This window comes from Parambassis ranga, chromosome 15, assembly GCF_900634625.1.
Source record: "Parambassis ranga chromosome 15, fParRan2.1, whole genome shotgun sequence".
NCBI classification, from domain to species: domain Eukaryota; kingdom Metazoa; phylum Chordata; class Actinopteri; family Ambassidae; genus Parambassis; species Parambassis ranga.
In genome coordinates this window covers 3,719,307-3,859,216 of record NC_041035.1, presented here as the reverse complement: position 1 = coordinate 3,859,216, position 139,910 = coordinate 3,719,307, and the positions used below count along the sequence as shown (strand labels likewise).

Below are 139,910 nucleotides of genomic sequence, written 5' to 3'. Positions count from 1 at the left end.
ACATCGCGTGGCAATCGGGGGCAGTGCCGCTGGACTGGCAGACCGGGGTGGTGGTCCCTCTTTTTAAAAAGGGGGACCGGAGGGTGTGCTCCAACTACAGGGGGATCACACTCCTCAGCCTCCCTGGGAAAGTCTACGCCAGGGTACTGGAGAGGAGAATTAGGCCTATAGTCGAACCTCGGATTAAGGAGGAGCAATGTGGTTTTCGTCCTGGCCGCGGAACACTGGACCAGCTCTATACCCTCCGCAGGGTGCTGGAGGGTTCATGGGAGTTCACCCAACCAGTCCACATGTGTTTTGTGGACTTGGAGAAGGCGTTCGACCGTGTCCCTCGCGGCATCTTGTGGGAGGTGCTCTGGGAGTATGGGGTCCGTGGCCCTCTGCTGAGGGCCGTTAGGTCCCTGTATGGCCGGAGCAGGAGTTTGGTTCGCATTGCCGGCAGTAAGTCAGACCTGTTCCCAGTGCATGTTGGACTCCGGCAGGGCTGCCCTTTGTCACCGGTTCTGTTCATAATTTTTATGGACAGAATTTCTAGGCGCAGCGAGGGACCAGAGGGGATCTGGTTCGGGAACCATAGGATTTCATCTCTGCTTTTTGCAGATGATGTTGTCCTGTTGGCTTCATCGAGCCGGGACCTCCAGTGTGCACTGGGACGGTTTGCAGCCGAGTGTGAAGCGGCTGGGATGAGAATCAGCACCTCCAAGTCTGAGGCCATGGTTCTCGACCGGAAAAAGGTAGTTTGTCCTCTCTGGGTCAGAGGAGAGTTCCTGCCCCAAGTGGAGGAGTTTGTGTATCTCGGGGTCTCGTTCACGAGTGAGGGGAAAATGGAGCGGGAGATTGACAGACGGATCGGTGCAGCTTCCGCAGTAATGCGGTCGCTGTACCGGTCTGTTGTGGTGAAGAAGGAGGTGAGCCGGAAGGCGAAGCTCTCGATTTACCGGTCAATCTACGTTCCTACCCTCACCTATGGTCATGAGCTTTGGGTAGTGACCGAAAGAATGAGATCGCGAATACAGGCGGCCGAAATGAGTTTCCTTCGAAGGGTGGCTGGGCGCTCCCTTAGAGATAGGGTGAGAAGCTCAGTCACCCGAGAGGAGCTCGGAGTAGAGCCGCTGCTCCTCCACATCGAGAGGAGCCAGCTGAGGTGGCTTGGGCATCTGGTTCGGATGCCTCCTGGACGCCTCCCTGGGGAGGTGTTCCGGGCATGTCCCACTGGGAGGAGGCCCCGGGGAAGACCCAGGACGCGGTGGAGAGACTATGTCTCTCGGCTGGCCTGGGAACGCCTCGGGATTCCCCCAGAGGAGCTGGAGGAAGTGTCTGGTGAGAGGGAAGTCTGGGTGTCCCTGCTTAGACTGCTGCCCCCGCGACCCGGCCCCGGATAAGCGGTAGAAGATGGATGGATGGATGGATGGATGTCCATCAACTGAACAGATTATAAACATAACTTTAACATGAGACAATGATTGAACCATTACTTTCCATACTCATCTCCTATTTTCCTTTTTTTCACTCACTCTCAAATAACAGAGAGGAAAATATATTTTAACATGGTAATACAAACAATATTTTTAAGCAAAACACGCCTCCTAAATCCATATTAACAATTGCACACTTTACCTCCTCTTAAAACTAATATCAGTTTTACTCACCAGAGGCTCAAACGTCATATACACACGCACACCAGCATAAACGCAGATCACACGGCTCTCAACAGTCCAGGTTCAGCTTTTGAAGAAACAGGGACATGGGAGTTCAGCAATGCAAAATATCAGTGTTTAGCAAAAGCACATGTGGCTGCCAGCCTAAGCTAGCACCATAGCGACTACTAAGCACAACTTACTTTCTCCTTCGCTTCCCTTGCGGAACACACGGTCCACTAATCGATCCACCGCAAACTCCGCTGCCCACGGCGGTGATTACAGTGACAAAGAAGTTGTCTATATCTGGTTCTTGAGCACAAAAACCCAGTAATATCCGCAGCAAACAGAGTAAGCGCGCAGCTACCTTGACGTTGGTCCCACTTCACACGTACGCCATTAACAGCATCTGATTGGTCACATTGCATCACGTGAACTCCTCATGTTCCTGTTGCTTGTACACAGAGAGGCACATTCGTCACACCTCAAGTAAAATATCCGTTTTAACAGATATAAAAACTTACATACATTAATTTTTCTGGTTTCTTTGTTAACATCCAAGATTGTTTTGATCAAAAACACTATTAATTTCCTGGTTTCTCTTTAATAAGGTTATCAAAAAAAAACAACTATTTATTTATAAATGATTAATTTCACCAATTAAATGGTAAACTGGACAATTGGTGAGAACCTGTTAACCTGGGTTACACTAAGCACTTGGCTGAACTCCTGACACCACTGGTAGGTGACACACCACATCACATCCACAACTCTCAGGACTTTGTGAACAAGGTGGAGAAGATCCAAATGGACCCAGACGACACCATAGTCTCATTTGATGTCACCTCCTTGTTCACCTGCATCCCTACATCAGAAGCCACAGAGATGGTAAGGACGTGCCTCACACAAGACAGCACACTCAAGGAGAGAACCAACCTAACGCCAGACCACATCTGTGACCTGCTGGACCTCTGCCTGACCACCACTTATTTCCAGTACAATGGGAACTTTTACAGACAGAAGCACGGCTGTGCGATGGGATCACCTGTGTCTCCTATTGTGGCCAACCTCTACATGGAAGAAGTGGAGAGAAGAGCCCTAAGTTCCTATCCTGGAACCACCCCCACCCACTGGTTTAGATACTGTATGTGGATGACACCTGGGTTAAAATCAAGACCAACGAAGTGGAACGGTTCACAGAACACATCAACGCAGTGGATAACAACATCAAGTTCACTCGCGAGGACACCAAGGACAACAATCTGGCCTTCTTGGACTGCACAGTACATATTGAGGAGGACAGGAGCCTCAATGTGGAAGTGTACAGGAAACCTACACACACGGAACAGTACCTGTTATTTGATTCACACCACCCACTGGAACACAAACTGGGAGTCATCAGGACCCTGCAGCACAGAGCACAAACTGTACCAACCAGCTCAGAGGGGAAGAAGAAGGAGCAACACCACATCAGGAAGGCCCTGCAAACATGTGGCTACCCGAAGTGGGCACTCATCAAAGCCACAAAAACAAGACACCCCAACAACAAGAAGAAGGACGACACCAGGCGGAGAAAGAACATCTCCATTCCATATGTGTCAGGAGTATCAGAGAAACTCCGCAGGATCTTCAACAACCATGACATCCCGGTCCATTTCAAACCTATGACAACACTGAGACAGAGACTGGTTCACCCGAAGGATAAGATTCCCAGGGAGAAACACAGCAATGTGATATATGCAGTCCAGTGCAGTGAGGAATGCTCTGATCTGTACATTGGAGAAACTAAACAACCACTCCAAAGAAGAATGGCTCAGCACAGGAGAGCCACCTCCTCAAGACAAGACTCAGCTGTTCACCTCCACCTCAAAGACAAAGGACACTCCTTTGAGGACAACAATGTTCACATTTTAGACAGGGAGGAAAGGTGGTATGAAAGAGGAGTCAAGGAAGCCATCTATGTTAAGCTGGAAAAACCTTCCCTTAACAGAGGTGGTGACCTCAGACATCATCTTTCCACCACATACAATGCAGTGATTCCATCCATTCCCAGGAAGTTTGCACATACTCACAGTAAGAACAAAGGGCTGTCAATCAGTCCCCCTCCGGCAGTTTCATAGTCGTTAGCCAGTCGTTAGACACACCTGGCCCAGTCAGCCAGAACATCACAGGTAATTATGGAAACATTTAGTGCTATTGTTTGTAAGTTTTTTAAGTTTTACCCAGACCCACCCACATAGGTCTGTAACCACATATAAACCATGTTTCCCCACCAAACAGTTAGAACTGATGAAGCTGCTTGGATGAGCAGCGAAACGTCTTCTAGAAAACTCTACAAGTCCAGACGCCTTGCTTCAATCTTCTCTACGTATGATGACCTGGATGACTGAGAATCTTCATCAACATCCCCCAACATTTAGCAACTTGTAGAAATGTAGAAATCTTGTTTATTTTAATGCTATGAATTCAAACTACACTGTATCATTTATACAGATTATCATTCAGCTCATTGTAAAAGTACAGCTGAATGGGTCCCTCTGCCTGCTAAGAAAAAACTTAGCGATCCAGAGTGGGTTGCCATTATGGGCCCCAAGTGGGATTGTCCGCAGGTTCCATAATGGCCCTGCATGTGTTTGCCTATGTGCCCTTATTGTGTTCCTTGGGGAAAATGGCGGACTTTCATTCCCAGCACTTTTACGAACTCCTCCTAGGGGATATGTCCAATCCAGCTTGGGCTGCAAGGAGTCGGAGGGAATGATTTTGGTGCAGTTCCTCTCTGTCTTGTACACATTTTCATAGTCACATCCGCACAAACAAGGTTAAACATGGATACAGAGAAGAGCGATTCAGTGTTTTTCCACTACCACACTATACTGGACTTTCCCTCAAACCCTCTCCACAATGTGCTGACCAGCTACAGGAGCTTGTTCAGCAGACAGACTCGGACTCACGCTGCACCACAGAGAGACACAGGAAATCATTCCTGCCTGCTGCAATCAAACTACAGACTGCTGTACTGACCAGTCATACAGACATGCACACAGGTAATACATACTAGTTCTTGTATGTTCTTGTATGCCATGCGCTTTACCAATTTTGTGCATTTAAGCTGAGTTAACCACACAGAAATCATCACAGAAGCTGACACAGACAGCTAAGATGATCACATTTTAATCACAGTTTAGTTTCTGCATACATTTTATATCATAGTAGACTATGTTTAACAGGGAAATTTAATGCAAAATAAGGCCAATTTCAAAGATGGCTTTCTTTCTTTCAGTTGCACTAGTCCTCACATCTAAATTCTCGGTATGTTTCGACCATATCCTCCAAGCCCAAACACGTATTTCGGTGATCAAGTTGACACTCTCCTGGTGTTGGCCAATACTCAACCCAGGTCCTCTCACCAAGCACATACTGATACCTGAGAACAGCAGAATACAAAATACTCTTTTCATTCAACAGTAACACATATACACGTACAAGACAGGTAAAATGTATTTGTAAAAATAGGAGAAACCCTTACGTTTTATGCTGTTCAACTCTACGAATGTCTCTGGATGAGCCCATGATGAGGTAGGTTTTCCCTTTAATCAGATTTAAAGCTGCTCTGCAATGTGGGAACGTGAGGAATATGCGCAGTTTACCCAAAGCACCAACATCAGTGTTTCCTGTAATTGGGATAGAGGAGAGGAGAGAGACAGAGAGAGAGAGCCGGTTCTTAGAGCAGGAAGTTGTAAGCTTGTACTTGAAAAAAAAAACAGAAAACAGAAGGTGAGGAAACAAGAACTATGACATTATGCCTAAGAAATGGAGATATCCACTGAAGGTCAGCATGCTAACCAGTTAGACACAAACCATGCTGCTGCATAATGAAGATGTAGCATCTATTCTGCCTTCAGAATAGATTCTTTGTTTCTAGTGTAGTTATCCAACAACCAACCTGTATGGTGATCTGCTAGATAAGCTAAATGATCTCTGCCAGTCTAGCTCTGTGGTGTTTACTCCAGAAATAATGACAGGTTGTCTGTGGATGCTCCCATTCATCTAGGTCATAGTCATGTCCAAGGGTTTAAACTGAGGCAACTCACTTTTTTTCCCAGTGGCTTCTTTGGTTCTGCTGCTGTTCTGGTGGGGAGTCTCTATGCGCTCGGGACCTCTGTGGGTGGATCTTGGAGGAACTCACCTGACTAAGATCCCTCTTGTTGGTTAATGGTCAGTTAACGACCAGAACCTGTCAGTTTTACGACCTGGTGTTTGCTCCTGGGGTTTGTTCTTGTCCTGAAGCCAAGCCACGTTACCCAGGTTTTTCTTGCCATGCCATGTATTTTAATATTGTTTGCCTTTTTGTTTGTCTTTTGATTCAGCCTAGCTCTAGTCTTTGTTTAATTCTTGTTTTTGCCTCGCCTCGTCCTTTTGCCACACTTGTGTGATTTTAGTTTGCTTTGTTTGCCCTCCTGGCTTTAAATAAAAGACCGTTTTTTGAGTTTTGAACCGCTCTCTGCGTACTGCACCTGTGTCCTCCTCCTGACGAACCCTGACAGTCAGGGCCTTGTGCAGGACTAGCTAACGGCCCACTGTTAGACAGGTGAGCGCTGATGATTTGCCCACTTTAACCAGGGAAGAGAAAGCGAAGAAAGCGGAAAAGAAAGCAGAGACACCCACCTTCTTTAATGATTTCCTCTATGCGCATTGTGTAACGATCTGTGGTAGAATCTTGCTGGAACTCTTCCACTTTCACTTTGTACACTGCAGACAGAGAGACAACGTGGATCCCTCCTCACAAACACTCAGAGACTGCATATTTTCATATGCAGTCATATGCAGTCATCTTTCATATGCAGTTTTCTTACCAAACTCGATTTTGTGGGTCCTAGTACTCTCACAAACTGTTTGTGTGCGCAGTTCATTGCTAATGTCTCCCTTCTTCTGCATGCTGCAGTTCTCTGTAAACACAAACATAGGCACCAGGTAACTGTGTGTGAATACATGTGACGATCAAAGAATCTGAGGTAAAATCCAACAAAAATAAAGATGAGCTGATGCTGCCTGAGGCCTCTGTCTCATTCCGTTTGTCACTATTGTCAAATTATTTTTTGGAAATCAAATGTGACCACATTTGGGGAAGAAGGTGGAGCTGCTTCATTCAGTCCCTCTCTCACTTTAAAATGGATAGCATACTTGCACTGCAAGTTAAATTTACTAGGCTCCATGCTCTATTGGCATATATCAGCTGGTAGTAGCTGAATGAAAACAGCACTGCGGATATAAAATTCAGTATTGCTCATCGATGATACACAGCGCCATGTTATTTTGGAAATTATTAAATATTTAATTTTTTAATTTGTGTGACCCCTACGTTTTTAATTGACTTATGTATGTGTTGATTGATTGGTGCTTATTTAGACATGGTTTGAGCCAGGGCTTTTATTTTGAAGTTTGTTTACCTTCGCATTAGTTCTGTTTTCATTGTGTTTCCCCCTCTTGTTTCAGGTGTCTTGACTTCCCCTTCCTCATGTGTGTTCCCTCCCCCTCCCGTTGATTACCTGCTCCGCCCTAATGTGCCTCACCTGTGTCCTATTGCCTTCCCGCCTCCCTTTGTATATAGTCTGTGTCTTTCTTCCCTCGCGTTGCCAGTTCGTCTTGTGAGTAATCCAAGTGTACCAGTCTTTTTACAGCCTGTTGGCCTTCGTGAGTTTTTTGGTGTTTCAGCATTCAGCCCTGTGTTTTTGGTTTCTCTTGTGTTTGACTCTGCTTGGACTTTCGGACTATGGTTTTTGCCTTTTGTACTGTTGCCGCGCTGACTCATCACCTGTGTACCAAACCCTAGCTAGTATTAAAGGATCTTGTTTAACTCTTACCTCTGGCTCCTCTTCTGCATCTGTGTCCTCCATTGAAACACCTCATGACACAGTTTCAAGCAACAAAGTGGTGATTTATGGTAAACCAATTTTAATGGGCGTTTAGGGAAAAATGCACTTTGTAAGCGGCACACTTGCTGGGTTTGAAAATGTCTTACTTAGTTTAGGCCCCATTTTTAGTTGTCTAATACAATATAACTAAGTTCATAGATAATGCAGGATGATAAATGAATAATGCTCACCTTCAGCACATGGACAATCTTCACCATTGCAGAGTCGCAGTAGATGTCCAGCTTTCCTCTCTGGATGGTAGAATTTTACACAATGCGTTTCTGCAATGGAAAGAGAGATTTCTGAAAATGATTTTGTGCTAATTGAAGCAATGTTTTAAATGGTACATACATTTAAATACAATATAACATCTTGAAGCTAGCAGAAACTGAATGTTACTTAGACTTACGGTCATAGTATTCATAGACTGACACAGCAGCTGGCTGCACGACTCCCACTTTGATCTCTTGATGGATCCTAAAACTGATCTCCTCTGGTTCACTGTGTGATACCTGTGGACAGATGTACACAATTAAGAAAAAAAATAAAGGTGGAAAAAGGGTAACAGGAGGGAGAACAGGTGCCTCACCTTGTCTAGGTAGAGGATGAGTGAACCTCGTTCTGACAGGAATTTGTTCATCTCATATTTTGAAATTATCCGGGCATGGCCACTAGACAACTACACAGAGAGATAAACACTAGGATGCATAACCTTGATCCTCTTAAACATTAAATATTTGAACTCTGTTGAAGGTGAATATATGTAAATGCTTACTGCATCCAGGTCATCTTTGTTAGGAGTGAAGCCAGTAAGCAAACCGATATCTAAGATTGACATGCTAGCATCATGGCTGCTGTTCTTATGCCTGCACACAGAGAAGATGGAAGAATTAAATTTACAAAATGTCTGCACTGTAGCTGAATTATCACATGTGTGATGTACTCACAAAACCTCAATCTTCAGCTTGTATACCCTGTTGTCTTCACCCATTTGCTCTAATGGATAACAACATGAGCATAAGTATAGGTTGAAATCATGACAAATGGATAAAAATACACAGTGACTGAGGGCACTGAGTTACCTGGGATGAGCTCCACTGACAAATTAAACCTCTTACAGTCACTTTCTGTTAGTTTGGGCTCAGCATAATACAGTGACACCATCTGTCACACAGATAAATTTTAATATTGTTTTGTTATAAACAAATTCTATAAGAAGTAATAACTTAACAACTTACTTTCAGTGTTGCTTCTCCTGTGCCTGTAGCAACAACTGTCACATTTTGGTTAATATCCTTGAGCTGTTTTGGGATTTAAATGTATAGCACATATACACAGGGATTAGCAGAGGACACACACACATATACATTATGGGTTATGTGTGTATGAATGAATGCATTCTCACGTTTTCTCTTCTTGTAGCATAGTGGTTATTCCTGTTGAAGCTGAACCTGACCGACTTTAACCGTCCCTGCACCTTGATTTCCACATTCAGATCATACTCTGGTTCTTTAGCTATGGCCCAGTACTCTGCGACAGCCTGGTACACAGTTATTGTAGCCTGGAGAGAACGCAAGATTAAGCTCAGATGAAGTAAAAAAACTAACTAACTAACAAATGCATGGTCAGAAACACTTTGTGTTACCTGAGTTGAACCGTAGCCTCCGCCCACAAAATCCTGTTGATTGAACCATCTCACAACCCGTCCTGCATCTTCTAAAGCCTTTATTAACACACACACAAGACAGGAGTTGAAATGTCTGTTACCAATGGAGCGTTGGAGAGTGGGGGGTATTTGTTATATGCACACGCATCCAGGAGTAATTATCCAGTTTACTTGGCATGGTATTTCTGTTAATTCAAAAAAACTGTTTTTGTAAATTGTCATGAAGACAACCTAAAGAAACTGGAATATTAATAAAAACTATAAAACATATTTTACTGTCTTTTCTTGTCCAACACACACAGGTCTAACTCACTTTGGCCTTGACCAGAGCGAGTAGAGCATAAGCTGTGGCCTCCAGTGTGTAAATATCTCCACTAGGTACAGTCCAGTGGGCTAAGTCTGTAAGACACACAAATAGGGTTTTTTATTACTATGCTGTATTTTAAACAAGATTAGATCAATAGTAGTTCTTTACTGTATAATGTTAAAACTGCTGCGATTAAGCTCTGATTATTGCTTTCACAAAATTTGAAATAAACTATTTCAAATTTCACTATTCTACTCTGTTTTTCTGCTGGTGTTTCCTGGTTCCGTCTTCCATTGGAGGTGCTCACCTTCCAATGTGGTGGGGCATGACTGGCGACTGGCGCAACATTTGTCTTAATACTTTCACTGCAAATGAATGTGTTTTTTGGGATGCAGAAATAAATAGTTGATTGTTGTTGTGTTGTTGACTGACACACATGCATGAGTATGACCATGATACTAGTGATGTCTAAACAACTAGCCTAGTAACCTATGTTTTAGTAAGTACTGGTAAGTATCAAGTGCTGAGTATAAATAGAGAGTGAAAACAGACCTGAGGAAACAAAGTTGTAGAGGAGCTGCTTGTTCAGTTTGTTTTCAATAGACAGGGCGTAGGATGACATGGCAATAGCATATGGGTTGGTAACATTGGGCAAGCGCTTCTCCAGGTATGCCACTGCTTTGTCTATGCTGGAAGACAGACTCTGCACAGATGGAAAAAAGAGAAATAAAGACAAATCAACAAGAAGAATCATGAATGTAACCGCCAACCTTCTGGTTATTGGACAACCCTGCTCTACCACTGAGCCACTGCTGCCCCTAAGGAATGTTACATTTCTTCTTCATATGATCCATATAAAACATAAGAAGGACGAACCGCCCATATTTTCAAAACTTACTCTAGCTACTTTAATGCACTTAATACATTTACATGCATATTTACACTGGTGTATGTTAGGCATGGGACGGTTCAGGAAAAAAAATCTGAACCATTTGGTTGTTTGGTTATTGTTAGCATGTTGCCAGAGTGTTACTTTCTCATTGGTCCTCATTTTGTCATTGTTAACATACATTTTATGTATCGGATTTATTAATTAAAGACAAAAACAGCTCTATGTTGTGAGGTGATTGTTTTTCAAGAAAATATTATTTTAGTGTAGTACTCACATTAACAGATTCATTGCATATTGATTTTGACTCCTGCATGGCAATGAGGCAGAAGGCTGTCAAGGAGACATCTGAGTCTTTGCCGGCCACATCACCCTACACACACGCACGCACACACACACAGTAAATAGTCTATATTTATCAACACATGGGTGCATAGCCAGGGCAGGGGATCAAACTGCCAACCTCAGAGTTGAAAAACAGGTCATGAGTGGCATGTACATCTTTGAAAGATGGATTAAATCTGTGAACTTACAATCATCTCGCCATGGACTACTCTTCCAACTTCGCAAAACTTGCCATCAGGTTCCTGTGTTTTGAGAATCAGGAAGTTTACAGCATTACAGAGCACGTTGTTTTCCACTTTTACCAGAGGGTGGGACATGGAAAACACCTTGAGAACATAGGCTGTCAGCCTTAAATAAGACAAGAGAGAGTGCATTTAGTTTAGTTTCATTTTGTTGCACATACAATACAAACTCACAAAAGGTATATTTCAATGAATGGATGTTCGAGTGCCTTACCAGGTGCTGTTTATTCCATTGACAAACGTACTAAACGACCCATCATCATTGCGGTAAGCCAGCTCGTTATGGTAGCCTGCAAAAAAAATTTTTAATTGATCATTTTTAATTGATCAATCGATCAACCTTTATTTATAAAGCGCCTTACTACAACCAAAGCGATTTAATAATAATAATAATAAGAATACATTGAACTTATATAGCGCTTTTTAGGACACTCGAAGGCCCTTAACAGATGCATTATTCATTCACACCACATTCATACACAAAGTGACAGTGGTAAACTACAGTGGTGGCTGCCAAGGTGCACCTACAGTCATGGGCAAAAGTTTTTGGCAGTGGCACAAATTTCACATTTTACAAACTTTCCTGCTTGTGATTATTTTTTACACATGTTTCAATGCTAAATTGAAGAAGAATTATAATAATTTCATAACTTTTAAAGATATTTATTGCCAAATACATCAAATTTGCATGAAGAGTCAATATTTACAGTGTTGACTTTTTTTCTTCATAACTTCTGCAATTCATTGTGGCATGCTCTCCAAGCCACTTGATTATCACTTTTGCCTTGACATGGTGCTTCATCATGCTGGAAAACACACAGATCTCCATCAAACTGCTCCTGGATTATTGGCAGAAGTTTCTCCTGCAGGACCTTTTGGTACCATTCTTCATTCATTAGTGTTTTTTGGGGTGAGCCCAATCCCATGGATGAGAGGCAACACCACATAAGGGGACAACAGTGGCGCAGTGGTATAGCAGGGTTGTCTAGTATCCGGAAGGTTGGTGGTTCAATCCCAACTCCTCCCTCCCTAGTCGCGCGCCTTGCTAGTCATTGTATGACACAGCCGTAAAGAATTTCCCTCTGGGCTTAATACAGTATCTAAAATAAAAATAAAAAAAAAAACACACATGCATAGTTTCAGGATGTTTCACTGTTGGTGCAACACAGGACGCATGGCATCATTCTCCTTTTCTTCCCTGAACATCTGATCTCCCAGCTGTCCTAAAAAGTCTGAAGGGAGCTTCATCAGAAAAAAATTATTTTGGACCAGTCCTCTGCTGTCCAGTCCTTGTACATTCTGCAGAAATTGAGTCTGTCCTTCATATTTTTATTGGACAGAAGTGGCTTCTTTGCGGCCCTCCTTGACACCAGACCATTGTCAAAAAGTCTTTGCCTCACTGTGCATGCAGATGCACTCACACCTGCTTGTTGCCACTCCTGAACAAGCTCTGTACTGGTGGCTACACAATTCTGTAGCTGAGTCCGCAGAAGAAAGCGGTCCTGGCCGGACAATCTTGGACGTCCTGAAGCCTTCCTTACAGCAGTTGAACCTATCTCCTGATGATCCGGTAAATAGTTCTTTCAGGTGCAATATTCTTAGAATCACTTTCCTTGCATGTGAGGCCACTAATGAAAAGTAATGAAGGCTGCAAACATTTCTTTGGAGGAAGCCATTGTTAAATAATGGTTAAAACACAGAATTTGTGCCACTGCCAAAACTTTTGGCCATGACTGTACAGCCTCTCCAACCACTGCCGATTCACACACCAGTGAGTGCACTGGAGGCAATGTGGGTCTTACCCAAGGACACAACAATGACTAGGGGTCGAACCACCAACCTTCTGGTTATTGGACAACCCTGCTCTACCACTGAGCCACTGCTGCCCAAATTTAAGTGCAAAAACAGTAAGAATGAAAGAAATAATAAAAACAATAAAAGAATACCAATAAACACAATAAAACATATAAAAAGAGACACAGTGATGTATTAAAAGCCATCCTGAATAGGTGAGCTTTAAACAGTGGCAGGTTGACAAGCAGCTTGCACCTAGACCGAGGGACCTGTAAAAGCTGCATTAAAAACAAACAGCAGAAGTCCCGTACTTTTAACAGTGTTAGGCAATCATACATCAGCAGAGATGACACATCATGAGTGACATACAGCAGAAACACAATAATTAATAGTGTTCTTGACAGAGCCAGACACCATACCATGCACAACGCGCCATCTTGATTTGAGGATTGCTATCCTGCACTGCTGCTTTTTACTGACTGTCATTCAATTCTGCATTGATTCATGTCTACTGGAAGCATTTTAGAAGTCCTTTGGACTGAGATCCTATGCACTCTATAGGCACTTACCAAATTACACAGATACTGCACTTACATCTGTATGAGCTTACCAGTTGTTATGTGTCCAAGGGCCTCATCCCGTTTCTGAAACCCCACAGTTTCCCATTGGTTAGTTTTGTCCAAATATGTGGTTGCAATGACGGGCAGAGTCATGGTTATCATGTTCTGCTCTCCACATCCAGAGGGCTGGAGGATAAAAGATGCCATTGATGATCCACTGATTACATTCTCCACCAGTACACTAACTTGTTCTCTCCCTGGATGCAAACACATGACAGGAAAAGCTCAACAATCACAACAATCAATCAGTGAGATCACTATTTACACCAATGTAGAGGTTATAGTTCATGCATTACAGCTCATACTGCTACATGCTACATCTCACCCATCACATAAATCTGTGTGCTTGTAGGTGTGTTTGGAACCACATCACTTCTAGCAATTCCACTGTTTATAGTTTGTTCTTGTTTACCATCTGAAGGAAGAAACCAAGTGGAGATGGGTGTAAATAATACAAAATAAATCTTACTACATCACTATAATGTAGCTTTAATCAGTAAACTCACCAACGCCTATTTTTGTTGGATCTATAGGTATGACTATAGGGGTTTTGATCAGCACGCCTTTAGGCTGTGAAGAAAAACAGGTCAGATTAGTGTTAATTCATTCTGACAGTAGTCTAAAGCAGTGGTCCCCAACCACCGGGCCGGGGATCGTACCGGTCCATGGGTCATTTGGTACCGGGCCGCATAGAAAGACTGAGCAAAAAATATATTATTCATTATCTGAGTCTGAAAGCTGTTTCATTTATAAATCGATCAGATTCATCCGCCTGTGCCTTTAAGCTCCTGCCCAGACGCTTGTCTCGGTCACGGGATACGGCACCCCAAAATTAAGCCCACAAGCTAGCAAAAATGAATAAAAAACAAACGTCTTTGGAGAGCTTCTTCGGAAAGGGGAAAAGGCCTAACGAGGAGACAGAAGAAGAGGAGCCTACCCCTTCAAAGAAAAAGAAACCCGCATTTAAAAGACTGTATCAGGAGTCCTATACGGATATATTGCAACAAGTAATTCTCACACACCAAGTCCGCTCTGAGTGATATGTGGCGAAAGACTCGCAAATGAGGCAACGAAGCCTTCAGAACTGCTTTGGCACTTAAGACCAAGCACCCTGCATTAAAAGACAAGCCATGGAGTTTTTTGAAAGAAGAAAACGTGAACAAGAAGGACAGAAGCAATTAATAACGTCATTGTCTTCCATTATCCCCAAATGGGACCGCCTCATTGCTGAGAAAGCTCAAAAGCTCCCACTAATTAAGCATAAGAGTAAGTTGTCTTTGTATGCACTTTGTTTTTATTTTATTTATTTTTTTCTGTGCCGGTCCGTAAAAATATTGTTTTACATGATACCGGTCCGTGGTGCAAAAAAGGTTGGGGACCGCTGGTCTAAAGGGCACCGACAAACAAGATATACAGTCTCTCTCACCACCACCAGCAACTTTTTTATGATTCCATCACTTATCGATGAGCCCTTCACAGCTGCTTTGACCTCAATGGTACGTTCGCCGTCCTTCATGGGAATGATGACAAAAGGTACAGATCGCGAAGTCTCCGCCCTAATAGTGACCTCCTGACGATACTTTCCACGCCTTGAGGCTGCACTGCACACATGCTCTTCCTCAATGAGTTCCACACGTACCTTCGAGGCAGGACAAAGATGAAGAAAAAGGCTGAGATATGTGTAGGTGATCAAATACAACATTTCTATTCTTTGCATTTACAAATAGAACCTTCAAGAAGAAGAAGAAGCATCTATCTTCAATAAAAATATCATCATGATGCAATGATATATCTGAGCAAATGTAGAAAAGTGTACATACCGTAAAACTTCAAATAATAGCCCGGGCCTTTATTTGCCTAAATCGCAAAATTGTCCCTGCTTATATTTGGGACAGGCGACTATTTGGGGCAGGCCTTTAAATATTCCGGCGAAAAAGCCATCCACAACTAGCTGAAAAGTTGTCCACATCCCTTCCATCATTAATGTCATCGTACATTTCTTTAGCTTTGTTCATGTGTCTCCATGACAATGTCACACGTTGGCATAAATTGATGTTGTTTTTTGTGTTATATTTATAGCTATATATTTGCTCCTTACCTTATGAGAAAATCAGACCCGGCTTATAATTAAGGCCGGCCTTTATATGTCCAAATCCATAATTGGACCGGCATCAGTTCGGGACCCAGCTATTATTTGAAGTTTTACGGTAGACTACAGAAGGAGCTGTTATAATTCCTTTTTTCTCCACATTGTGTTTTAGGTCCACTGTTAAGTGTTGTTTTAGCCTTACTGTGACAGACTCAGGACTGTAGTTGTGAAGGATTGCTTTAATTTCCAGCTGCTCATCACGGACAGCAGAATAAGGCAGTCTGAGATCAATGAAGAATTCCTTCTTCACAATCACTGACATTGGCTCACCAACACAGATTCCTTAAAAATAAGACAATAAATCAGACTTGGATTTTGCAGGAAGTTAAAAAAGGAGAGCCCCCACAAGTGTAGGAAAGAGCCACATTTGTGGGAATAATTGCTGAATTCACAGACAGGTATCTGCGGCTGAATCCTCACCGCGGGTTCTTGACAGGCTAATTCCAGTGAACTGCCATGTTGTGATTGAGCCTGGCAAAGGAACACCTTTTGAAATTGATGTGGTCTCACTGAAATGCAGAGGAAGTGTTGACACAGCAGCTTTACATTAGAAAGGGCTGAATACATACAGATATGTGTATACAGATTTCAGTTGTCTCACCAGTTAGGTGTTACTGGAGAACAAGCAGGCAAGGTGATTATTGTCCACTCCCAACTTTCAGGAAATTTTGTGCGAGAAACAATCTCGGTGCTGTCCAAGTAATCACTGTCATTGTCCTCACCTGAAGTACAAAACATAGTATCATAGTTTTTAAATAAGAACCACACATAACCATCATCCACGCCTTGTTCTCATGTCTTACTGCGAGCCAGCTGAAGATTTTCCTCCCTCCTCTCCTTTCGCACTTTTTTCATCTCAGTACAGCAGTAAAGGAAGGCATCTTTGCAAGCCTGACCATCCACAATGTAGTTCATGCGTCTCTCGCAGGAATATGAAACAGGGATTTCTTTCATGCCATCCAAACAACACTCACGCTCTGTTTTCTCCTGATATCTACTTACTGGGGGGGGAAAGATTCATGTTTACATCTTGGGAGAAATATTAGTGTTAGAATTGTGTTGTTCTTCATTTAAGAAGTGCACACAAGCAAACAAATACTTACACATACTGGTTGTGACCTCCATTAAGGTAGCAGCTCGTTTTTTCCTTTCTGGGGCAGCGCATTTCAGTCCTGCAAATACAGACCAAGTCTTTAATATGCTAAATACATTCATCATGATTAAAAAAAGAAACAACTGGGGTCAAATACACAAACAAATACACATTATTTTCAATTGTGTAACTATGCAGTATTGAGTGCATCAGTGCACTGTGCCTTGTTGTTATCAGAGTTGAATCCACTTTGATGCTGCTGATTTGCTGTACTAACAACAAGCTAAAGGTTTCCTACTTTTTTATTAAATTGAAGAACTTTTTCCCAATCTTTTTGAACGTTACCTTTGATACCTTTGATCTAAAAAAGCTCACTAGGTGCCAGCTGACACAAGGATTTTAGATGCTTGTCTATATAAAGTGTTACGGTAAAGGCTGTTACATACTCCACAAGAAGAAGCGGAAAAGCTTCGTCAGGTGCACAGAATCCACACAGGTCAAACAATACTGTCTGCCAGACCTATTGTTCAATCTATTATCGTGCTACCAGCACAAACACGCGACCTCTCTGAACATCACTGGCTCGTTATCCCTGCAGCGGGAGTTCTGCACATATATGAAGCTCGTGAAGTATGAAAAGTCCGGGCCGAAATGAACATTCTTGTTCTTGTCACCTCAGGAACACAAACAGATTTCTCTGTTTTTGTGGAGTATGTATGTACAAATGCAGCAAAGAAAAGGTCCAGAATTCAGTAATTACCTTTGATACAAGTTGAGTTACATTTCATTTTTCTCAGATGTCACATTGTGCTGTTTATGTGGATAAAATAAGGCTGTTATAACCAGAGCACCTTGTCTGTACGGGGTCCCAGAAGCAGTGCTGGTCACAAACAGAAGGCCAGCATCAAAGAACACACCCATACTGTCCTTTCCTCCTCCTGGTGTGCATCCTGTGTCATGCTCCTCTACTATGTCCCATATCTGCAGCGTAGAAATCCATAAATCCAGGGTTACTGCGGGTAAACATCGTTTGACTTCATGGGTTTAAAACTACTAAAAAGCAATTTATTTGAAAAGAAAATAACCTTTTTCTGGGTGAGTCGCAGCTTGTTGTTTAAGACGTAGACACCTTTGTCAACTGCGACCAGTCCCACTGTGGCCCCTGGATCTCCTGTGACTCTCATACCAAACATCTTACTGGGTTCATAGGATGGTACATGTCTTGTTGGCTCCAGCCTTAACTAAAGGAGAAGCGCAATAAATGACACATGCAGATGCTTAAAAATGTGTTTAAGAAGTGATTCATATTTTTGTCCTTTTTCTTTTACATTGTATCTCTCACCATGCCCATGCAGGAGACTTTTACGTTCACCCAAACAGAGTCTGACACCACTTCATCGGCAGTTGGATGGTAGTAGGCTACAACACGGAATGAAGGTAGCATTTCCCTGTCGATAGGAAATATCGCCGCAATCAGAAGTTGGCCCTCTGTCCTTTTACGTTTAAAGTCCACGAGCTGGCCTCTGCTCAGGATCTGTGGATACAGATTAAACATTCATTTTTATTTAAGAACAGTTGCATACTATGCCCTTTCAGGCACAGTCTAAAACATATATTATGTAAGACATCTCACCAGCAATGTGATGTCATGATTTCCCTTGGTGTTGAGGTAGAGCAGGACCTTTAAGTTCTTTCCTAATTTCATCTCAGTTGCATCGACACCTGTAAAAAAAGATATGTTGCAATGAGTGTAGTAGTGTTGCGCGACTCCTAATGTTATTTAAGAATACTCCTCACTTATGTGGATATAATGGTTGCTGTTGGTTTGGTATGGAAAAGCTGTCATGTTGGCAGATGTTTGACGTTTATCTGAAATACGCCTATCAAGCGTCTTTGCCTGTAATTTAAAGTGGCCACACACACACACACACACACACACACATAGTGAACAAAAGAACAAAAGAACAATACGAACAGGCATGTTTTTACCGCTGCAGACTTACAGTGATTTCCAGTGTTTTTTGCATTGCCACTGTATTGATGGTAAGCCTTGCCATGCCATTGTCTTCAGTAATGCCACTGTCATCACCAGGAATAACAACAACTGGAACACCAGCTGCCGGAGACTCATCAGGATTCAGAACTTCAATCTGCCATCAAACATACAAACACAATCAGACAGTGAGGCTGCAATAACACACATTTTAGTATTAAAGTGGAAATACTGTTAAATATAAATTCATATTTTACCCAAACATCAAAGGTCATTCCTGGTTTGAAGTATTTTGGAGTTCTTTTGAAGTGGATGGTGTACGGTGACTGGACAATCTGGATACCTCTCAGCTCTGCCTCCACCATTTCACTACCTGTGACAGAAGCACAAAGAGAACATGTTACACTTTCCTCTCTGATTCAGATACAGACAGCTGAAAATGGCTGTCCTAAAACACATTCCACAAAGCTCTCTTTCTCACAATAAAACATTGTGTTCCACAGGTCTGATCACATGTCAGCTGTAATAATTGCTATCATGACTGTAACGCAACAGCAGCCTACACACATCATCATATCTTCATTTGTTTTTATTTGCTTCAGCTGTCCCTGCAGGAAACAACAGTATTGTTTTCCTATTGTTATAACAAATTGCATAATTTACCACAAGAAGACAACTTTTGCTTTATTGAAATTATGTGTTCATGTTTGATTAACCAAAAGAAAATTAAAATTAAAGCTGCAAGCAGCGATGACGGACTCCTTGCGGTCCTCAGGACTCGCAGCCGCCACCCTCCTATCTTTCCATGTCCTCTTTCCCCTGGTACCGGCACAAGCTGCGGTCTGCAGGGCAGAGTACACCAAAACATACAAATACAAAAGACAGGTCCACCGGCCAGTAGGTGGCGCAGTGACTGTAGCCTATGAGCATGTCAATGCGTGCAGGGTCAGATGTTCAGCATGGCTGTAAAGTGTCATCCACATATGATGAAGTATGAGGGAGATACAGCCACAAAAACATCTATTTCCTGTGCGTTGGCGAAGGGTCCACTTCGTGGTGGCGCCACAGCCAGACCGTATGATGAAGTGCTGCGTTTTTGATCACTTTTGGTCCCTAACCCCTTAAGGGAAAGCGCACCAATTTTCAGCCCTATCAAGCAATTCCCCTATGTTTCGTGCTCGGGCCCTAATAATAATAAACGCTTGCATTTCAATAGGGCTCTTGCACGTTTCGTGCTCGGGCCTTTAAAATAAAATAAAAAGACAATGTATAGATCTAATACTTTCTGACTTACCGGTATCTGTCAGCACACTGACAGCTACATATAAGAACTTCTTCTCAAGGTCAAGGATGTTTGAGTAAGTCTGTGTGATGTGATTCTGTCTCAGCGAAGCCTTTCCTTTACCTCTTTGAATCTAATGGGACATGATAAGGCAATGGATATTACAGCAATAACTCAGTGAACAGGTACATTTTAATGTAAAGTCATGATGGCAGATACAGTGTTTTACTTCACAGACACGAGACACAGTGGGTACTTACCTGCACTCTCTGAAGAGAAGCTGAAAAGCTCTTCTTCTGACCTTCACATATAACTCCGAATACGACATAGGCTGTTCCTTCCACTTCCTGACCAAACAGATACCTGAAACCACAAGAGGAAGACACATTTAACCCATACAATAAAATAAATAAAACAAGCACCACACAACAAGTAATCCTTAAAAAAGCAACAACAAAACACATACGTAGCTGCGATGTCAACAGTGAACTCTTCACTGTCCACATAGAAGAAATTGCTTGAAGGTGTTAGTTTAACCTCAAAACTGGGCAGGACTGAAAAAGGAAAATACTTTTATTTACAATTTTGGTAAAGAAATAAAAAAAATACCTGCATTTAAGAATAGAAGGTCTTACCGTACTCTTTGACCTCGAACTCTGCAGAAAAGGTCTGCTGTGGGTTGCTTTGGAACATTGCCACCAACTTCCACACTCCAGTGCTAGGCACACAAAAACAAAGTAAAAAAAAAACTTCGTACTTAATCGTTTCTTTGTAAAGGGTTGTACGTTTATCTCTATGAAGTCTTTTAGACTGCAGCATCTGTAGTAAATGTAACAGAAAGAAGCTTAGAATTCAACTGAGTTTTAGACAACAGCACAATAGAAGCAGCATTACTGCACTGTGTGTGGTGTGTTGATCTTGAAATTGTTCCTAAGTCTTGACTTGCTTGTTTTTATAATCTGTTTTTTTGCACACTGTTTTGTGTATTTTGTGCTTGGGTGTTTTTTTGTTCCGTCTCCTGCAGGCGGCTCCTTCTTTTTCAGAATGGCAGGGCGTGGTCTCCGGTTGGCTGGGGGTGGGCACACCTGTGTTCCATCCATGCCTTAAACATGTGCCTGACTGCGCTTCGTCGCTGGATTGTCCTACCTTCTGCGGTAACATTCATGCCGCCTTGAAACTGCTTTTCTTGTGAATACTCTCTCGTGAAACTCGTTTTTGCTCCTTTTCCCCAGGTGGTCGACACTGCCCCTCCAGCCAGCAACCCTGCCAGTCAGCCTCCCCTTTGTTTAAATTCAGCTCAAACCTGTGTGTTTGATCAATTAAATCATCTCAACTTCCTTCTATCTGTGGTCTGCTTCTGGATCTATTAGAACCATTAGAACAAGCAAAACCTAACATGTGTGTTGCTAAGCAGCATGTGACCATGAATGTTCTAATCTTGTGCATCTGGTGGTAATAACAGTACAATGAAATACCCACCTAACAATTTCACCGAGTGCATAATGTCCAGAGTACATTCCTGATGTCATGGTAACACTATCTGAATGCTGCAAAATGATGTTATCAGGGGTCTGAGAAAAGAGAACATTAAACTCATTTATATACATTTATGTTGCAAATACTGGCTAATCTGATGTTATAAAGAGTAAAACACAATACCACAATCTCGATGGAAATGGTAGAATCAGTTCCAGTGTTCTCCCCTACAGGCTTCATGTCAGGTGTCACTCCAAATATCCTATAGTGAACTAACAAATGAAGGAAGAGGTTAAAGGAGGGTGTACAAATTTGGATTTTTGTCATGTAATTGCTTTTATTGTGGCACAGACTTTAACCCTCATGGACTGTTCGCAAACACTACCCTTATGTGTTGTTCGGGACAAAAACATCCCCTAACTTTAACGGTTTTAAAAATATATCAGATAAATATTTTTTTGAAATTTTTTTGCATAGACCTTTTAATTAACTTCAGTTCTAATCAACAGTAGTGAAAAAATCATTTTCCCCCAGGAAAATTGAAAAAAAAAATCCAGTCCACATTCACCTTTTCTATTAAAAATGAGCCATTTTGTGTATTTTTTTCCAATTTTCAGCACCACCCCTTATAAAATTGGTGATTAAAGGGTTAAAATCCTGAAACCCTTTTTTTCACTACTGTTGATCAGAACTGAAGTTCATTTAAAGGTCTATGCAAAAAAATTTCAAAAAAATATTTATCTGATATATTTTTAAAACCGTTAAAGTTAGGGGACGTTTTTGTCCCGAACAACACATAAGGGGGTAAAATTTGCCCACAGTGTACTGTTGACCTATGGAAAATTTTATAATCATATTAACAAAATGTATGTAAAATTAAGCTTGTTGAGCAAAAATGATTCAATTCGTTCACATATTGACAAAGTTATGGCCAAAATAAACAGAAAAATTTCTCTCAGAGGACAAAAATGTCCCGAACAGTGCATAAGGTTAAACATGTTAAAAAAATCTTCTGGCAATCATCTCAAAAGTAGTCACGTAACACACTCCTCACCTTTGCTGTTAGGGGTGTAGAGGGTCTTGTCCGTCTGAATAAAGATGTAGCCAGACTGGAAGGACACTAAAACAACCTTCTCCAGTGTTTGTCCAGGAAAATCAGCTTGCAGGTAAACATGCTGCTTCATGGAGGCATCCCTGCTGAAGTCTGCAGTAGGAATCTGAAACCAGATTTTAAAAGTGTATCATAGCACTTCTGAATAATCAATGTTTCTAGAGGCCAGTAACCTATTTATTCACCGCTATTTCCCCAAATGCCTGGAACATGTTTGCTTTGTTAAGGGTCACAGTGGTGTGTGCCAGCTCTTTGCTTTTGGTTGGATGGTTCTTCACTCTGATGTTTACAGTGATGTTTTCATTTTCAGTGCAGTCTTGCATCTCCACAAAGATCTTTTCTAGTGTTCCCACCCTCAGCAGGTTGGGGGCAGACAGCACTTTCCTGCATAGAGTAGGGCAGAAAGAGGGAATATTCTCCTGACATAGAGACATTCAGGATAAACTACTCACTCTCATTTCTGGTGAAATGAATCCTATTAGGGATCTGATATTCTAGATCAGAATGTTAGTACATTTTAGGTTTTGTTGTTGTTGTTGTTTTTTTTATTATTGTAATGACCAGAGTGCCTTATCTTCTTCCTCGTGTTTGCCTGATGTGACTAAAGTAAATCTCTCTTGATCTCCCTCTCCCTCCTATGATTTTTGTACTCAAGCTGAAATGTGCACGTTTCTTCCACATGACTGCAGAGAACATCAAGTTTTATTTTCTACAGATCCTGCATAATTCAGATTATACTTGTCCCTCCCACATCGATGTGACGGTGACCTTTTGATTATTAGCTAGTATAAACTTTAAGTAGCTGCCTGCCAGTGTTTAAAGTCATGATTACTGTGCATATACCTAAACTGAACAAATTAAATAGATGTTACCCATACCTCGGGTTCTGTGGTAATAACAAAGGTCTACTCACAATGGAACTGCATCAGTTGGAAAAGTTAGGGAGGCTAGAGAGGCCAGCAGCAGCGACAGAGTCCCCCTCATCCTGCTCTGCTGTCAGTGTAGCCTGTGGCTCTGCAGCACCCTCCTTTTATCCACCTCACTGCTGCCTCCTCCATGCTCCTCCTGCTCCTGAAAACACGTAGTTGCAAATAATTACACGTGATTTCCCAGCAGCAGTTATGAAACCGGGTTTAAGTTTGATGAACTCTATGGCATAAAGGGTAAATGATAAAAAATCAATACAGGTCTGGATGTTTGAAAATAAAAATGGTGGACAACCTGACCTAAGACGGTCAAACGATGCCTCAGCATTCGTTCAGTCTTGTCTTGTTTGGAAAAATGTGAATTGTTCATATTCTAAATTAGATGCATGAATAATGATCAATGTGTACAAAGTAGTGTGGCGCAAGCTGTGTTGAGTAATTTCAAGGTAAAATACCTGGCAGGACCTTTTGATGTTTCAGTTGCTGGGACTGTTTTTGTTTAGCTGTTGTCGTTGATTAATTCAGGCCACTGGTGTGTTGTTCTACCACTGAAATATGAACGAGGGGACATATTTCAACACTTTACTGTATTTGTTTTTTTTCTATAATGTTACATTGTAGGGACATAAAAACTATGTTTCCCCACCAAACAGTTAGAACTGATGAAGCTGCTTGGATGAGCAGCGAAACGTCTTCAAGAAAACTCTACAAGTCCAGGCACCTTGCTTCAATCTTCTCTACGAATGCATGATTATGTAGTGCCATGGCTGTGCAGTCAAAAAATGTGGTTATAATGGAAGTCTATGGGACAAAAATGTCCATGAACAACACGCAAGGGAGAAAAAAATGAAAATCCAGCGCTGTGCAAAAACTAATAATGCATTAAAGTCAATGTTGTTACTAATGTTTGACATGACCAAGACTGTAATAAAAGTTAAAAAAAAATCCAGTCCACATTTTTCTATTAAAAATGAGCCATTTTGTGTGTTTTTTTCTATTTATCAGCACCACCCCAATTAAAATATTTGAGGGCTGGGAAATTAACCAAAAATATATTGAAACCCACATTTAGACCCCTTCAACCAACTTATAGTAATTTTACTCCTGATGATTAATTTGGTTATTACTTTTTTATATTTATAAGTCCCACAATGGGGAAATCGCTTAAGGCAGCCCAGCAAAGAGCACCATACACCAGAGGTAAAGTGCCTTGCCCAAGGACACACAACAGTGACTAGGGAGGATCGAACCACCAACCTTCCAGTTATTGGACAACCCTGCTATACCACTGAGCCACTGCTGCCCTTTTAATCACTTTTCTGTGCTGTCCCCTTGCTGTAAAAAAAATAAATAAAATAAAATAAAAGTGCTTTGTAGAGCTTGTTACATATCCAGAGAACAGAGAAATCTGTTTGTGTTTCAGAGGTGGCAAGAACGAAAACAAACTGTTCATACTTCATGAGAAACACGTGTGTGGTCCTAGAGAAGACTGAAGCAAGGCGTCTGGACTTGTGGAGTTTTCTTGAAGCAAGAAGGCAAGAAAGAACTCTACAAGTCCGACCTTCCGGTTATTGGACAACCCTGCTCTACCACTGAGCTGCTGCATCCGCCTCCTCCTCCACTAAACATGTTCACCTAAACTGCTGCTTCTGGTGTGTGTGTGTGCGCATACTTTCTATTATATTAAACACACTTAATGCAACATATTTTAATTATTTGTATTCAATTGTTTTATCTGTTTGTTTGTTTTTTGTAAAAGAAAAAGTATAATAATTATGATGATCTATCAATCTACTTTTTAAGAGGAAATAACACCCAATGTTCTTGTTGAGCACATCCAGTCTGTCTGATGAGAGGGAAGATGGATCAGCCAGCACTTCCCAAGTGAACATGAACCTGCTCTGTGTGTGTGTGCCAGCCTGCCTGGTGTAACCTAGCTGACCCCTCACTTCAGTAAAAAGAGATACTGAAATTCAGTCTTGTGATTGCTTTTATTATTGTGTTAATGTTGGTTGAGAGTTATGTGAGGTGAGAAAGGTGCATAGCCAAGCGCTCAAATGCCAACTCTCCTGTCTTTGTTGAGCTGACAAGAAAATATGAGTGTAGGGGCAGTTAGAGACAGACATGTTGAGACAACAAGTTTTTCATTGTTGCATACAGCAAAGGTTCACGTCATGCTGAAATTGTATTAAGGTCAACAAATCGTGTTGTGGACACAGCGGTCATTGTTCTGACAGGAATCAGCAGAAGGGATCAAATCTGTCCTGTTTTAGCTTCATTGGCTCCCAATAAAATAAACTTCAAAATCCTTCTCCTTCCTTAAGGCTCCATACAAGGACTGGCTCTATTAAGGGAAGGTTTTTTGACAGGGAGGAAAGGTGGTTTGAAAGAGGAGTCAAGGAAGCCATCTATGTTAAGCTGGAAACACCTTCCCTTAACAGAGGTGGTGGCCTCAGACATCATCTTTCTACCACATACAATGCAGTGATTCCATCCATTCCCAGGAAGTTTGCACATACTCACAGTAAGAACAAAGGGCTGTCAACCAGTCCACCTCCGGCAGTTTCATAGTCGTTAGCCAGTCGTTAGACACACCTGGCCCAGTCAGCCAGAACATCACAGGTAAGTATGGAAACATTTAGTGCTATTGTTTGTAAGTTTTTGAAGTTTTACCCAGACCCACCCACTGAGCTCTGCCACCACATATAAACCATGTTTCCCCCTCAAACAGTTAGAACTGATGAAGCTGCTTGGATGAGCAGCGAAACATCTTCTAGAAAACTCTACAAGTCCAGACGCCTTGCTTCAATCTTCTCTATACGTATTATGGCCTGGATGACTGAGAAACTGTCAACTATCACAATTTAAACCTGTGCTTGTGCCCCTGCCATGTGCATGTGACTTGGAGTGAAACTTCCTGGAATGGATGGAAGCTGCATTGTATGTGGTAGAAAGATGATGTCTGAGGCCACCACCTTGTTAAGGGAAGGTTTTTCCAGCTTAACATACATGGCTTCCTAGACTCCTCTTTCAAACCATCTTTCCTCTCTGTCTAGGATGTGGACATTGTTGTCCTCAAAGGAGTGTCCTTTCTGTTTGAGGTGGAGGTGAACAGCTGAGTCTTGTGCAGAGCCATTCTTCTGTGGAGTGGTTGTTTAGTTTCTGCCATTTGAGGTTGGCTTGTTGTTGGTAGGGCTAATTTTCTAGGTTTGGCCTATCCCAGCACAGAATAAACGGCTCCTGGGCTAAATTCAGTTGTATTGTAGACTATATTCCACTACCTGAACTACATTTAAAATGCTCAAAATATAACATTTATATTGTTAAGTTGGTAAATGAGTCTATTGTAACGGGATAAGGTCACCCTGTTTGCAAGAATCTCGCTAGTGCAATTACTGTACTTCATACAGATTAAACAGACTACCCAATGTAGTAATATATCATATATGTAAATACAATAACTTATTTAAGTTGTATAGTTGTAACCTCACTATGAGATAAATGATTATTCTGTATTGCCATTGATTTGAAGACATGGATAAAATGAGTGTGATCTCACTGAATCTGGTCTGCTCACTGTTTGGTCTGCTTTCTGAGAATAACTGTCCACCTGATATAAGGCTGAAAATCACCCCCTCAGAATGAGATAATATGGGTAAATTATACATTTCCCGAATCCTTAGAGTCGTGCCATTATTTTAGTGTTTGCATTTTGTATCTCTCATGCTTCCTGATGCCACAGGACTAAATGACAAAAGATGATTTAGGCGGAAATGGCAGGAAAATGTGTGTAATAAAAGGTTTGAAGAGCTCCAGTGTCTACTGTACTTGTCAAAAGTATTCACAAAAGAACTTGAATGAAAGCCCAGAGTGTCCCCTTTAAAATGATACCAAATAATAATATAAGTCATTGAATTATGTCCTTAACAAGGGCCAATACCAAGATATGGACCTGTGTCAAAAATGTTTTTTTTCAACGGGGGAAGGTAACTTTAACAGCTGATAACCATAATTTAGCTGTGACTTCAGAAGGGTTATCATACCAAAATGTTGACTACAGGCATGTATCTTTTCAAAAAGTATAAGCAACCTTTGCCACCTTGAGTGGTACCGATATCTCATCCGGCCCATGGACTACATAGGTCTGCCACCACATATAAACCATGTTTCCCCACCAAACAGTTAGAACTGGTGAAGCTGCTTGGATGAGCAGCGAAACGTCTTCAAGAAAACTCTACAAGTCCAGACGCCTTGCTTCAATACATGAATATATGACCATTTTCCATTATGGACCAGGTTTCCTTGGAAGGAGTAATTTACCCTAAAACACACCAATGCCAATGCACATTCAAACTAAGTACAAAGTTTGAATGTGCATTGGCGTCCTAGATCCCGTCGTGAAGACCAAAAAGGGGGGAAAACGCAAGAGGAGAGGCCGCTGGATCAGAAGATCCCCCCGGGGTCTAGATCTGGAGGTGGTGAAGAGCTGGAGGGCAGGAGATAGGAGGCCTGAACTGGTGTGGATATGGTGGTGCTTGTGGTGGAGGGCTGCCGGGTTTGCTCAGAAAAAAGCCGGAGATGGAGACTTTTAAATTTCGTGCTAAGCTGTGATTGGTCAGGAGAGGGATGGAAAGCGACAGCTGATTGGTGAGGGAGGTGCTTTCTATTAAGCGTCTGACTAAGAGAGGGGAAGAGAGGGGGAGCAGAGGAGTGAGGGATAGAAGGAGAGAGATTAGGAAGCGGATAGGGAAGAATGAAGTGAATGATGGGAGACAGAGTCTTCCTGATTGAACTTACGCTAAGAGCTACATTTTTGTGTATACATTGTATGTGTAGACAGTTTTTGTGTAGTTACTCTCAAACAATCTGCACTATATAGCTTTAAAGAACATCTCAGAATTTGATCAGTAAAGAGAAACTCTTCAGACCAATAAATCAAAAGCAGTATATGCTTTACTCTGGTTTAAAGGATGTATTAATTTTGTAGGAAAAACATGTAAAACAATGAGTAAAGTTTCCTTCATTAAAATAAATAAGAAACATCCATTTAGGCCTATATTATATTCTTCAGGGATCAAAATGAACTGGCTTTACTGAACAGTATGTTACAGTTGTAGCTCTTCCTGTTCTGATGCAGTGACATCACATCATGTCTGATAACAGCAAAACACAACTCTTGATACACATTACACAAACCATTGACAAAAACCAATAAATAAATTCTTAATAAAAAAAATCCAATTGAGAATTGGTGGAATATTTCACTTAGTATGACGTGGCTTCTGTAGGAATACGTTATAACTTAAAGATGCTTTTATGAACACACACGCTGAGCTCAATGCTAAAATCTGAATCTTAGAGCTGGATGTAAAAACATTTTAATAAATGTAACAGGCTGTCTCTATGTCAGACTTGGCTAGCTGCCAGGATCTTGTCACGGTTTTCTTCGTACTGGTGCAGCATCTTCTGGAGGTCGTGGTCCGCAGGAATCACCTGTGAATACACAGCCGTTATTTTCTTCTCTTTGAACATTAAACAGATGTCAGCATCTTTGCGTTATGACCTTCTGTGATGTCACGTATTCTAAAGAGCTCTGTGTGGGAGTGTCTTAATCACAAAGCCTGCATGTGACCGCTCACTCACCAAAACAGGAGCAGGTAGAGGGAAAGAGGTTCGCTTGATGAGCCAGTCCTCGTACAGCTGATGAATGGACTCCAAATATTCCTGTGGACACACACAAAGTCATGACTACACTTCCCTAAAACCCAAACATGTCCATTTGAGCTGATTGAAACCATGTAGTTTGTTTTCGTTCCTCACCAGTGGAATGACTTTCTCCTCCTCCCTGCATCTCTGCTTCAACCTCTCGTGGCAGACCTGAGGAGACGTCTGCAGGTAAACTAGAGTCAGAGGGAAAAGACGGACATTAAATGTTACCATGCACCTAATTTACCTTTCTTTATTTTAGTCTTTGCTTTGTCCATTCTCACCAATCAGATCAACGGGAATGGAAACGTTTGACGTGATCCAATCAAACCACTCACTGAGAACAGCATAGTCCACCTCTGGCATTTTACCACTGAGGAGGAGAGAAAACAACAACAACAACAATCAACAGGACATTAGCCTTCAGTGCATCTGATGGAAACAATATGACAATATAAGACTGTATTTTTCCAGGTATACAGAAGCCATAAAAGCAGACAAAGTGTGATTGTACACATGCACATCAGCATCCACAATATGGTGTTTCCATTAAACATATGGGTAGGTTGGATATTCATATACCTGTATACTCATCAAAACAGTGTCCAAATGTGTAAACATCTTTGCATAGCTGTGCCACTATATACTTTACCAGCAAAGATGTACACTAACTACCCGAATTCAGGTTTCTCAAAACTGGACTTATCCAGGATACTGGAGTCAAGATAAGTGGTTTAAATGTACAGAACATAACCAGGACACTAGCACAGACTACAACAGAAAGTGCTGTAACTGTATCTGTGTTGGCTCTGGGTGCAATCTTGGAGCTCAACACTCAAAGCGCATAGAGGTCGCTCTACCTTTTGAAGAGATTCTCCACAAAGATGTACTTGGCGCTGAAGATGGATCTCTCCATCATCCTGAAAGGTGCTGACTGAAACCAACAAGGAACCCTTTAGCACATATGCAGCAGATTTCCTCATTAGCCTACAAAAACACTAACATACAGTAACACAGTGCACTGACCGTGGCTGACAAGTGGATATCCAGCATTGTGAGTTGAACATAGGTCTGCAGAGTGATGCCCCAGCGCTGAGGATCCTGGTACATCAGAGCCTGCAGGGAGCAACACCAACAGCTTAAAAGGGCTGTTCCGACCAAAAAAAGGGGTAAAATGACATGATGTTATATGACGGTGAAGACACTATGAGTTATTCTTTAACACACAGTTTTTTATCATGTATAATGGTATTGTTTAATGGTGGATAAAACATGACTGGACAACAGACATTAGCTAAGCAACACACAATCACATTAACTAATACTACTGGACAACAGCAAACCAACCTGTTGTCATCTTCATCTACAAGTTTTAACAACAATTGCTGTATCTGAAGTTTACTATAGGTCTGTATAATGATGAAGTAATGTTAATTACCAGAGGGTTGTGTCCCCGAACATTCCTCCATTTTGCAACTGGTTCTGTGAGGACCTTATCAAACAAGAGAGGGGCTTGAGCAATATGGATTACACATAAATCTGCTGTATTTGGACTTAGGGGTACCTCTATGTCGCTAGTTTTGCTGAAAAACTCCAGACAAGTTGTCTTCCCACTGGCGATGTTCCCCTCTATACATATCTAAAAATTAGACGGAGACAGATATCAGCGTGGGTAACCCACCATTAGAACTTTACACAATCTTTAGAGTGTACGAGTAGGAGGGAATAAAAGACTCACAACTGGTTTCCTTTCGTCTCCATTACGCGCCAGCTTCCCTTGGAAGGAAGACAACATAGTGAGACAAGACGTCAATTCCCAAAACTCCAACTGCTGGCTGCTCTCAGGTCAGCAGGGCAGACAAAGACGCTAAAATGCATAGCAGATATGCAAATCAGGAGAAAGGCTTGTTTTGGCTGTTTATTTTAGTACATTTAAGTGCAGAGCGACAGCAGAGAATATCCAAAGCAGCAGAGGAAAATGATCAGTGAAGAGAGCTCAACACATAGTGTATAAAAACAACAAATCATTTGCCCTTTGAAATATACATAGCCTTGTCTTTAAAAAAATAATCATGTTTCTCATGATGTATCATATCTTTCAATAACTTCAGCTATACACCACAGAAAGACTGCAATACAATACTGCACTTGTTTCTAGGAGACAGGCTTACTGTTGCCATAGAGACTCAAGAAAAGCATTAATAAAGGCCGACAGATGTTAAAGCAAAATGCACAAATGTTGGTAAATGTGCTCTTGTACTATCACTAGATTCTACTTTTACATATAAGACATGAATTTTCATTGTCTTTGATCATTTCTCTATGATGCCACCCATTGAGCTCTCGGGGCCACCGTAGTTTGTTTAGTAATGGAACCGGACACGTTATGAAACTGGTAAAACAGGAACTAATAACACCGAGGCCAGATTACAAAACCGGGATTATGTGAAACATACAGATTGTTTTGATTATAAAAGTCAGACATAAAAACTGTTACAGTTCACTACAAAACAGGATGGATGGTTATATCTGAAGCTAGGTGTCAGTACGTGCTTCTAGGTTAGCCACCTGAAACGATTAGCTGCTTTGGCGACGGGTTTAAACCGGTGAGGGTGTGTGCTGACGAACAGAAGTAAACAAAACACGCTGTCAACTGTCTCCTTACTGTATGTAACAATGTGTTATGTAGTATGTGAGTTCTGTTCGAACAGCAGCAGCACTCACCTGCAGCGGGGTGCCGTGTGTGGATTAGTCTGACGCCCACAGCAGGGAGTTTCCTTCCTGTGTGACTCCCAGCACTCTGAGCGGATATCAGTCTGATACTCGCTGACAGTAATGACCTACAGACAGCACCTGCCGACATCTCACTTCTCAATACCGCTTAGAAATCGAATGAAGCAACAAAAAAGAAAAACACTTCTTCTTCGTCTTCTTCTTATCGTGTTACAATAAACAGCACTGCAGCGCCACCTGCTGGAACACAGAGGGACGTGTGCAGCCTCTCTGAACACATGCTATTTTTTAGTAGTAATAAACACACTAGCTAAACAATTCAGATATTACACACAAATGTTTTGTACCCAGATCTGGCCTTTATCTCTTACAGCTAATTTTGCTGTAACAGATAGATTAAGTATTTTGCCTAGCTGACTTTTAACTTTTAATAATGTATAAAACATTGCAAATGAAAATAATAACTTAATGGTGGTTTTAGTAAACACTGGACTAGACAAGCAGATGGAGTCGAGTGTTTCTGGATCGTCGTATTATAATAATCCTCCTATATTAATAAAAAATTTGAAGATATTTTGAGATAATATTGAGATATTATGAAAGGCATTTTCCCGCAGGACCTAGTAGTTTTCCCTGGTGGTCTAGTGGTTAGGATTCGGCGCGTTCACCGCCGCGGCCCGGGTTCGATTCCCAGGGTTTTTTGCAAATTCCCCATTGTGGGACTAATAAAGGTTTCTTAATCTTGATTTTGCTACAGCAGTCTCACTGACGGAGTTTTGTGGATTTGTCATGCGTACTCCTGTCCAGAAGGGGCGGTAGCGCATCGTTTTGGCATGGTGACAGGAGGAAGAAAAGGGAAGTGACCAAAGATCAGCAAGGAGTGAGAAATGTGAGAGCAAGAATGGCAGAAACCAAACTTCAGTTGGTGGAAAGACACATACGAGCTTTCCCAGACTTCCCGAAGAAAGGCATCCTGTTCCGGTATGTTACAGCAGTCTTTAAGGATAGGCTGTAGGTAGATGCTACGCAATGAGTTATTTCGCTGTTATTATGAATGAAAGGATTTCTGTGTGTGTGTGTGTGTGTGTGTGTGTTTTTTTCTGCCCTGCATTCTTTGCTCCACGTGGAAATATGTGACACACAAGTTAGTGTAGTAAACATATGTTCTGTACCTGACAGGATAGAGTGTTCTGATTTTTGTTTTTCTGTTATTATATGCAATACCACATAATATATCCAGAACTCTGCTGACAGTCTGTCATGATGTTTAAAAGTACGCCTGTGTCTCCTTTCATTCTAAAATGGGGATTTCTGTGTCTGCACATCCTGCAGAGACATTTGTCCCATCCTGAAGGACGCAGCTGCTCTGACAGCGGTCATCGACCTGTTTGAAGAGCATGTGAGGGCCAATCACCAGCAGGTTGATCTGATCGTAGGTGAGACATCAAGAAATCTCTTTCAATGTGTCCTCCATAAGGAGTAAAATGAATCAATTAAATATGGAGAAAATATAGATTTTTATAAGCAGTCCAGCTTGTCTGGGTGTTTTGGGGGTGATTGTGTTGCGTGCTTTGCTGTGTGCAGGTTTAGATGCTCGTGGGTTCCTGTTCGGTCCGTTGCTGGCACAGAGGCTGGGTGTTGGCTTTGTCCTGGTCAGAAAGAAAGGCAAACTGCCCGGGGCCACTGTGTCTGTGTCTTATGAGTTGGAGTACGGCAAGGTGAAAACACAAGCACAGACACACACTCTGTTTATAACCATTGCAGTTAGAATAGAAATAAGAAAAGGAGACAGAGATCATGATGAATTCATATTCAAAGGTATCTGAGTACTTGCCCACTGTGTTCGTTTGGTGGGGATGTAGCAGCCATGACTCTGCTGCTGGGTTTCATTGTGCTTGGATGTGAATCTTTGCTGCACTCGGCTTGTGATAAGCAGTTTGATGTTTCACCGCTGCAGGCAGAAGCAGAGATCCAGGAGGATGCAGTGACTCCGGGACAGAAGGTTCTGCTCATTGATGACCTTCTCGCTACTGGAGGTGAGTTATATTCTGGTTTAGAGTGGAGAATACTTATCAAATAAAAACTCTGCTAAATGTTTCTCCTGAATGACAAACTGGGACAATCCCCCTGGCAGTATATGATAATGAGTCATTTAAAGACCAGCACTTTGAAGTTAATGCCCTGCTAGCTTCCATCTTTGGAAAGCAGCAGCTGTTCTCTGTATATCTGTGTGCACTGTTTTTTCAAATTACTTGGAAAGGACATTTTCACAAGTATGTCTGAGAACTTCACTGTTAAGTGATAAAAATGTAAATGAAAGGAAATTCCACACACAGGAAGTCACTCTTCGTGTGATCACAATCTACCATTACCAGCCTGATTTCACTGAAAAGGTCCTGGAAAACGGGTACTGTGCCACGTATAGAAAGGAAAGGTTTCTGCCCATGCATTGAAATGCTGGAGAGCTTTTTAGCTTTAAGTGCTTACAGGATGTGTTCATTTTGTATTAATACTGTAGTACATTTATATGGGCAAAAAAGCAGGTCAAAATACAGCTTGTCTTGTGTGTTTTAAGGGATACTCAGAGGTTTGTGTGTGTCGGTGTGTGTTGCAGGGACACTGTACGCAGCTTGCGAGCTGATGAAGAAGCAGCAGGCTGAGATTCTAGGCTGCCTGGTGGTCATCGAGCTCAAAGAGCTAAACGGCACAGACAAACTGAAGCCACTCGAAGTGTTCTCTCTGGTTCGGTACTGAGCCGCCACACTGCTTGAACGAGGCAGGGACAACCTGTCTGATGAACACAGGAAGCCTTGTCGATGTTTCTTATTTCAATCATGGTTATTCCATTCGTTATGTGTTCTAGAGTCTAAACTCAGAGATAGATGAACCGATTTTTTTTTGTGATTCCTCCTCATGTGTATACCTCACAGTTTACTCCATAGGACAAACCTGTAATTATTTAAACAGGATTGAGTTCTTGTGACATCAGGGCCTAGCTGTACTCCAGCAATGTTTACTTGTGGCATTTAATTCATATTAGAACAAAGTGAGTGTGCGATGGATGTGTGGGGACTCAAACACAGCTGCCAAAATCCTAAACAATAATAAATATGTAAAATAAATCAATGTTTTAATTGATTTACCTTCTTATTTACTCATTCTCTTTATGTATTTCATACAACAGAAGCAGCTTTTGGTCTTGAGGATTAACACAAAGGTAAAGAAGCATTTATAAATTCGGATGTTTTGAAATAATTCTGTCGGTGAATTATTTGCGATTTTGGCAGTTGTAGTCCTGCTTACTTGGTGATTCCATTATCAATGATAACAACATGCCTCTTAATGCAATACAATTGCTTTATTTTGCTGACTGTGCAGTACCACCAATCACTACTGCTGTCTAATGCAATGTGCTCATGTGATTTTGTGACATGTCAATAACTATGCAGATTACACTCTCAGGCTGATGTCATAAAGGGAACACACTGCATGATTTCATAGAATAAAAATGTCATTAAAAGCTATTGTGCAGCCATCTTCCCCTTTATTTTGTGGCTGTTATATGTAACACATTGCTTTGGAAGAATAAAAAAATAGACTCAACATGGCTGATAAAGGCTTGTATTTCTTAAACATTATCAAACAATAACCTTTAAAATGTAAACACTCGTCAGATCTACACTGTAGAAAACAGTTTCTTCAGGACTGGAAGTCAGTAAACACACTTTCATGGAGGCAAAAAAACAAAAAACACAAACAATCTAATACGAAAGGTTAAAACAACCTGTTTACAACAGCAGGATCGGGCCTGGCCCTGTGGATTCTGGAACAGCCTCGTATTCAGGAACTGTGCCTGATCAGTCTGGCTACTGTCACAGGGACACTACGTTACCCTGCCTTTAGAAATGTCCCACTTTCTTCTGAGCGTAGTGAACATGCTGGGTGTCCAGTCCCTCAGAGCTTCTCCTCTTCTCTGAGTCTGCTGCTCAGTTTGTCCAGGACGATGCTGAGCTCCATGTTCTTGTTTATCTTCAGGTATAAGTCCTTCCTGATGGGATGAATGGTCAGCCAATCAGCAGCTACCTCTGCCAGGAGGTGAAGGTGTTTCTCCATTTCACCTGTCAAAATCCAGACATGTGATTAGACAACTTGTTGTTGTTGTGCACCTTTTGTTGGTTTACAGACATGACAAACTGGTACATGAGTGCTTCAATCATCCTAATCCCATATCATAATCCTTGCTTTTGCATCAAGTTGTTTGATCTTTTGTTAGCACTGTTGACTTGGCGGTGTAGCGTTACGTATCTGAAGGAGCACTGAGGACTGTGTTTCCCAGTGAAGCTTGATTCTCATTGAACCCACCTGTGCTGAGCGCAGATCTATAGCTGGCCACCATCCTGTTACAGGCCACCTCCATTATTAAAGCTGGCTTTTTCTCTGTGACAAACACATTGCGGAGAATCCTCGCCAGCTCCCCTAACCGTGACATCATCAACAGGCGCTCCTCCTGGGCGGGGTTTCGAGTCATGGCTGCCTGGAGCTTTTGGGCTTCCTTTGCCCGAATCTGAAACAACACACAGAACGTAAACAAATGATGAAACCCCAGAGTGATTTGTGTATTACGGTGATAATCGTTTCACAGTCCCACCCACACTGCTCACACTCCCTGGGCTACTTACCCTGTCCAGCAGGGACTGAGAGACCCCTTTCAGGGCAGTTGGGACCTGAGCTGGCGGGGCATCTGGGGGAGCTGGCGTGTGGGGGGCAGCGGGACTCTCTGTGACTGTCGTCTCTTTATTTACTGAACATTTGTCTTCTGTCTTTAGAGCCAGTGAAACCAAAGCCTTCTCCATCTGAGTGAGGAAAAAGTTGTAAATTATTCTAGAATTGTTATCGTTACAAGGTCAATCTGATATTTACACCCTTCATGACTGCACACCTTGGGAGTGATGAGTGAGCGGGCCTTGTCCAGCACCTCCTGCGCTGTGGCCAGTCTCTCTGACTGAGGAGGCTGAGGCAGTGAGCTGGTCTGGACAGCTGGTGCAGTGTCCACATTGAAGCGAGGGTGCCAGCGGGTCAGCTTGTCTTCTGGGACAGATACCGGAGGAACCAACGAGGACAGGAACGCCTACAGACACAAGTTTGAAGCTTTCTTTGAGATATTGAGACATCATGCTCATAGCACATACGAGTTGGTTCAAATGGGACTGTGCCATCTTTGAAGCTAGAAACCAAATCAACCAGTACTGCAACAGTGGCTGACCTTATGGTGCTGTTTGACAATAGAAACCAGGTTTTGGTGGAAGATCTGTCTTCTCTCCAGGAGACGAGAGGCTGACAATAAAGGCCGGGCTTCATTCTGGTCTGATGACGACACACAAATACGAATAGGGACACATCAATCTCTCTTAGTAAAATAGCTTGATTAACATCATAAAAGTGCAAGAAGTGCGTTCTCACCACAGTGAATGACAGGCTCCACAGTGAGCTGGTAGCTGCCCTTCTTGATGCTGCTGTTGAATGTTGGGATGTTCTTCTCCTGTCTGTACGTGTAGGCCTCAGGAAACACCATCTTTATCTGGCCCACGTGGCTCTCCTCAAACCGCCTGAAAGGGATGAAATTAATATTAACCTCTTCAGCCCATGTTGAGACCCCTATTTCAGGCTTCACAATAAAAAGTACAACTGCTGTAGCAAGCAGACACTTGCCATTTCGTGTAAAAGTAGCTAAAGTATGTAAAGTTTTGCTCTATAATGCCATTACCACTTAAATTAGAGCACTGTGTAAGATAAGAAAGCAAGACTTGCCGATTAGTGTTTAACCTTTTGACTCCTAAAACATGCCTGAGCTTAAGAGGCTTCAGTCCAGATAACCAAATATAGTCTTAAAAATCATTGCACTCCTGGTATCAATTAAAAATTCAAAGTGATTGCACCAAGAAGAATTTTTAAAAAGATATTCTGCACCCCTGAGTGGAACTAGGATCTATGACTGACTCACATGTGACCAGCAGTTACATAAAAATGTGACTTCATAAGCACTTCCTCCATCCTAACCACCTACTTATGCATCATGTCCTGGACTCCTTGTTTGATCTTGGCGAAGGTGGCCGTCTCACAGCGGTTGTACAGCATGGCGATCACAGTGTCCATACTCCTGAACATCTCAGCCAGCAGCTTGTACGTGTACGGCAGTGAGAGGCCTGGGGGGACGGCCTGGGCGAGGGTGTGGTAACGCTGGTATGCCGGCTGCTCGGTGCTGGACAAGACAGGAAAATAACATGAGCTTTTGATTTGGACAGAGGCTTTGTCCTTCTCTGTGCAGGTGTAGTGCTCACCTGTCCTGAGTCGGTGTCTCGGGCTGCTTGCTCTCCTCAGCCTCCCTCTTTTCTTTCCTCCTCTGAGCTTTAGCTGCCAGCTCTTTGGCCCGTGCTACCGTGGCCTTCAGAGTCTGCGTCTCAGGTGTAGGTGACATAGTGGGTTTGGGAACAGGGCTGGTGGAAGTAACGTTAGTAGAGGAGGAAGAGGATGCAGTAGAGGTAGCATTGGAGATATCCTCTGCATGTTTCTTGATCCTCTGAAGACGAGACTTGAGAGCAGCGATGTCCTCTTTACACAGAACCTGTTGGATAAACTAGGTTAGCATCAAAATGCCTACAACCGCCATGATTTCCTCAGTTAGAAAACCCATGCTACTGCTAGCTGTTTTCCTTCCAAAAACGGACAGCAGCAGATCACTTCTCAGTATTACCTCCAGATACACACTTCAGAAGCTGTACTACACTGAAATCTGTCCTACCATAAACAAAGAGGTAGGAACCAACGTTGACCAAACACAGATGGACATTCGTAATCTGAATGTGGCATTCAACTATATTAGTATTGAATAAAAGCTGAAAATAACCAATTGTATATTTATCTTGTAAGTCACTCTGATCAAGCCTAAGCAACTACCGTACACAAAACCAGTGTGGCCTCCAGCATGCCAGCTTTCTGCAGAACTGCACCCTGTTAAAATACCCTGAACGTCTCCTGTACAGACCTTGCTGCTGTGTCCTCTGGAGACCTGACTCCTCTGCGGAGAGGCTTTAGGCTGGATGTCAGCTTGTTTCTGGGCAGTCTGCCCACTCACGGAGGCCTCTGGTGCTGAGGGCTGCGGGGTCACCTCCGTGGGAGCCTGGACGTACACAGCAGGACACAACCACAAAACCTCAATGACATGAGACTTACAATGTACCAACAAAGGTCTTATTAGTGTCAATAGTATATATAATAAACACGTATATAAATATAGGAGAAGTGTTGTTTACAGAATGCCCACACAGACACAAAAAACGCAGGGTGACTTCCAGCGTACCTGCGGTGTCTCCTTGGACAGGACGAGCTTCTTCCTTGCAGTCTTTCTCGTCCCCTTCTCCGGGGCGTTAGCTTTAGCTTCCCTAGCAGCCTCCGCCTGCCGCTTCTTCTTGGCCGTGCTGTGGTCAGCGGTGGCTGAAAACACGGATGCCCCGAGGTCAAACTCTGCGTCCGCTGAAGTCCGCTTTGGTGTCCGGGAACCGGGAGAAGAAACGTTTTCACTGTTGCTGTCAGCAGACTGGTCATCGTGAAGCCCCGCTGCCTCGTCGATAACACGAACAAACTCCTCGTGCACGGCGGACGAACAGAGGAAGGCGTTTTTGGATGATCTCGATCGAGTGCTAGCCACATTGGAAGATCCGCAACCAACAACGGCGCTGCTGCGCTGCTTGGTTGGTTTGGTCGGACCGGCGCTGCTTCTTTTTCTGTGGCAGAAGAAGTCCGTGACCCGAGCCTGAGACATGCTGCTGCTGCTGCTGGACACACAACCACACAGCGGAGATACTGCGAATACACTGTGGACGAGGACAGTGAAGATATATGTCCTGTGTATCAACAAACGATCTCCGGAAATATCAACACTCCACAGGAAGAAGAAATGGATTTTCGCGCGAAACAAACAAAGCCCCTCCTCTTCCGGTCCACGTTCCTTGATAGTAAAAGCAGGATGAGACGTGATGAATGGAGCAATTAATAAAGCCATACTAATTATATAGCCTACCTTTAAAAAGCCCTATTTATTTTTTTGTCATCATGAAATCAATCGTTTTGACTATTTATTGATCACGTGATTCTTTGATATTTAATCCTTGGTGATACTGACTTCTATCCCAGAGAAACGAAATGGTATTTAATTTTATTATCGAGTTATCTGAGGTCACTATATTTTTAAGAATCATAAAAACATTCATGTGTAGTAAGGGCTCTTTCCTGGTAAAGGATCAATCTAAAGGTCTTAAAAGAAGAGGACATGATGAATCATTTTTAACACTCATCATTGTGAGCTATGACACAGCAAATAAGTTATCAATAACATATTGACTTTTAAATTTGCACATTTTATGTAACATACTATACGATCATATATACGAACATAAAAAACTAAAAATCATCATTTTACACGATGGTTTTAATTCTAACAATTAAACATGATTAATTCATACACCTAAGCCATATCAATGGCTATTAATCACTATGTTCCCTTTTAACAGCAATGTTAGTTCAAGTGAGTACCTGTAGCTCTCTACTCTGTGTTGATTGCCAGTGAAACTTGGAAAATAACACTAAAGGATCAATTAAAAAAACATCATGTTAAAATGGTATACTTTCTTATCTAAGACTTTATTGTATTGCAATGATTTTTTTTTTGCTAAAGTTTGCATGCGTGTCCCTGGTCCAACAAGAGAGAATAGTCATATTAGTGTTTGTGTTTAGCATAACAACAACCTGTATAATGATCTGCTAGATGAGCATCCCAGTTGCTGTGGTTACCAGGGCAGCCTGATGCTGGAAGCTGGGGCACAAAGTACCAGAGGGGGTTTGTGCTGCTGCACTCTGGACTCTGCAGGTCATGGATGCACATATAATGCATGAACATATAAAACTGCTCATTACTCTGCTTCTACATTCATTTCACTGTCATTTGTATCTGCTTTACTATCAGAAACAATTTACACAATTTACACAGCTTTACATTCACGTCACGGCGTCATGTTTTCTGTTCTTGTACGGAAGGTGGCGCTATGGACACGCATTTACACACATTTTTTGATGTCAGGTGGGGCAGAAAGTGTGGCTTGAAGGGAAACCTATTTCCAGCGTGAATAGGATATGTGCTGGACGTGGTCATAAATGCCAAACTTAAAACAACTCAAAAGCACTAAAGAGAAGCGAAGTGCAGTGACATGTGTGAATCCACGCGTGAATATGACTTTCGGTGCATTTCGTGTACTTTATCTCGTACCTAAAAGTTTGTGATTCAAGGCGCGCTGTGAGCCTGCAGCAGGGAGGTGACCAGCAGAAGCGGCAGCTCAGTGGAGAAAAGCTGCTCTATGAACGCCCCTCAGACTGTGAATCACATTTTCCACCTACAACAGTGCTGCTTCAGACGGGGCCCCTCCGAAGGAACACATGCAACAAAACTTTTCCTTCCTCACGGACAGAGTCGCTGAAACGGGTGGATCTGCCGCGGCGCCCTCCACAGAGCGGGCTGGGAAATCACGCGAAAAGTCGATTAATCGGAGGCTTTTGTTACAACGTGGAAACCGACACAAGTGTTTTTTTGTTTGTTTGTCAGTTTTAATGGGAGATCATGAGCTCCTGTCGGAATAATGGCCTATTCATTTCACTGTCACATGTAATCAAAGCCAGATGGAGCCATTCAAGTTAGCGAAGCAGTGTTTGTGCTCCAACCTCTGGTAGTTATTGATCAGTGGGGGAGTTATTGATCAAGCGCTGACATGGATCTTCAGGTGATCGTCTGGCTCTTCTACTGCCTCCTGCTGCCCTCCGTCCTCTTAGCAGGTAACTCACTTTATTTGTTTTGTTTAAATCAAAGAAACAAACAGCGATAGTGACATAACTTGTTTCGGGGTTGACGTGAGCGCAAAAACTCGTAACATAATGGGCTAACAGCTGGAGCAGCTGGGGAGAAAGTTGTAAAGTTCACAGCAACTTTTTGTTGTCTGTTTACTGGACTGATACTAGTCCAGACGACTTTTTAAAGGCTTGCCACACACGCGCGCGCACACACACACACACACACACACACACACACACACACACGCGGGGAAAGCCGTGAGCGAATTGTAAAATCTCAGCCGTGCTTTGGTTTAGCGTCCCGTGGTGTAACGTGCTGAAACGCGATAGTTAAAACAGGTGAAGCGTGTGTGGGGAAAGGCTGTCAGATCCCCACGGTCCGTGCGCTGCGGTGTGTGTTGTGTTATCATTATAGCTTCATAGGAGAACATATGAACTGATGGGCGCTGATGTGGGCACCGCAGGAGCCTCTGCGCGGGGGTCCGGTGCTGAAAGCTGCCGTCATCCTGTCAGGGTTTCTGTAAACACTCGGTGCGGTCCTCAGCTTGTTGTTTCACATTTAGAACACATTTTGTGCCTTTATCTTTCACTTTATTTACCAATGAATGCTGATCCATCATGAACAAGGATGCAAATTAAAGCTAAAGCTCAAGACTGCAGGCTCCCCCTTCAGGCAGAGATAGTAATTACACACTTCATACACACCTGCAGGTAAATTACTTACTGACTGTGAACAGTTTACAAACGTTCAGATTTCTAAAGGGCGGATTTGAATCTGTGTGTGAGGTTATAGTTGTCGCCATATCGGCAGCACATATTCATTGTGTTATTGCTAAGTCACATGACAGACATTAAAAGGCCTTGATCAGACCCATTGTGTTCATCCTGTTGTCCTACACACCATTTTGGTTTGTATACAAATGACTGACAGTAAAAACTATGGACAGAGCTTTTGTGACGCCACACTGGCTCTGTAGGAAGCTCTGGGATACTGGCAACATGGCGACGGTTGCCAGCGTCCTGAGCCTGCTATCTCAGCTCGTGCTGAGATACAGTAACCGTCTGTCACTCAAAGCGGTAATGCCCATAATTCTGACTAATTTAAAGGCCTCATATAATCAAAACCACTGGGTTAAAAAAATCCCCCTATTTATACATCACCCCCCCCCCCCCACACACACACACACACAAACACACCTGTTACATTTACAACTTTTTGCACATTGCATTAGTTTTAACAGGTTAGCATGCACTCTCTGCAAATAATAATGTTTACTGGCATTTTACTGGCTGATCAATGAGCTAATGCTAGCTGTCAGCTATTGCATAGATGGCTTCTTACAGCAGTACAGTGGTGCTTGGTGAAAACGTGCACAGCTGTGAATAATATAAAACAGCCGTCTTGGCTGTTTCATATCCAATATGGTGACCAATGAGAGAGGTGCATCATTTGGTGCATTACAAGATCACCATCTGGGTACTGAGTGCACTACAACGTTGTCATACTTGTCAGCATAAACACACTGAAAATAGCAAGTTTAAATATGTAAGTGCTGCTGTGGATCCTCCTCTCAGCTGTGCTCGGAGGCATCATTGGCAGAAAGCCTGGCTTATGTGCAGAAATTAACTCATAAAATAAGACAGTTGTAGCAACACACTAACCCATCAAACATTAACCTAAAATACACAATACAACAAGGCCTGACTAACTGTTTCCTATCTGTCCTGCATTCATGCTGCTCTTTTGACACTCCCCTGACGTGATGCAGTGCGACGACGAGATGTCCAAATCTGTCACTGTAAAATGTAAATGAATCCTTTGGGATGTGTGTGAAATGGTGCAAAAGGGGAAAAAAGTTGAATCTAAAACAGAAGCTAGGGAGTGAATTGCCAAAAGCCGCTGTTTAACATTGGTGTGGAAAAACACAATAATAAACTTCACAGATTTCTCCTCAGTATTACCTTTTCCTTTAACATTATAAAAAAAAGCAGTGCTTGCTGTGGTTACCAGTCCTGACACACCCAAAAGAGACTAAGGGGGACGTCAGTACATGTGTTGAGCTTTTTTTTTTACTTCCATGCTGTGTGTGTCATTCTCAGTATGGATGCTGTTTTGTGAGCATGTGCAGGTTTTGGGGGAGCCTCTGTGCTCCTCTGGAACTAGTCTGCTGTACAATGGTCCCGTTGGATAAGAGTAAGGCAGCCTGTGATTCTAGAAAGCCTGTGTTAAGTTGGCTAACACTGTACAATCTGTTTTTTGTTATGAAAGCTTCCATATTTTGTGTGTTGATGTGTGTGAGAGAGTCTCCTGACAGGATGTCACTTGCTTTAACTTGCAGTGTTGTTTCTTGAGCATGTCACATTGTTCTGCTGAAGCAAAGGAAGTGAAAGATGCCAGGACTGCTGCCAAGACGTTGCCACACGCATACACACACACACAGTCATGTTTGTGTCACTTCCGAAGGACATTACATTACTCACATTACTTTTCTGGTGGCCTATGATAACCTAATACAGTACCCACATACACATGCACACCCATGCATAGATCTCACACACTCGCATGTGAGGACTTTCATGACAAATTGGCACCTTCATTGTATAATGTAATTATAGGTAAACACTTCTGTCCCCGTATGGAGGACATGTCCCCATTTGACTGTGTAGAAACAACTAACTCAGGGCAATAAAGTTAAACTTTGAATTTAATTCCACACTTTCTAGTCCAATTAAGTAATTGACTTGTGACTTGTGTTGCTTTTTTTACCATATTATCTTGTTTTCGCCTTCAGTGTGGTGTTGTTTGTGATACTATATTCTACTCTGGCACCGCGGCCCACTGTGCACCCTTTAGCACTGTCTACCTGTTCCTGTGCCTCTACTGCTTCTTGTTGTCGGTTTCAGTCATGTGGTTTAACATAAAGTCCAAACCTGGGCTGCTGGCTGCATCCGTCTCCAGCATCAAACAGTTCCTCCACTGTCACATAAGCTCTCTCCACACGTCCTCAGGAGAGACAAATCGTCCAAATGTTTGCTTTGTGGGAGGTGGTACTGTGAACTTTACCTTTATGCCTTTAACGCAACAACAATGCTGTAGGGCTGGGAACTATTCACATTTGAACCGTTGCTGGTCCGAGTACCTGCCTTGAACTCAAAAGTACCCTGTCCAGCACTTTATTCAATTGAAACTGTTGTTTTGTCTTACATGATGAATTACCTGCAGATGTCCTTTAAGCCGATGTCTCTGGCTGCAGCGACTGTGACCACATGACTCGTCTTTGGACTGGACTGTTTATACTCACAGCACTGTTTCCCACACACAGAAGTGGGCCACCCAAGTATTATGTGCATTTTAGTTTATTTATATGTTAGAACTGTACTATCAATCCTTCTCTATGACTATTCACATTTGATTTGTCTCCTACTCTTATTGTACATAATCAATATGATCATGTGAGTGTATTATGTTCTGACAGTTTAAAATATTTAATGCTGAAGCAGCAAGAAGTGAGGTTTGGGTAGATACAGCTTATATTAATCAAGACGGTGTGTGTACTCTCTCACCCAGACATGCTCTTGTGTACCAGAATTTGGGCACAAATTGTTTTAACTTGAATCAGTGCTTGGCTGTGTAGCTTCGACATGATCCAGCTGATTCAGACAGACATGCCCTTTGTTGCATCAACTGCTGTAAAAAAAAAAAAAAAAAAAAAAAAAAAAACTAGTCTGAGATTGATAATAACATTTAAATGGATCCAACTGTCAAAATCATGCTGTGAATTCTGGGATACGTTGAGCTGAGAAGGATCCACCTGTTTCATTCTCCGCTATGGGAAGGAAGAGGGTGTCCTGTGACGGATGCTGCCTCTGAGTTAAGACACAGCACGTATTGCACGTTTACATGATAGTGCTAATGTTGACAACATCAGTAAAAAAAGAAGATTCCATTGTCCACATAGGAGTCGTTCACACAGCGGACTGTCATGTGAGTCGTCAGGATCACAGGTCAATGTGTGAATGGGCGTTCAGCAGTCTATAGGTGGCTGATGGTTGCTCCATATGTAGAAGTCTTCTGGGGTCAAAATGACATCCTTTCTGGAGTTAACGTCACACTCTGATCTGCGTCCCTTTATATCAAATAAACTGGAAACAAAACAACCCTGTTTAAGAGACTGGTACTGTGTAGTTTTGCTAAACTAGTGAGTCAGAGCCATACCAAAGCAGAGCAGCTTAACAAGAGTTCATGGCTCAGTGAGAAATACCCAGAGTGTGTGTGAGCTGTGGAGTGTGTGGGAGTGAGTCAGAGGGAGGAGAAAGGGGTGAACGCAGGGATCTGATCATCTGGTGCAGTTTGGCCTTTTATCTCGACACCATGAGAAAAATGAGCAGCAGCTATTCTGACGGTAATAACGTTAAACGTTACAACCTTCTCCTGACTCCACAGAGAGTCAGAGTTTCCAAAGCTGTGCTGTTTTTTTTGTTCCTTAGTTTTAATGGTAAAGACATGCTGTTGCATGTTCAGGCCAAGACACGGGGAGCGTGGCACGGTTGGAGAATTCAGAGCCAGGACAGCATCTGCTCTGAGGCTCCGACTGACCTGTCTGCAGCGGAGCATTAACTCATGGAACATCTGAGCACAAAAGAGACTTTCTGGGAAATGTGGGTGCGTTTTAAACATTCGGACAAAAGTATTGTAACACTACTCTATCATGGGGACATAGGTGAACGTTTAGCAGTACTGAGTGCTGTTTCCTTCATGAGTTGTTTAGTGCAGTGGAGCAGTGACCAGGACCTATAATGCAAATGAAATATACACCCATACACACTATATACATACTGTATATCCACCCATCCTCCCTTTGATGTGGTGCAGTTGTCCTGTCCACTTGGCAGAAAAACACTCTCAAAGCATGATGTCTCCACCTCCATGTTTGATGGTGGGTACGGTGTTCTTGGAGTCGCAAGGAGAATTCCTCTTTCTCTAACTTGAGATCATTGACAGGTTCCTCCTGAGTAGTTCTGGGCTGATTCCTCACTGTTCTTATTTCATTGAAACTACACGAGGAGAGATCTTGCATGGAGCTCCAGACTGAGGGAGACTGGCAGTTATTTTATGTTTCTTCTTCCATTTGTGAACAATGGCACCAGCTGTTGTCCCCTTCTCAGCCAGCTGCTTGGTGATGGTCATGTAGTCCATTCCAGCCTTGTGTAGGTCCACAGTCTTGTCCCTGACATCCTTGGAAAGCTCTTTGGTCTTGGTCATGGTGAAGAATCCAGAATCTGGATTGATTGATAGCTTCTTTGGACAGGTGTCTTTTATACAGGTAACAAGCTACACCTGCTCCTTACCTGTATAAAACACACCTGGGAGCTTTAGGTGCTTCCACAACATTTTAGTCAGAATTTGATTAGTATTGACTTTTCAGAACATTGTCTTTGTTGTCGAACTCATTCTTTCTCTTGTTAAAAACAAAAAAGACTGAGATTGTGGTATTTGTCTTGCAGCATGACCCCACTTTGTGTTGAGCTCACAGACAGTTGTCAAATTCATTGGTCTGATTCAAAATGTATTGTTCCAACAGTGCTGGTAAGTCATCCTGGTTCAGATGCAGCAAAAATGAAAGCTGAAGTTTTGTGAAAGTTGTTGAAGTACTTGTGGGTCTCCCACCTTTTAACATAAAGAACCTCATAGTGGTTATGACAATTTTCATCTACTTAAAATATACGAAGGCAACATATATCAGGCTGATCTATCATAGTTATTATTAGTATATACATGTGTGCAACTTGTCGTTTAATGTATATGTTGTATACTTAGATATTTATCTGTCCAGAGACGGTATGTGTACTATACCAATGTATTATAGGTAAATATATGGCAACATTACTGGAGACATGTGTCATATTTTAGATCTCCGTATTGGACCATGGAGACACTGATTGCTGGGTCTGGTGTTACAGCTGACAGTTCCCACATAATATGAAATAAGTAGAGAGTCTGGTTTCAGCTATCAGAAAGAATTCAACATACACTGAAGCCAACTCTACACCACGGAAAAAAACTTCAAATGCTTGGCAACACTGTTAAGTTTACTGCAGTGATTTTGCACCGAAGCAAATTTTGGCCCGTTTTATCTGGCTTCTATTTTGACAGTGGTATGGGCACGAACACGGTTCAGGCGGCCGCCCCTCTCGGCATCAGTGAGTGTTTGGACCTGATTTAAATGGGTCAAGACAGGTCCAAGCCTTAGAAAGGTAATGACTTTCCTTGACTGGTTCTCCTCTGTGACCTCTTCTTTCACTCACTGCGTCTCTCAGTGAGACTCAGAGGTAAGGGCTGATGTGTGTGCAGCGGAATCCAGCATCAGGCTGCTGAACCAGTTAATCTGCTCTTCTAAGCAGTGAAAGGACGTACATCTGTCATGCTGATAAAACACCCTCCTGATCAACCGCAACTCTAACTGCAATATGGAAATATATAATCTCATAACAGGCAGGTTTAAATTACCGTAATGTTCCTCTGGAAGGAAACCAGCAGCTAAACATGTACACACAGGGGCCCCCGTGATTTTAACATCATCTACCTATAAATTACCATCAACGCTACCATCACAGCAGGGTGTGTAATTAGACAGTGTAAGCGTGTGTGAGAGAGGAAGAGTGTGTGTAAATTATAAATGTCTGCGTGCCTGTTTTCTTTCCACAAAAACAGGAAAGTCGGTCAGCATGGATTCAGCTACACACAAACACAGAATGTTCCATTCCAAAACAGCTGAGTTGGACAGTGCGCTTAGCTTCACTGCTCATTTTGTATTAACAATGTAGTATCACATGGGCCACAGTATTTTTTCAAACTGCATGACAGTCAGTGTTAAACCCAGGATGCTAAGGCTGACTACACCGGATGAACATACAGAGACCAACAATGTTCATCGTCCTCCTTATTTGTGTCACATTTGATCACGTGAATTTTTATGATTTTTAGTTTTTTTAGTCTGTGAAATTGTGTGCGGTCTGGCTGAATGGTGTACTGCATGCATAACTTGACAAAGGGTTCAATTTGATTGGATGACCTCAACTAATCGGATCAAGTTCGACTAAACATACACATGTCTAAACTGATATGAAGGATATAATGTGTGAATATCACTGCAACTACAACAGAAAGAATAGTAAGTAATGGCTTCCTGGTGGCAAAGAAGAGCACAGATGATCCCCTTGTTGGAACAGTGCATCTTCTCCAGTTGTTAAAAGTTACATGCCATGATTGACTGGTAGTGTCTATTTGTTGGAGATGAGTCTTTCCATGTTCATTATTTGAACCTTCTGGTAGGAGGTGAGCAAATTGGAACAACTTTAGCTGAGCTCTTTGGGCTCTTTGGTCAAGTCTGATCATGATCTACATTCTAAGGAATTGTTTGGTATTAATTCATATGAAGTGACAGCTTTCAGTTGTACTTTAATGAAGCAGACATGTCTAAACTTAAAAACATCTGTACAGAGAGTTATGTTACTTATTTTTTTAAAAAAGAAAGAAAAAAAAGTTGGAAGGGAACTCGGTAAAACACGCTACAGTTCTGATGCGTTCAGTGTCAGCTGATGGTTGCGATTATTTTGGCTGCCATGGAAATATGGGTCCGAGTAGATTTCAAGATTTCAACATGTCCGGGCTCAGCTCTAGAGATCTTCATCACAGAAGGAAGAATGTGAAAATCCACCTCTTCCAGGCAGCATGTCCTGATTTAATCTGTAACCTTGTCTCAGGGAAAAACAAAATTAGGAATGATTAGAAATGAGGCAATCATCACATATCCTGCATCTAATGAAAACTCTGTTACAGTGCAGTGTACTGTTCAATATGTGCTCCCAAGTTCTGTCACAAAGTTATGAGCCTGAAACAGTCCATTAGTTCCTTCAGTTGAAAAGCACCAATTGCAGAAAAGTGCTGTTTAGTGCTATCTTCAATTGTGGGCCTACAGGGATTATATATATATATATGTATATATTTAAAAAAGTCTACGCTGAGGTTTTGTTGCTCTGTCATAGTCCAGTGTTACACCTTGTGCACGTTCTTCTGTTGTGACAGTGTAGCTGATGTGAGTTTTAGGCCACGGCGAGACTGTGTACGAAAGCAAATATTTCCTACAGTGTACAAGGTCAAGCTGTCTCAAGGAGACAAAGATAAAGGGAGAACAGAAATGTCCAGAATGCTGGACATTTCAGGCTTCACTCTCCTCACACATTGGCTGAGGAACACTTACTGTCTCTCTCTCTCTCTCTCTCTCTCTCTCTCTCTCAGACACTCACAGACTTTTCAGTCTCTCTAAAGCCTCCCAAAAGATAAACAAGGGATGTGTATAGAATGAGGTTTTTGTAAAGACCAGCAGCTCCGTCCACCATCCTGTCACAAAATAACTAAACATTACAAGACTACCAGATTGTCAAGGCTATGTTCCAGAGCTCTCTCTCTCTCTCTTTATTCTCTCTAAGAGTTTCAGTGCACCACCATGTGGGTTAACCTGGAGAGTTGTAGCCTTAATTGTATGGAGCACACTTACAGATTTAGGTCCAAGTGACATCATAAAATAAAATAGATGTTCACAAGCCTTTATATAAGCTGAGTTCCCCTCCCACAAAAACACAAGCCGATTGGTACAAATTTTGGCTGACTAGTAAAAACATTATCTGCCTTATTAGTTAGTAGTTGCCATGGTAACCCATCACCCTAGAAATATGAACATCCTTAAAAACGTAGCCCTTTCCACACAGAGATTGACTACTCTTCACCCAGCCTGCCTTCACACATCATGTATGGCTGGTATTTAAATCAAAGCTGAAAAACAGACTCCAAGCTGCAGAGAGCAGTTGCCGTCGCTTCCAACCATTGTTTTCAATATAAACCTGAAAGCAGAGCCTCCGTGTGTGTGTGTGTGTGTGTGTGTGTGTGTGTGTGTGTGTGTGTGTGTGTGTGTGTGTGTGTGTGTGTGTGTGTGTGTGTGTGTGTGTGTGTGTGTGTGTGTGTGTGTGTGTGTGTGTGTTACATGGAACTCTTATCTTGCTTAGGTGCCGTTTGGGAGGAGTGTGTTTCCAGCTGGTGTGTGTAGGTGTGTGTGTGTATTACGTGCATAAAACAGAAATGTGGCTTTCAATTAATATTTTTTCTAAGCTCATAATATTCATCCAAAATACTGTTTCTTTTCCTGACCTAGTCACTGGTGACCGGCTGGCACAGGTTCAAATCTCTGAGCACTAGTTCCAGTGCGATCAGACTATCTCGGTGGACACACTCAGCTATTGTAAGGGCGACTAGTGACGCTCTCCTGCTGGGAGGCAAACATACTGCAAGGCGAGAATACCCAAAATTTATAAGATAAAAGGGCTTTTGACACCAAAGAGTTAGATGATGCCCATGAGGGTCAGTGATGTTTTGGAAGTGGACGTTTTGGGGGCCTCTGAGGTTACTGAGGGGTTTTACTCACAAAGCTGATCAAAAATAATTATGAGGAAATGAGAATAAATCATGCTGATGTAGCATCAGTGTCTAAAAAAAAAAGGTTTTATGAATGACTTCCTGTGGCACTCTGTGTTGGAATTCGTCTCCCACTGAATGCACTCGTCATAGTGTGGGTGAGACACATTCAAGATGACGACAGAGTGTCCAGCTCCCCACAATGCATTGTTTATAAGTGAGATGAGTGTGTCCATAACTTCAGCTGCAGCACCAAACAGGAGAAGACTGACCACCACAGACTTATAATATATCCCCAGTATTGTGCAACAACTTCCACTAGTAGACACGTCCGTTTCTTTTCTGCTTCACCTCCTATGCAGGCCCATGATCAGCGCTTCTGTCTTTGTTGTAGTGTGTGGACCGTGTCTATGACAACATCCAGTCATGGGATTAAACGAAACACTCTTTGACTATGTATAATGAGCATTTTCCTGAAAGGAGCTGCAAAGAGATCTTAAGGTGTTGCAACACGAACATTAGACACACAGAAGGAAACAGAATGCAGGGAGTGCTGTTCACAGATAGGTGCTGTGCTTACTCATCTGTGTTATCACGTCTGTCCAGTGACATCATTTTTGGGTGTGTTTTGTGGCTGCTGCAGGGTGGAGCTCTTCAACAGATACTTCTGTTGTGGACGGTGGAATTATGCATTTCAGTGATAAGGATCAGTGCTGACCAAGGCATTTTTAATGGTTCTGTGTTATTCTAACCTGGCCGGTATATTCTTAAAGTTTTGGGAACAGCTATTATAAAGTCCTGGTGTTTACTCAAAGCTTGAAAATAATCCAAAAATTCAGAAACTTTCTGTACTTGAATGCACCAATGGTCATTTTGAAAACAGGACAAAAAGGTTGCACTTTATTATGGAGGCTGGTCTGCAGGCTTTAAAATGGGCACATTGACCACATAGTGTACACAATGATTCCAGTTTATTTACAGTTTGGCAAAATCAGCAAAGAAAGAAATGTGTAAATGATTTATTCTCCACCTGCCAGGGAACAATAGACCGTGTGAGCTCCTCAGTTTTATGATTAGCAGGAAAGTACAGGCTTCAGTATGCAGCCTGTAGACAGAGCTGACTGTTAAGACATATAACAGCATGAGTCACATGTGGAAGAAAGGAAATGCTTTCTCCCTGTCAAGGCCAACACTGCTCGCTGCTGTATTATTGCCGCAGTGGTTTAGAGGGTAAATGGGGGTTTCCCTGAAATATTTAATGGCTTCAAAAACTAGCCGCCAGCACCATGAGAAAATCACAAGATGAACAATGAGAAAAAACATATTGGGGAGAATTTAATGTGTGGTACTATACTGCCACTGAAATATATCTATAAATATATAGTAAAAACTCTCACGTCTCATTATGCACGTCAGGCCATTATCCTGTTTATTCCAAAGCTACTAAATGTTTACTTAAAAAGAAAAGTTTACTGGACTTATTTATGATTCGTTCCGGCTGTTTGGAAAGCACACATGCTTTGAGGTGATTAGATGAAACATCTGTCCATCACAGGGTAACGCCAGCCAATCAGATAAATTGAAGAAGAGCAAGTTGTTAAAGATCTTTGTACATTTTAAAATCAAGGAAAGGATTCTTGGTGTCATGTTCATTGTCGTTGTCACACTAAAACCAGGCTGTAACTGTTTTCCTAGAAGACACTGACCGGGCTGGAGCACCCATGGTATGAGGCCCACAGGCTCATAGAGGAAAGCCATGTGTGACTTTTTGTGTTTAAATATCAGGCCTTGATCTGTGAAGAAATTTGTCAGGGAGGTTTGATCCCACCCGAACTGTGCTGGTGGTAGAACAATGAGAGCGCAGCGTGTGTGAGTCATGCGGCTGTAGTGTCCTGTAGGTTTAGGTGTGGTGGTGTTTTACAAGCCCGGTTTGTGTCAGTCACTCTGTCAGCGCTGTTGTACAGAATGACTTCATTATAACACAGTGACAATTAAAAAAAAATCCTGTTACATACTCCCTAGAGTATCATAACAGAAGTTTGCTCATTGTTTGTGTTTCATGGGGGAAACAAGAAGAGACAGAGATAAAGGGATAACACATTGAAAAGACAGCCAGGTAGGAGACATGTTGTTACAGCCTCTCTGTGGTGTGGTCTAATTCCTGACAGTGTTTTATGCTTTAGTAGCTGGAGGTAACAACAGAGCACTTAAACATCGTATTCTTTGTCTGTGCGCCACTTATTGAACAAGACGTACGACTTCAGAGAAAAAGAAAGAGATGCAAAGATTACAGATCTGACTTTAAATTCATTGGAACCAAGGCCATGTTTCTCCTGTATATTATCAATGCAGCATCCAGCTTTGTTGTTTCTCCAAGGAAACCTTAACTTATCCTACAAATGTGATCATAAGTACTGATACATGTATCTTAAACATTGATCTGATGTTGAGATAACAAACTGTGTTCTAAGATTAAATCCAAAAGAGAGTCTTCATTATAACATCACTACCTGACTTATGTTCTTATGTTTTGGATTTTAGGAATCCTGACATAATATTTGCACGACATGTTCAATCTGTTCAGTTTACAAAGCTGCTGTCATCCTCACTGCTCATAATAAGAAACTATTAAAATCTATAAACTGTGTTCCTGTTTAATAATGATGACTTGGATATTACAGGAATTATGGTTTAATGATTTCTCAGAGTGCTGTGACTGACCGTGCTGTCTCTGTCTCTGCAGCATGTCTTTTTCGCTACAACATCCTGTCGCTGGTTTACTTCCTCTACTTGCTGCTGCTGCCGTGGTTCCTGTGTCCCAACAAACACACCATCAGAGGTAAGACTGTGTCTGCAGGTCAGGTCTAAAATTACCACCTGTGCTCATATGGCTCAGGTGGTAAAATAGCTTCTTCTTCAAGGTTGGTGGTTTGATCCCACCCAGGCTATGGCTGTTGGTGGCATTTTGGGTGGCTGTGGCTCAGGTGGTAGGTCGGTGGTTCGATCCCCAGCCCTGGCTGCAGGTAAATGTGTCCTTGGGCAAAACACACATTTGGGCACACACTTGGGCAAAACACACATTCACACGCCAGTGGTTGCACCACTGGCGTGTGAATGTGTGTGCGCTCGTGTGTGCGAAAGGTGTAAATATGAAGTAGAGCTTTCACCTTAGCTGTTAAGAAGAGACAACAATACTTTAAATAAAGCAACAGCGGCAGAGTGCCAAATATGCAGTCTGAAACTGTCACAACATGCCTAATTGTAGACGGAGTGCTCTAAGTAGTAGACTGTTATTTCTCTGTTTCTAAGTTAAAACGATCGGCTTGATCAGCAGCGAACAGATAAGGAAAAAAAAGGAAGGTGTTTACATTGTGCTGGTGGTGTGACAGTTTTTAGAATAGGGTGTTTATGTGCTGGCTGCAGTAATATGATAGGTGAAGTTTATTTAACACCAGCATACCAGTTATAGTATAAAATTCCCTGGAACCAGCTAATCGGTGTCTTATTGAGACACTTGAAAGTTTAGATCTAACATCTGTGATAAAAGGCAGTCTTGGAGATATGTGCTTCTGGGCGCTAAGATAAGATCACACACAGGTTTTGGTATGCTGCTGAGGTTTTATTGGCTCACCTAAGTGCAAGATAAGGGCAGGCAGTAGTGTCATGGGGGCAATGTTCATGTTTTACAGCAGTCCGTGTGTACTGTAGTGTGCTGTTTCCTTTTTTTTAATCAGAGGGTGCATGGGAATGTGGAGAGAAAAATATGTTACCACCTGGCCACAGCATTCCAAATCAAAAACTGGAACACACACACACACACACACACACGTTTGCATTCTGCACTGAGCTCCTGTCCTTTCCTTCCCACCTCTAGAATAAATAACAATGATCATTGGCACATCTGTAGTGCTCTGCTTATTATAACAGCAACATAGCGAGTCAAACTAAAGTGTTCTATAACTAATGGTTCTGTCATCTATCACCTGGCTCGTTTGTTTTTATGCCTCCCTGACAGCCCTTCCTGTGGCCACAGTGTCTTTAGAATGTCATGATGGAATTCAGCACAAACACCCACGAGGATGAGAATTTGGTCAACAAAGGTCACATTCACTCTGACCTCAAAAAACACACAAACATCTACAGGGTATTTCATCTTCACTTAAACACACAACTTCCTTAAACTCAAGGAAGAAATGATTAGAATTCAGAGGTCAAAGGTCATAAACTCAAGAATCCATGTTAAAAATAAGATGAAATGAACAATGTAACAGTTAATTATGTCATGTGGGACATGATGACATGTTTTTTTTTCCCCTGCTGGACAGACGATGAATCAGTGACAAACCATCCAGCCCAGTCAGCTTGTGAAAGTGTTTTCAAGGTTCACTGTTGCGTTTATACCAACACCACAGCTGCCACGGCTGGACGGGCGTGCGACAAATATTTCAGATTTAAGGGGGACGACCTCTGACTCTCTTTCATTTCTCTGCGCTGTGCCATCTCGTCTCCTCTTTCCTCCTTCATCCTGCCTGTGACCCCGGAAAATGAATCTTAGCGTGCCATCCTGATGGACGTCATGGTTCCTAAAATACTTTGAGTTGAGGATGCACAACAACTTTTTAGCAGTTGTAAAGCGTAAAAGAAGCATGGAATATTGTGCAACGTTATGAATCAAACTTAAAGTTGTCATGCTCCTCTGAAAGTTGAATGGCACAAAAACATGCTAGGTGCCATTGTGCTCACTATCCACATTTACTTTATGTACCTATGTGTAATATCGTGCCAGTGAAAAAGAATCATTGATGTGTTTTTATTTATGTGTCTGCTGAGAGCCTCTTCACTGTGGGTCTATATACAGCCTCTGCTGAGTTTCATTGCAACTATCTGCTGAATCAAATTACTGATTTACACCCTCGCCTATAAAACTTAATGCTGCATCTCACCGCTGTGAGTTAGGGACACTAAATGAGAAAGAGCACTGACATGGTATTTAACATTCCCACAGGACCCATAAAGGATTGCCTAAATTAACCGTGCAGGCCAAAAGAATGCAGTTCTGACATCCCGCGGTCGACTCGGCAGACAGGCTCAGGACTGACACCTGCTGAGCTTATAATGTCTTTAACAACATTTACACCCAATACCATGGCAGCTGGCACATCTCAACGTTAACAAGATGATTTATCACCATGTCAGAATGCTCCTTTAAAACTGTGTATATTAATGATGTGGTTTGACAGTGTGTTTAACTCTTTGTCTCCCAGGTCACACAGGCCGTTTCATCAGAGCAGTGTTCGGTACCAGTCTTTTGTTTGTGGTGGCTCACATCTGCTTCCAAACAGTACTGTACACATATCCTCCTCTCAACATCGCCATCGGAGAAAACTGCTCACAATGGGACACCATAACCAGGCATATAGGACTGTCCAGGTATGTGACAAGTCTTCAGTTGCTTCTCATTCTGGGATAATGTACGTGGAAATGTATGTACGGCAAAGAGCAGAACGTGTTGACACTGTAACATCTGTAACACTACTACATATGTTTGGGTGTTGTCACAGACTTCCCCTGGATGATCCTTGGAGTGTGTTACGCCTCCTGTGCCCTGACCTAGGTGTGTGTGTGGTTGCCTTGGTAACAACTATCCTCTGTAGCAGATTGGTCAGAAACAGAGAAATGGTGGCTGCTGCCAACATTACATCGGTGAGTCCGTGTGTGTGTGTGTGTGTGAGAGAGTGGGAGACATAGTTAAATAACTTTAATGTTGGACATGGGTGTTATATTAATGAAGTGATTTAACGATCAGTTAGCTTCAATTAAGTACAATTTAAAGAAGCTGTTTCTACTTTAGTTGCCATAGTAACAAATTAAACAATTGTGACCATCTTTTATAGGCCTATAACTAAGTTAATGTTGATTTAGTAATATATAAAAATAAAATCTGACGTCAGGTGAGGTGAGGTCAAACGTTTTTAGCTTCTGATACTTCTCATACATTTCTGGTCAGCCTGAAGGCAGACTGGATGCTACACGGACTCATTATACCTCTTTTGAAATAAATGGTATTATGTATGGCAGCTTAGCATGCCAACCTATGGAACACAACGCCAGGTTTGTGGGAAGGATAAGGAGAGCACCGGATCAGACAACCATGATTATAGTTATGAGGCCACGAAGGAAAGAAAGGAGAGGGGAGGAGCTCTGTGCAGACATGCAAGGGTGGCACACAAATTGCTCCTTTACTCAAAAATACATCTGAGCTTTTTTCAGGCAGACGACCAAGATTACATTTACATATGTAATGTAGCTGGTCTGGTAAACAAGAAGATGTATTACAGCCTTGTGTGGTCATGTTTATGACCCTGGAAGGAGATATTAACATTTTTAAAAAATGGAAAAATAATGTTGATGTATGTGTGTATATATGAAAACATAGACATGTCCATGTAGATTACTTTTAAAGTGTTAAGAAGAGAGGGAAGGCCGATGAGCCAGCAAAGATGGACTCAGTCTTTACATATTAACATCGTTTAACATGCCTCATGACTGGTCATGTCACGTTTTGTGGGAGGAGGGAGAAGGGGTGAGATATTCCTGTCTCAGTTCTTTAGCACCTGTTACAGCACATCACCATGAGTGTTTTGCTGGTATATATACTGTGCGTGCACGGGGATATGTGTACGTGCTCTTTCAGTTGTTGGCAACAAGACAATTAGAAAAACAAGTTTCTATTTTTATTCCTGGTCAGACTCATGTTGTAATTATGCATTGGAACCTGATAGCCTCAGTTGTGACTCTATAATGATTAACAATGAGTGTCAGGAGAGAAGAATCGTGAACACTGTTCAATTGTGTTTATATTTGGATAATATCATATCTTGTGATGTAAGCATTTGGTTGTTTTCCATCAAGAGGCTGACTCAAGTGTTTATTTTATTAGCTCAAAGATGTGTCATGAATACATGGAAATCTTCTTGTGCAGAGTCTGAACAGCCCACACAACTCTAAGCTGATTTAGTCTATGTTTTTTTGTACTTTGCTCATCTCAGCTAGATGATGAAGAAAATGAAGAAGAGGAAGAGGCAACAGGAGATGAAGATGAAGAAGAAGAAAGGTCATTACCTGGTGACCCTGATGAGGAGGTTTCCACGGCAACCAAAGCCAAGCTGCTGGCTGAGCGTATGAAGGCCACAGTCCGGAAAGTTCTACGTGACCTGGGGAGGATCGTGGCCATCTGCCTGCTGGCTTTGGCTGGTACGATCTTAGGTTTCCTCACCGTTTCACTGCCAGCTGGCCAGTGAGAGTTTGATGTACAGTACATACAAAGTGTTTAGTTGTTTATCTGATTGTGTGTGTGTGTGTTGAATCTGTGTGTCTTTCCTTTCCAGGCATCACGCTGCCCTCTGCCTTCTCTGCCTTCTACTTCCTGCTTTTTATTGGAGTGTGCACGTGGTGGGCGTGCCATCTTCCCATCAGCCACCTGGGTTTCAATGCGCTGTGCGTGATGGTGGGCTTCTTCACTGCTGGTCACATGGTTTGCCTGTACCTGTACCAGAGTCTGCTGGCCCAGGCCTTGTTCCCCCCAAACCTTCTGTGGGCCAGGTGAGACTCCAGCACACAGGGCATGAGCGGTCACATGTTTCTGATGCAGGTCACATCTCCTTTAAAGACTGTAAATAAAGATGAATTATTGATGTGGGAAGCCATCTTTGTCCAACAAAGTAGAACTACAGGTGGCGTTTTATTTCTGCCATATTTCTTGCACAAGTTTAATGGAGGACAAATGATATCCCTAGAGGTGAGAAGAGCCTAGGAGAAAACATCCAAAAGTGAATGTGAATTGCAGCAGAGGGATGTGAGGAGAGTGTGATTTCTGGACTGGTATGCATGGAATGATGGAGCAGCAGCGATCAGTTAAAGGAGCAGTGCTGCATTCCTCTGTAAATTATGATCTGTCTTCCTCTCAGTTTCATCTGTCATCACATTACAGGCTCCTCGCCAGATCTCTACGTCAGTTCATCAGCCAAAGGCTGACCTTTTGCTAAGGGGTATACCCTGCTGTCATCACACTGAATGTGTCTGTTATGATAAGTCCTCTTCCTCTTTATAATGATTATTTTACTGGGTTAGAAAACATCTCAGACAATGGGTGTGGGTGTAATAGGGTCTGTGAATCTGGAATCATTTGTTGGTATCTGGATCTGGATACCAACAAATGTGGATGAAATGTTGTTATTAAATGGGGAGATCCTCACTCACATCTAGAGACAAATTAAAATCTACAGTTAACCTAACATCACATCAGCTACATCCTTTTTTGATGGGGTGAGGAACCTCATGGCCACTGCAGGATAGCATTACAGTAAATGACACTGCTGGTGTTCCCCTTAAGTCATTATTTATAATTAAGATTAAGATTAAGAATACCTTTATTAGTCCCACAATGGGGAAATTGCGTAATATTTCCCTCAAATAGAAGGGTGCAATCTTTAAAGGTATAGTTCTTTTTCTTCACGTTCTAAGAGAAACAAGCCCACATGTCCAGGGCTATGTCCGAAATTAGCCACTACTCACCATATACTCAACTCTATCATGCGTTCCCCATTTTATAGCGCTGTCTGAGTATGTGGTGAGAATTATTATGCACTATATAAGTGCCTCACTGTATCCCAGAGCGCAATACAAAACAAAAAGTAGTGTACTATCTAGCAGGAACCTCCAAGGCTGACAGAAGCGTCAAGAAGCGCCTTGCTGATTATATTTTACTATCCATGACTACATGGATGAATTCCCTGTTTTATTTACCCTGTGTATGTCTTTGTGTTTGCAGGCTGTTCGGTCTGAAGGACATCATCATACCAGGAAACTGCTCCATGCCCTATGACCTTATTGTTAATACCAACCATGATTGGCCAGTTTATGTCAACCCAGGAATACTGTTTCTTCTCTACATTACCATAGTGACTGTACTCAAAACAGGCTATCACGGGACAACAAAGCAGGTACATACTACTTCTGAGGTAATCCTGATGGGATTTCAATTATTAGACTGTCCACAAAAACTACAGAAATTGCTGAAGTCTTTCTCCTTTTACCCAGCAGGCTGGGGGAGAGCAGCAGCAGGAGAAAAGGGAGGAGATGAAGGAAGAGTTGGTGGAGTTAAGATCATGGAATCAACAGAAGGATAACTATGAAGATGACACACAGGTACTCCGATCTCTGACAAACAGGTTTCAGTTTAACTGTACGGACAGTTCCAGTCAATGAGCCAGGGTGAAGGAGAGACCCCGCACTGGAAATAGTCCCATCACACACTGACACTGCCAACAAACATTGGAGTGTCTGAGGTGCAGAGAGCTGTGGAAAATTTAGAGCGACCAGTTATAGCTGACTGTAACTACACACACACACACACACACACACACACACACAGCGTCCACACAAATTACCAGATAAAATAAATGCAAATATTTTTCGGCTGTTGTTCAATGCAAAAGTTGCCCCAAATGCAGCAGCTCAGCTTTTTATGTGCATTTTTAAAGCAGCAGCAATACATTTGACTCTATGACATATAAAAAGGAGTTGATTGACAAAGTGGGAAGTGGAAACACGTTTACTGGAGAAGTTCTGACGCAGCGAACATTTTTCATTTGTGTTAAAAGTAATTTAAGTAATGCAAAATATTGAATAGGAGACAACTTGATGAAAACACATCTAAATCATATTTGTAACTCTCCAACAGCAGCAGAGAGGAGAGCATTTAGGCTTTGACAGCAGGGACATGATTGGCTGAGCGTGGTATAATCTGATTATAGATTATAAGTGAGACAGAAAGACAACATGTATGATGTTCACTATACTTCAGTCGTCAAAGGATAATAACATTTTAATCATTCCTGCTGACCAGAGGTGATCAGGCCTTTGCTCATTGAGCCCCTAAGCTTCTGAGGATCCTCTAAACAGTAGATCCACTGCAGAGTTTGATTTCTGGATGAGCCACAGGTGTGAGGCGGACTGCAGGACAGTTGATTGTGTAGAGCTCTCAGGTGAGCCATACCCTGATACCCAGGGAGGGTGGGGGGAGGGGGGCAGACAGTGGCACCCATCACCCCACATTCAGACCCACATTCATGTGCTTGCTCATTTTAAACACCAACTTTGATGGCAAAATGCTGACTACCTGATAACCAGGTAGTCAGTGTTATTCATTCCACCTATGTGTGGTGACCTGTGCAGGGTTTCCCCCACCTCTCACCTGTAGATAGCTATGATAGGCTCCAGCCCCCTGTGACCATGCACTGCAGGACAAAGTGGGTTATTGGGTGGATGGATGGTTTATATGTGCATGGAGTGGAACACTACAGGCAGAACTACAGGCTTCACTGTAGTAGTGTAACAACAGGATTGCATTATACTATTGTGTTGTACCATGTACAATGGTAATATAGATTCTGTTCTATTATGCAGGGGAAAACTGGTTTGTAGGAGCTGCAAAAATGCAATGTGTGTTTATGATATGTGGAGCTTATGGTCTTTGTCTTTACTGATTCAATGAGTAATTGTGTAGTTTTTGTAGCTTTGTTTTTGACTCTTAAGTCCAAACAATCTAGACTCCCTCCCACTTGGGCCTTACCTACACCCTCCACTCTGCACTGAGCAACAAAATACCACACAGATGTGCAAACGTTTAAGCTCAGAGAAAAGTGTTTTGTGAAAATATGTGGTCTAATGTTTGACGTTATTCAGATGATCCACTCTAATCTGTATCTCAAAGTGTTTGTGTTCTGTTTCAGCTCATGCTCCCGTCTGTGACAGCAGAAAGTAGCGAAGGAGGTGGAGTTGGAGGAGAAGGAGGAGGAGAAGGAGAAGGAGAAGGAGAAGGAGGAGAGAATCAGCCAGATTTGGGTAATGTTCAATGTAAGAGGAACTGTAACGCTGTGTTAATGTTTTCTTCACCTTATATCAGTGCTGTGTAACGTCTCTTTCAAGGGTCTAGATTTGCTTCTGACAGTGGTGGGGACCTAAGATTCCAATGGAATTTGACCCTTTCTGTACCCAATGAGAATCTGTTTTTTTAGGAGGGGATCAAATTATTGGTGGGACGCGTCCCCTCCGTCCATGCCACCACTACTACTACTTATTATTCAAATAATGGATCAGCCACATTGAAAATGTTGAAAAGTGTTTGTAGCTATGACGCCTTCAAAATGTTGGACCAGAGGTTTAGACATGTTCGTTTTGTTGTTCTCTGAAGTGTGTGTCATCGTGTAAAGGTCTAAAGAGCTCTGTGTCTGAGTGAAGTTACACAAAACACCTGCTGGTAGATATTTCTGCTGAAGGATTCACAATTAGACACAATGAGGGGGTGTACTACTTTTTTCAAAAGAATTTTACTATACTACTATATAGTTGAATAAGATTCCACATGATACACATGTTTTTGTAGTTCACGGTTAGACAGTGGAGCCACAGTATCTAAAAGCTTTGAGCTCTGACGCTGTGAATGTCTTGATGATGATGATGATTATTTTTTTGCAGGGGTTAGTGGAGCCCCCAGTGGCCAGCAGAGTGAAAGTCCGTTTTTCCTGCTTGGACGGGTGGTCATGCAGCAGAGTTATGTCTGTGCTCTCATCGCCATGATGGTAACCATGACCTCAAACATAAAGTTATATATGTAGGGCTCGTGTTACTGTGAATATACAGTGCTGCAACGCCCCTCTGCTTGTTTGTGTGCTGTGTCCATCTTGTCCAGGTGTGGAGCATCACATATCACAGCTGGCTGACCTTTGTGCTGCTGCTGTGGGCATGTCTCATCTGGATTCTGCGTGCCAGGTAACCTTTTGATGGTGGTATTTGAATGCACCATGTATTATGTGGCATATACCTCACGTCAGAACCAACCACATCCACCCTAAACACCTGCTCTTCCAACTACTCATGTAAAAATCTGCTGCACTGTTATTGATGTTGTTATGATTTAGTTGTGTCGTGTAAACGGGATACATTCAGTGCACACCTGCTTTCTGTCTTTTCAGACAGCACGCAGCCACTCTCTGCTCTCCCTTTATCCTGGTCTACGGTCTGGCTCTGTGCTGCCTGCAGTACGTCTGGGCCATGGAACTTCACAGTGAACTGCCCACCACTGTGGGCACCATGGGCCTCAGGCAGCTGGGTCTGGACAGAGCCCAGTACCCCTGTCTGAGACTGGGAGCTATGGTAAGGTGACCCAGTGTTCCAAAGCTGACATAATGATAAAAGTGAAATGAATCTGGATGACATGGATCAGTAAAAATTACCCTTCATCGCTGCTCTGTGTCTACATAGAGTGTTTGACTTCAGTGATACAAACCAGACTGTGCACCATGAAACATTACCTTCCTGATGACAGAATATCAGTTCAGCTCTTGGCTTTGGACGGGACATGGAATGTCCTCTAAATTTGAACAGCATACAGATTATTTTCCTGTTTTTTTTAACTCTATAAAAACAGCAAAATGAATTCATGCTCCTAACATTTGTGTGTTTTTCCATCTTCCTCTCCTCAAGCTTCTATTTACTTTGACCTTCTGGCTGTTGGTGCGTCAGTCAGTGAAGGAAAACTTTAGCAGGAAGAGGAAAATGGCCACACCACTACAGGAAGTCGCTACAGGAGGTCAGACATCTCTCACATGCACACATTTTTGTAGTTGTTATTGTGAGGATAATATTTTACTTCAACCTCTGTGAGTGTGAAAAGTGAGCGCTGTACAAGCACACACACCAATCACCTGCCTAATCACTTAAAATAGAAATAATTATCCGTATTAACTTAGTGCTCTGCTTATCCTCATAACACTAAACCTACTGAATCCCCACCAATCACATACACACTCTCTCTACACCAATGACACGTACTGAATGATGTGTGGTTCATCTAAAGAGGGACCTGCTAATGAGTCGGTGCTGAAAGTCCTGGGAGGAATGGTGATGAGCTGCTATGCCAAATACTGGATCTATGTGTGTGGAGGGATGTTCATCATGGTCTCCTTTGCTGGAAAACTTGTTGCTTACAAGATCATCTACATGCTGCTCTTCCTGCTCTGCCTCTGTCTCTATCAGGTAGGAAGATGTTTCAGTGGAGCTCCAGATGCAGTGTTTCCCTTTCTTTGTCCACTGTTGATTTGACTACACATCCTTGTTGGTATTCTCAGGTGTATTATGCTCTGTGGAGGCGTCTGTTGAAGCTATTTTGGTGGCTGGTCGTGGCCTACACCATGCTGGTGCTAATCTCCATCTACACATACCAGTTTGAAGACTTCCCTGGATACTGGAAGAACTTCACCGGCTTCTCAGAGGAACAGTAAGTGCTTTAAGAACAGCTGGACGCTGTGGAAGTTTTTGTGTGTTCTACTTGATCTTGAAAGGATTTAAAAAATGTACATAAATAAAACTAAATAAACTGCACTGACGTTCCTCAGGCTGGCAGCACTCGGTCTTGAGACCTTTGCACTGTCTGAGCTCTTCACCAGCATCCTTATCCCCGGCTTCTTCCTGCTGGCCTGTATTCTGCAGCTGCACTACTTCCACAAGCCCTTCATGAAGATCACAGACCTGGAGCATGTTACGCCCATACACAAGTACACACTTCTATTTCTACTGTTCAGCACAAAGGATTAGAGATAGAGGAGGGAGATTTTTACTATGCATTTATTTATTTTTCTTGCTGTCATTATTTCTAACCAACATTCGTGTTCTACAGTCGGTTCTCTCATCACGCTGTATATACTGTACTTCTTGTCTCGTGAGAGCTAATGGACTTGCTATTGTCTCCCTCCAGAAAGAAGAGCACCATGAGCACTGAGAGGACCGAACAGAGTGGTTCTGGTAACATGGGGATGAACGCTGAAGAGGAAGACCTGGCTGTTCAGACCGATGAGGAATCTGATGATGAAGGTAATAAAACAATGCCAAATTAACATTTGTTATCATGGAGAATTTGTGTTATGTCAATTGAATATGTTGTTTACTTGCCTAAACTAAAGGTAAAATGGTAAAATTCCTGTTGACATGGCCACCTGCCATGCCTGGTACTCAGATTTCTTCCTCTCCTCTTCCTCAGTGGAACTTGTGCCGAGTAAATGGGGTCTGGTAATGGACAGGTTATTGGATCTGTCCAGAAGGTTCTCTGACATCCTCACCACAGTTCAGGGGTTTCTCTGGAGGCTTCTGGAGCTTCACATTCTCAAGATGGTGGCCTTCTTCTCTGTGTGGGTGGCACTGGAAGAGGTAAGGATAGTTGCTGTCACTAACTACACCTGTTTGTAAGTCACTACTAGTACTCTTATTTATAGCTATTGTAGACCCGAACAATGGGTAGAACTGTCCAATGATATCTTTGAGGTGCACATATGATGCTTTTATTCATATCTGTATTTATGTCTGTCTGTAGCCATCTGTGATGAACCTGGTCCTGGTGGTGTTATGGTCTCTGGCCATGCCCTACTGTCGCTTCAGGACCATGGCTTCCTGTCTGTCAACAGTCTGGGTGTGTGTTATCATTGTGTGCAAGATGCTCTACCAGCTCAGTGTGGTCAACCCTGATGAGTACTCCCGCAACTGTACCATGGTAAGACACACACAGCAGAGGCATATTTCTGTTGCTCATAGATGTCAATATACAGTCAAGGGTGGAGGTGTGTTGTTTCTGGTGTTTTCTGAACTCATGGAACCAGCTAAGTCAGCAAAGCAGGGATTTGCAAGCTGTCTTAGTTGTCGCAGTTAGATTGGAATAGACTGCTGGGTGGTTTTCCACCTGTCTCCCAAAGATCTTTGGTCCTGTGCAACAAAACCAGCAGGCATGTGAGGTTGGTTAGCACCAGTGATGGTGTCCGCTGCTGCTTCAGCATTAATGTTGTTGGTCAAATGAGTATTACTTTAATGTACTTATGCAACACACACAGTATATGTAAATCATGTTGAAAAATATCTGATACATGCAGATTTCATAATACAGAGACTTAAGTGGTGTTATGTTTTGATCTGTGAAAGCCTATCCCTGTAACAAATGTCAGTACCTGAAGCAACACAGTCAAAGGTCACCATCAGTCATTTCTGACAGAAAACATTCCTTTACTTCTCTGTGTTGTGACGCCTGTGTGAAATTGATATCAGCACACCCACATCCCAGAGGATATCTTATTTCCTTAGTTTTTAAGGAACGAGGTAGGTTAAAGGTGCCACGAGGGAGGACACAGGTGCAACAGAAGAGTGCTGGAAAACTGGAATATTATATAAATTGTATAAACACTTTTTCAACATTCAGGCTTATATTTGTATTTTGTTATATTATGTATTATGTTACATGTTAAACTGTGTGTGAATTCTTACATACATTTCTTTATGTCTTCTTTCAATTTCCAGCCTCTGGCAAATAACACCAAACTTTTACCAGAGGAAATGATTAACTCCACTCTCTATAAAGAGCCGGTGGATCCAGCCAAGTGGTTTGGTATCAGGAAAGATGCCACTGCCTTGGGATACAGCAAGGTATGTTCAGTTCATACGTCCCAGCCTGTCAAGCTGAGTCAACAAACACACAAATCCAGGTTCAGAATCCAATACTAATGATATGCTAAAACCCATGCTAAAATGTTAACAAGAGGAATACTGCCCTGTTTTGACATACCTACCAGCTGTATTTCACAAGTATTAATTAATGTGATCATTAATTGCGTAATCTCAACATACAGTATGACATCACAACAGTGTGCTATTGAGACAAGTCTCTGTTGAGGTTCTGGCCACACTTTACTAAAATTTGACCACAAATGATCACTGACTACAAGTGACCATGACACTTCCTTGTTGTCTGATGAGCCGCTGCTTTTTGCTGCATCTTAAGGAGCCTGTGTGTTGATGTTATCTGTGTCCGGAATGATTTTCGCAGGACCATTTAATAGTGCTGATGTTGCTGGTGTTTGAGGCGACAGTGTACCGTCACCAAGCTCACCATTATCGTCAGCTCCAGCGATCCCCCCCTACCATTCCTGCTCTCTTCCCTGCTGCCACCAGGGACACCTTAGACCAGGGCCTCATACCCTGCTTCAAGTACCTGCTCAACTACACCTTCTACAAGTTTGGATTAGAGGTAGGTGAGAGGCATCCATGACAACAAGCTGGAAAAATGGAATGGCAAACTCACATTAATGTCTATTTTGACTGTAGTCCTTCCTATTATTTTGTTATATTAATCTTCCTTCTTTTTTAAAGATCTGCTTCCTGATGACTGTGAATGTGATCGGCCAACGGATGAACTTTTTAGTGATAATCCACGGCTGCTGGTTGGTAGCGATCTTAGTGAGGCGGCGGCGGGCGGCTATCGCCAAGATCTGGCCCAAGTATTGTCTCTTCCTGTCCATCTTCATGATCTACCAGTATCTGCTGTGTGTGGGCATACCACCCGCTCTGTGCAAAGGTGAGTCCTGATGTGAGGTTATTTTTACTTTGTGTTGCTCTGCACTGTTTTCAGTTAAAAATAAGAAAAAAATCATCTTCATAAACTTGATAACCTGACAGACCTGCTGTGACATGCTAACAATTTGGCAAAAAACTAAATAAATCTCATTTACAGCACTGATGTCACAAAACGTTTACGATTACCTTGTCCATTCTATCATGTCCGTCACATTTAAGGTCTCTAAAACTTTCCAGCTGTGTTAGCAATTGTGTCTTTGGTTGTGTGATGTAAATATGTTTGAGAAGATTACTGCATTTGTACTGCTCAGTTTAGCTTTTTGGCCGCAGACTTAAATACACTCATCATATCATTAATCTAAACTGAGGTACATTGCATAAATAATGTTTGTACTTGCTGTGTGTGTTGTTCTGTAGACTACCCGTGGCGGTGGAACACTAAAGTGCTGATGAACTCGGCTCTCATTAAATGGATCTATCTGCCCGACTTCTACAGTGTGCCTAACTCTAAAAACCTTATAGGTCAGTTTCTGACCTCTATCAGTTCATTCATGCAGTTCACACTGACCTGTCACTTCAAAGTATGAAGTATATAGCTAGTTTTCATACACTGGCCCTGCAGAAATGCAGTCTGCAGATTATCTGCTGATGTTTGCTGTTTAATTTCTCTCTCCCTCTTTTCTTACTACATTGAGTATGTCTCTAAGCAATCTGTTTGACTAAGGATAACATAAACAAGACATATCTGTCGTGTTGTTGACATAGGAGGCTATAAAGGCTACATTTTTCAGGTTAGGTTACGTTTAACAACCTTTAAAACATGTTACAAGACAAAGGTCTTCCATCTGTTGCAAGCTTCCCCCCATTTTATTGGCTGTGGTTTTAGCAGGTCTCACAGATTTTACAGCCACATATTCACACTGCTACAGTATGTATCTAAAGTTAAAAAAAAAACACTAAATAACTACAAAGATTTATTAATGGTCTCCCTGCCTTATAATGTGCGTGTTGTGTTGTTGTGTGTGTCCACAGCGGACTTTGTGCTGTTGATATGTGCATCCCAGCAGTGGAAGGTGTTTGAGTGTGAGCACATTGAGGAGTGGATGGTGTTGGCTGGAGAGAACACCGACGACCCAGATCCTATGGAAGGTCGGCTGTTTAACCCAGCACCCAACTTCATCAACTGCAGGTAGAGGCTGACATTAACTGTCTTCCTGCTGTGATCGGGCCTCATTTTCTTATGTGTTTATGTATCAATTCCTTTTTCGTGTGTGCTCTTCCAGGAGTTACCTGGACATGGCCAAAGTTTTGGTGTTCCGTCACCTCTTCTGGTTCGTGCTTTCAGTGGTCTTTGTCACAGGGGCCACCAGGATTTCTGTGTTTGGACTGGGCTACCTGCTGGCTTGTTTCTTTTTTCTATTGTTTGGAACCCGGCTGATGGTCAAATCCTCCAGGACCCGCCTCACCCTGTGGGACTGTCTCATCATCTACAATGTGGGCGTCATCATATCTAAGAATCTGTTATCAGTGAGTATAATCCTTTCTTTAAAAAAATGGAACATTATAGTAAGGACATAATGTGCACATAATGTGTAGTCTGTGAACTGTGGATTTATTTTAAACATGTCTGATCCTCTGTCCGTGTGTGTGTGTGTGTTTCAGATCCTAGCGTGTGTGTTTGTGTTTGAGATGCAGAAGGGCTTCTGTTGGGTTATTCAGCTCTTCAGCTTGGTTTGTACAGTCAAAGGATACTACGACCGTAAGTGCTTTAATAAGTATAAGTCTTTCACATAAGAGATGTACTAATTTCATTTTATTGTGACAGACGAGGCACTGATAGATTCTGTCTGTGTTGTCTTACAGCAAAAGCAGTGAGTGATAAAACGTGCAGCCTCCCCGTAGAAGAGGCTGGGATCATCTGGGACAGTATCTGTTTTTTTTTCCTGTTGCTGCAGAGGAGAGTCTTCCTCAGTTACTACTTCCTGCATGTGATAGGAGAGCTGCAGGCTTCTGCCAAACAGGCCTCAAGGTACCACAGAGACTTATTTTTAGCCCTACATTTACAGTTAAATTATGCCACAAGTGTTCACATCTAATCCTTATATTAAATCAGCAACTTTGACTTTGTATTCCATTTTTTTTAAAAGGTGACCAAAGCAACTTTCTTTCCTAGTCACAAGCTGATGCTAATACACATAATGAAAGCTGGTTGTTCCTTGCAGAGGGTTTGAGCTCTTCAGAGCCAGCATTGTGAAGAACATCAGGTTCCATCAACAAGCTGAGAAGAAGTCTCTGTCACAGCTGAAGAGATCGTAAGTGTTCACTGCACAGGCAGAGTGCCTCTGGAAAGTAGCTTTTCTATTCAGCATAATAATATTTCAAAACTTCAAAAGGGTGTGATGTTCAGTGGAGACATAACCCTTTTGTGTACTGATTAGATTTCAGATATTGTATGTGACACGGATTGATTGACAGATTGTCCACATCCCGTAGCATTTATTTTGAACTGGTCTTCATCTGCTCTCCTGACAGGATGCAGAGAATTCGGTCCAAGCAGCAGAAGTACAGAGATGGGCACAAAACAAGTGAAAATTCCAGTGAAAGCCAAACAGCTGGTGAACCTGGTAGGACCCACTTCTGGTCAATAGGGGTTTAATTTGTGGAATTTTTTTTTTGCAAACACAATAGTTCACAAAACAGGTTTTAAACCCTTGTAAAAAGATGTGATCAGTTGGCCTGTTCAAGCCTTGAATTGATTGATGAACTCTTGCAGCCTTCATTGTTAACTATTCACAACACCACAGTAAGTTTATCCTGTGCAGAAATCTGAACCTTGTGTTTCCTTCCAGAGGCCCAGTCAGACAAGAGGAGGTCTAGGAAGAGCTGGTACCAGCCCTGGTTGGATCATGCTACAGGTATGACTGTTGTTTTACCTTGGAGACAAACCACTGTGAAAGTAAAGCAGTCCTCCTTTTGATCTGCAAATACAATGAAATGTTGGCTGAACATGTAATCTGATCTCGTTAGGAGGCCTGTTGTAAACAGCTTTGTAATGTCTCACCTCTGATCTGTTATAAAAAAGTGGGTTTTATATAGAAAAAAATCTTCTGTGTCCCAAACCAGTCTTTGGAAATGGATGCCCTAAACTACACCGGAAGTCAACCAGTCTTTGTGACTCAAAGTTATGAATGCTGTTGTCAAGACGATTCTAGAAACATTGTCAGGCTATGTGTCAATACCGAGACACATTGCCACCGAATTGGTAATTCACTGACATGCCAATGTTTAATTACAGTCCTGCTTCAAAGACACATCAGTAGTGAATCACAGTAGTGTTATGAGCTGGCAGCAGGAAGTGAGACTTTGGTGAAAACCCTCATCTTATTTACATGAAAAGAACTGAAAGTAACCATCATATCTGACCTGGCACTTTTCTTATATACACATTTCGTACAACAGTGGCAGCTCAGAAAATGATCTCACAAAAACTGAAACCTGAGTGAGCTTCTCGTCACTGTGCCTTAATGACAGAACATGTTTCTTCTTGTTTCTCACAGTGCTCCACTCAGGAGAGTACTACCTGTTTGAATCAGACAGTGAGGATGAGGAGGACATGCAGTCTGAAGAACAAAAGCCTCAGAAACAGACTGCCTATCAGGTCAGACTTTCTTCACTGAGTGACAGGCATGGTACACCGTAGTTGAAACCACTGCACACATACAGTGTTGTTAATGCAAGTCCTTCCCTCCTAGCTGGCGTACAAAGCCTGGGTGACCAATGTAAAAACAGCACTGAGAGAACGCCAGCGACGACAGAGACAGCTGAAGAGGATCGAGACAAAAGAGGCAGAAAGACAGGAAGCAGTGGATCCACAACAGGAAGCTGCCTCAGTGAAAGGTTACCAAGCTTTTAGTATTAGGGATCTTAGGAACAAAAACGGAAGGAGGTGGAAAGTTTTTACTGTTTAATGTTGGGGTCATGTGACCTCTGAAAGTGACTCCTGGGCCTTGTGAAAGCCTACAATTACGCTTGACGTGAGAAACGGTGTTGTAAAAAGTTTATACGGACCAGAGGCTGCATCAAAAATAGATGTATCATAATTTAAACTAGCTGGAACCTTAAAGGTGTAATTTGTAGTGTACACGTGTATAATGAGCTGCTCCTTTTTTTTCTTTGTTTATTGGTAAATAGCAGCTAGATATTTCATCTTACATTACACAATGACCATTTAAAAACACAATTAACAATAGGCACATTTAAATAGACACTACATGACCTTAGAAATCATCCTCATCTTCATCAAAGTTCACCACAATTTCTATGGGTATTCTTTTCATGTATATAATAGCTAGTCATGAAGTTTTAATATCAACTGTAAACCTTCCTGGATTTATGACCTAAAGTAACATAAACAATTTAATTCCTGCTATATGATGACATCTTTGTTCTAAACATGCATGTATTGTTATCGTTGAAATTCTAAGGCAACGCTGCATAGGTCTTGGAGTTTTCCTTAGCTCAGAATCCTCCCAGATTATCCAGATTATTACACAGCACATAATAAGGCAGAGTACACACAAGTATACGGTACTGTTGTGAATATTCACAGTGTGTGTTTGTGTGTAGATTGTGGGGACGATGAGATGGAGGAGCCAGAGAAACAGTCTGGTAAGTTTACACTATCTTTGCTTCCTCTACCGTGTAAAGAGTGGTTGATAATTATAATGGACTACTGTGCTGTGATGAGAAAATAAGACACTCAACAAAAGCCTAAATGCTTATATATAATATAATAGTTTTACAGGCTTACCGTGTAATGTGATAATATATCGTTACACACAATATCTCCAACATCTCTTCGCCTGTTTGCTGCAGGTCACGGTGAGATGCTGCAGAGGATCCTGGATATTCTGCGCTTCCTGTGGGCCATAGTTCTGGCCATGGTGGATGGAATGACTCAGTGGCTCAATCTGCTGACCAAACAGTACAGGGAGACATCCACAGTTCTCCGCAACGAGCGCTACTTCGTTATACACAAGATACAGCAGGTGAACACTATTATTATAAATGTAATGAAGTCGTAACTGCCGACAAAAACACACTTTAACTTGTGTCTCACTGGTCAGCAGCATCACGCATCGGCAGACTCCAGAGATGATCTGGTGTCACAGGGCAGTGAAAACTCCACGCTGGAGACCTTTCTGGATGAGGGGGAAACAGAAAATCCCATCAGATACAGGTCAGTGTGGAAGCACTTCATGCTATGATACAATGAGACATTATTCTTACACAAATGGCACTACTTGTGCTGAAGGGGATTTCCTGAGCTCATGTTACTCATAAAGAATGATGATCTCATCATTTCATGCCAGAGGCTTTTTTTGAGAAACAAATTCTACATGTTTAATGTACCAGTAATGTTCTAAAGTGTCTGTTTCACAGGCTGGCAATAAGAGGGAACTCCAGATTTTACATATTAATCTGATATATGTATTGCTGCGTCCTTCTTTATATGTTCCATATAATTATATTGTTGTTCAAGGGTCATAGGTCCCATGGTCATCAACTTCGTTGTGTATAAGTGAAAAGAATCTTTGTGCAGGATTTAGTTAGTCTGGGGCATTCCAGGATGTGTTGGTTCTGGGTTAATGTGTGTACTTATATGTGCTTGTACGTATCAGCTGCCTGGAGGTAGACAGAAGAGGTGTACCAGGCCAGTCTACCCCCAGACCAAGGGTAAACAGCACGGGGAACCTCCTGAGTCCAGAACTCCCATCCAGCAGCATGGAACTTGTACCAGAGCCATCTACCAAACAACAACACAGACGCTCCAGAACAGCCAGCGAGCTGCTTGGAGAGAGGTATATACAGTGACAGTGGTTTAAGCAGAGCACCTGGTTTGTGTCCGGCAGATATGTGTACAGATCTGTGGCTGAGACTTCTTCCTCTGTTTGTACAGGCAGTTCTTTATTGAAGAGCTGGAACAGAGCACAGATTTCTACAACAACCAGAACCGTCTCCTGAAGCTGCTGTTTGCCATGTACAACCTGCTGGCAGCCAACTCAGAGCTGGTCTGCTATTTTATCATCGTGCTGAACAACGTGGTCAGCGCCTCTGTCATATCTCTGGTTCTGCCTGTACTGGTGTTCCTGTGGGCCATGCTGGCTGTTCCACGGCCAACCAAGAAGTTTTGGATGACTGCTATAGTCTACACACAGGTATGGACACAGAAATGTGCCCTGCATGTCTCTGTGTATTTCTGCTCTAACTGCTTTGTTCCTCACCCTCTTTCCAGGTGATGGTGGTGGTGAAATATATTTTCCAGTTTGGATTCTTTCCCTGGAACAGCGTCTATGAGATGACCCTGAATGAGGACAAGCCTTTCTTTATACCTCGCATCCTTGGCCTGGAGAAGACTGACAACTACATCAGATATGATCTTCTCCAACTGCTCGTTCTGTTTTTCCACAGATCCCTGCTCATGGTCAGTTACAACTGACGGATACAGTGACTTACAGTCAATACACACACAGACGTAACCTATGTGTGTAATTGTATTGTGTTTGTCATGCAGCGATATGGTCTGTGGGACCATGAGGGCCCACTGGAGGAGCAGAGCCCCTCACCAGAAGATTCTAAAGTTGAAGGAAAAACTAGAGAAGGAGAAGAAGATGGAAGGGGAGAGAATGAATATCAACAAGTGGAAAGAGAGGAGGACAGAGTTAGTGCATCTTCCACTGTGGAAACCCTGGAGATCCCTGAACTCAACCAACTGGAGAAGGTTTAAGTCTTATTGGTATGACTTGGCTAATTAAAGATATCCTCTGCTCTAGTTTTACTTAAATCTATCATTTATCAATGTAGGGTCCAGTGGAATACATTGAACCAAGTACCAGTTCTGCTACTGCAACTGACCCAGCACCACCCTCAGGGTCAAAAGATGGACAGGAAGTGGTGCCTGTGATGGAGAAGAAGACAGATGATGTGAAGGGAGACGACGATCAGGTGACAGAGGTCGTCCCAAAGAAAAAGAGCGGTTTACGCTTCCGCAAGAAGTCCAAACAACCCAAACAGCAGCGCAACAAAGGTTTGTCTTCAGTACTGACTGGGATGGTAGAGCTGTGATTTTTAAAATGTTACATGCATGAGCAGTGATACTATAAAAAATGTTTTATTATTGGAACATGGGTGCTCCAATTGACCAATCACCATGAATCCTAAAAAGATAAATTGGCAATCAGCTCAGGGCTAACAAACAACCAATCAGATCAGGACTGGAAAAAGGGGGATACGTTTTCAAATGCCATGGCAGGATGTTGGCAGTCCAGAACAAAGGTTGGTGAAACTGGGTTTGCGTCATTGACCATGCTCATTTTAGAATACCCTCTACTTAATATCCATTTGTCACTACACAGGGCGCTACACAGGGATATTTATCGGTAGCATGTTCAGCATTTTGCTTATGTTGTTCACGTCATTGTTAGATGTGGGTACCCTGCCTGTATGGAAGAATTCATACCGAATACTCAATATACTGAAGACAGAAATAAACTGCTGATACATAAGCAGGAGCTCCGAAGCTAACACTGTGGTGCTCAACTCCTGTTCTGTTCTGACTCTTTCAGTGGAGCCGACTGCTGAGAGTGCAGATTCAAGTGCAGAACCTGTGAAGAAGAAGCAGAAAGGCAGGAGGAGAGAGGCAGCCAGTAAACGCCTATTGGCTGCGGCACAGAAGATAAAACATGTCTTCATATCTGGGTACAGTTGTTGTGTCCCCAGCAGGCTTTAAAAACAGTGCTGTAGATCATGACTGTTTTTAATGTTTGTTGTTCTGTTCTGCAGTGTTCGCAGTGTTTACAAGCCGGCTCAGAGTTTCTTCGGTGACATTGTCCACGCTGAGTATCGGGCTGCCACCGATGTCTACGCTTTTATGTTCCTGACCGATGTCATTGACTTTATCATCATCGTCTTTGGCTTTTGGGCTTTTGGGGTGAGAGTTGCAAGGAAAGACGATGTTGTTTTGTCATCATTTGTCACCCATCAGACAACACATTGTACCCTCACCAATCAGAATCACATGTTCCTTTTGTTGTGTCTCTTGTCCTTCAGAAACATAGTGCAGCAGCTGACATCGCCTCCAGTCTGTCAGAGGACCAGGTACCCGAGGCCTTCTTGGTGATGCTGCTCATCCAGTTCAGCACTATGATCATCGACAGAGCCTTGTACCTGCGCAAAGCTGTGCTGGGAAAGCTCATCTTCCAGGTTCTCTCTCGCACTATGCGTCTTTCAACATTCATGATTCTGTCATTTATAGTATATCACTTAACAAGGAGTGGATTTATTATTTTGTGTTAATGTTTTAGTGTAATGTTCTTGTATTTAATAACCTCAAACAAGGGGAGCTAAAGTTACAGGTCAAAAGAAGGTGACCTTTGGAAAGGGCAAGACATTTGTGTGAATTATATATTCTTTTCCTTTAGGTGATTCTTGTTTTGGGGATCCACTTGTGGATGTTCTTCATTCTGCCTGCTGTCACTGAAAGGTGATGTCAAATTTAATCATTCATTTATTACAGCATTTATGGTGATTGTTTATGTCACCAACAAAAGTTCCCCCCAAAAAAGTCACCAGGTACCCAACTGTATAAATAAGAATAGTCTTTGAAATGCTGCTGCAAATCACAACTTTTATTGATTTTTTTCATTTCTCATTTGTTTGTGTAGGATGTTCAATCAGAACTTTGTGGCCCAGCTCTGGTACTTTGTCAAGTGTATTTACTTTGGCCTCTCAGCCTATCAGATCCGCTGCGGCTACCCCACTCGAATCCTTGGCAACTTCCTCACCAAGAAGTACAACCACCTCAACCTGTTTCTGTTCCAAGGGTACGGACGCATTTCTGTCCTCGCAGCTGTAGAAAATGTGTCGCAGAAATAACAACAATCAAAGATATATAATTCTATATGTAGCAGTATATATACGGTATATACATTTACATTATAAAATGGTTGTGTGCCTGTGTGTGTGTGTGTAGGTTTCGCCTGGTGCCGTTCTTAGTGGAGCTGCGGGCAGTGATGGACTGGGTGTGGACAGATACCACTCTATCTCTGTCAAACTGGATGTGTGTAGAGGACATTTACGCAAACATCTTCATCATTAAATGCAGCCGTGAGACAGAGAAGGTAAACAGCAGATACTGTTGTGATAAAGGTACACAGAAGCATATTTAATTAGCCCCACTGACAACATGCACAGTATCAGATTGTCTGTCCATCCTGCTCCTGGAAAATAAATATTGTATTTTTTTATTTTTCAACATAGACCCATTTACATTAAGGAACTACATAAAACAGATGAAAGGAAAAAAGCTATACAATATATTGTTGCTTGGTAAAAACACACACATGAAGAAGGCAGGAGCACATGCACACACCTACTGTATAATTCTGTTTTAATGCTGATTCAGTAATATCAATAATAAAAGTAGATAAAAGTAAAATATAAACTCATTTACACACATACACATCCATCTGGACATAGGTTACATAGATAGTTGAAATAGTATAAATAATCAATATAATGAGGAAACAGGGTTGATAAGGGCATCAGCAGCGAGGTCCCAGAGATCAGTGATCATTGTGCTGATCATTGGTCGAAGGTCAAGGACACGCTGACATCAGTTACATCATGTTATTATACACAGTTCAACTACATTCTACTCAAACCTTGTGTTGTGTTTTTTGCCCTCAGAAATACCCACAGCCTAAAGGACAGAAGAAGAAGAAGATAGTAAAATATGGCATGGGTGGACTCATCATCTTTTTCCTGATCTGCATCATCTGGTTCCCACTTCTCTTCATTTCATTGGTCAGATCAGTGGTGGGTGTGGTCAACCACCCCATTGATGTAACAGTGACTGTCAAGCTGGGAGGATACGAGGTAATCTAAATACTGTGAAATCATGTTTACATACTGTAGTATCACATGTTTATTTAGGGCATAATGTCAATATACAGAAATTATTTTAGATATAATTACATTTTTTAAAAATCAGTTTTCTGTTCAGCGAGTCAACAGTCTGCCTACTGTTGATGCAAAGATATATGTAACCAACTGATGTTTTTTTGTTGGTGCACGCAGCCTCTGTTCACCATGAGTGTGCAGCAGCAGTCCATCAAGCCCTTCACACAGGAGGAATATGATAACCTCACCAAGAAGTTTGGAGAAAATGCTGTACGTACTGGCTTGATAGCTATCAAAGATCACAATAACAATTAAAAGCTGAAACATCTAAAGCTGGGGACACACTACACAGCATTTAACCAGTCTTAACAGATTTTGAAAAGACTAGGAGCACACACTAACAGACTGGAATCAGCAGATTTTTTTATGATGATGGGGTCACACACCATCTGCTCCTGATAAGGGATCAAACAAGGATTTTTCAAACCAACTAAAGCCAACTGAACGCAGCAAACATACCAGCTGGTGGCAGTAATATAGAAATGCGTTGCGCCAAAAAAAAAAAAGAGGGAAGAGAGACAAGAAGTAAGCAAACACTGATGACAGTTGGTTCGCTGGTGCTGCTGTCTGTGCAGCTATTTGCTTGGAAAAACACAAAGAAAACCAGATTGGATCAAGTAGTGCAGGATTTTTTATTGTTTTAATATTTCCACTACTTCCTGTCATTTTCTGATGGTGGCCCGAGAAATTCAAAAGGTCGGGTCGGGTCTGTTCCCCTCCAACACTTGCAGGTTGGCATCTCCACCCCCACACACACTAACAGATTTTGGTGCCTACACATGTCGACTGTGCCCAACTTGTGCAGACTGTGAAATCGTAGGAAAAATTGGGCAAAAAATGGTGTAGTGTGTCCCCAGCTTAAATTGCACGAGGTATTCGGAGCCTTCACTGTGATGCTTGTCATCAGGTGCGTCCTGTTTGATTTAATTATGTAGTTTGTCTCAATTTAAAATTCAATTACACACAGATGACCTGTGTATAATTAAATTGGGCATGAAGTGCACAGCTGTGTATGTAAGTGAAACATTGTCTAGAATAGTCTCTCCCTGTGTGTTTGTTTTACACCGTGACTTGTGTTTTCATTTAGGTAGCCATGCAGTTCATCACTCTGTACAGTTATGAGGACATTGTGATGGCCATGATTGAAGGTAGCTCAGGATCAGTTTGGAGGATCAGCCCCCCCAGCAGACAGGAACTCATTAAAGAGCTACTTGGAAGTTCTGCGGATGTAACTCTCCGTCTGGCATGGACTTTCCAGAGGTGAAACCCAAGCTGCCCTTACTACTTTATACATTCTACCAGTCGGTGTATTTCTGAAGGCTAATTGTCTCCCTTTCTCCCTGAATGTTTCTGTCATGTGACAGAGACCTAGGTAAAGGTGGGACAGTGGAACACACCTTTGACAAACATTCTATAGACCTGGAGCCTGGGAACCCCGTTCGAGCAGATCTGGCTTCGTTGCTGGTCGGCAATCGCACTGAGCCTGTGTAGGTTGACTCTCAGAGAGGATGCTTATTTGAATGTTTTAATTAACACACACACTAACAGATGGTATATTTTGTCTTTCTCAGGCATGTTCCTAATATGTTCCCTGACTACATCCGTGCACCCAATGGAGCTGAGGCCAAACCAGTCGGTCAGCTTTATAAAGGTCAGACTTCACTGCATGTTCCTGAAACCCTCCAATGGTTTTGTTGGCTGTTTGTCTTCCAGAGCGCACACATCCCTTATTGTATTTGTGTCTGTGCCAGAAAAGTTAGAGTAAAACGCGTTCTAGCCTAGTTCCTACTGTCACCTGCTTTCACCTGTATTGGTTTTGTTCCTTGAACAACACTGACAGCCAATAATCAATATATGCAACATCCACAGAGTATGGGTTGTAACACAGCTACTGGCTGTCTTCTAGGTGAAGAAGATAGTTACCTGAACATTACCCTGTCCCTGATGAGTGACCGGTCACTGAACAGCAGTGGGAACCAGGAGTGGTGGAACATTGCCATTGAAAAGTGTACCCCCTCCTCATGTGGGGTTCTGCCTATGGTCATATTCAATGACAAAGTCAGTCCGCCGAGCCTGGGCTTCCTGGCTGGATATGGGTAAGAAATACACAGCTACGGACCATGATTTTTTTTCAGTCATAGCATCTTTTCAAAGCATAATCATTCTTTCCCTGGTCCAGTATCATGGGTCTGTATGTGTCTGTGGTCTTGGTCATTGGGAAGTTTGTGCGAGGCTTCTTCAGTGAGATCTCCCACTCCATCATGTTCGAGGAGCTGCCCTGTGTCGACCGCATCCTGAAGCTATGCACAGACATCTTCCTGGTTAGTGAACACATATTAACACGCACGTCATCATTAATAAAAATCCACCTTCATAAGCAAACTGTGTGTTTCAGGTACGGGAGACGGGAGAGCTGGAGCTGGAGGAGGAACTTTACTCCAAATTGATCTTCCTGTATCGATCTCCAGAGACTATGATCAAATGGACTCGAGACATCCACAGTCGAGACCAAGACAGATACTGACTGACTGTCTGAGGAGTTACTTAATACATTTTAATATGTGAAGCACAATGCAATGAGGTCCAGAGGAAGGCTTCTTGAACACCACACACTTAGAAAAGTGGACATTTACAACCACAGAGACACACGGAAGGACGTGGAACGACTCTGCTGGACACGTGTTGTTGCATTTTTGCAGCTGCCTGACCACTTTGATCAAACCAAACTTAGTACTGGGATAAGAGTGGGAGGCAGTCCCTCTGTGCTGTGATTGAAGGCGGCTGAATATCTAACATGCAGGACTGGACCCTAAGGTCCCTGTAAAGCAAGGCAGCTGTCACATTGTGCTGTCAGGCAGAGACACATCTGTGCATACAGGCACACAGGTGGAGTTACTGTGTGGAGGAAGAATCGAAAACATGTCATGCTGTCAATCAAAATGCTTTAAAATCATCCTTGTGAACATAACATATACTGTAACTTGACTTTTGATGTAATAAGTCCAAATTACAGAGCGGTTCTGGGTTGTTTTTGTCTAGTCAGAGGCAAATATGAATTTGTAATCACAACCCATATTTCTTCAGTTTGGGCCACTATGTGTTTAAGGTTCAGACAAGAGATGAGAGAGCTGTATGCATCATGCTTCTGTTGCTCTTGCTGAATTTCTTTAGTTGCCATTTTGAAAGTTCAGTTCACATCAATGCAGTGGTATTGTGGCAATGAAAAGTATATGCAGCAGAGCATGTACACCTGCACAAACACACCCTAAGAAATTATTTAAACTTCTGAATACATCCAGGTGAAATGTAAGTGTTGAACATTTTTGGATTAAAGTGTTGATACTGTCTGTTAGTGTCTAACCTTTACAAACAATGAGAGTTCAATTGTATATACTGTATGTAGCACAAAATCATAGCACAAGAAATCTCAGGGCACTTTACAGAAGGTCTCGACCTTTAGAAAGAAACTCAACTAAACTCCAGCAGGCCGGTTGGGTTGGGAACTGCAGATCAGACGTAGAGATGTGTGTTTGGAACCAGATGCCAAACTGGGAGCAAGTAAAATAAACTCACAAGCAGAAGAATTTTTTTGTCTTTATGTCCTGTTTGACTGAATGATCAGGCAAAGCAACATGTACGCAGTGTTTCCTAATTATATTGCATGGGTACGGTGACAGAGAAAGTCCAAGTACAAACCCTGTGCTACTCAATGGCGGACCATAGAAGAAGAAACATTCCAACATGACTGCTAACCTGCTAAACATGAAATACACCTCCTGATTATCTGATCTTAAACAGCTCACAATACACACACATACACATAGATAGAATAGATGGATGATAATTAGGCTGGATTAATTAAACTCAGGCTTCACCCTTCTGACTGTTACATAGCAACATATGCTTATGAAAGATTGACAGATTGCATAAAGTGTCAAATGGAAAAATACAACAAGGTTACTAAGTGTGAAACACATTTTATTAAACAGTATTTAAACCAAGTTATCAGACATGAGAGGACTTCTGTGTGTCTTGTCAGCACGCAGACAGCTGATTTGATTGTTATTGTGTCATCTTGAAGCTCAAACATCTGACAGATTATTAACTGCAGCTAAATAAAAACAAATAATCAGCTGTGCCAAATGTCACGTGATGACGTCGCTATACATTTAACAGCATGTATTAAATAGTAACTTCTTTTTCTGCTGTTTTTCTCATATCAAAAGTGAACTCTTGACAGAAACGACCACAGGACTGGAGTCTCTTTGTGGGACCTCCGCGATCCCACAATGCTCCGCTTCCAGCAGGACTTCCGGTACGTGACGTGTCTGGTGCCTGCCTACTGCAGATCCTGATGCTGCTGGGTACCCAGTGTGGACGTCAAATGCAGTGCACGCTGCGAACAGAGGCAAAATAACAGTGTAAATCCCAAGTGACGGTAGAAGATGTTGGTGTGGCTGCTGGGAGCGGCGCTGCTGTCTCGGGCGGCCGGCTTTTACCTCCCGGGTCTGGCCCCCGTCAGCTTCTGTGAGCCTGGAAATGACAAAGTTCCAGACTGCAAGGTAAACACAATGTGTCACACATGACCTGTACACATAGCAGATACTTTAACCAACAGACCGGTGTTTTTAATGTTGAGTGCTTACCCGTAAATAAAACATAAACGGGTGAGTAGAGGTCTTGTTCTGTTGTAATATGAGGCAGCTAACGGCAGGCAGTACAGACCGCCAAGCTAACAGATGCTAACTCGATAGCAGGGGTCTTTTTTAATACATAAAGTTATGTCATTACTCCTAATATCAAAAGGAATGGTAACTTAATGCAATATTACAACTGACGTCTTGGGGAATAATTATTATTACGAACCAGTCCTGCTCTCTGTAGCGTTCCCTACAGGAGTTCACACACTGTACATACCAACCGCCATGTCTAATGTCACAATACTCGTTTTGTTTGTAGCTGTAACTGCCTCCTAATTTGTAATAAAGGTGTTATTGTACAGTAGTAGTCACATCGCCGTGCTACTCTTTGCTGTTGTCTAAATAACAGACTAGCTCAGCCCTGACATTTCTTAGCTGTGTTTTGTCGCGTTTTTGTGTAAACAAAACCTACATTAATATTTTAGTAGTAACACGCGTATGTTAAGCCACAAGCCTCAAAAACATAAAATGCTGTATACAGACGGTCTGACCTGAAGGCATTTCATTCTCTCCAACTGTCACTGTTCCATCATCAGATCAGATTACCATGCTCATAAATTAACATGTCCAAGACAAATAGTGCTGAGAAAGACATGTTCGACAGCTTTGGATGTTGTAGAAGTGAGTGTTTTTTGTTCATGTTGTTTCCTATACCATGGACATGAAACGTCTACTTAAACACAGGTAGAATCAGACTGAACTTTTCCATGGTACTTGAATGCACCATGTGTGTCAAAAACCTACTTTATTCTGTTTAATGTGGTTAAAAACTTGCCAAATTTGCCAAAATGTGCATTAATAATAATATAATAATCAAATATTCTGTGCAACTAGGGATTTGAATTGCATATGAGCAGCAGTCACATGAGTTTGGCTTTTGGTTTTGCATAGCTGATGTACAATGCAGAGTGGAAAACTGCTTTTTAGAAGCTGTAAAATGTGCATGTGTGAATGTGGAGCTCTTGTTTATTTTCCCACTGGTACATGGTGATTCCACTTTATGTACTATTTTAATAACGTAATATAAGATATTCAATTTTAGATTTATGTTTATAGTGCACACAGAAGTGAGTTTGCTCTCCACCCAGCTGTGATAGTTCCAGTAGAGGTGCACCTATTACTATATTAGCCACTCTAAATAAGGTAAAAATATAAAAATGATTCTTACTTTGATAATGTTCTGCTTATGTTTTCTTCTAGTCAACCATTGAGCTGTTTGTGAACAGGCTGGATTCAGTGGAATCTGTCCTTCCCTATGAATACACTGCGTAAGTACCGCTTATTTTTCCAACAGCATACAAGAATTATTACAAGAATGTTTGAATTTAGAAATGGAGCCAAGGGAGCACCTATACAATATGTTACTAACTACAGTATGTAAAAACATGTGTTCACCATGTTCTGATCCCTCTGGTTCATCTGCAGGTTTGATTTTTGCTCAGACAAATCAGTAAAACGCCCGTCAGAGAACCTGGGTCAGGTACTTTTTGGAGAGAGGATTGAACCCTCATCATACAAGGTAACACACATCTATAGCAACTGACACAAGAGACATTAGATAGATCCTCCACTCACAGCCATCTCTAAATCTAAAACGTATTCACGCATAGACTGTTTTACATAAAAGCCTCTTACCCTTGATAAAAACAAGTGATTACAACAGTATTGTCATATCTGCAATTTCCCCATTGTGGGACTAATAAAGGTTTCTTAATCTTAATCTTAATAATCTGACCATGCTGCTGTGACACTGGTCATGACCTTAATGATCACAACCCTAATAGATTCAAATGGAGACTCAATTCACTTCTCCTGTCAGATGATTTGTTGTGCACTTAGATTGACATATTTTTACAAACAAATTCTCCCTCTCTGCTCTGGGAGACTCATAAGGTCTACATGTAGGGCAGATGATCTCTTATAATGCATCTAAACACAAGGCACAAATGCTCAAACAAACACAACTCACGGAATTTATCTCAGATATTGACCAAACTTATGCTAACACCCCTACCCTGAGCTATATAAACAGCGAATTATGTATGAGATTGAATTCGACATGCTTTCATCTGGCCAGGCGGAGTGGGCTCTGCTGAAATCAAAACCCAGATTGTATGAGTACGGCAAAAACCAGGCAGAAAATGTATTGTCTGAGACGTGCCACCGCTGCCCTTCCATTGATCAGATTGAATCTGGGTCAGGATTAGTAACAGACCCTAGGGATATTAATCAACAGTTCTGTGACTTTTACTCGATTCTTATACATCTGGACCACCCACTGACCTGAGACTAACAGACACCTTTTTGAAGTTCTGAGTATTCCCACTATAGAGAATAAATTGAGGGAGTCTTTAGAGTCTTTAGCCCCATTTCTTCATACGTAATCAATAATGCTCTCTTATGCATGCAGAGCAGTAAATGTAATTGATCCTCATACCGCCCAATAAGTCTTCTTAATGTTGATGTAAAGAGTAAAAGGTTCTTTTGCCCATGATTATATCGTCTGACCAAACAAATGATAAAAAATAATTTCAGTATTAGGCGTGTGTTTAATGTCCTGCACACATCACCCTCCTCTGAGCTCTGGAAAGCTTTTGATTGTGTGAAGTGGAATTACCTGTTTTAGGTTCTAAGCCGGTTTGGTTTTGGGAATACTTTTCTCTCTTGGGTTAGGGTTAGGGTTAGGGTTGGGTCAGATCTAATGGCAATTATTCATCATACTTCAGACAAGACAGGGTTGTCCCTTGTCCCCATTGCTTTTTGCCTCGGTAATGGAGCCTTAGTATATCTGATCCTCTCACATCTATTCCCTACCAAAGATTTTGGCTCAGGAAATAAACTTAACCTTGGTGAAAGTGAGCTCCTCGTGTCATCATCATGTCCGGACTGAAGAGTTTGTTTGTTTTTGAGGTAAAAAAGTTCAATAAAAATACATTGAACAAAAAATATATTCATACATATTTACATCATAAAAATGTCGCACAATCCAGTAGTAGTACCTGGTAAAGCGTAATTTGTAGTAATTGTTTGTAGTAATTTGCATAAAAACTGCCTGCAGTGTACCACGCAAAGTGACCTAATAGCGTGTTAAAAATGAGGATGAGCTATTAACAGAGCTTTAAAGGACAGAACTGCATCAACACCAGGTTAGCTTAACATCACTGAAGAACACAGGGTGATCTATAACAGCAACTTAAAAGGGAGATGCAGTATCAGCTGTCAGTAAGCTGACACTCAGGAGAAAGTGGGGCACAGTTGCTCCCTGTTCTACCAAAGAATGGTTAGAAAACAACAAATTTAATATTTTGGAATAGCTAAGTCACAGTCATGACCTTAATCTAATAGAATTGCTCGGAGGGACGTGAGGCCAACCATTTATGTGAGGAAATCCACAAACACCCCAGATTTAAAGTAACAACACTTGTTCTGTTACTGTAGCACAAAGCCAGTGTAGCAAATTGTTTAATTTATTTGATATAAGTAATAATCTGGGGGTACTGGTGCTTTTTATGCACAGAGAAACATAAAGTCATGTTACAATAGACACTTAAATGTTTTCTTCATTGTGAGGCAAACTGTCATAAACACACTGCGGAACCTTTAGACATTCCTTTGACTCAGAAATGAGGCAGAATCTTTGCACATGCTTCCAGTGAATGACATTTTTAATACAAAATACTGTGTGTTTGTGCTGATATTGATATTCTGTGATGTGTCTTCGTTTGTGTGCTTTTAATGTTAAAGGAAAGCTGTTCATTTGACACCTTCACTCTGAAACACACACACTGCTAACAATTTGTCCTGTGTATCAGTTTGAGTTTAAGAAACCTGCAGTATGTCAGAAGGTGTGTACCAAAACCTACGACACCAACAACCCATCAGACAAAGCCAAACTGGACTTTCTCAAGAAAGGAATGTTACTCAACTACCAGCACCACTGGTATGTACAATGTACACACACAAACATGCCCTTATACTAACGGTTTTGTTGTCAAATTCTAAATCATAAGTTCTGTTATTGTAGTACTGAGTTCTATATCTGACTCCAGTTTTAAAATAAAAACACAATTGTTATGCTGAATGTGTAGGATTGTGGACAACATGCCAGTCACCTGGTGCTACGATGTTGAAGATGGACAGAAGTTCTGCAATCCTGGTTTCCCCATTGGCTGTTTTGTCACAGAGCAGGGCCAGCCTAAAGATGCCTGCGTGGTCAATGTGAGTGAGTCACACACAAAACATTCTTTAACGGATTCTTTTTGCACACATTTTTGTCTACGGATATTTACAGTTGTGGTCTCACACTTACAGCAGCCAACACATACTTTGTGTTAAAGTTAAGAGTTAAATTCTGAAAAAAAACCATGCTTTACAGGTCAAAATAAGTATGTGTTACTAAAATAGATGAATCTGATTGTTGCTTGAGCTTTAATGCTCCTCTGGTCATACAGCTCTGTTTGCAATAGTATTGTGATCAGTTGCTGGTCCAGTTGGTCTTCTTTTCTAACTTCTCTCTGTGATCTATAAGCATTTTAAAGCCTCAGGTGCTCAGTGTATGAACAGTTGTATTTTTTTGCTATGGCTTTAGTCTTCAGCTGGTGTTAGCACTGCTCAGCTGGGGCGTTCACTCAGGGCACACCTGGAAAAACACAGTGATGCTACATTATAAGCTATTTAAATAATGCATTATGGATTGTATCATTACTCTTATGACTGTTGTATCAAATTGTGGGTGGATGTGGCTTTCATGGGGAAACAGTTATCTACAGTTAACTCTAAAGCTAGTGATGTAATCCCCCTCTGATTTAATTTACCATGTCCCTGTGAAGCAGAGGTGCCTGTGTGTGAACAGGTGAATGAGGAACACCCATGTTATTTACTATATTTAGCACTAGTGTCATCCTCTACCCTCAGGTAGTTTGGATGTCAGTTCTATACTTTGATAAAAGTGATATTCTCTCGGCTGACTTTGGTGACTTTGTGTTGTTTTCCAGTCTAACTTTAATGAAAAGGATGCATTTTACATCTTTAACCATGTGGACATCACCATCCATTACCATGTGGTGGAGCACGAGCAACTGGGAGCACGACTGGTTGCAGCCAAGATTGAACCTAAAAGGTAATTTCTGACTGACCGTACAGGTTACTTTCAAGTTCTTACATTTGGAGTACATTCATTTGAGCCCACTGTTGAACCCTTCCCACAGACAACAATGTGTGAGCATATTCTTTATTATACTTTTCTTTGTCTGTCTCTCTCTTGTTCTCCTAAAGCTATGAAAACCCTAATGACGACAGCCCGGATTGTTCTGGTGGGCCAAAGTTCCTGAAAAACAAGCTCACAGGAGGAGTCAAGATCCCATACACCTACTCTGTCAGCTTTGTGGTTAGTACAATAGTGTCGTGTTTTTTGTGTTTGATGCAGTTCTGTGAAGCTCTAAGAACTCAGCTGAAAAAAATCAAAATGTTGAATTATTAACATGGTTATATTTTTAGGAGATTGAGTTTCAAAGTTAGGGAATTAAATTGAATCAAAAGGTCTTTAGAATTGCACTTGACTTAATGGTTTCATTATCTGAACTGCAGGTTTAGTATAATACATTACAGCGTTTAAATTACTGATGTTTATGCTGCCAGGACAAACAATAGAGCCTTAATTAAGAACATCTGTAGTGTAGTGTAGCCATGGTTACAGTTTTGCCAGAACTCTATATATCTGTCTATGTCCCATAAAGTTGTATTCTGTTTTATCACTTGTAGTCTCAAGAGACATAGTGGAGTCAGACATACTTTAATAAATATGCAGATTGTTGTTAAAAATACTCCTACTGAGATTACACTTTATGTTAAAGCAATGCATAAACTGTGTGTGTGTGTGTATGTGTGCTACAGGAAGACAAGAATATTCGCTGGGCATCTAGATGGGACTACATCTTGGAGTCCATGCCTCACACCAACATCCAGTGGTTCAGGTAACACATACATGCTGACAGATGTCATTAATTTAATGCCAGGATTAGCCGCTCAAAAATAACTTGGTTAATACTCATAAGTCCCTCTGCTCCATGATCAAATCTGCCAAGCCTCATCAACCTCATTTCACACAGTATTCACACATGGTTCATTTCTACACAGATCAACCATCAGAATACCAAATATGGTCAGTCACATCCTTGTGAAGGTTTTTAGGCCTGAACCATGTTCCTACTGTAACCTGAGTGCTGCTTGAATGGCTCTGTTCTCTCCAAAGCATTATGAACTCCTTGGTGATTGTGCTGTTCCTGTCTGGAATGGTCGCCATGATCATGCTGAGGACTCTACATAAAGACATTGCCAGATACAATCAGATGGACTCTGTGGTGAGGGTTTCTTCTTGTTGCTGATGTAGACCGGTGGATACGTGTGTCTGTCATCACATCTGGTTGTCTGTGCTGTTCTGTCCTGTCCCGCAGGAAGACGCTCAGGAGGAGTTTGGCTGGAAGTTAGTCCACGGAGATGTTTTCCGACCTCCCAAGAAGGGGATGCTGCTGTCAGTTTTCCTCGGCTCTGGAACCCAGATCTTCATCATGACCTTTGTCACCTTGTGTATGTTTTTTGTCATGCTTCATGGTTGTTCAGGTGATTTTAAAAAACAAAACATTTCACTGAGAATGTTCTTTTTTCTAAAAAAAATTCTCCAGTCTTTGCGTGTCTTGGATTCCTCTCTCCGGCAAACCGTGGCGCTCTGATGACGTGCGCTGTTGTTCTCTGGGTGCTTCTGGGAACACCTGCTGGATATGTGGCTGCTCGTCTATACAAGGGTAAGTGTTTTGTTAGAGAAGCAAAGTGAAGGCAAAGCATGAATTCTCTTCTTGTTGAAGACACTTTGTCTCCACAATCTTCACTCTCAGATCTGCAGTCTCTTTTAACCACCATGTCTTCTGAATTTTTAGCTTTTGGAGGGGAGAAATGGAAGACCAACGTTCTGCTGACTGCCTTCCTCTGTCCTGGGTGAGACTCTTAAAGATTTCTACATTTTGATTCATTCAGTTCTTATTCCTTACTCTATCAGCCTGTTTGTCACTTGTCAGGGTGGTGTTTGCTGATTTCTTTGTGATGAACCTGATCCTGTGGGGTGAGGGGTCATCAGCAGCCATGCCCTTTGGGACCCTGGTAGCAATATTGGCTCTTTGGTTCTGTATCTCAGTACCTCTCACATTTATAGGAGCATATTTTGGATTTAAGAAGGCAGTACGTAAATAAAAACACACATAATGTACCTGTCATTGTTATGTTATGGAATGCACCATATGACTCTTTCTTTCTCTGCTGACTATTTAAGAGTATTGAGCACCCAGTCCGGACCAATCAGATTCCTCGTCAGATCCCGGAGCAGTCCTTCTACACAAAGCCTTTTCCTGGTATCATCATGGGAGGAATCTTGCCTTTTGGATGTATATTTATTCAGCTTTTCTTCATACTTAACTCCATCTGGTGAGAATAATGAAAATGTTTTGCTTGTAATGATTTACAAAAAGTCGGAATATGTCTTGTTAAATAAAGTTTAGAGTCACTTCAGCAGGAATCTGAGAGCTGTGGGTCACAACCAAGCGGCAACCTTCGCGGCTCAAAGTTGAAGCCCATGCGGAAGTGTCAAAACTTGTAATTCACGCCGCAACTGCTGGGGGCTGGCTCCAAAAGCGAGTAATTTCCCATAGACTCCCATGTTAAAATGGCCACAGCAGAAAAGAACATGTTTACAGCCTGGTACAAAAAACCACTCTGGTCTCAGATGATAGGTTCTCTTCTGGTGTCATTTGTATGGGGGGGTGAATTTTCTCACTCGTTTCAATTGTATTCGGACTTAAAATTACGCATAATTATGGGCGTTGCCACTTGAGTGACAGACAGTTGACGTATCACAGCGTGAGTTTCCTGCTTCCACGATCACCCATATTTGGAGTTTTGGCGGACGTGACGCTACCAACATGGCGGCGGTCATCACGTCCCGGAACCTCCCACCGAGCCTCAAAACGGCTTTTCAGAAACAAATGGGTGACGTCACGGAAGCTCTGTCCATAGTTTTTACTGTCAATGGTCACAACTCAGACTTTCAAAACCTTTTGATTGGTTCAACTAAGCTAGCAACTGTTAACATCTTTCTGATGCTCCTTGGATGTATCAGGTCTGGCCTAGAGTTCAGTCTCAAAATGCAGGAAAAAAAGTCCCAAAAATAAAACTTTTGCACTGACAAGTTATTCTGTGAAAAACCATGCAATCCATGATGCTCGCCTGTAACCTGTAGTCACTGACAAAAAATCAGCAACAATATGGCTGATCTGCAGGGCTTCTACAGTTCATGTCCATAGTGGCTGTAAAATGGCAAATAGATGTACATCTGCATAGAGGTCCCCTTTCAAGGACTGAGGCATGTCTCTTGCTGTCCTCCAGGTCCCATCAGATGTACTACATGTTCGGTTTCCTATTCCTGGTCTTCATTATCCTGGTTATCACATGCTCTGAAGCCACCATCCTGCTGTGCTACTTCCACCTATGTGCTGAGGTAAACAACATGACCAAAGCAATACATTAAATATTATCTTCTCAATGCGTCAGTTTAAGATATTTACGTTTTTTATATGTGACTAGTTTCATGTATTGTTACTGCCATCGTGTTGTGTTATCTACCTGTTAACTATCCGAATTATTTCTAATTCGGACTTAATGTCCCTTCTTTCAGGACTACCACTGGCAGTGGCGTTCCTTCCTAACCAGCGGCTTCACCGCTGTCTATTTCCTGGTGTATGCCATTCATTACTTCTTCTCTAAGCTGCAAATCAGTGGACTGGCCAGCACCATCCTGTATTTTGGATACACCATGATCATGGCTCTGATATTTTTCCTATTCACCGGTAGGTATTTTTGACATAATCCTCCCCTGATGTACCGGTATCTCTTTTTAATGCAACTCTTATCAACGCCATATTCTCTCTTACCCTCAGGAACCATCGGCTTCTTCGCCTGTTTCTGGTTCGTTACAAAGATCTACAGTGTGGTCAAGGTGGACTGAAGGATCCAACTGCACAACAGACTGTATGACTGGATGACACTTTCTCCCATCAACCTTTGGAGCAGTCAGCGCTGTCGAAGTGAACTGAACTCTGTGTACAGCCTCCACATCCTCCCGCTCCTCAGACAGACGATGACCAGTTTCTTACTTTGTGTGCCTCAAATGTTTTGTTTGTGTGTCAGCATGTGAATTCTAATTTTTGTACATATACCTGCATATAATCTGAATGACATGTATCAGAACTGGACCACACACAAAACAAATGGTTCACACTCTGCCTCTGCTGGACTGTGCCAGCTGTCACGGTTTGTGTTTGCAGAGGTAGTTGAACACATAGTCAGATAAATAAAGATGCAAGGGTTGACTTCTTAGCTGCTTTCTCAGACTTATAAGTTATGTTCTTCTGCTTTCAGTTTATTTGGGGTTAGTAACATTGGATAAAAAACCAATGCAGCCCAGTTTTCTTCTATATTTAACATGTGAGCAACCGTGCTGTTTACTTTGAATATAAAATGTTGTACAGTGAATATAAATACACTTCCCAGTTATAAATTTATCCAAGATGTTTTTGATGTTGCGCCTTTTAACTTCCCTGCAACGATGCAAAGGCTTTATCATTATGCATATTTCAAAATAAAAGCTGCCCCACTACGCTGTTTTTTGCACTATTGTTCAAGTGTAGACATCTACAGTGTGAGCAAAAAGCAGTGGCTCTTCTGCCCACTGTCTTAGTGTGTTTTTCTGTGGACAAGTGCACAGTTGTGAAGCTTGAACTGAACTTGTAAATGTATTTAGAAGCATGAATGTAGAAACAGTTGAACTAGTTTGAGTGTCCCATTTAATTGGCTTTATGTTATTGTAGTTCTCTAAACAGTGTTAAACTGATTGGATGGGGGCAGAAGGGCAGAAAAGAGTGCCTCACTTTGGATTCAGTTGAAATTATGAAAATAAATTTATGTAGCAAAGGTGACAGATCTTAAGAAATCTTGGGTTGGCTTGCAGTGATACACAGCGAGCCCCCAGGCTGGACCCATGTTATTAGATTCAAAGCAGGGAAAGGTGGACCCATGTGCTAAGTGTGACATTAAAGGCTGACCTGTAGGGTTGAGATGTTTTTTTTTCTACAGACAGTAGAAATAGGGGGCGTACTTTAGTAGGAATTCTATCTAACTGTACACATTTGTTTTGTGTAACTGTGTACTATTTTAGAGAATAACACACACAGTTTCTGCAGAGGATTTTCTGATGTCATTTTAACTATATTCCACTCATACATCAAAATAGCTATATAGTGTAACACAATGAGACCTGAGACGGTGACTAAAGAGCTGAAAGTGAAACCAGAGCAGTGCTACAAATAGATATAGTGCCTAAATACTTCTACGATAATACTATTTGGTATGATTGCTCAGAAGCTCCTACTATTTGTGGGAAAACAGTATGAAGTATTAGTTTCATCTGCATTGAATGAAGTATATGGCAGATACTAGAAAGTTTTACCTTCAGATTATTTCCCTAATAGAAGTTAATATTAATATAATGTGTGCAAAAAGCAACATCTTGCCTTTTAAAAAAGCTGCAGAGCCATTTGGCCCACAAACATTTTCAAAGGGGCTGAATTTTTGGCAAAGTTTGGTGATTTCAGGGGGTCAAAACTGAGCCCAAATCGTGAGGAGACAATTATTCCTTCCGTCACAATAATAAGAGCTTGATTATCTAAAAAAAAAAAAAAAGTAAATCCTCTTTTTGCTGTAGCACCCCCAAGTGGCTGCTTTCAGTAGTACACATGCACAAATTTGACTTGGAATTCCAAAACGTACAGTATTTACTGGTTGTTTAGTTGACAGAGAGTATTTCCCCAAAGTTCAACCAAGTGTGGTATATAATAACACATTAAAACCAAATCCACTTGATCATCCACCAGACTAAATCAGCAGCACATTTACTGCATGTTTCAGGTTTTTAAGAGGAAACAGGGAATAAAAATAACTAGAATGTACAGTTCTTAGAGAAACTGCAGTGTGATCTCTGAAACCCTTACACAGCTTGATTGGTGATGAGATATGGCTACCAAAGCATATTTGTCACATGTTAACATGTGTTGCTTTCTCATTAAGTCTGTCACATAAGCCCGTGTCAGCACACAGGTCTGATGAAAGTTAGACAATGGGTTCAAAAATCAAGGTTTAACCTCAGAGACTGAATTTGACACCAGGCCTCACACAAAGAACAAAAACATGCAGCTGTAAAGCACATTTTCGTCCATAAAATGTGTTTTACAGCTGTCATTTTTTTCCTTTACAAGTTTGCGTCATCACTTCATGTACTCCTCTCTAGTGGTCCCGTCATCCTCAGTGGAGTATGTGCATTAGTAACATACAGATCCAGACAGTTTGTGTGGAAAAGGAGCACTTTATTTATTGCATGTAGTGTTTCTAAAGTCAGTTCATCCAAATAACTACTTGAGTGGCTTTGATCCTAATGTGTTTTTAATTTCTGCCTCTTCTTCAATAATATTTATATATATTATATGGTCTATAAATGGGTTCTACTCTTACTGCACTCAAATCAGTGGATATCTGAAAACAGCAGACTACACAGCAAAGCTACAGTACAGGTTCTTCCATTGTAACGGAGTGGCAGAAGAAGAAGAACATTCTTTATAATCTTGGCACACAAACCAAACTCAGTAGGGCCCAGCAGCACACAGGGATAATAATTAGTGATGAAATGTTTTTGTTTTTTTGGAATGTGGGTGAACTGACCCTTTAACAAACCCTAACAACCAGGGCTAAAAACACTCATAACAGAACGGAGAGACTTGAAGTCACGTGAGGGAGTCAAAGGTGTGTAACACTGCTGATACAGCAAAGCTCTGAGTGACCGTCAACTGTGGAGGTCCACTGTGGACGCCGACTACTGGCAGGAGAAATCTGTTATTGTCCAGTCCGTCGGTCAGAGTGGATCTTCCTCTGTGGACATCAGCTGCTGAGGTCACATGTCCAAAGGTCACAGGGTGTCTTTTATTCCAGCTCCACCAGCAGGTCTCCTTCTCCCACCGTCTCCCCTGCCTTACAGTGCACGCTTTTCACCTGGAATGTAGACACACACACACGGTGCACTCACAGACTATGCTCTGATCTTTCGCTTGTTTTTGTTTAGGTCAGGTCATATCTCATGTGGTTACCTTTGCTTGCCTCGCAGCTGTCAAACTATTTTGCATCTTCATGGCTTCAATCACACAGATCTCCTGACCCTCTGCCACCTACAGTTACACACAAACACAGTACAGTCATTACTGCTCACAGCTTAAGGAAGACAGACTCAGATTATCAGGAGGGGGGAGACAAAGGGGGAGACAAAGATTCCAAACTGTAGCTTTAAACTGAACACAATCCTCAAGATTCTCAGGATTCATATTTACATTAGTTTTAGTTGTGTCAGTACATGTGATGTAATATACTGGATTACATATGTAATCATTAAAGATTGCTGTGAGCATGTTGTAAAGTCTGTGTTGTGTATTGTGTTAAATTACTGTATCTCCAGGTTTGACAGACACAGCCACCACTGTGCCGGGCATCGGTGAACACAGGATGCTGCTGGTGTCTTCTGGAACTTTCTCTGGCATGTAGGAGTTCATTTCTGAGGCCAGCTTGGACAGAACACGAATCTTAAACTGAACAAGAAAACACAGTGTGAGGAACCTGGGGAGGAGGAAGTGATTTTACATCCTACAGTCTGTAGACCAGCCCTCTGATCCGGAACGGACCGTAGGATAAATGTAACTGTTTAACCACAGGAGGCAGTTTACACAAAACCTATGTATAAAATGCCTGTTCGAGCCCCAAACACTAACTTATTAACTATCCATCAAATTATTGCAAAACTACTTCTGTTATTATGTGTGAACATACCATATGGGTTACAGTCTACAACTGTCACATAGGCCTATTTGATGAGAACAGATTGGAGTCAAAGCTGCTCATACTTGCTTGATTAGCCCTCAAATGTCAGCTATTTGCAGCTTTTTTCTGCATAAATATGTTAAACAACTTCAGCCCTGTTGAAAACTACCAAAAATTAAATCATTTTATTCCTATTTTTGCTAATTTTTTGTGTTTTCTTCATAAAACATTACTGTGACATCAAGTAATCAAACCGACAAAAATTTTAAATTTGAATTCTAAAATGTGTCTAGAGAGAGTCTTTGTTACAAAAAATTGTGCCATATGCACCAACACAGATAAAATGGTGGCCAGGTAAAGAGGCAAAAATGACCCCAGAGTTAGGAGTAAAAGTGACGCTATCCTGTGTTATAATGTGTATTTGACCTTTTAAATGAAACCTTTGTGCAAACTTGGAATCTTACCAACGTGCCGAGGTACTGCAGGACAATTGTTCCTGAAGCATCTCTGGACACACACTACAAAAAAAGACAACATACAATCATCATTATCTGTAAGCTTTTCTATTTTAATTCAAGATGTGAAGCTTTAATTTGAGCCAGGATACAAGTCACTGAATCAATTTCATTTCTGTAATTATTCATTCTAGCTAATCTCTGCTATGCTGATGTGTGTGTGTGTGTTACCTGAAACATTCTTTGTGTGCCATTGATAGTCAGAGGTAGCAAAGGAGAGGACAGGCTCCACTGTCCAGTGACCTCCACCTTCTCTCCATCCACCTCCACCTGAAGTGACAAACAGATTCTGTTCTTATAGGTCCTATTACAGATATCACCTGTAAAAAAAATGCTCATTGATGCACGTTAAATACTTACAGTATAAACATTTCCTGATTTAGTAACCTCCACAGTGTGATGTCTCTCTCCCAGCTGAACACTCAGCTCCCAGTGGTTACATTCTACAGGAGAGGAGGCCACCCTGCAACACACACACACACACACACGGCTTATTTTGTATCATCATACAACAAAGCATTACCCTGTTGTTAACATCTTGATACCATGCACTGTATTTTTTAGAAAATGGTATAATAACATCAGTATTGCGTCTTCACCTCTGGTGGCCCAGGAACCTCTGTGAGCGGAGCTGAGCGGTGGTGTAGAGAGCTGCTGCAGAGGCCAGAACCTCCCTGCGTTTGTCCTCCTCCAGCTGGTGGCCCTTAAAGCCATCGGGGTAAACCTCAGGCAGAAAGTTGGTGCTGATGTCACCGGAGATGAAGCGAGGATGTGTGATGATTTCCCGCAGGAGGGGAATGTTGTGGGTCACACCTTGAGTGAAAAAAAACAAAGTTCTTTACAGAAAGGAGAGTAAGCTAGTTTCTATTTAGGGCGTGTGTATTTATGTTAACACTGTACCTCGGATGACGTAGTTATCCAGAGCTTCCTCCATCTTGGCAAGGGCTTCGGCTCGGGTGGCTCCGTAGGTAACCAACTACACAAAGGACATTATGTCATGACTACTGTCTTAGTGTTTCAGTGCATTCACATTTAATACATTACTGACCTTTGAGATCATGGGATCATAGTAGATGCTGATCTCACTGCCCTCCTGGATGCCACTGTCCACACGCACCTGAAAGAGGAGCGAAGAACTGTACATGTTGTCTCTGTTGTTGTGTATAAAGATGAGGAACTACACCTGAGACTTTTTACAAACTCATTGAAATCTGGATCAGAGGCATGCAGAATCAGATCATCTTACATTGCTGATGCCAAGTGGCTCTTGGTATTGAGAAAGCCGTCCAATAGAGGGGAGACCAAAAGACTTGTAGGGATCCTAACAGGAAAAAAAAACTCGCTGTAGAAACTGATTTTACTCAAAATGGTGATACATGACCCATATAGTCTGCTGAATATAAACAATTTTCTATTCTGTATTCTGATCTTTTAGCCTGTTGTGTTCTAGACATGGCTTTTATGTGTTGTCTTTGGGTTCAGGAAGCGAGTACTGAAAACAAAATACACCGTTTCCACACACACACACCTCTGCATAGACACGGCTCTCAATGGCCCAGCCATTTATTGGGATGTCCTCCTGTTTGTGCTGCAGTTTGTATCCTTTGGCCACCCTGATCATCTGCTGGACCAGGTCCAGGCCAGTGATGCACTCTGTAATGGGATGCTCCACCTGCAGTCAAAGGTGAAACATGGAATACTCAGCAAACAGACTGGAGACATATCAGTGTGCCTGTCAACAGGAAACCTTCATCAGCAGGATGAAAACCTGGGTTTCAAAAACTAAAAGTTACCCTATGTGTCAGAGACGGCACACACATCTGTATGATAATGCGTATTAGGACTGCATATCTCAACTAAATGATGAATTCCAATCCTTGTCCTAAAAACGTATATTAACCCAGTTTTGAACCATTAAACGGCACACACAGACCTGTAGTCGTGTGTTCATTTCCAGGAAATAGAAGTTCTTCTTGGAATCCACCAGGAACTCCACCGTGCCAGCAGAGGAGTACTGCACAGCTTTGGCCAGCTGCACTGCCTGCTCGCCCATCGCTCGCCGTGTCTCTGGATCCAGGAAGGTACTGAAGAGGGCACAACACACACACATTTACACATCCTACCTTCTAGAACTTGTTCCTGAAGGTACACTGACACATGCTGTTAAAGACAGGAATACGTGATTATGATGTGATCTTGGCCCAGTTATTTAATTAAAGTTCAATTTCTCATATTTAATTTAGAAGTTGAGCAGCACTCATGACAACCACTAACCTGGGAGCCTCCTCCACCACCTTCTGGTTCCTCCTTTGGATGGAGCACTCCCTCTCATTGAGCCACAGAGCGTTACCATGTTTATCAGCCAACACCTGCAAGACGCACACATCACCAACATTATATCAGACAAACACTCCATGAGGACATTATTATGTCATTATTATTATCATTAACACCATCACACAGGGAAAACGGCACCACTCTACACAGTGAGTCATGCTATACCTGGATCTCTATGTGTCTGGGGTTGTCGATGTACTTCTCGATGAGCAGCCGGTCGTCTCCGAAGCTGGATGCTGCCTCCTGAGACGAGAACCGGAAACCTTCCCTGTAACAGACACACACTCAAATTACAGCAGACTGCAAGTACAAACATTAGTCTCTCCAGTGGTCTGTACATGTTGTCTATTTCTGGTGTGCATGTGGTAATAAGATTTTCCACTAAATTAACGAATGTGTGTCTCCTTCTCTGCCATGCCCAGCAGACTATGCACTACTATCGGATCGTACTTGGTATAAAAGTGGAAACATTATTTATTGTCCTTTATAACAGAGGAGCAGCTGATGACACGGTGTATGTTAAGGACATGACAACAGCAGGATAACAATACCTGGTCTCCTCGTCATTCCAAGCAATTCTCATTCCTTTCCCTCCTCCTCCAGCAGATGCTTTGATCATCACTGGGTAGCCTAGACACAAAAAGGACACAGAGGGATAATTAAAGGTGTATGCCATTTAAATAAATGTATCAAAAAATGATGTGAAAAGACACACGCTGTCAAATATTTACTTATTATGGTTTAAATGAATGAAAGATGGATGAACTCTCACCGATTTCCTGTGCAATCTTCACAGCGTCCTCTGCATTCTGACAGAGACATAAAGACAGGTGTGGTTATGGATGAGGAACCAAAACGTTACAGACAACTGTCTCTGTACTTCAACCACACTAACAGGTGCAGCTGAACCATGAACATGTGTGAGGAAATATCTTTAAAAGCCAGTTTCAGATGCTGTAATGAGGTGTGTGTGCTACTCCTTACCATGTTACATTCCATGAAGGATGACATCAGCATTCATGTTCAGATTAATGTTTAGGCTACCTCTAAAAGTTCCATTGTAGCCATTTACAAAGCATAATATTGTTCTGTACGCTTGGTTTTCTTTAGTAAATATAATGGCGTGTTTTTGTTGGATACATGCATTGACGTTACCTTGACGACTCCATCAAATCCCGGGATAGTGTTGACCTTAGCAGCCTTGGCGATCAGCTTGCTCTCAATTTTATCTCCCATTGCCTGGATAGCATGTGTGTCTGGCCCAATGAATGTCACACCTTCTGCTGCCTAGCAACAACCAATAACACAGCTAGATTTACCACAGCAGATTAAACCATAGACCATATATGGATTAAACAAGTCAATCCAGGAGCATGTAAATGAGACTAAAACAGGGCAAAGGACTAAACAAATTAGCAACAAATACATGTAATACCTGTGATTGTGTCGACAGAAAATAAATGTGTTTTTATTACTCACCAGCCTCTTTGCAAACTCTTTATTTTCTGAGAGAAAACCATATCCAGGATGAACCTTTGCAACCGAAAAATAACAAGCTATTAATGTGCAATTCAATAGAGCAGCGGAGGACTCACAGCTGGGCTGCCTTGAGCAATTTCCCCATTGTGGGACTAATAAAGGTTTCAATTATTATTATTATTATTAATATATATAATACATAGATAGAAAATAAAATACATCGACTCATAATAACTGCTGTAATCTGCTATCACACAGCACACATCCATATACACACTCACAGCTTGTGTTCCAGTCAGTCTGATGGCTTCCATGATGGCGTCCATGTTCAGGTAGCTCTTGCTGGTGGGTGCAGGACCAACACAGATTGCCTCATCGGCCATCTTTACATGAACCTACATACATAAATGTACACAGGAATATCAAAACCACCATCACACACTTAGAACACTGCTATTCCAATTTCTATTGTCTGTAGGTCTGGAAATTAATGAAGTAACCACTGTTGTGCTGTGACATAAGTAAATGGTATATTTGGACTGCTGTCTAACACTGCAGGTACAAACTTGCCAGCACAGTAGGAACAGTGGTTATATAATCTTAGAAAGAAGCCACAGCCTGACACTGAATGCACTTCTGCTTGGAGGCAAAAAGGTGAGTGCTCATGTAGCTTATGAGGCTAAAAATACTATTTATCTTTTTATGGTAAGACAGAAATCAGGCAAAATATACTGTTTGTATTGTTAAAAAAATATAAACCTCATTGTTTATCTACATACACACAAGTTAAGGTTAAATGTATTTTCACTTCACAGTGCACTAACGCACAACCTGGCATGCTATTCTGGCTATTCTGAGCCACAAGCATCATTGTATGAGCTGCCGAGAGCACCCAGATGGAACATTACAGAAATAATCCCAGCAGGGATCAGTCCTGGAGGAACACTGATGGTAACTCACAGCATTGGAGTCCACATCACTGTGAACAGCTACTGTCTTTATGCCCATCTTCTTACACGTCTTCATCACCTGACAGAAAGGAACACAGAATTCATACTGATTTATTAAGTCATCATTAAATACAGGTAGTGGTTCTGTGTGCATCAACAATTGTGGTCCTCACAATACTTGACTTTATAAGCACCTTTTCTTTAAGGGCTGTCAATCAACCAGAAACACACCTTCTCTTTTCTGATCTACAGATCAGATGAAGTCATTTGTTACCACATAACTTGTGTGTGCGGCCTTTTAAAATCATAATAATGCTTAGTTGTGTGGTGGGATTACAATAAATATGTATTTAAAAATATTGTATGAGTTTTGTCAGCTCCTGCTCACATTACATTACAACACTGACTGTGAGATACTGATGGGAGAAGGAAGTCACCTGCCTGAGAGAAAGTGTAGCAGGAAACTGAAATTAATCCCAGGCCTGCTTTCAAGAATTCTGACTTTGATTTGACATTACCCCTCGCTGTCCCTGGAGGGGAGGTCAGACACACTGTGGGTTTATGTGCATAAATCATTATATGTGGAAACCACTCTTACCCTGCATGCAATCTCTCCTCTGTTAGCAATGAGGATCTTATCAAAGGTCTGTGGAAGAAAAACAGCAGATTAGCACAGTTTAGCACGAACACAGCAAGGTTTTACTAAAAACACTTTCTTTACCCTCTTACTCTGAGTCATACTGAGTCAGCAGATGATTGTTGTGCACAGTTAAACAGGAGAGAATAGAGTCATATATTACCTTTTCAGTGGGGTTGGACACTGTGGAATATTGTGCCCTGCGATGCATGGTGCAGCATGTTGAGCGAAGTGAGGCATACTGCAAAACACAAAAACACAGAAAAAGACGTATTTATCACACTTATCACAGTCTTTAAAGGGCGCACATTAGTTCACCAGGAATGAATGGCTCCTACAGACACTTTTATTTATACAGAGGCATAGTAAAAAAACAACAAGGTGGTCTGTTCACATATTTTGTGGATCTCTAGAAAGGCAAAGACATAGAAAATATGCCCACTTAAAAAAAATAACCTGTGTTATTTTATTGTCACCATTTACAGACAGAAACTTAAAGGTACATTGTTATTTTGTTTTTATGGTAAGGTGTATTCCATTCATAGCATTACTAAGTTAGTATTTTACAAGTATTAAAGACTATAATGATATTTTGTAAAGCGTCCATTAAACCCACACTGGTGGGCTTGCATGTTGCGTGTCACGTACAAAGACTTTTTGCTATGTTATGTGTTGTTGCTCAGCTAAAAAACATAAAGACAGTGAAAAGTCCACCAGGAAGAGAAGGTAAAGGGTAAACTGACAGCGGAGCAGCACGCCGCGCACAGCCCGTCCAACACACGCTGGTTGTCCTTTGTTTCGCTCGCTGTCAAAAGAAGTCGCAGACGCCATTTTTTTATGTGCCACTTTTCTGACAACAATTTTGACAACAATGTAAAACTTCTTCTGTGAAATGCTATGTTTGTTATTGCTGACGCTCGTTACGCGTTCAGGGCTTTCTGTACTTCTCCTCAGCGGACCGTCTCCACGCAGGTGAGGTCACACCGTCAGCGTGCTGCTAGTGTCTGCACAGCTGTCTGTCAGTTAGTTCGCTTTGTGTCCTGCAGCTGTCCGCTCGTCAACTCACCTTTACCACAAACAGGAGCCTGTTCACTGATGAAGACAGACTGTGCGCCGCCATGTTGCCGAGGGTCAACCGACGTGACGTCACGTCGTGTTAAAGACCGGAGTGGTGGAGAAAGAGGCGTCAACTCTATCCTGTTTTTTTCTTGTAAACTTTATTTAAACTTTTTTTGACAGCTTAATATTTTTTTAAATACAGAAAATAATTTGTAAATGTATTATTATTATTATTATTATTATTATTATTATTATTATTATTATTATTATTATTATTATTATTATTATAAGCATCATATAAGCTTCACTCCACATTACACCATTATTTTAAAATGCAGATTTAATGGACAAAGGAGGTCGTTAGATGGAATAATAATAATAATAATAATAACTCTTTTATTCATGTTAAAATTCAAAGTCAAATAATGCTGATTTCAAACATAAATTTATCACTGCCAATAATTTTACTACCAAAAACTATCTCCATTATTTTTAATAAACCTGATTGAAGGTACAATACAGTAGTCTTCTCATATATATTGGGGAAAAGGGTAAGGTATTTATTGTCACAGCAAGCTTTTACATTACTTATTTTTTTCTTGTCCCACTTAGAACAGCCCACTCCTGTTTAGTCATGGTGTCAGTAGGTTCTGTGTCATCAGTCTAAAGCAGTGACAGTGCTACCACAGTGCCATCTAGAGGTACTATAAGTGTTGTCCACAACCCACAACAGTGGTGATCCAAGGCAGGAGCATCACCTTTCTCAAAGCAGGAGATCAACCACAGACAACACTGTTACAAGCAGTCTGTGGCCACACAATTGCAAGGCACTTGGCATAACTGACACGTGGCCTAGAAAGTCAGCTTGGAAAAGGCTTATGACCAGCACTCCAGAGGGATTCTGTGGGGGCAGTGTGGGTGTCAATGGGCTCCTGCATGATGTCTAGAAGCAGACATTCTAATTAAGCATTTTGTGTGTTGTGCATGAATAGTACTGCACGGCAAAAGATACATTTTAAAACTCCCTTTAAAAGATGATACAAAGGATGTACTTTACAAAGTTCTCAACAATTGAAAACACTTCATGATGAAAACGGATGGAAAATTCTGCATGACATGAAACCCCCGATAAGCATTTTTATCATTTCAAATATCAAACATGTTTGCATGGTACAGTCCATTTCCTGATTCTAGTTCAAGCTGCATTCCAGATGGTGAGGACCAACTGGCTGCAGTGAAAATTTAGAGGTTGATGGATTATTCCATCTGATTGATCCAAAATGGATTTTGTAACAAGGGGACAAGTACGAGTATGTACTGTATGTAAAACATACATCCATAATTGCTATAAACAGAACAGGTTGTCTAACAGATGGTGTGGCGCCCACAGAGACTGGATCTGAACATCCTGGAATCAGTCTGGTATTACATAATGTTACAGAAGATGTTCAGAGAGTGCAGCCAGTGTACTACCGGGGACCACTGGTAAAGATCTAAAGGCAAAGAGGCTCAGAGCACCACATTTTGTGTAATGTGGTGATAATTACTGTTGGGCTCTAATGTTTTAGAGCTCTAATAGGTATTACACATCAGAAATCTAAGAGCTGTTAAAATAAACTTTTGAATATTAACGTACTAGTACTACTAACCGCACGTTGCTAGGCGATTTCATGATAAACAGGAAATCAGTGCCGCCCCATAATTCAATTCAACAATAGCGAAATGCAAATAGTGCATTAAGCTTTTTAATATTACACCTTTAACAACAGTATGATATATGTGTGTGTTAAAGCGATCTCTTATTTGTATGTTGTTAATGCGTGTGAAGATATAACCTTAGTCAGATTTCTGGAAATGTTTTCTCCATCCACACAAAAATATCAAATTATCAAACCATTAAACTCATCTTTTTTTTCCCTTTAATGAATAATCTGGATTTTAAACAGTATCCTATATGTCCGTGCTCTTGTGTCTTCATCTGGTCCTGCATTCGAGCTGCCAGTTTTGCAAAAGTTAAGAGAAGGAAAACATATTGAGACACAGCTTAAAGTAAAGGTGAGCCTTCAAAATCGACATGACACTAAATAGATGAACAGACGATGTTATCGGTCATCAGGTTGAGTGGCTGACATGGGTCACTCCTGTGCTGGAAAAAACCCAAACTGAATGGGATTTTTAGTGAAAAATAAATTAATGAAATTATACATTTTTTTAAATATAATGATAAAGGACAGACAGAGGCTGTATAAAAACACAACATACAATACTGACATTCAACACAAAGAAAAGTCTCATCATTTGTTTTAATTCCATTTCCTGCACATTTCTTATAGACACATACTAAGTGTGTTTGTGGAGCATCAGGGCATTTTCACATAATCGGCTGAGTTCAGGAAGAATGGTTCAATGTATCAGTGTATGGCTGAACTGGAATAATCAGTTCAGGTGATACTGCATTTCAACTGTAAACACACACAGACACACAAACACACAAACATAAGACATTAATGGCACAGTTACTGTGTATAAATCAAATGAAGTTGTTATCAGCTGCTAGTTCACTCTTGTGTTTTCATACATACTGACTTCCTTCAGAGGACAGCCCTACAGTGGTTTGGCCTTCGTAGGTGGTTGTAATAACCACTTTTGAATAACTCTACTTTCTGGTGGATGTCCCATTTACCATGACACAGCAGCTCAGGTACATTTATAAGTTGCTGATAAATCAGTCTGCAACGAATCACAGGATGTGTTGGGGTCAATCTTTTACTGTCAGGGAAACACAGCTGAATTTAAAGGACCCTTGGAAATGGGACGGCTTTGTTGCAAGCCCCTGCATTCACCTCCATGCACCCCCATTGATCATATAATTGCCAGCCAGGAGAAGAGCCATGGTGCTATACTGAAAACATACAACCACTCACAATCCCATTCACACCTCCTGGCAGTTTTCAAGTAACAGGACCTGGCACAGAGACAACATATAAACAGCACACAGAAAGGCTCTGATAGAACCCAGGACCACCAGACTGTGAGGATGCAGTGCTCCTGATTACAGCCCACCATGTGAAGACTATGGCATCAGTGAATCTGCATGAAATAATATTCTGTAGTGATAAGCTTGGGAACATGGTGATCAAAAAGGTTTGATGGCTGTATACGACTGGAGTGCTGCATTAATGAGGCCTAAAACCCAGAAAGGTTTTTCTAGTATTTCCCGCTCCCTCATCAATGCACTTTGAATGTGGTTGGATGCAAGAACCGATGTCTGTAGTAAACACCAGCCCATGACATGTTTGACATCTCACCAAACAGGTCAAGCGTGCTATGCTTACGTGACTGTGGTGCAGCTTCTCAACAGTGTGACAGAACTTTAGATCTTTGATGATTTCTTAGATCCCATCTGGCATAATCCAAAAGCCAGTGGCAGGCAGAGGTGGGCTCCAACCTGGACCCAGCTCGTCATGACTTAGTAGTGGGTGTATAGCGGATATGGGTTTGACTTAATTAACCGTGTCGTGTTCTCTTTAAACCCCCTTTTCCCAGCTGTCCCACACTGCTCGTCTCCTTTTATGCAGCATGCTCAGACTGAATCAATATTCAAATGCCACTTCACATTGTTGCATCATGTGATCAAAGGGAGGAGACCAGCTGTCTTATGCATCATTTAATACACATTTTCATGTTAAAACAATTTGTGTGTGACGAGTGTGTAAATTTCGGAGGTGTTTACTAAATCAACAGTATTGGATCAGTACAAAGAAGAATCAGACCCCCCCTCCCTCCCCCCATCCCATCTCTCTTCAAACTGACGGATCAGACTGCGACCACGTAAACACTTCTGAACAAGTTCCTATCACTGGTTTGTTCCTAAAGGCCTCAGCTTGCTTACAACAAAGTGCTTGTCCGATCACCTCACCATATATAAAACTATGTTTTTTTTTTTTTATACAAATACAAAGTAGTTTGTTAAAAGCATTCTGAGACCTGAACTACCCTCCACCCCCGTGTGCCTGCTGTTTAGGACCTGCAGTGTGACCACGTGTACACTGTGAGCTCAGGTTAACATCAACCTCTTTACACCAGCGTTGAGTTAGCCCTTGAAATAGCTTCACCTTGGAGGAGCTCCTAAGAAGCTCAATAATCTTTAGAGAGTTTTGCTGTGTCTCAAATCACATTCTTCCACACTTATCCATATAGAATATATTCATTAAATACATATACATACTGACAGACCATAGCTGCCTTGGTACATAGTAAACAGATGTGATAGAAACATGGCAGTTGTCAAGAACAGGACAATTCTAGTTCTACTAAAAATGATAACTTTACAGCATTTAGCAAACACCTCGGCATCTGCTACCTGTGGCATTTATTATGCTACATATACTGTAGGTGTGAGTGATGTCATGGCATCCAACCACAACCCAATCTCTTTCTGCATTATTACACTTACAGAGAAATGTGATAGGCCAATATCAACAGATGGATATATTGGTCAGGCTCTACCATGATTATGTCATATAATCAAAAAGGATAATACACTTCTTACCTTCAATGGTCTTTGTCTATATAGTGGAGGGCGCTGTGGTTGTGACGGTGAACATATAACTTTGCACAAATTTGTAGTGGATATATTCAACTGCTTTTGGCCAATTGCACAGATTCTTTCCACTTAATTTCAGAGAGCATCAGGTCTTTCCTGTAATGGAATTAACATATTAAGATGCTTAATGTTATACTCACTGGTGTGAACAAGCACTGGGGGAGTGTAAACCTTATCATCTTATTAGCCAATGTTGATGTTTTGGTATCTGCAGACACTGGAGCCTTGCTGATAACATGTTAATTTATCTATCTGGAATGATTCAATGCTGCAACATGTAGGAGTTAACCTGCTACAACAGCCACTTGCTTTATTTCTGCTGAGTAAAGATGAACAACTTTATTACCAAGAACATACACATATTAACATATGTGAATATGGCCAAAAGGAGTTAAGTATCAGTGAATTTGATATCTGCAAAAATGTAATATTTTGCAGCCTTACTGCTAAGTGCACAAATTTGAGACAACACAGTGTGCTGCATGGAAGTATGTGACATGAGACACAGTATCTCTCTCTGGTCATTGTGTACACACACCCTGTTTATATTCAGCAAGCAGAGCAACATTCTCTGGTCCACTTCAATAAACGTAACTGCTTTGTTAGTTCAGGTTAACTAGCTAACACTGATAACTTGCATTTTGTTTCAAAACCATAAAGATGGACTTCCTCTTGTCCGTTCTGTCACCATCTGAGCCGTTTCTTTTGGTCCACACATCAGGACAATCTCTGAGCTGAGTCTTTTTTTTTTCTTTTTTTTTTTTTTTAATGTGAGACGCAGTAAAAATCCTTCTCTCTGATGCTGAACCACACAAATGCATGTTCCAGCCTGACCAGGGTCTGATAATATGAGATCTGTCCTTGATGTCCAAAATCATCAGTCCCCCTGTCTTACGTGACATACTCATCCTCATCGCTAGGTTCTGATTTGATGTGGTCTGGGTGGAGTAGAGGGAAGTCTGGTGCTGTAGTCCTGGTGCAGACATACCACTCCTTAATGTTAGACAACTGAGGTAAGGCTGGGTTGACTGAACGCTGGCTCCTCCGTGGGGTCCTGGCGCTCTGCTGCTTCTGGCTAAGCTGATTCTTTAAGCTGGACAGAGACAGGTCCAGGGGCATCGCCAACGGAGACGAACTCCGCAGCAGCAGCTTATGGTCCGCTTCGCTGGCTGAGCTGATGTCCATGTCATGATTGGACAGAAGAGGAAAATGCATGTTTTTGTTGGCAAGCGATGGGGAGAGACGGTTCATTTTAAGGTCGAGAGGCTCAAGGATGGCCTGATGAGGTTGCTGGAGTTGATGAGGGATGGGGTCGTACAGGTCCTGATGTTCAGAGGTAGGTGACGACTTGACGTGAACCTTCATGTGTTTGCGCAGGGAGCTGGGGTGTGTGTAAGACTTGGTGCAGCCCAGTGCTTTGCAGTCGTAGGGTTTGGAGGCTGTGTGGACCTGTGAGTGCTTCTTCCGGTCACTGCTGTTGGCAAAACGCCGCTCACAGAACTCACACTGGAATGGCTTCTCACCTGTAACACAAACAGTCAGATAGTGATGCAGGTATATTTTATGCAAAGAGGCAAGGTGCTACATTTGGCCTTAAACTGAAATAACATGAACAACTTCAGTGCACTGAAGAGACAAGTGGTTCGAGCTACAGTGTAACTCAACGCAAAACACTGTTGAGGCGATCAACAGCTGGTAAACTTCTATGGGTTTTTGGATTAGGTGTCTGAGTTTACATCTCATACCCTCCCTTGCAAAAATTGGTAAAATTGTTGAAAAATGAAGTAACTGTTGTCATGAAACAAGGTAGACTAAAGCAACTAACAGGATGGTGGAGTGTCTGAAAGCAATAATAAGGAACAAAGAAAGATTCTGAGTTTCCAAACAAAGAGGAAACAACGCATTCAGAGATGAGAAAAGAATAAAAAAAAACATTTCTTGACACTACACAATAGAACTTTCCAATAATAAACTGGTCAAATAAATGTTCAGCTAAGACAGAGACAAGACAGTTCCCTGAGCTGTTCCTGTATCTGTGTCACATGGACCTTTCAGCAGCATTAGCATAGGCTCCTTAGCCTCTTGATGTCAATGAGAAAAGTGAGCATGATTCTTAGATTTTGAGGGAGTCACTCACACTTTGAGCATCAAACTAAGTATTGGACCCATTTGTCCCAAATCGCTAAGAGAGCAATAAATGTAGTCCACAAAACAAATCACTGCATCCTGATAACACAAAGATGGACAAAATGTTGTCTTAGTGTGCTAATTCCTGCTGGATGAATACAGTGATTGTAAACACGTGGATCATGGTGTTGTAACAGGCTATTAATGTGATGTCAGTGTCGGTATGTTTCTGTATTTCCTCTTATTTAAAAAAAATAACTAATCATTTTATATTTGGTGCCTAGAAATGTCCATGCTTTTGCTGATATGTGTGATGATCTCGCAAGACACTTGCATAGGCAGTATCACCTTTGTAAATGAAACATCAGCATTTGCTCACAATGAACATTGACAGGATGACAGGTGGAAACGAATCAGTTCCACTTTCACACAGCCTACAGCTTCACTTATCCCACCTATGCTCTCATTTGCTTGTCTCAAACTTAAAATTAAGCCAATGTTATTCCACCTAATCCTTGATGCCAGTGGTTTATCAGTGCTGTGCAATCTAAAAGGATTGTGCCTCTTGTCTATCATTTTCCATGGATCCTCTGTGCTGATTCGTCCATTCACACAGCAGTGACTCTTTAACTAACTCTGATATTGGCTCATGTGGGCCTATGATACACATTTACTGCAGCTTCTTTAAGGGAATCAATCTAACATCATTTATAGAATGTCTTTAGACTCTACTCTGTCCTCGGCTTTTGGTTGTGAAGTCACAAATAAGGCTGATTCCTGTCACCTTGCATGACTCCTGAGCTGCGGATTAGACTCCTCTAGGAAACAAGGAAGCAACGAAGTGGGATGTGGCTCGATGCTGAACGGAGCCTGCGTAAACATGGAGGGGATTCCTAGCAGACTGAGAACAATCTCTGTGATCCTGTATGTTCTCAGTGTCTGTCAGGAAGCTGCTGTCTTGGTGGATCTACAGAGCATACTGACAAGTCTCTGCGCTGTGTGTGTGTGTGTGTGTGGTCACTGAATCATGAAAGCCTACCAGTGTGCGTGCGCGTGTGGATCTTGAGGTTCTCGGAGCGTGCAAACATCTTGCCGCAGTTGGGAAATGCGCATGAAAAAGGCTTCTCCCCGGTGTGCACGCGAATGTGGTTGATGAGTTTGTATTTGGCTTTGAACGCCTTCCCGTCGCGTATACACTCGTCCCACATGCAGACGTGACTGAGGGTCTCCAGCCCCGCTGCTACATGCTCGGTGGTGACGTGGTCCACTAGCTCGTGCATGGAGCTGAAAGTTTGGTCGCAGACGGATGTCGCCGTCCGCCCCAGCCTCTGTCTCGAAGAAGTTCGGTCAGTCCATTTGCACACCAGCTCGGTTTTGACGGTGGGGCCTTTGGAGAAATCCAGCAGGCCGTCCATCCCATCGCCAGCCCCGGTGTCGGCAGAAGCGGAGATACTGGTGGCTCTCGGCTGGGGTGGTGAGACGATGCTCGAAGCCCCGGAGTTGTTGTTCCCCAGCGGAGAGACAAGGCCATTGTGCCTGGCCACCACTGCCGTCCGCTTCATGCTCAGCACGGCGGGCTGTCCCGCTCCTATCGCCAACTACAATCCTCGCTTCCACGTAAAATGACTTAAATCCAGCTGGCGCCGCGTTCACCGCTGTCCCACTTCCTTCTTGCGTGTATTGGTGAAGGCAAGGGCGCATGCGGCAGTGTCTTTACCCCCCGCTGTTCGGTGTTAGATCCCGAGAGTCAGAGCCTCCATGCTTTTATTTACTGTGAATGGAGGTGAACAGAGTCGAAGGAATACAACAGGCTGCGACCCAACACCGTCTAGTGGCGTCCTTGTCTCCTTTCCTTCCTTCCTCGCTCCGGACTCGATCTCTTTTTCTTATTTTGTGTTTAACAGGCGCATTAAGTTAAGATGTGTATATGTGCTTAGTGTGTATGTAGAAAAGCCACAGTGACTTTATAAATGCATAAAAATATACAAATACAAAAAACACATTAGAATAATATCTGGATTAGGGTAATGTGGGACACATTTTGTAATTCTGACGTTTTTTTTTTTATCTAAAGCCAATTAAAGCCTTATTTTTCTGCTGTTTTTAATTTTTTAAAATATATTTCTCTTGAGGAACCAGTAATAAATCTATAATACATTAAGGAATTGTGTGTGTATCTAAAGCCTGCTCCTTTATGATGTCTCTGTTGTCTCCCAGTCAGACCCTAATGGGTGACAGCAGTATTTTTCTGCTGTATTTTTCTACATAGGTCAAAAATACTAAGTATGCCTATGTCAATACAGAAAATTCACAATACACAAAACCATAGAATATACAGCCATAATCACACTTTATGTAAACATAAGGTTTCAGACATGAACATGTAGAATTAATTCAAATAGCATTGAACTGGTTCAGTTCAATTTAATCACAAAACATCCATGTGAATGTGTTCATAAGACCAAGTGGTTGCAGTGCTTTTATGAGATGTGTTCCAATGCTATGAGAAGTATCATGTCTTGCATTATCCTGGAACCCTGGGTAATTCAAATTCCACATACTATCAAGATACTGATAGAAAATGTAAAACATTTGCTGTCTGTAATGCAGATATGACTCATTCACTGGATGCTATGCTGACATCCGGTGCTATTGAATGTCATTCTAATCATGTGTCCTGATTGTTAAACAAACAAATAATTGTGAAGTCCTGTAACAAAATATGGATTACACTTGGTTTTGTTTGGAATTGTGGCAATAAAAATAATAAGTATTTTTCACTTTTTGGGAACACCGCATAGGTTATATCGTATAATGTATATATGATCTAAACTGGTAACATATTTGGGTTTTACAGTTTTTAGGTATTGCTCGGTCTTACGTTTCAATTCAGTATTTTCTCAAATCTACGGTTTTCAGCACCCGGTGAATGGTCTCTTATTCTGAAAATTTCAACCGGAAATATCGTCATTAATCTACTTCCTGCCGGAAGAATTGTGGGGGTAGAGAAGAGGCGAGCCCTGTGTTCTACCCATGTAAACAGAAATGTCGCAGTCTCCAGATGCTCGCAGCCTGCTGTCTGCCTCATCTCAGCTCAACCTGATGGAAGTGGACTCGGTGAGAGACTCTGTCCCCCTTTGTGCTGTCATTGTGGTGGAGTGAGGGAGAAAGTCATTGTGTTTCCGCAGTGGTCTGTTGTGTCAGTGAGCTACACCATGATAGCTCCAAATTATGAACATGACACTTCTTAGCGGCTGTAGGAAAACAATGTACAAGTTCTGGCAAACGCAACCCGGGTGTTAGGCCCAGTTGCGCATGTCTGATGAGAGTTGCTGCGTAATTAAAATGTCTGTTCCGTCGTATTATGTATTAGGCTAATTGTATTGAGCAAATGAACCAACATACGCCCGTTAATTGAAACCTCTGCTTTGCTACAACCTTTGAATGAACACCTGTATGGTCACGTGATTATGTAGTAACATAGTTTTAATAGCACCACCCGTTTACCAGTTAGACATAAGATATGACACTTACTAGCATTTGAAGTATTTATTCATATATTTCCTACTAATTCCACATTGTAAATGGAAACAATGGAAATAAATACATACAGATTCTATGAGTTTTTTTTATATATCACTACAGTTTTTCAGTTTTTCAAACCACGGTGCTATTACAACAAGCTAAACACTGGCTGCAGGGTATTAGTGTATTAGTTTGATTGCAAATCTCAATAGTTTGATTGCAAAGCAAACCTGAAAAGTTTATCTAAACATCGATTAAAGGTAAAATGTTGAAAGTCATCTCTAGTGATTCTGAGAAAAATGCATGTGTTGTCTTTGTGTGGAAACCAAGGACAGCACTCTCACCAAGTACTTATGTGCATATACTGTATATCATTTTTTACAGACTTGCTTTTTTGCACAGATACATTGCTTTACGACTCTGCTAGTGGGGTAGGTTGCAGCACATAGATACAAAGAATCTCTTAAAAGCATAAGCCAAGATTGCTGTGATTCTGCCATCTAGTGGTTTTACAGTGGCATCACAAAGCATTACAGCACCATTAAAACATCAAACTCTCAACAAATGTTTCTAATGTATCAGAAAATAGAGACATAATCAGAGATGTGTTAGGATGCACATGTCCAAGAGTGTAAAAACACCTTTCTAACCCTTTGTGTTTTACTTCTGACCTCAGATTGACGATAAGGAGTTTGACATTCCCCAAGTGGATACACCTCCCACGCTGGAGAGCATCCTTAGTGAGGTAAAGCACGTGCAATTTTTTGAGGGAAACTACACTGTCTGGAAGGCAGCATGCAATGCAATTTGTTGCCCAGAAACATATATACATCATTTCGCATTGAAGGTGACTCCACAGATGTGCGAGTTAACCGTACCCACAGCACTAATGCCCCTTCATACCATTCAAAGATGCTATAGAGTAAACAATCCTGGATTACTACAAAGGCTTGCCCTGGAATAGGGGCACATATGTGGCTAAAGGGAAACATACCTCCTTTGTAAAGATCTGGGGGCATTTATGCAATTCTTGATTTGAAAGTTTGAGTGGTCATTATAATTACTAATTAAGGATGGGGACATATTGTATATTAACCTATGTATAACTGTATCTTCCAATATTGTTACCACTCCTCTTACCATGATGAGAAATGATCGCTACCCAAGAATGTAGTAACATTTTTGTGCCTCTTATGTTTGTGTATTGATGTGCCTTGTTTTCTGTGTATTTCTGTTCTTTTATGAAAACACAATAAAGACATTTGTAAAAAAAAAAAGATGCTATAGCTCACGGTGTGTGTTTATTTGTTATCCTGTGTTGAAGTTGGAGGATGAGGAGGAGCCATTTGTCTTGGAGGACACCTGCGTATTGAACACAGACAACATGGATGCTCACTCCTGTGACACCTCCTCTCTGGCTAGCTCTGACAGTGGAGACCCAGCACACCTCAAACGGTATGAATGTACACATTGTACACGGTATAAAACTATACTATAACTGCACCTATGTAGTTATTAATAAATGATTTACAATCATTATATTATATATGATATATGAAAACTATGCAAAAAGCAAACTATTTACACCAAATAAAAACATTTTACACAAAAATTTAATTTAATTGACTTCAATAAAAGTAATTGTACTATATTTAAAATTTGAATATATAACTGCATATCTTAATCTTTTTCCATGTATAAATTGAAAATCATTGTGTGTATGTTTGACCTATGTTCTCTGTGTGTGGACAGAAAGAGGAGGACAGTGGACCTGAACGCAACCGTCCATGGATCTGTCCTTAGACACAGCCTGCTGAAGGGCATCTCTGCACAGATCGTCTCTGCTGCTGTAAGGCCATAACACACACCTATACACACATATCTTCTCTTTGTGAACATTCTCTTTGACCTTCCCTAGCCTATTACCCCAGTTTTAACCCACACAACTAAATATGTAATCCTAATCAGTAAAACAAGCACTTTTCCACTGACACAGAGTTCACTTAACCCTGTATAGTCCCAACAGTAGTACAAGTACAGAACAACACAAAGCACAAGATTAGAATAAGATTGTATTCATCCATCCATCCATCCATCTTCCACCGCTTATCCGGGGCCGGGTCGCGGGGGCAGCAGTCTATGATTGTATTATACTCTATGATTGAGTAGATTGTATTCATTGGTAATAAAATATTTGTATCTTTACTCAGGACAAAGTGGATGCTGGATTGCCGACTGCTATTGTGAGTAACCTGACATTTTTGCAAAGATACCAGCTGCTTGCATGTGCTTGTGGATCTGATATTGCCAGATTCCTGATCATTTCTTTTACAACATTATGAGAAGAAATATGCAGAGATGCATGGATCACAGTTGTTTACTAGATAATGCGAGAGAGGGCACAGATGCAGTGAGAAAAATGTGGAGGGGCATATTACAGTGAAAACACAGTGATTTGACCAAATCATCAATACTAATGAAAGCAGATGCAGTGAGCTATATGCAAAAATGTCTGCCTTCATTTTCATTTGTACAATGATTAAAAATACTGTAGATCTGTGTTCGAAGATTTTACACGTCAGTCAAAATAAAAAGCTAAGTCGATCATAGGTTTTTAAAGAACCTTGCTTGTACACAATGCTCACATCAAAACTCTTGAATTTTTAATGATCTTGTGGAAAATAATAACAAGAACGGACTTAAGATCTCCTGTTTATGTGGTGTTTGGTATCTGATTGGGTTGGTTATGGTAAAATGTATTTGTATTTAATGGTGTTTTGTTTTATTTTGTCCATGTTATACCTATTCCTGGATTCTTTGTCATCAGTTCTAAGCTGTGTATTTTCTGTGTTTAGACCGTGTCAGGTGTCATCGCTGTCGGAACGTCTCATGGTCTGGCTCTAGTCTTTGGTGAGTAGCTTATTACAATTTACTTTCAACTTGTTGTATTTCATGTAATGTGGCTTTTGTGTCTCCATGAGTCATGTGAGCAGTTTACTCTGTAGAGCAGTTTGTGGAGGGGTTCAGGTTACTCAAGGCATGTTACACGTAGATTGTCCACCAGAGGGACCACAGAGACCACAGTTAAAATGATACAACCAATGCTGAGGTCTACACCCCTTTGAGGTCTTAGTGTATATAGCTGATAGTGCTCTGATATGAGTCCACTGTGATGTGTAAGGGAGGAAACCCCTTTGCTAATGTACTTATTTAGCTGTGCAGGTATTTGAATTATTTGAGATTGTCCACCCTCTGTGGTCCAGTTCAGTAAAATGACCTCAGTCAGTCTTTGTTATGTGGTCACTGATGGTCCTCATTCGTTTAGTTTTTAATTTAGTTTCTCCGTTTTGGTTCTCCTATATGCACTCAAGGGGCTTCCTGTGACCACTTTCATAAAATTAAATGTGTCTCCGTGTAACTGCATAAATACATTATTATTCAATTTAATTGATTGATGGGGATGTGCAACTGTGAAGGCGCAATTTTGGTGTTAGTAAAAATGACCTAATGTAATCGTTTTTGGTTCTAAAAATAAGAAAAACTCAACAGTGGAGTTCCACCCTGATGCACACACACAGACACACACACTCATTAAGGACATGCATTTTTTTATTCAGTGTATAAACAATGTTTAGCTTTTATTCTTTTAGACCCTATTGAAACAGAGGGAAATTTGGTTAATCAATCGATAAGGTCATTCGACTAATGATTAATGAAATAATCAATAAATTGCATTCCTAATATAAACCAAGCTTATTACACATGTGTTATTAAAAGTATTGTGATCGTCTCATATGGCTTAAATAACAGTATGATCCTTGTGCTTTTGCCTCAATACATGCCAAGATCATTGACATCAATTTTCAGAACTGCTTCACCAGTGTCTGACATGCAGGCACCTACTAAAATATAGTCACCCTCATAGGAAATGCAGGAGCCATCAGCCTTCGCTCTTACAAAATTACTTTCACTTCCATTGTACATAATGTCATACAGATTGTAGTCGCAGTCGTTTCCCCTGTCAAAGATCCCCACAGCAAACCAGTTGGAGTAGAGGCTTCGGTCGTAGGGCACAGAGAACATGACAGCCATGATGTGGCTATAGTCATTCAAGTCAGCGTTAAGAAGGTCATAGGTGAAGACGCCCACTGCTCCGGTCATAGCACCAGTGGTCTTGTTGAACAGAGCGCTGGCAGTAGAACACGGACCCACCATGGGGGGCAAAGGGACCTCACAGCCGCCATGTTCAGTATACACACTGGACAGAGACACGAGATATCAGATTCACAACTCAGTCTGTAGAACCAACTGAAGCAACATGCAAAGACTGTTACATAAAGCAGTTCATACCGGGGGTTGACCAGAGTGTAGGAGCCGGAGTTGTTGTTGATCTCAATGGAGCAGTTACGATGAGGCATTGTGATGAGGTGTGGAAGGTTTACAGGAGAAGAAGCTGGACCTAAATCAGACACAAAAGAGCTTTATTTCAGTGAATTTCAGCAGAGCCTATACGTAAATTAAAGAACTTTTGTAATAAATCTTAGTGTTAATATATACTCATATTTAAGACATGCCAAGTCTATTACAGCAGGGACTCATTGTTGATTTACAAGTATATAGATAGAGTAAAAGAATACATGACTAAACAGGATCTAGAAAAGAGGTTATTCCAACCATGATACGGTTACTTTAAACAACTTAATGGTTTAGGGCCAGAACATATCTCTACCTGCTGCATTGGACCTGAACTAAATAGTATTTTATGCTACAACTACAACAGCATAGTAGCTAAATTTTGGTAACTGCACTTTGACTTTTTCATTTGTTTTCATGATTTGTAAATTGAGTGCTCTTTTCTCTGCCCTTTTTCGTGATTATTTTCTAACCTTTCGAGTCACCTTGAACTGGTCTGGAAATGCTGTGGAATGACAGTCGAAATAGATTTTACAAAGTACACTGTTGTGCCCCAAGTTAAAGCAACCAGGCCCTTGTAGAAACCCTCTTGTGTGGCTTAGTAATTGAGTATCACGCCTGTTAAAAATGTTACCGAAACACACATAACCTCTTAGGACAGTTACTGTCCGTACATTATTATCAACAAAAACAAAACAAAAATAAAGGCATTAGTGGAGAGTGGAGTGGAGAGGCCTTAGTGTCCAGGTCAGAGCTGAATAAGGAAGGACTTACCGTTTTTATGATCTGCCTCAGTCAGAAAGCTGTTTCAGGTGGAAGATTGTTGCTGCAGGTTTCAAACAGAATGTGGTAGAAGGTTAAATTGCACGAGCTGCTCACCCAACGGGTTTTATTGACTCAGGTAATCAGTACCTTCAGGTACCAGGTGACTCCCTCTTTATCTAATGTCCAGTATCAGCCTCCTGCCCTACTCTGTTTGCTACCTTATCACCTTCATAAGATTGGATCAACTTGATTACATCAACATACGCTTTTGTTAAAACATCTGCTTTGTTTGAACCTTTTAAAATGGCTTAAAAGTATTTGTACAGGGTGGGATGGACTCACAGGTCGGCCATGTTTACAGGGTAACACTCCAAAACAGCCCAACAGATCTGAGCCTTAGCCATGATGGTAGTTCTACACATGAGGCTGAGGTTCATAGCATCCAGACCATATTCCATGATGTAACACTTCACTAACATGTTTGTGTGACAAGTTGTTGTTATTATTATCATTATTGTTATTATTGTTAAAAGCTAAACTGTGTATAGAGCGGCTGAATGTGATCAGAGGTGACCAGTGTCTGTTTATATTGCTAACATTATGATGCCTTGGCAGGAAAAGGTATGACCCACCTCTCTCAGATCATGCTCAGTATTGTCCATTTTATTTGTAACCTGACTGGCTATGAAATGTGAAGCTGATGTGCATTTTGGTTCAGCTTAGGTCTTTTGATGCATGTTTTGTGGTTTGAAATGCTCCCCCTCCCCCCGGTCCTTCAGTTGCTTGTGTGTATTACTGTATTTTTCTTGTGTTGCTTATTTGGAGTATGCTGCTATTAAAGGACGAGTGTGTTTAGTGGCATCTGATTTGTCAACTCAGAGCTACTGCAGAGAAATGTGGAGGGGCTTATTACAGTGAAAACACAGTGATTTGATCACATCATTAATACTAACGAAAGCAGAACTATGAATAGTCATTCTGCTCATAGGTCCTGCTTCGTCTTACACACTGGTCCTTCAAATTTTATTTTTTTTTGAGGTTTACCCCATTCTTTTCATTAAATATAAAAATAAAGAGAATAGGGTAAAATGGTTTTCTGTTTTATTATTTTATCTCATTGCTCTTTTTTTCTTGCATTTCTTTCCCCTATTTGCTTAATGTAATTTCACATCACCTGATTAGAATTGATTAAATCAGAAACTGAATGCCTCGTTCTCCATTCCAGATACTAACCAGGCACTGCGACTCTGTCTGGGAACCAAGACAACTGGAGCAGAGTTTGGAGCCGTCTCTGCCCTCAGCATCAACCATGACTGCTCACGCCTTCTCTGCGGGTTTGCCAAAGGACAGGTACATAATCACAGTCTGCTTGACTGGATATAGATTAGAGTTTTGTAATGTCCCAAAAGGTGGAGCCTATTAAAGGACCAGGGTAGTAATAATGTATGGCAGCACTGAAGTCAATGAATTGTGTTTCTCCATCTGTTTGTCTGTTTGTATAACATTAGATTACAATGTGGGATCTAGCCAATGGGAAGCTACTACGAACAATCACTGATGCTCACCCCCCAGGGACAGCCATACTGCATGTCAAGGTACACACATGCACATATTATTGGTCTCTCTACAGTTGTGAGGACATGTATCCTAAACATTAACATAGCTAATTGTGAATGTAACCAACCACCAATTGGCCTATGTTCACAACCATTACCAAAAAAACAACAACAAATGTATTTGCCTGGTCACACACTTAGTAATGGTTGTTGTTACATACGTTATTATTATTTATATTATTATATATTAATATTTTCCTCGATTTGTGTCTGTAGTTCACAGATGACCCAACTCTTGCAGTGTGCAATGACAGCGGCGGGTCTGTGTTTGAGCTGGCTTTCAGGTAAAAAGTCAAAATGATTGAAATCATTTGCTTCAAATGCTTCAAATGAGTACGGTTTCTCATTCCAATTTGACTTTTGATTATGAGAGTCGTGTATATATCAACCAATCAATCATTATTTACATTGTACCTTTCATCCTTTCATACAGTAAACTTTGTAACACAAAATGCTTTTCAGAGATTGAGGGGACTGATGTAAGCAAATAAGAAATATCAAGAACATTAAGGCCTTTATGAAAAAGTAAAAGGATCCCTGCAGTTTCATGCATAGCATGTGTGTTTTTTTTTTTGTTTCCAGGAGAGTGATGGGGATGCGTTCGTGCGACTCCCGCTGTCTCTTCAGTGGCTCTAAAGGTGAAGTCTGCTGTATCGAACCTTTGCGCTCTCCTCCGGACTTACGAGACCATCCCATCACACAGTACTCTCTGCTGGCTATGGCCTCCCTCACAAAGGTACACTTCAAACATCCATTCACAGTGTAGACTCCCGTCATGGAGCTCTGTGTAAGGGGGTTGTGGTATGTCTGACTTTTGCTCTCCTCTCATCAGATCCTTGTCATTGGACTAAAACCTTCCTTGAAAGTCTGGATGACCTTTCCCTACAGCAAGGTCTGAATTTTTGTCTGTTTGTCATCTTTTTAAGAAATAAATGTTGCTTCAGATCCAGTGATAGTTTGAGAGTGTTGATGGACCTTTATTCTAAGCTGACAATAGAATGACGTTTTAAATCCACACTAACAAAGTTACAATTCAAAACTGTGACCAGTGATGTCATGCCACAAATTCTATTTAGCATCTATCTAAGCATTTCTCCAGATATGGTGTACTTGCATGTTTTGCTAATTAGTTGTAAAAGAACAAAAAAATTAACTCATTATACACAATTTTTATTGCCTGGAGCTGTATAAGTTCAATGATTTTTCCTTCTTTTTACTTAATGTTGCTACAGTAAATGCTAGGAGGACAGGGTAGAGTGTCTAGCCAGCATTGTGATCACAGTTATATGACACTGCAGTACTACATGGTTTAACTAACAGATGATTTTCTTCTTTTGACAGTCTGATCCGTCCAGTGTTCCTCAGCTGGCCTGGCAGTTTGTTCCTGTTCAGAAGATGGTCAATCCTATCTTGGCTTTTTGCAAAGGAGATACAGTCCACTTTCTCCTGGTACTCGCCTACCTCCTACTGTCAGATTAGTTAATTGTAGACTCCCATTAAAAATGCACTTAGTACAATGTAATCTTTCCTAGATGCTGCTTTTGTAATTTTGCGAACAGTGTTGATGTTTTCTCTTCTGCACTGCTATTTGTTCAGGTAAAGAAAGAAGAGACAAAAGAGGGGACGATTCATGTCATCAAGCAAAGACAGCTCCAACTCAGCTGTGATATTATTAGCCTAAATGTAAGTACTTAACTCAGGGCATTAGGCTACCTACTAGAGGGCTGTTTTCTTACCCACTCAAAACAAACCAGCAAACCACAAAGAACTTTTTTTCCACTGTAAACACATGCCACACTTACCATTGGCCAGCCTAAGCTGCAGTGTTTCCTTTCCTTTCATTGAGTGTACAGATGTTAGCTGCTGTGATAGCTCTTGTTCCTCCTTAGCGCTTCGATCCATATCTGCTTTTGAGTTAACAATCACCTCAAATGTTTGCGCCATTGAATGTTTATATTTGGATACATTAACACAATCTGTCATAAACCAAGTTAACATGACTGCATCAACTGGATTTGGTGTCCGTGTAAATTAGCCCCTAAGACAACCCATCTTATTCAGTGACAAAACAGCTTTCAAAGGCACCATATCTCTCGTTTCCTTATTGTTTACACCCGATAGTGCTACTAGGACACCTTCATAACTGATGCTATTTGTAGGTTTGTGTGGACAGCTGCATGACTTGTTCTTCATCTTTTGTCTCTGCAGTGGATTAACAGTCGCACACTGGTTCTGGTCGACAGCCATGAAAAGCTGCAGGTCGTGGACCGGCCCAGTCAAGAGGTTTTGGAGACTCTGGACTTGGAGCAGGTGCAACTGGTCTATAACAGCCGACATTTCAAATCGCTGGCCACTGGAGGGAATGTCTCCCAGGCTCTGGTGAGGGGTTAGCTGGTGGGGGACAGGATCAGAGGTCAAACTGGACATCAAGTTTGGGAATATTTAATATAAATTATTACAGGTTAATAATTATTATTGGCTGATATTCAATACATAAAAGCAGAGTGGGGTGAGATGATAGCTTACAGATCCTTTTTTAACCTTTAAGGAAGCAACTAGACAAGATGGAGGTGGATAACAGTAGAGAAGCAATCATAGGAGACAGAAAAGAAATGGCAGACAAATTATAGAAAGTTGGTATATGAGGCTTAATGCACCTTATAAATACTGGTAGGTCTTTGAATGTGTGTCTATAATAGTGTGTCTGTGTTCCAGGCTTTAGTAGGAGAAAAGGCTTGTTACCAGTCAGTCTCCAGCTATGCAGGACAGATTGTCTTTTTGGGCACCAAGGTAAAGTCTTCTGTTTATGTCTGTATAAATAATGTAGCATCAGAACCAAACTAGCTTTTGGCAAGCACTCTTCTACAATGAAGTACCACGTGCTAGTGTCTCATTTGTGTGTGCTGTCTCGTTCTGTAACAATATGATCTTATCTTGCAGTCAGCTCACATCATGACTCTAAGGAACTGGAGAGAGGTACATATGATATTTCAAAAATGTTAGTTTGATACTGTAGTTTTACACAAATCACTGACAAAAAAAGCAGCTAAACGGATAGCTGTCATACATTTTCTTCTTATTTCCATTTACCACATTTTAATATTTGCGTTCTTTGTCTGTGTCCAGCGTATAGACTGCTTGCTGAAGCAGGAACATTTTGTTGAGGCTCTCTCTCTGGCCTGGTCCTTCCACGAGGGAACTGCTAAGGCTGTGGTTGGTAGGTATAATTAAGAAACAAAAAAACGTACATATACGACATAATTTGAGATTTAAACGAACTTGTTTGACAGTAGTGTTTGATGTGCTGGTTATAGGTCTGTATGGAGAGCCGCTAAAAAGGAAGGGAGTAGTCAGTGACAAGGTAAGAGCAGTTGTGTTAAAGTTCTCTGACATCATTATTTTCATTTTTAACCTGGACCACTGTCTGTGTGTACACAGATGGTAGAGATCCTTTTCCAGTTTGCAGAGCATGCTTTGAAAAAGTGTCCAGAACAAGGCAAGATCCAAGTGATGGAGCAACATTTCCAGGTAAACAAGAGGCACACCACAGGGTCCAGTTGGCCACAGCGTCAGCATAGTAGCATAGCAGAGACACAAGGTATAATAGTGAGGTTTCTTGGATGCTAAATCATCAAAACTGACCTAAGGTAATTTTCGTTGGTCCTTGATACAGACACTGCTACATGAGCATCATCTAAACAATTAAAACAGTGTATTATATAAGTGGATAACCAGCCTTTCTCTCTGTGGATTGTTCAGGATATAGTTCCAGTCCTGGTGGATTACTGCCTACTACTACAGAGGGCGTGAGTATAGATATCTTTGTACATTTAAGAACAACCTTTAGTGATGTACTCTTTGTTATGTCTGACCATTATTCAGCCTCCAGCATCAGTATTCAGTATCCTTATAATATTTGTTGATTAAGACATAGAAACTAGCAATAAGCAAGAACATATTGTTAATATGATGCATAGCAGAAAGGGCGGTGTAAACATGGAACTGGAAACACACACAAAAGCTGTGTTCATTGTTAGTTATATTTGCTTTCCACAAGGCAGAATAGTGACCGGTGCTGTATTTGCTGCTTAACAGATCAGTGTACATAATCAAGAGAGAGAGAGAGAGAGAGAGAGAGAGACGCACAGACATCATACATTGCAAAGGACAATCATGACAGGTTGTTGATGTTGTCAAGCAAGCTGAAAGACTAACTACTGTGTTTATATCATAGCTGATGTATGTATCATGAGTTAATTATGCTTGTTAAACAAAGATGAACAACAGATGCTGGTGCAGGCTGTAAGCACTAGTTTGGTCAGGGAGACCTGCAGAGAGAGAGGGAGAGAGAAAGAAATCCATGAGGAAGACAGCAACCGCAGCTAGTGACAAGGCTTGAGGTTTGAGGCTGATGAGAATAGAGGAGGGGTAAGGGGGTAAGAGGGGTTGAGAGGGAACTGCTCAGTGGATCATGTTTGTGTCCCACGACAGTGTAGGCCTATAGCAGCATGGCTATGGTAAAGGCTAAGAGTGTGGCGGCCCTGTTCTACCTGTGGCTGTAGCCATATCAACAAGGTCCACTGGCCCTACAAACTATACTATAGACTAGTTATACACCGTGTTAAACAAGTATTTTCAGGAAGTCATATATTTAATTTGTTATTTATTTGTTCTCTTATTTTTCTGTTATTTGTGTCACCCACAGTGACTTGCTGTTCAACCAGCTGTGCACCCGGTTATCAGAGAACACGGTTGCTAAGGGGGTCTTTCTGGAGTCACTGGAGTCATACATTGTTGCTGACCGCCTCGGTCATCTCACCCCACCCATCATGAAGGACCTCCTGGCTCATTACCACAGCAATGGTATGATGGACAGCTTGGAGAGATGCATTGTCCATCTAGATGTCACCAGTCTGGACATACAACAGGTATTGTTGTAATAATATATATTTTATATTTTATTTTTTTTCTGCTAGCATGAGTCAGCTAAAAACTCGATTTGACTGATTTGATTTTTGCTAAAGGTCTTTTGTATGTGTGTGTTTGTGTGAAGGTGGTTCAAGTGTGTTGGGAGAACCAGCTCTATGATGCAATGATCTACGTTTTCAACAGTGGCATGAATGATTACATAACTCCAATGGAGGTGAGTTCTCCACCAAAAAGGTAGTTTTATCTGGCTGGGCTATCTTTAAAAAGCACTTTGTCACAAATATTGTATGACAAGTACTATATATCTAAAGATTGTTTGGTTGGTTGATTTAATCATATATATTTCAGAAACTTTTTGCTGTGATTGGCCCTACAATTCGAGAAGGGAGGAGCCTGACAGGTAACGCTGGAAAACAACAGCCACAATAAAGCACAAATGACTTGTTATACTGTAAACATTTTGATAGTAAAGAACAGTTCAGAAGCACAAGTCTTTTTCTCTTTGGTCAGATGAGGACGTGGTGATGGGAAACAAACTTCTGGTGTACATAAGGTAAACCCACACAGATATCAGTGTATTGCATGTATATTTGAACAGTACCTTCATTGTATTGTAATGAAACACTATTATAGAGCATGGACCATTTTCTGAACTGTTTGTACATCTGTAAAAGTGATGTTGTGTGTCTGTTTTTCTCTGTGTGTGTGTGTGTGTGTGCATATGTAGCTGCTGCCTTGCAGGAAGAGCATATCCACTAGGAGACATCCCTGAGGACCTGGTGGTTCAAGTCAAGAACCAGGTATGTACACTAGTGTTAATGTGACAAACACCACACCGCAGGATGTGTGTGTCCCTCCTGTGCTAATGTGTGTGTCTGTGTGTTAGGTGTTTGAGTTCCTGATCCGTCTCCATTCAGCTGACATGCCAGAGGAGGAGGAAGTGTTTCCATTTATTCACACTCTACTGCACTTTGACACTCGGGAGTTTCTTAACGTCCTTGCCATGGTGAGATGAGATTTATTTATTATTCTTGTCATGCTGATAACTAATTAATTCATATTTCTTTCTCTCTCCCTTCAGTGTTCACTAAAAAGGGATAGAAATCATATACAGGATGTTATGTTATGTTATATGCTTGTCATTTAAATCTCAGTTTTGTAGCTCAATCAGTATTAGTTTTGGCCACAAACTTGCATGTCAGGGAATTGCCTCTCATATGGCACTAACACTGCTGATTCTTTAGTCTCATGGTTATCAGTGAAAAATGGCACACTTAAAGGTACAGTTGTGTGAGAGGATAGAGTTAACAGAAGTTGAAGAACCGATGCAATCTACAGTGTTCACAGACTTTCAATCAGCCTGTCAGTGTGTTTACATGTGTATGAATGTCCTCAATTTGATCAGGGTTTTACAGTGTCCTGGTTATGTTCTGCATATGTAAACATTTTGGTTTCAGCAACCTGGATCAGATTGTATCTCAGTTACAGTAAACCTAGATAATCTACTTGAAAGGCTTGAAAAGAAACCAGGATCCTGGCACCTGTGAACACCTGATGCAGGTTTCTGAACATTCTCTGCTGGTAGAGAACAGCTTCATAAGGATGAACTGTTATTACTCATGTTGCTACTGTGTATGTCCTGCAAGCTACAATCTCTGTCATCTCTCGATTTCTGGGCCATGTAAAATCTGGTTCTTCTTCATTCAAGACATTTGAAGACTTCAAGAATGACAAGCAGGCCCTGGAGTACCAGCAGAGGATAGTGGACATCTTACTTCAGGTAGAATAACTTAGCATGACATTTTGAAACAAGTTTTAAATGTATAATATTTATCTGTCTATATTATTCTATCTATTCTTCATTAATTTCATATATATATAGTATAAATAAAAACCTGTTAATGTGTAATGTACAAAGAGCATGGAGGGCTCTCTGAGGACCAATGTTCTCTCAGCTGTTGATCTCCATCATTCTAAATCAGACTGCCACTACCCACCAAAGGCAGCAACCATGCTCATCTGATGTTTGAATGGATATTAACTTGTTATATCATTCTTCATCCAGCTGTATTTTTGCCTTTATCATTGATATGTGTTTCTTGTTACCTAGGTGATGGTGGACAACCCAGACTTTACTCCCTCCCAGGTGGGCGGCCTCTTTACCTTTTTGGCCCGCCAGTTAGCCAAGCCAGATAACACGCTCTTTGTGAACAGGAACCTCTTTGATCAGGTAACCAAACAATTTCATAAAGATGTGTTCAAATCCTAAGTGATCATTTGTGCTTTTGCCACTGTTTAAATGATCTTTGCTCTTACAATTATTTCAGGTGTTGGAGTTCCTGTGTTGCCCTGACGATGATTCCCGACACACAGAAAGACAGCAGGTAGACAACTATTTCTGAAAACACTTTTCTGCACAGACTGATTTTCATGTTGTCATGATTGTCATGTTACAGAAATCTGATACAGCTATATGAACACAACTGATATCATTGAGTGCACTGAATTTTCCAGAGAATATGGAATATTTATATTTTTGAAATGTACTGCAACTTGACACTTAATAGTGTTCATTATTCTACTTCAAATGTGTGACCTAGGTTCTGCTGGAGCTGCTACAGGTCGGGGGCGCAGTCCAGTTTAACGAAGAAAGGTTGTTGGCTTTGGCAGAAAAGGCCAAGTTGTGAGTAGATGATTAAAAAAATATGGACATGAAGTCGTAAGTTACTGTTATTCATCCAATAATGTTACAACAGTTTACATGTCTTCCTGTCTGTCCCTCCAGTTATCAGATCTGTGAATTTCTTTATGAGAAGAAACATCTTTATGACAAGATCATTGACTGTTACCTAAAAGACCCCCTCAGAGAGGTACATACTGCATCTGTGTTGGTTTACATTGAAGGCTTTAAGTAAAACTACTGAGCAGGCGGTAACAAGCTGTTGACTAATTAGAGCATTTTGAATGTCAGTGGGAGATCTTCAACTACATCCACAATCTGCTGTCCATGCCGGGCTACAGTCCTGAAGAGAAACTCACAGTGAAGAACAAAACGCTGCAGCACATACAGGTCAGTACAGATGCTGATACACACATTCGCTCCTTCCTGGTGCAGGTCCATCATGGTGGCACCTTAAAACCCAGACTAGGTGGCTGTTATTAATAGCTTCACAAACGGTTACAGTGTTACAGTTTTTACTTAGTATTGATTAGATGATGAAGAAGAATGCATTTTTACATCAACCCTCCTACAGGAGCTGGTGACCCTTGACCCCAGCAAATCAGCTGACCTTGTGGTGTTTCATTTATCAGAAGAGGTGCAGCAGATCATCTCTGTTCTTCAGGTACAGTTATAGAAAACAATGTTGAACTGCAGTAGTCGTTCTGACACTAAGCAGGAGCAAAGAAGCCAAATGAGAAATGAGAAAAAACCAAATCTCCATCACGCGTTCTGTGTCACATGTGTCTGCTCTCTCCACATCTCTGCAGGCTGACCAGCTACTTTTCATGTTCCTCAGCTGCCTGTTGGAGCCACGGTACTGGGTGCTCTCTCTGTCTAATCCCTGGTAATTGCCCTGTGGTCTGTCTCATCTCATTTTCTTATTATTATATTATTCAGGGAAAGCCTCCCTCCAGAGTTCACCCTGCCTCTGGAACGAGACCTCCACGAGCTTCTGCTGGACTTACTGTGCCGTTTCGACCCCCCGAAGCTCCTGAACTTCCTCCACACCTCCCAGCACTACAGACTGGAGGAAGCCATACAAGTACTTTCCTTTATACTTCTTATGACACAGTGACTTAAACAATTCTTTTTATCTTATATTTTCAAGTGATGTATGAGTTTTTGTAACATTCCATCTTTTTGTGTCCAGATAACAAAGAAATACCACTGTAATGAGGCTACAGCCCATCTGCTGGAGAGGAAGGGAGATGTTCAAGGGGCGTTTGCTGTCTTGCTAGAGGTTCTTAATTATAATTTACCAGAATGATGAATGCATATGTGATATAAGTAGAACCAGCACATGCAGCAACTAAATGTATTGACCACTGTTTAATGTAGCTGTTAGAGTAAAAGAAAGCTTTTATTTCCTGTCTGCAGGCTCTGAAGGAAAAGCTGTCTCTCCTCACTGCTGATGGAGGAGATGAAGGACTAGCTGGAAGACAGGACGAGGAGGAGAGAGACAATGAGTCAACACTGACCCAAGTAAAACATTCACTAAATGAAATAATTGCCTTTTGTCATCGAAACTGTCAAAACCTCGACCAGCAGCAAAGAGAGGTAGGCTGTGTGTGGGTGTGTTTAGTAGTGGGGGATTCTCTTCACACCTCATTCACTGATTCTTTACCTCACAGGCTCTGTGGTTTCCACTGCTGAACACCATGATGGCATTTCAGAAACAGGTGGTGGGGCTCAATGACAGATACTCCTCTGAGGGTAAACACACACCAATGAAATCCTGTCTGTTTTTTATCTAATCATATTAAATGTTAATTAAACATGTGTGTGGATTTCTTAGTGCTCAAAGAGCTGACGATGAAGGTCCTCAACTGTATGAGCAGCTTTATTCCTCTGCCTGCCGTCATTCAACAAATACTGCAGGTAGGTTTGTGTAGTCTCACTTTAAATTCATTCTTTGATTACTGAAAGACTCACATCTCTAAAACTTTTTGTTAGTGTTTTTGGCCACAATGGAAACGTTTCCATTACATTCTAATAGTCAAAGGCCGTAGTTTGTAGTATTTCGCCTTGTGATCCTAACTGCCTGCTTGTGTCTGTCAGGACCCTGTGTATGGGAAAGGAAAGCTGGCAGAGATTCAGTGCCTCATCCTGGGAATGCTGGACACTTTTAACTATGAACAGGTAAAGCAATGCTTGTGTGTAAATATAAATTACAATGAGGATATTATTACAGCTGCCATTTTTCAAATACCTTTAACCCTCTTTAGTTATTTGTTGTCTGTATTGTGTGTTATTCTGTATGAGGGATATATAACTGCAATACAATTTCTAGTTGTTATTTGTATTAGATAGTGAAGGACAGCAATTTTAGACTCACAGAAAACATTTTTTCCAGACTTTACTTGAAACCACTACCAGTCTGTTGAACCATGACCTCCACTGGTCTCTGGCACACCTGCGTGCGGCTGTCACAAAGGGCCTCCACCCACGACAAGACTGCTGTAACATCTGCCTACAACACTACAAGAGGAGGCAGGATTCAGCTGAGGAGATCATAGTGTTCAGGTAATACATGCTAGAGGCGTCCAGCTGACTTCTGAACATCATAAAGTGACGAATAGCTTTTGTTTTCATGGGAACATAATAATAATGTATCCTTAAGAGAGACTCTGTATGCAAGGGACTTAAAGGTAGGGTAGGAGATTTCCTTCTGATGCACTTTTTGTTAAATTAGTGTAACTTCTCTTTACAATCCGATAGCAACCAATTAGTTCAGCAGTTTCGCTTTAAAACGAAGAATATTAATCATCTGTGGAAGCTATAAAACACTAAGAACATCAGCCAATCCTACAAGGCACCCCTGCGCATAGAGTTGGCTGGTTGTCACTCACTTCCTGCTCTGCGTGCATCAGAGAGGTACGTGCATGATGGCCGAAGTCACAGACTGGTTGGGAGGCGTGGCTTCGGGGTGAGCTCCGAGAGAAAGGGGCGTGTGTTTACTTTCAAAATCTGGCTGACTCTCCCTGAGTTTTCAAAATCTCCTACCCTACCTTTAAAACGATTGATTGATGGCACCAGACGTTTGCCATGCTTTTAACATTACTAATGCTGCAAGAAATCAGGTAGAAATGTCCACGTAGTAATGTAAAAATGTGTGTGTCTTTCCAGCTGTGGCCATCTGTACCACTTACAATGCCTGCAGCAGAAGGACTGTAGATGGGGCTCTAATTCAGAGCCTCAGCAGAGGTGGAGGTGTTACAAGTGTTCCTCCAGCCATGGAGGAAGGGGCGGGCCTTCCACAGAACTAAAGAGTGGCCGCACCACATCACTGGCACAGGTGTGTATGCCTGTACTTAAAAAGAAACAACACCCACACACACAGTGACAGACTTCTGGGGACCTAAATTCTAGACCAAGGTCCCAGTCATAACATTTCAGTACAAAGTGTTTAATACTTACCTGTAGAAATGTGTACAGTGAGGGCCCTCTACAGGTTTAAACCAGGCTACTGCAGCTAAATTGTCCTTTTGACTCACTTTCTGCCTTAACAAACATTAGGTATTAGCTCTGAGGAGATGTTCTGAGTCCCTGTGAGAGGCCCCGACCGTCACCATATTGCCAATGACATATTCCAATATACAGGCAAAAAAAGTGGAGCTATCAGTCTACACCGGGCTGTGATTCAAAGCAGTTGTACCCATGGGAAATCTTAGTGTAGTCTTAGTGTGAGTTAAATAAAAAATCACAGTGGAGTCTGATCACCACACTATTCTAATAACTTCACCTCAGAGGTATCGATCCTCGCTTTGCTTTGACAGGGAGACAGTGCTCACTGATGACACGACAGCAGATTCTTTTCATGCCAGGTGTTCTTTTAACACTGTCTCACTTTTATTAGAGAATGTTATAGCAGACCTGACAAACCCTGTCCCTCTCTCTGTGCCTCAGACTCATGTTACATCAGTGCATCATGACATGGGAGCAGTGGCTAACAGGAAGAAGGTAAGAAGTACCAGATCCCAGAATGCATGTTTGCCATTAACACCATGTGTAAGAAACTACAGGTCTGTCCACTTCCTGACTCTTTGTTGTGGCCCAGGTGTTTGTAGAGGCCACGCTGGACCTTCAGCAGGAGCAGTCTTGGGATCAGATACGCTCTTTATACCGAGGACCATCCAGGGTAATAAAATAAATATTTCACTCATTATAAAATGTTTTATGCTGCTTTCACTGGTAATCTGGTGATACCCACCTGATCCTGGATGACTGAGGCTTGTGAAGGTTATTTTATTAGTAGACTTGACTTTTTCAGTGCCAATCGATCAGACAGCACCTCTGAAGTTTTTTTTTCCTGCACAAAGGTGTTGATGTAATATTTTGTGTCTGATGTTCTTCCATCTCTCTTTCTTTTAGTTGTCCATCCTCTCAGAACTGTCACACTGCCACAGCAATGAGAAGGCGGGGTTTCTGATGCCAGCACAGGCAGGATCAGAGAGTTTCCTCCTTAAACTCTCTCCTCCACCTCTATTGGAAGAGTAGCACCATGACGCTGTACTACATCAGTGTGAATACTGGGTGTCCTCTGCTTTTTTTTTTGTACCCCTGATACTGTACAGAAAATTGTTTGTTTATAAATTGAAATGAGGTGTAAGGCGCCTTTACCTTTGTTTTTTTTTAGTACACTAATATGAAGCACTGATCATAACTCCTTAAATTTACAGAAATGGATCAGGGACACTGTAAAAAATTAGTGAAATTTATGGATTCTAACAAAAAAGTTCTTAATGTAAGGTTAGAAAAAAAATCATTATGAAAAAAAGTTGTTTACAGTGTCCCTAATCGTCCTCTGTATTTTTGATGAAAAATTTAAATTTGTGGTGATTCTCTAAGATTTTCATACACTCAAATCCATTAAAATGAAAACAATGACTTGATCTTATTTGTGTGAGCAAAGTCTGTTTAAACATGGAGCTCTACTGTCAAAAACTGTCCGCACCAAATTACCTTTAGCTACCTGTCACCAAATACATCATGCTAACCTGGAAAAGAATCAACGTTACGTTACATGACTTGTCACACTTGTGAAGAGTTGTCTTAAAGCAGTTTGTGTTTCTGTATTGTGTACATGGTTTAAATAAGTTGAGCTTTGGATTCAGACTGATGTGAGTGCATATTTTTCCATTTATTTTTAACACTTATGTTCAGCTCACTTTGCTCTGGGCTCTGTGGTGATCTTGGTAAATTTCTGTATAGAAGATTGAAGCAAGGCGTCTGGACTTGTAGAGTTTTCTTGAAGACGTTTCGCTGCTCATCCAAGCAGCTTCATCAGTTCTAACTGTTTGGTGGGGAAAATGGTTTATATGTGGTGTACAATGCAGTGCTTCCATCCATTCCCAGGAAGTTTGCACATACTCACAGTAAGAACAAAGGGCTGTCAACCAGTCCCCCTCCGGCAGTTTCATAGTTGTTAGACACACCTGGCCCAGTCAGCCAGAACTTCACAGGTAAGTATGGAAACATTTAGTGCTAAGTTTTACCCAGACCCACCCACTGGGGTCTGCCACCACATATAAACCATGTTTCCCCACCAAACAGTTAGAACTGATGAAGCTGCTTGGATGAGCAGCGAAACGTCTTCAAGAAAACTCTACAAGTCCAGACGCCTTGCTTCAATCTTCTCTACGTATGATGACCTGGATAACTGAGAATCTTCATCAACATTCTGTATACGCTCAACATCCAGAAAAAAAAATGAACTGAGGTGAGCAGCTGCAAAACATACAAAACACAAAACAGTATGATTTTTTAGTGATGAAAAAACTAGAAACATGGTGAAATATCCAGAATATTATGAAGGAGAATCCACATGTACTACTATGACCTTTGACCCTTGTTTGGGTGGTTCTCCTTATCTCTGGTACATAAAAACATGCTCTCAGCTGTCCTCCTCTGCATGTGGACACAAGGGGGCAGCAGAGTCCTTGACTTCTGTTTACAGGATTTTTAATTAATATAATCTCAGATTACCTGTTATAACATTTTGTAAAATGTGCTCTTAAGTACATTTATCGATGTTATAATAGGTTTAATATGTTCATCTTTGTGTATTATTTGAAGCTGCAACTTAGACAGTCACAGTGTTGAATCAGAGTGATTTCCTCAGGAGCATTCCCAGCAAGTACAGGGTGGACATAAAAAACCTTGAAAGTTTAAGACCAAACCCACTTAAAGTGATTTACAGTAGTGGGAGGGTGGATCAGGCTGGAAGCTTGTTAAAAGCTTTAGTTTTTTGTCCCCATCACCTCCTCCTCTGTGAACACTCATCATCTTTACTCTAACTTCGACTGTGTTTTAGCTTCAATTGGATGGTTTGAACATGCTAAGACAGACAGATGCTTCCACCAAAAGGCTGACGATAACCTCAGAGGAAACTCAAGAAAACTCTACAAGTCCAGTTGCCTCACTTCAACCGTTTGAATGAACATGACCTGGATGACAAAGAATCTTGATGCGTTCTAAATCTTGATGACTCAGAGTCGTCTGAGGACTTCTGCAGGTGCCAGGACAGAACAGGAACGGAGACAGTACTGTGCCCCCGTGCTGCTCACTATAGTGTCAGAAGACTGTTCCTCAGTCTCACATATTGTGGTCGACCTGTGAGATGGTAAGTGATCCACCATGTCCAGGAGCTTCCTCTTCAGGTTGCACGGTGTTAAAGGCACTGAGAAGAATCAGAAGAACCTAATTCTTACAGTTTCCTGCCTCTAGGTAGGTAAGGGCTCTGTGCAGCAGCTGAGGCTGGTAATCAAACTGCAGGGGGTCCAGCGATGGTTCCACAACAGCAGGAAGGTGTTTCAGGACCAGCCTCTCCAGTGACTTCATCACATGTGAAGCTGTGACCTGGGTGGCACGTCCCCTCCTCGTCTGTGTGCAGTTTCTTCTGAGCTGGGTTCATTTTCACTATAGTGGGTGCACATGTGTCCGGGGTGATTTTGTCAGGATCCCCCTCACCCCAACCAACCTGCCTCTCACCGGTAAGGCTCAGCTACTGAATAGACTAGTGTAATCCTTTTATATTTAATTTATTTATATTTAATGTGTAAAAGTGGATTTCACAGACTATTTACAGACTATTGTTTAAGCTTGTTTAATAAAATGATTTTTACTAACTCTGCCCCTCAGTACAATGAACCGGAGTTTGAAAACGGTTGGGAACTTCTTAAAACTTAAATCCTTGGCTGAAATCCCAAGGTGCTGTTGTCTGCTAGTGCTAATCGTAACAGACAAGTTTTGTTAATGAAGAAAAAGAGGAACTGTGAGATAATACTGTTTAATAAAGACGGATGCGGCCTGCTGAACAGACACAGCCAACATCTCCTGACTCTACCTGCACGAAACAGGACATCACACCAGCTGTGAGGCTTGTAACAAAACTCGAATAGAACAAAAATGAGTGGATGTGTGGCAGTTGCAGGACAGCAGTTTTCACTTGGTACTAACCCACAATCATTTCATTTCAAAACCATTTTTCTTTGGGAAGCTTTGCTGCACACAAGTAATATATATCACTGGAAAGCTCTAATCATGCTCATTCTATTTTATGGTTCCCCTGTCGATATTTTTTGAATTATTTGACTGAGAAAATGTAGCCTTGCTGCACATAGAAGTAACGTATACTATAATAAATATATAAAATAAAATAAAATAAAAAAAAATAAAAAAAAATCCTTTGACCGATCCTTCGAAGTCTCAAGTGTCTAAGCACTGAGTAAAAAGAGAGCTGATACCTTACGGTGATAACAAAACTCTCTGCACTCATTTGCATACGGGTCAGTTGCTCGGGTGAACTCCATACAAACTGACTGACTTGAGAATTTTGACAATAATGGGGTCAAACAGTTCTAAAACAGAACAAGAAACCCTTAGTGGGGATGCAAACTTTATGCAGACTGAGAGTGAGACATTAACCCACTTTTTTTCAAGTGCGGGAAAAGGTATGGTATTAAGAGATATTTGATTTTAAAGCAATGTGAAACACTTGTGAGCCTAATAGAGGCAGGAGTAGAAAGAAAGAGAGAAGGTCCAAACTAGAAGGTCTAAGGAGCGGCTGAAAGAAGCACAAAATAGACAGAGAGGCAAGGGAAAAGCAGCCGGACGGCGGCTACTCATAAAGTTTCTGATGTGCATTTTTCTAGGGAAGAAGATGACTTAAAGTACGTTGTATCGGAGAAGGAATCCACTCCCGGGACCCAGCGCTGACCCCCCACCCAACAGCCGCACACCAGCCCTGCTCCCTCTGCAGCTGCTCCCTCTCCTGAGCCTGCCGCTGCCTCCTCTCCTACCACCCCACACACAACAGACATCACTACTCTTTCTGGCTCTCAAATTCCACAGGAAGAGTACGCCTCAACAATAAGGTCAGGAACAGTTTTTCAGATTTAAACATAATGAAAAATAAAGAAAAACTGCTAGAGACAATGTCAGCTCATGAATCCAACACTGAAACCAAAACTGCTAAAACGGTGAATAAAGAAGAATAGGGGTACTAAACGCCATGGCAATACGTAAAACTAAAGCATGTACAGGCCATGATCGTAAAAGTGATGTAGAACCGAAATGCGCATCACTGACAACTACCAAAGAGAATGCTATCCATGCAGAGGACGTACTAAAGTGGGACCCAAAGGAAAATGGTGACTGAAATATTTACCATTGATGATAATAATGTGGATGATGATTCTAATGCCTGTGACACTTATTTCCGAGGTAACATGGGAAGAGGAGGGCAGCGCGGAGGAGGAAAAGGGGAGAGGAATGGAGGAGAGGACAGGAGGGGAGATGTGTGCTACAAATGCGGTAAAGCCGGACATTGGGCACAAATCTGTAAAGTGAGAAAAGGAAAAAAGACAGGATGAAGGGGGAGATGGCTGGCAACCCTGGGATGGATCAGCATGACTGACCGAGGAGACAGGTCAAGCACAAAGACATGAACACACACATGTTCTGACGAAAAGTTTTCACCTTCACACTTTGCACACTCACACCAAGGCGAGACAAATGATATGGCTGCACCACGTAGAGACATTGTTGAATCTCTCTGCCGCAACTGTTCAAAACAAAAGGTCTACAGATTGTGTGTAAAAACAGCTAGTGGTCAAATCAGCAAAGAGTTTTAATCTGTAACGCTCAAGGTTACAGACCCAGTTTCAAGAACGAGTATAAAGTGTTCCTCTGTGCTGTTTGACTTTTGCCCCGTTAACCTCCTGGGGAGAGATCTGACGGCAAAATAAGGAATTGAAGTTATTCCTACCTCAGCAGGCATGTGGACACTGAACCAAATTATTATTACAGTTTAGATATGACTACCAATGGACCTGAAGCGGTTGTAAATGATTTACTAAAACTCACAAAAAGTATAGTTCTCTACTGCCATCATTCAACAACCCAAAGACGTGCATTGTACAATGTGTCATTGAATACACACATGGGCCGGACAGCTAATATGAGCACAGATTCTAGTTACGTGTGTACCGTCAACAGCTGTAAAGGCTGCATCTGAGTCACAATTTTGAGAAATGTTTTTGCTTTCGTCTGAGGAGGAAGATGCTTAAAGTATAGTGCCTAATAGTCTGTGGTCTACTGGGCCAGCAGATATTGGGACTATGAAAGATACTGAGCTTGTAAAATAACACATAAAAGTTCATGCCTTTTCAAAGACAATACCCCATAAGGCCAGGAGCAGCTGAGGGCATTAGGCCCACCATTAAGGCCCTCATTGAGTCTGGTGTTATCAGAGAATGTGCTGATTCTCCTTGTAACACACACTTGTTTCCTGTGAAAAGGCTGCACCATCCACCAGTTGCAGGATTCAGGTTCAGGTTTTACAGCTGTAAATCAGGCTGTTATTGTCATGGTTTCTGTCATGGTTGTTTGTATTAGTTTTAGTTTTACTAGCCACTTCCTGTTTTATTTTGAAACTTGATCTTCCCCTTGTGTTTCAGTTGTATTTACTTCCCCTTCCTCATGTGTGCTCCCTTCCCCCTCCTGTGATTACCTGCTCCGCCCTAATGTGCTTCACCTGTGTCCTATTGTCTTCCCGCCCTCCTGTGTATAAAGCCTGTGTGTTTCCTTCCCCTTGTTGCAAGTTCATCTTGTGAGTAATCCTAGCGACACAGACGTCCAAGTAGCCTCCCGCTCTTGTGATTTTCCCCAGTGAGTTTTCGAGTGAGTTTTGGATTTTCTTGTGTATCACTTGTTTTGGATCGGACTACTGTTTTTGCCTTGCCCTTTGTGTTACCTCTGCCTCGCGGTAGTGATGGGCAAATGAAGCTTCATGAAGCAATGAGGCTTTCCAGCCCAATGTGTTGCTCAAAGGTTCATTACTCGAAGCTTCATTCAGTACTCACTAGTGACATCTGCTGTTGGAGTTAACTATTGACTGTGACAGCCAAGTCATTCAAATAGATCTTAGTTTTAACAAACTACCACAATATAGCTTTATATTCTCTATTTTCATAATAAAGATTTTTGTCTAACCCATATACAAGTCTGTTTTATGTCACTCTGCTACCTCTTTATCCCTGTCTATTCCTAATAAAGATTTGGACCCAAACTGACTCTGCTATCAGTTTGGTTATCATTGGTGGTTGTGCTTTTGTTTTTCATGATGGGATGGGAGTGCAGTGCTTGTGTAGGGACACAGTATATGTGTTTTTCTGGGGTTAATCATTTTTATTTAAAAACAAGACTTTTTTCACAGTTTCTGGTTTGAGGCGGTTCCTCCTTTTACTGATAATCTCTCCTGCCTTAGAGAACACCCTCTCACAAGGCACAGATGATGCTGGTGAACACAGGAACCTCAGTGCCAGGTGGTGTAAATGAGGATACACATGTTTTTGTGTATGCCAGTACACCAGTGGATCCTCATTTCTTCTTAAATTTTTTCATTTAGGTACCGCTCCACTTCCACAATGGCATCTGCTGTACCATTAGAGCTTCGTCTCTTTTCATCCACACTTGCATCCAGCAGAGACCATAGTTCACCTACAAATAGTGAAATAACTGATTAGAAATAATGTGTAGAATGTAGAAGTCTTACGGCTGACGTGCAGCAGTAGTAAGGTCAACACCAATAGCAATTTGCAGAGAATGAATAAAAACCTACCAGAGCTGCTGGTACCTTCAGCTGCCTCTGATGGACCTGGCAGTTGAACAGCTTCAGTGTTTCCAATGACCACAGCACATTCAGCCTTTAGCCGCTGCAAATGTTGGGGTCCAACATAGTGGCCATTGTCATCACACTTAAAGATTCATTGCCTGCCACATTTTCTCTGACACGTCTTAAAAGGTTATCAGACAGCAGCCTTGCCACATCATTATTAAGATGCTCAGACTTAGCAAGCACTGCATGAAAAAGCATCTTCATCAATGGTATAACTTTAGATATTGATACCCTTCTCTCTTCTGAGAGCTCCACTGTTGCCTGGTGAAATGGGGACAGTAAGGGTAAACACTCCTCTATTGTCTGATATTCTGGACAAGACAGTGGGATTATGTCCTCAGTGTTGCCAGGGCTGCTGCCACTGGCTCTCTCAGTTGAAATAAACATTCCAACATGAGGTATGTGCTATTCCAGCGTGTGTCCACTTCAATCACTAGCTTCTGAGCCTGTCTTCCCACCTGTAACTGAACCCCATCCAGTTTCTCCTTAGCTGTGGTGCTTGTACGGAAATAGGTGACAATTTTTTTAGCTTTTGTACGTATTTCACATAGGGCAGGTATCTGATCAAATGATTTGCGAACTAGCAAATTCAATGCATGGGCGATACAGATTGAGTGTCTGATTTGCAATGCTTTAGCACATGCAGTCATGTTTGATGCAGCATCTGTAACAAGGCATTTCACCTTATTAGTAATCCCCCACTTTTCCATGTGGGTACGCACCACTTGCGCTAAATTCTCAGCTGTGTGACATGAAGGAAAATGCTCCACTCCAAGCAACACAGTGCCTAGCTTATCATGATCATCAATGAAGTGGCAGGTGATTGCCAGGTAGGCCTCCATATTCATAGATGTCCACATATCTGCAGTCACGCTAACAGCAGACACACCATAAATGTCTTCTTTCGCCTTCTCCTTGGCTTTGATGTATCTCTCACCCACCATCTTCTTCAATGCCTGGGAGTTATTCATTTCAATTAATGCAGATACTTATTATGAGAATACATTAACTTATTATTATACATATACACACCTTTCTGGTCGGGAGAACATAGTTGGGATCCAACAAATGGATGAGCTCCCTGAACCCCACATCTTCCACTACTGAAAATGGCTGTGAGTCTTTTATGACCAGGTTGACCACAGCCTCATCCAGCACCTCCTTTCTGGAACCTGTAGTAATAACAATGAATATAAAGTGCAATGAATTGATATGATACAAAAATAAACGGTACACACACTATGTTTTGAATAATGAAAATCGGATAATAATAGCTTACTTTGGCTGGTGTCTGGTCTGTCTGCAGATACATTTTCATGTATTGCTCGATAATGCCTGAGCATTGATGAGGTATTGTTGTTGTACACAAGCTCTCTGTCACACAGCAAACACCTCACCTAACAAACAAAAATGTGCAATATAATTAACACAAAAGTATTGCTGATGATACTCACACAATTACATAACAATGTAGGCCTACACAAACATTATACAAACTTTGTTGTGAGCAGCCATTTCAAAGTATTCCCAGACGGGAGACGTTTTCCTCTTTCTTGATGGCTCCATTTTAAGCTAAATCTTCTTCTCTATTCACTATTCTATTCTTTACTACCACGACAACTGACTACTACAATCTCTACTGCTGACACTGCGCTATCCACCTACTACAACCCACGAA

The 139,910-nt window shown here is 41.6% G+C and overlaps 11 protein-coding genes across 16 annotated transcripts in view; 4 read left to right on the top strand and 7 right to left on the bottom strand.

Moving 5' to 3' along the window:
- The window catches only part of LOC114447698 (uncharacterized), a 10,162-nt gene extending 7,760 nt beyond the window's left edge, over window positions 1-2,402 (bottom strand). Inside the window, exons 1-2 of the mRNA XM_028424100.1 lie at window positions 1,841-2,402; window positions 1,650-1,725 (exon numbers count right to left, since the gene is read on the bottom strand). The gene's annotated coding sequence lies outside the window, so the exon portion shown is untranslated. The remainder of the gene's footprint in view (window positions 1-1,649; window positions 1,726-1,840) is intronic.
- A 2,390-nt stretch (window positions 2,403-4,792) lies between these two features.
- On the bottom strand, window positions 4,793-23,555 carry LOC114447696 (complement C3-like). Of its 2 annotated transcripts, XM_028424098.1 has the most exons (43): window positions 23,430-23,555; window positions 22,702-22,900; window positions 22,460-22,622; window positions 21,589-21,677; window positions 21,409-21,500; window positions 20,565-20,647; window positions 20,396-20,483; window positions 20,190-20,292; window positions 19,942-20,062; window positions 18,905-19,020; window positions 18,658-18,804; window positions 18,452-18,551; window positions 18,288-18,376; window positions 17,997-18,188; window positions 17,740-17,895; window positions 17,506-17,635; window positions 16,665-16,733; window positions 16,365-16,562; window positions 16,163-16,283; window positions 15,982-16,070; window positions 15,704-15,843; window positions 14,839-15,051; window positions 13,919-13,982; window positions 13,738-13,827; window positions 13,403-13,609; window positions 11,213-11,288; window positions 10,945-11,104; window positions 10,689-10,784; window positions 10,075-10,225; window positions 9,529-9,614; window positions 9,195-9,272; window positions 8,955-9,110; window positions 8,788-8,850; window positions 8,632-8,713; window positions 8,497-8,545; window positions 8,325-8,415; window positions 8,139-8,228; window positions 7,959-8,061; window positions 7,741-7,830; window positions 6,491-6,583; window positions 6,303-6,386; window positions 5,164-5,308; window positions 4,793-5,061 (listed from the first exon to the last, which is right to left on the bottom strand). In XM_028424098.1, the coding sequence occupies exons 1-43, from the start codon at window positions 23,498-23,500 to the stop codon at window positions 4,923-4,925; spliced, it is 4,962 nt and encodes a 1,653-aa protein (XP_028279899.1). In that variant the 5' UTR covers window positions 23,501-23,555; the 3' UTR covers window positions 4,793-4,922. The 2 variants fall into 2 exon arrangements, with proteins under 2 accessions (XP_028279899.1, XP_028279900.1); XM_028424099.1 differs by lacking the exon at window positions 22,702-22,900 and having other exon boundaries at window positions 23,430-23,516.
- A 4,822-nt stretch (window positions 23,556-28,377) lies between these two features.
- On the bottom strand, window positions 28,378-32,084 carry tk2 (thymidine kinase 2). Of its 2 annotated transcripts, none has more exons than XM_028423580.1 (10): window positions 31,873-32,084; window positions 30,887-30,924; window positions 30,713-30,787; window positions 30,587-30,640; window positions 30,175-30,264; window positions 30,009-30,082; window positions 29,433-29,521; window positions 29,263-29,342; window positions 29,086-29,166; window positions 28,378-28,935 (listed from the first exon to the last, which is right to left on the bottom strand). In XM_028423580.1, exons 1-10 carry the CDS (start codon window positions 32,009-32,011, stop codon window positions 28,849-28,851), a joined length of 807 nt encoding a protein of 268 aa, XP_028279381.1. In that variant the 5' UTR covers window positions 32,012-32,084; the 3' UTR covers window positions 28,378-28,848. The 2 variants fall into 2 exon arrangements, with proteins under 2 accessions (XP_028279381.1, XP_028279382.1); XM_028423581.1 differs by having other exon boundaries at window positions 30,887-31,015; window positions 31,873-32,011.
- Window positions 32,085-32,704: 620 nt separating this feature from the next.
- Window positions 32,705-35,484, top strand: aprt (adenine phosphoribosyltransferase). Its single transcript, XM_028423582.1, has 5 exons — window positions 32,705-32,862; window positions 33,214-33,317; window positions 33,466-33,599; window positions 33,839-33,917; window positions 34,496-35,484. Exons 1-5 carry the CDS (start codon window positions 32,783-32,785, stop codon window positions 34,633-34,635), a joined length of 537 nt encoding a protein of 178 aa, XP_028279383.1. The 5' UTR covers window positions 32,705-32,782; the 3' UTR covers window positions 34,636-35,484.
- Window positions 35,485-35,486: 2 nt separating this feature from the next.
- On the bottom strand, window positions 35,487-39,814 carry cdt1 (chromatin licensing and DNA replication factor 1). Its single transcript, XM_028423578.1, has 10 exons — window positions 39,239-39,814; window positions 38,924-39,058; window positions 38,220-38,503; window positions 37,946-38,140; window positions 37,342-37,487; window positions 37,145-37,245; window positions 36,821-37,009; window positions 36,561-36,734; window positions 36,244-36,445; window positions 35,487-35,999 (listed from the first exon to the last, which is right to left on the bottom strand). Exons 1-10 carry the CDS (start codon window positions 39,698-39,700, stop codon window positions 35,836-35,838), a joined length of 2,052 nt encoding a protein of 683 aa, XP_028279379.1. The 5' UTR covers window positions 39,701-39,814; the 3' UTR covers window positions 35,487-35,835.
- Window positions 39,815-41,068: 1,254 nt separating this feature from the next.
- On the top strand, window positions 41,069-81,300 carry piezo1 (piezo type mechanosensitive ion channel component 1 (Er blood group)). Of its 3 annotated transcripts, none has more exons than XM_028422615.1 (54): window positions 41,069-41,760; window positions 53,988-54,083; window positions 56,509-56,674; window positions 56,806-56,947; window positions 58,294-58,498; window positions 58,633-58,846; window positions 60,075-60,246; window positions 60,347-60,451; window positions 62,038-62,161; window positions 62,783-62,886; window positions 62,997-63,076; window positions 63,280-63,460; window positions 63,791-63,896; window positions 64,164-64,342; window positions 64,435-64,583; window positions 64,702-64,860; window positions 65,061-65,176; window positions 65,343-65,509; window positions 65,673-65,849; window positions 66,644-66,769; window positions 67,170-67,370; window positions 67,493-67,697; window positions 68,114-68,218; window positions 68,729-68,885; window positions 68,980-69,223; window positions 69,359-69,455; window positions 69,560-69,725; window positions 69,919-70,008; window positions 70,229-70,320; window positions 70,546-70,611; window positions 71,254-71,354; window positions 71,449-71,593; window positions 72,323-72,364; window positions 72,572-72,744; window positions 72,823-72,935; window positions 73,378-73,557; window positions 73,656-73,914; window positions 73,992-74,180; window positions 74,271-74,477; window positions 74,561-74,783; window positions 75,322-75,454; window positions 75,539-75,686; window positions 75,806-75,958; window positions 76,177-76,238; window positions 76,420-76,578; window positions 76,728-76,875; window positions 77,444-77,632; window positions 77,834-77,926; window positions 78,804-78,976; window positions 79,081-79,203; window positions 79,288-79,367; window positions 79,623-79,812; window positions 79,896-80,037; window positions 80,112-81,300. In XM_028422615.1, exons 1-54 carry the CDS (start codon window positions 41,697-41,699, stop codon window positions 80,238-80,240), a joined length of 7,809 nt encoding a protein of 2,602 aa, XP_028278416.1. In that variant the 5' UTR covers window positions 41,069-41,696; the 3' UTR covers window positions 80,241-81,300. The 3 variants fall into 3 exon arrangements, with proteins under 3 accessions (XP_028278416.1, XP_028278415.1, XP_028278414.1); XM_028422614.1 differs by having other exon boundaries at window positions 60,344-60,451; XM_028422613.1 differs by having other exon boundaries at window positions 60,075-60,264; window positions 60,344-60,451; window positions 62,038-62,149.
- Window positions 81,301-82,030: 730 nt separating this feature from the next.
- On the top strand, window positions 82,031-92,116 carry tm9sf2 (transmembrane 9 superfamily member 2). The gene is made up of 17 exons (XM_028422616.1): window positions 82,031-82,278; window positions 83,617-83,684; window positions 83,842-83,935; window positions 86,229-86,356; window positions 86,505-86,634; window positions 87,411-87,535; window positions 87,691-87,802; window positions 88,309-88,388; window positions 88,667-88,775; window positions 88,869-89,001; window positions 89,097-89,216; window positions 89,349-89,406; window positions 89,487-89,646; window positions 89,738-89,889; window positions 90,847-90,958; window positions 91,136-91,307; window positions 91,398-92,116. Exons 1-17 carry the CDS (start codon window positions 82,162-82,164, stop codon window positions 91,463-91,465), a joined length of 1,938 nt encoding a protein of 645 aa, XP_028278417.1. The 5' UTR covers window positions 82,031-82,161; the 3' UTR covers window positions 91,466-92,116.
- A 1,741-nt stretch (window positions 92,117-93,857) lies between these two features.
- On the bottom strand, window positions 93,858-102,459 carry pcca (propionyl-CoA carboxylase subunit alpha). Its single transcript, XM_028424152.1, has 23 exons — window positions 102,358-102,459; window positions 101,455-101,532; window positions 101,253-101,300; window positions 100,665-100,733; window positions 99,986-100,099; window positions 99,705-99,758; window positions 99,381-99,512; window positions 98,998-99,034; window positions 98,777-98,855; window positions 98,391-98,493; window positions 98,163-98,257; window positions 97,822-97,972; window positions 97,417-97,560; window positions 97,135-97,209; window positions 96,937-97,005; window positions 96,789-96,864; window positions 96,488-96,701; window positions 96,249-96,351; window positions 96,060-96,158; window positions 95,838-95,891; window positions 95,004-95,144; window positions 94,653-94,730; window positions 93,858-94,557 (listed from the first exon to the last, which is right to left on the bottom strand). The coding sequence occupies exons 1-23, from the start codon at window positions 102,409-102,411 to the stop codon at window positions 94,489-94,491; spliced, it is 2,136 nt and encodes a 711-aa protein (XP_028279953.1). The 5' UTR covers window positions 102,412-102,459; the 3' UTR covers window positions 93,858-94,488.
- Window positions 102,460-107,280: 4,821 nt separating this feature from the next.
- LOC114447818 (zinc finger protein ZIC 4-like) lies at window positions 107,281-110,891 on the bottom strand. Its single transcript, XM_028424304.1, has 2 exons — window positions 110,123-110,891; window positions 107,281-108,479 (listed from the first exon to the last, which is right to left on the bottom strand). The coding sequence occupies exons 1-2, from the start codon at window positions 110,643-110,645 to the stop codon at window positions 107,848-107,850; spliced, it is 1,155 nt and encodes a 384-aa protein (XP_028280105.1). The 5' UTR covers window positions 110,646-110,891; the 3' UTR covers window positions 107,281-107,847.
- Window positions 110,892-112,069: 1,178 nt separating this feature from the next.
- On the top strand, window positions 112,070-132,168 carry vps8 (VPS8 subunit of CORVET complex). 2 transcript variants are annotated; one of them, XM_028423537.1, is made up of 45 exons: window positions 112,070-112,200; window positions 113,285-113,353; window positions 113,933-114,063; window positions 114,361-114,457; window positions 114,819-114,851; window positions 115,464-115,518; window positions 119,012-119,136; window positions 119,295-119,381; window positions 119,619-119,686; window positions 119,985-120,138; window positions 120,235-120,294; window positions 120,744-120,851; window positions 120,999-121,085; window positions 121,611-121,712; window positions 122,118-122,192; window positions 122,343-122,378; window positions 122,529-122,619; window positions 122,717-122,763; window positions 122,841-122,930; window positions 123,162-123,208; window positions 124,108-124,330; window positions 124,456-124,545; window positions 124,680-124,731; window positions 124,842-124,884; window positions 125,059-125,131; window positions 125,218-125,337; window positions 126,040-126,111; window positions 126,442-126,561; window positions 126,659-126,715; window positions 126,932-127,014; window positions 127,117-127,201; window positions 127,303-127,401; window positions 127,586-127,675; window positions 127,821-127,867; window positions 127,951-128,095; window positions 128,204-128,293; window positions 128,431-128,610; window positions 128,685-128,766; window positions 128,849-128,931; window positions 129,112-129,192; window positions 129,407-129,576; window positions 130,180-130,348; window positions 130,960-131,013; window positions 131,111-131,191; window positions 131,425-132,168. In XM_028423537.1, exons 1-45 carry the CDS (start codon window positions 112,129-112,131, stop codon window positions 131,548-131,550), a joined length of 4,149 nt encoding a protein of 1,382 aa, XP_028279338.1. In that variant the 5' UTR covers window positions 112,070-112,128; the 3' UTR covers window positions 131,551-132,168. The 2 variants fall into 2 exon arrangements, with proteins under 2 accessions (XP_028279338.1, XP_028279337.1); XM_028423536.1 differs by having other exon boundaries at window positions 121,611-121,781.
- On the bottom strand, window positions 116,200-117,942 carry LOC114447326 (DELTA-sagatoxin-Srs1a-like). The gene is made up of 3 exons (XM_028423538.1): window positions 117,796-117,942; window positions 116,959-117,067; window positions 116,200-116,866 (listed from the first exon to the last, which is right to left on the bottom strand). Exons 2-3 carry the CDS (start codon window positions 117,024-117,026, stop codon window positions 116,440-116,442), a joined length of 495 nt encoding a protein of 164 aa, XP_028279339.1. The 5' UTR covers window positions 117,027-117,067; window positions 117,796-117,942; the 3' UTR covers window positions 116,200-116,439.
- Window positions 132,169-139,910: the final 7,742 nt, after the last annotated feature.

Excerpts from the sequence above, each read along its gene's own strand:
- LOC114447696 (XM_028424098.1), bottom strand. The coding sequence starts at position 23,500 with ATGAGGGGGACTCTGTCGCTGCTGCTGGCCTCTCTAGCCTCCCTAACT. Across the intron at positions 20,293-20,395 it reads ACTGTTGACATCGCAGCTAC|GTATCTGTTTGGTCAGGAAG; the intron begins GTATGTGTTTTG and ends TTGTGGTTTCAG. Across the intron at positions 18,552-18,657 it reads AAAAAACACTGGAAATCACT|GCAAAGACGCTTGATAGGCG; the intron begins GTAAGTCTGCAG and ends TTTAAATTACAG.
- tk2 (XM_028423580.1), bottom strand. The coding sequence starts at position 32,011 with ATGTCGGCAGGTGCTGTCTGTAGGTCATTACTGTCAGCGAGTATCAGA. Across the intron at positions 30,925-31,872 it reads CACACGGCACCCCGCTGCAG|GGAAGCTGGCGCGTAATGGA; the intron begins GTGAGTGCTGCT and ends CTTCCTTCCAAG. Across the intron at positions 28,936-29,085 it reads CTCTACCTGCTCCTGTTTTG|GTGATTCCTGCGGACCACGA; the intron begins GTGAGTGAGCGG and ends GTGTATTCACAG.
- aprt (XM_028423582.1), top strand. The coding sequence starts at position 32,783 with ATGGCAGAAACCAAACTTCAGTTGGTGGAAAGACACATACGAGCTTTC. Across the intron at positions 32,863-33,213 it reads AAGAAAGGCATCCTGTTCCG|AGACATTTGTCCCATCCTGA; the intron begins GTATGTTACAGC and ends CACATCCTGCAG. Across the intron at positions 33,918-34,495 it reads TGACCTTCTCGCTACTGGAG|GGACACTGTACGCAGCTTGC; the intron begins GTGAGTTATATT and ends TGTGTGTTGCAG.
- cdt1 (XM_028423578.1), bottom strand. The coding sequence starts at position 39,700 with ATGTCTCAGGCTCGGGTCACGGACTTCTTCTGCCACAGAAAAAGAAGC. Across the intron at positions 39,059-39,238 it reads TGTCCAAGGAGACACCGCAG|GCTCCCACGGAGGTGACCCC; the intron begins GTACGCTGGAAG and ends GTGTACGTCCAG. Across the intron at positions 37,010-37,144 it reads TTGTCAAACAGCACCATAAG|GCGTTCCTGTCCTCGTTGGT; the intron begins GTCAGCCACTGT and ends TTGTGTCTGTAG.
- piezo1 (XM_028422613.1), top strand. The coding sequence starts at position 41,697 with ATGGATCTTCAGGTGATCGTCTGGCTCTTCTACTGCCTCCTGCTGCCC. Across the intron at positions 56,675-56,805 it reads AGGCATATAGGACTGTCCAG|ACTTCCCCTGGATGATCCTT; the intron begins GTATGTGACAAG and ends GTGTTGTCACAG. Across the intron at positions 58,847-60,074 it reads CCAAACCTTCTGTGGGCCAG|GCTGTTCGGTCTGAAGGACA; the intron begins GTGAGACTCCAG and ends TTGTGTTTGCAG.
- tm9sf2 (XM_028422616.1), top strand. The coding sequence starts at position 82,162 with ATGTTGGTGTGGCTGCTGGGAGCGGCGCTGCTGTCTCGGGCGGCCGGC. Across the intron at positions 86,357-86,504 it reads CTCAACTACCAGCACCACTG|GATTGTGGACAACATGCCAG; the intron begins GTATGTACAATG and ends CTGAATGTGTAG. Across the intron at positions 91,308-91,397 it reads GATATTTTTCCTATTCACCG|GAACCATCGGCTTCTTCGCC; the intron begins GTAGGTATTTTT and ends TCTTACCCTCAG.
- pcca (XM_028424152.1), bottom strand. The coding sequence starts at position 102,411 with ATGGCGGCGCACAGTCTGTCTTCATCAGTGAACAGGCTCCTGTTTGTG. Across the intron at positions 97,973-98,162 it reads GTGGTGGAGGAGGCTCCCAG|TACCTTCCTGGATCCAGAGA; the intron begins GTTAGTGGTTGT and ends TGCCCTCTTCAG. Across the intron at positions 94,558-94,652 it reads CAGCTGCGAGGCAAGCAAAG|GTGAAAAGCGTGCACTGTAA; the intron begins GTAACCACATGA and ends TCTACATTCCAG.
- LOC114447818 (XM_028424304.1), bottom strand. The coding sequence starts at position 110,645 with ATGAAGCGGACGGCAGTGGTGGCCAGGCACAATGGCCTTGTCTCTCCG. Across the intron at positions 108,480-110,122 it reads CCACACGCGCACGCACACTG|GTGAGAAGCCATTCCAGTGT; the intron begins GTAGGCTTTCAT and ends TTTGTGTTACAG.
- vps8 (XM_028423536.1), top strand. The coding sequence starts at position 112,129 with ATGTCGCAGTCTCCAGATGCTCGCAGCCTGCTGTCTGCCTCATCTCAG. Across the intron at positions 121,782-122,117 it reads GGAATGTCTCCCAGGCTCTG|GCTTTAGTAGGAGAAAAGGC; the intron begins GTGAGGGGTTAG and ends TCTGTGTTCCAG. Across the intron at positions 128,611-128,684 it reads TCGACCAGCAGCAAAGAGAG|GCTCTGTGGTTTCCACTGCT; the intron begins GTAGGCTGTGTG and ends TTTACCTCACAG.
- LOC114447326 (XM_028423538.1), bottom strand. The coding sequence starts at position 117,026 with ATGCCTCATCGTAACTGCTCCATTGAGATCAACAACAACTCCGGCTCC. Across the intron at positions 116,867-116,958 it reads TACACTCTGGTCAACCCCCG|TGTGTATACTGAACATGGCG; the intron begins GTATGAACTGCT and ends GTCTCTGTCCAG.